Here is a 144,179-nt window from a genome sequence, read left to right as displayed (position 1 = left end):
CTTTCATTCAGGCTCGATGTGAGTTGTATTTTCCGCGCACCTCTGATGTGGCATTACTTGTCACTGGAACTTTGTAATTCCTGGAAGAGGCCTTTCATTGTACTGGGATTTTAATATCTTAGTCAGATAATGAAATTGTGAGTTGTTCCTGCTGTTATATCGTAAAAGGTGTCCTGCTTAAAAAAAAAGGCTCTAAGCACTATGGGACTTAACATCTGAGGTCATCAGTCCCCTAGTCTTAGAACTACTTAAACGTAATTAATCTAAGGATATCACACACATTGATGCCCGAGGCAGGATTCGAATATGTGACAGTAGCAGCAGCGCGGTTCCGGACTGAAGTGCCTAGTACCGCTCGGCCACAGCAGCCGGCTCTCCTGCTTCCGTGGGAGTTTTTCCCAATAAACCACGTATTGTATGTATGGTTCTTAAGGTTTATGTAAGGACGGCTTTAAAATGTCAGTGGTTTGGGGTGGGCTTTGACGCACGTAGACATATTGTCTGTTTAGTAATGTTTCAAATTCTAAGGATATTATGTGCAGCATTCTGGAGTAACAGCAATTAGCTGATGGCATGCAATTGTCAGATACAATCTGTTGGAAATTACAAGCCAGAGTTTGTGTTTGATTGTTAATTATTGTCATATCTTTATTGACTTGAAGTATACCTGAGCGTGTGTCCAATGTCTCAATCGGAAGGGTCCATGCCGCGTCGTAGGAGAGAACGTTACGGGTTGGGGAAAGTTTTCTTGGCATTCTTGGGTGAGCTTGTCATTCTAGAAGCATCAGTGGATCTGCACTTGTACGCGCCTATCCTTGGGACCATCCTCACCCCAACATACAGTTTGTTTTTCTTCTGCACGATGGCTTTTACCGGCAGGACAATGCAACATTCACACACATCGTAGTGTAGTGCGTGTTTCTGAGAGCACCTGGAGAATTTTTCCGTACTCCCCTGGCCACAAAACTTCCCAGATATAACTCAGGCTGTTAGCGCCATGTAACCTCAAACGAGAACCTAGTGCAGTTGGTTACGGCGTGGCACCACACCATTTACGGTACATCCCTTTCAGTACCTTCCGGAACTTAACTGACTCTCTTTCTGCTCGTCTAGCGGTGGTCCGTGCTACAAATGGTGTTATTCAGGCTTTTGGCAGGGATTTACATTAACGTGACTGGACAGCTAGGGAATTTTAGTTGTAACAAAATAATTCGGATTAAACTAGAGAAAAGGTAACAAAAAACGGGTTTTGATTGCTACATATGCACGTCTCTTGGCCGAAGACTGTAACTCGTAAAGCTTCTGCCAGCGGGCCGTGCAGTCGCCGCTGGGAGTGCGTGGCCCATCCGGAGTCGAGTGATTTGCTTCCATAGCGCTGCGGGCCCTCTGCGATAATCCGCGCGGCAATTTCGACCGCACCTTTTGTTCGCTAGAAGAACGCCGCGGTGAAACATTAAATGCAGAAATACCGAAGCGAATTTTTTCCCGCAGGGCCGTCCGCTGATGAAATGAAATGACATGCCACGAAATTTTGCACCAGAAAAATTCCATCGACCGCGCTCTCTTTGAAACGGCAAACCGGGCCGCTTCGCGTGCCGATCGCTTATTGTCAGTCGCTGAAACGGGTGGACTATCTGTAATGACTGCAGCAAAAGGAAGTCTCTGTTTCAGCTGCGATTGTGTGCTCTCTCTATTAGTTTTCTAATTGTATTCGCAAATAGTTACAATACGTGTAGAATCTCAGGACATGTACCAATCACTATGAACTTCATTTGTATTCCCAAATCAGAGAAATATATTTAATAAAATTCTGGGAACGTTAAGTACATTTTTCTAATTACAGAACACGTGACATGGTATAAATACACAGTATGACACAAGAAATGAAGCACCGACGACACGCGACCGGATGTCAACGTAATTTAGTACATGTACAAACCAACAGGTAAGTAAATTAGAGTTGCGATTCTCTGTAACGGGTAAAACGGCCACCCCAATACATTACAGTTGCACGTGTTTAGTATTGGTAGCGGCCTCGTAGTCTGAACAGCGTCAGATTTTGATTACTGCGAAGGATACGCACATGCCAGACACTCGTATGAGACAGCATAAGCAGAACCTCATAGAATTTGAACTGGACCTCGTAGTGGGTCCCCATTCGGCTGACTTGTTAATTTGTGATGTTGGACTGCTCGAGATGAGGGCAGGCATACTTCGTGTTCTAGGTTCCGTCAACCACACCTGACGACCACTAGGGAGAATAGGATCACCTTATTGTTCGCATCTGCGACTGTCACCCAAGAACGTGTAATGGGCTCTTTGGAACAGTCTGTGTGATCACTACCTAGCAGCAGCAGGACTGGGGGAAATAGCATCCCATGCACAGGGTGCAGGTAACACCGTAACACAGACGGAGTGTTTTAACTGATGCCGTGAGTTGGGAGCGTAGATTGTTAATGAATGGTATCGTATTGTGTTCAGCAATAAATCGCAATATAGTGCTATCCTCGGTGACTATGGCCAGTGAGAATGGCGATGACCTGGGCAGAGATCCCATAGCTCTGGAGTCCTTCCAATGTTTTGCAGAGTTGGTTGGTTGGTTGGTTGGGGGATTAAAGGGACCAGACTACTATGGTCATCGGTCCCTTTTGCAGAGTCACAGAGTCATGTTACTCCTGGTGTTATCAAGCGAAGAGCTGCGGGGTTTGACTTCTGGTCACTGCTTGTGCAACTGAGGGAACTCTGAGGGCTTAACTGTAAGATACGGACATATTGTGGCTTCATGCGGAACCTATTATGTTGCAACTGGACAATGCTCAACGACATTGCTTACAATACGTTAGTTCGTCCAGTCTTAGAGTGTTGTATGGGACGCTTACCAGTTGGGTCTCATGAGAGAGATTGAGAAGGTCCAAAGAAGAGCAGGAAGATTCGTAACTGGTGCATTTAGCCATCGCGATAGCGTTACAAATCTGATAGAACGTTTGAAGTGGGACACACTTGCAGACAGACGACGTGCTAAACGGAAGGGGCTGCTCACGAAATTCCAAAATCCGATCTTCGCCGAGAATGTAGAGCATATATTATTACCACCACCTTTCAAATCGCGCATTGATCACCATTCAAAGAGAAGGGAAATTAGAGCTCGTAGTGAGGCGTTGAGACGGTGGGTTTTCCCTTGTGCGATCCAAAAGTGGAACAGAGGGTGGGAAATATGAATTTGGCGCGAATTGTGCCCTCCGCCACACACCACACGGTTGCTAGCGGAGTGTATATGTTGATGTAGACACAGATCAAGCTTGTCTGCGAACTGACTGCCTGATATCTAGGGTCTCCCGCGGCTATAAACATACCGACTGTCAAGGATATTAAGGACCAGTTACAGCAATGGTGAGCCACTTATCAGGACAGGATAAAATGTCTTTATGACAACCTTCCCAACCGCATCAGTGCATGCATCCATGTCAGAGAGGTGCGACCTCATACTGATAATTAGGGTCATACTGCCAAGTTGTTTGTAAATTTCACTGAGTTTTGTAATGTTAAATTTTGGTAAAAGAACTAATTTCAGAAATTAAAACACGTTTCGAATGTATCCAGTGAATATGAGATACGTACAACATGTGCGAAGTGAAACCAGACATACGTTTCACTTTGGGAGTGTATTCAAATTGACACTTATTTCTGTACAAAATAATAATTTATGGAAAATAGTATCGCTGTTGATACTGTGTACGTCACTCCGAAGCAAGTTGCGATGTTGCTCTCCTAAATAGTCTCAAGCCTTACCGATGCAAGTCTCTTCCTATCTGCACAACTACTGCAACCTAAACCATTTCAAACTGCCTATTGTACTTAAGTCTTTATCACCATTTATAATTTGTGAGCCCCTCATAGTTCCCTTAATTGTCATGTCGAATATTATTTGGTACCTCGGGACGTATCTTACCAACCAATTCCTTCTTTCAGTCAAGTTGCACCGCCAGCCGGTGTGGCCGTGCGGTTAAAGGCACTTCAGTCTGGAACCGCGTGACCGCTACGGTCGCAGGTTCGAATCCTGCCTCGGGCATGGATGTGTGTGATGTCCTTAGGTTAGTTAGGTTTAATTAGTTCTAAGTTCTAGGCGACTGATGACCTCTGAAGTTAAGTCTCATAGTGCTCAGAGACATTTGAACCAACCAAGTTGCACCATGAATTTCTTTTATCTCCAACTCGTTTAGTAAGCTAATCATTGGGTATACATATGTATCGCCAGTACCCTGTTAGCTTATCTTAACACTTGGTTTATGCATTATGTTGTTTCATCAGTATAGTGTACCAAAATGTGAATTAATAGTGTCCTAGTAATTGAAACTACTATACTGATGTGTACAGCATCCGAAAAAAGTCCAGAATTTTTATGTTTCACCATTCACGTGTATCCTTGTGGTTCTGAGTTCGATGGAGGAGACATACAGGAAACTACCGTATCTGATAAAGCGCCCATCAAGGATACGTCTCCTGCTTAACTATGTGAAGTTCTCCAAAAGAGTTTACAGACATTCAGGTATCACTGTGTAACTATCCACGCACTGAGTTAGTCCACATTAAAGGTTTCTGGGTGTGGAGGCGCATCATATAAAATGTCACTGGATGAGTAAAGCCGTCGCCTCTGTCTCTTTGTAATGGCCTTCAGTACAGAGTCCTGCTTCTCGCCGTTTTTGCCCGCCGAGCCCGCCTGCGGCCAATCGTTCTGTTCTGTAGTTAATGGCGTGAGTAGTCGAGCTCAGCTGCACAGGGCACAAGCCGCCATACGCCGTCGAGGATGGTGGCTTGTTCTGGTACCAAGCCGAGCGCGGGTGTCAACAGGGCTCGGTGCAACAGACAGCACTGGAAACAGTGACTGCAGCTCTACGCAGACAGTTCAGCGCAACACACTGAAGTGACCAGATCGTAAGTAGTTCGCAACTGTTTTAGTTTTCTGATAGCGCTTTGAGTTTCCGTATATTATTATGGCCAAAATACTGTAACGAACACCAAACACACTCCCAGTGTCCAAGGATTAGAAAATATGAGGAAGAAAAAAATACGTTTCCCAGACTCTAGAGGAGGGAACCTACACTCTTTTAAAGAAACGAGGAGATAGCATTGTATGGCAAATTTTACACAGGTTGTAGATAATGTTCATAAATCTGTAGGTTTTGTAGTGTGTAATGGCTGTCGTAAGTTTTTAGCTTTTCGTGATGGGAGTACTAGTACCGCGTTGCACAGTTGAAAATCTGCACTGCTCCTCCTAATAGTCACATGAATAGCAGCAACAGCAACAGTGTGTAAGAACGTGTGCAAGAGGTCTGCGGCGGTTCAGTGCCGTTGCAGGAGAGACTTTCCAGATTTTGCACAGACACTGATAGAAACAGAAACACAGTATCCTATTGCAAGTTCAAGAGACCTGCTTCCTCACCCATCAACAATTTCTCGAAATGTGAAAAAAATCGCAGGCGAATACCATGCGGCACTGGTCCAAGTCTTACAGGATATGGAGGATGTACAACTGGCACCTGGACAGACGTGTACACAAAAAAAAAAAAAAAAAAAAAAATTCACTCTAAGTCCACATCTACGTAGATACTCCGCAAACAAACATACGGTGCTTGGCGGAGGACACTCTTCACCAGTACATTTCCTTTCCTACTCCACTCGCAAATAGAGCTATGAAGAAACGGCTGTCTACGTGCCTCCGTTGTTGTTGTTGTTGTTGTGGTCTTCAGTCCTGAGACTGGTTTGATGCAGATCTCCATGCTACTCTATTCTGTACAAGCTTCTTCATCTCTGAGTAACAACTGCAGCCTACATACTTCTGAACCTGCTTAGTGTCTCTTGGTCTCCCTCTACAATTTTTTCCCTCCACGCTGCCCTCCAATACTAAATTGGTGTACCCTTGATGCCTCAGAACATGTCCTACTAACCGATTCCTTCTTCTAGTCAAGTTGTGCCACAAGCTCCTCTTCTCCCCAATTCTATTCAATACCACCTCATTAGTTTTGTGATCTACCCATCTAATTTTCAGCATTCTTCTGTAGCACAACATTTCGAAAGCTTCTATTCTCTTCTTGTCTAAACTATATATTGTCCACGTTTCACTTCCTCACATGGCTACACTCCATACGAATACTTTCAGAAACGACTTCCTCACATTTAAATCTATACTCGATGTTAACAAACTACTTAGTACTTTAAGTGTCTCATTTCCTAATCTAATTCCGTCAGCATCACGCGACTTAATTCGACTACATTCCATTATCCTCGTTTTGCTTTTGTTCATGTTCATCATATATCCACCTTTCAAGACACTGTCCGTTCCGTTCAACTGCTCTTCCAAGTCCTTTGCTGTCGCTGACAGAATTACAATGTCATCGGCGAATCTCAAAGTTTTTATTTTTTCTCCATGGATTTTAATACCTACTCCGAAATTTTCTTTTGTTTTCTTTATTGCTTGCTCAATATACAGATTGAATAACATCGGGGATAGGCTACAACCCTGTCTCACTCCCTTTCCAACCACTGCTTCCCTTTCATACCCGCCGACTCTTATAACTGCCATCTGGTTTCTGTACAAATTGTAAATAGCCTTTCGCTCCCTGTATTTTACCCCTGCCACCTTCAGAATTTGAAAGGGAGTATTCCAATCAACATTGTCAAAAGCTTTCTCTATGTCTACAAATCGAGAAACGTAGGTTTGCCTTTCCTTAATCTTTCTTCTAAGATAAGTCGTAAGGTCAGTATTGCCTCACGTGTTACAACATTTCTACGGAATCGAAACTGATCTTCCCCGAGGTCGGCCTCTGCAAGTTTTTCCATTCGTCTGTAAAGAATTCGTGTTAGTAATTTGCAGCTGTGACTTATTAAACTGACAGTTCGGATATTTTCACATCTGCCAACACCTCCTTTCTTTGGGATTGTAATTATTACATTCTTCTTGACGTCTGAGGGTATTTCGCCTGTCTCATACATCTTGGCAGAGCCTCCGCATGAGTGATTATTTGTCATATATTCTCTCGGTGGTCCTGAAACGCAAGTGTAAGTTGCCTGCCGTAGAAACATACGGCAGTCAGCTTCAAATTCCGGTTCTCTAAATTTTCTCAAGAACGTCGTCTTTCCTCCAGGAATTCTCATTTCAATTCTCAAACTATCTTCGTAACACTTAATGTTGTTCGAACCTGCCGGTAACAAATTTATCAGCTCGCCTCTGAATTGCTTCGATATCCTCTTTCAATGTGAGCAGTATTCCAGAATATGTCGCACTAGCGTCCTATACGCCGTCTACTTTACAGATGAACCACACTGTCCTAAAATTCCCACAATAAACCGAATGCGACCATTCGCCTTCTCTACCACTGTCCTCACATGGTCGTCCCATTTCACATCGCTTCGCATCTCTACGCCCGTATATTTAAACGACTTTACTGTGTCAAGCAGGTCATTAGTAATACTGTAACGGAATATTACAGGCTTTTATTTTCGGAGTAGAGTGCATGTGTAAGAAACAAACGCCTTTTCGCACAAATATGTGGACGGGGCAGGTAGTAAAGTTGCTACCGGTTTCATAGCGTTTGCAGTTCCGCCTTTAGGTTTAACCGGTAACTTCCATCCATGACAGAGATGTATAACGTTTCTGTAACTTAATCACTGCAAGTTTCCAGAAACCTTCATTTTAATTTAAAGTTCACATGGCTGCCATGATTATTGTCTCTTCCAAGAGATTGCGAATCAAGTTTCTATTACTAGAAAGAGCAGGGAAATAATATCTAAAAATATGTCCAAGTCCCTTCAAATGATCTTTAATTATCTTCTTGGCATTGTCGTTCAAAGAAAGATGAATTTCTGCTAGGAAATCGTGAAATATATCGAAGCACCCAACTTGATTGAAATTTAAACAGGTTACTCCAACTGTAAGCTTTTAAATGTACTAGTCAATACGGTTTTTCACTGAACGGAGGTTTGTGTTTTGGCCTTGAGGTAATAAATTTACTCTGTTGATTGTTACGAAAATGTGTGTCAAGAACGCAACAGCCTGAAGCTTTTGCTTTGGGAAATGTGTAGCTGATGAGAAAAAGATAAATTTCTTACAATATGAGAACAGTTCAGTCGCGAGGTAATGCCTGAAGCTTTTGCTTTGCGAAATGTGTAGCTGATGAGAAAAAGATAAATTTCTTACAATATGAGAACAGTTCAGTCGCGAGGTAACCACCTAACTACCGTGTACGTCAATAAAAACTTTTAAATACTTGCCATTTTGTCATAGAATTTTGCAAAAATTCGATAATTAGTAGGACGATCTTTAACAAAGTTAATGATTTTCACAGCATCATTAGGTGTGGAACTTTTTCACAAGCACGCAACAGCATATTGATTCGCTAATTACAAGCAACGGAGAAGATTTAAGAAATTATCCTATTCCTGTTGTTGGACCCATCAGCTAATTTAGTTTAAGACCATAGCTGACATACTGTATCATTATACCAGTATAAAGCCTCGGTGCGGCTCCACCGGCTGACCGCGCAACGCGAGTCGAGGCTCTCCCGGCAGTCGGGCTGCTGTCTGGAGCGGGTAGCGTTAGCTCGGCGGACGCCTCTGCTTTAGAATGCACCTAGAAAGGTTACTGCAACCGTCACAGAAACGTCACTCTGATTTACTCTACACCCAGAAAATTTCTGTGTCTACATTCGGAAACTTCTGTCTTCCAGCTCTCGATAGCAAAAATGAAACATTCCTTTTATAATTTTGATTAATATTGTGTTTATACTGGTTGCTGGTGAGGAGGAAAGTCAGTTATTAATATTTTATTAATGATCTCATTCATAAGCAGCCATATCACAGTCAACACAGTCGCTCAAGAAAGTTATAATTAAGCCTTATTTGTTTAATCAGAATCGGACGATGACTCCCCTTGTCCGCTGTCTCGATGATTCGAAGCGATCTGCAGTCCTGTGCAAATAAAATGTCTTGGTTTTCTTGCGTTGCGTAGTCAGTCGGGAAACCTCAGATCAAGCGGAAAGTTTGCTTTGATAGAGTTTAATTATCCGATGAAATAATGGAGCTCTTGGATCTAATAATTGCAGGTTCGTTTCCAATTCATCGGAAGTTCCCTCCTGATTACCAACGAAACGACACCTCCGTGCAAATTTCCAATTAGAGAATACATATATAATGAAATTCCTTACACACCTTTGATGTAAATGCTCAGTATATATTTTCTTGAGTAGCATACAATATATTTTCTATCTCTTTCTTCCAGTAATGTGGATAGCAAAATTACAGTTATTCAATGCGGCTATTCGGCACGGAGAAGATCCCAGAAGTCCCCTCAACACACCAGAGAGAATATTACAAAGAGTAATTATGCGCTCATGGAATAGTAATAGTACTGTACTACTTTGCGCATCGATTCTGCGAGTATATACACTCCTGGAAATTGAAATAAGAACACCGTGAATTCATTGTCCCAGGAAGAGGAAACTTTATTGACACATTCCTGGGGTCAGATACATCACATGATCACACTGACAGAACCACAGGCACATAGACACAGGCAACAGAGCATGCACAATGTCGGCACTAGTACAGTGTATATCCACCTTTCGCAGCAATGCAGGCTGCTATTCTCCCATGAAGACGATCGTAGAGATGCTGGATGTAGTCCTGTGGAACGGCTTGCCATGCCATTTCCACCTGGCGCCTCAGTTGGACCAGCGTTCGTGCTGGACGTGCAGACCGCGTGAGACGACGCTTCATCCAGTCCCAAACATGCTCAATGGGGGACAGATCCGGAGATCTTGCTGGCAAGGGTAGTTGACTTACACCTTCTAGAGCACGTTGGGTGGCACGGGATACATGCGAACGTGCATTGTCCTGTTGGAACAGCAAGTTCCCTTGCCGGTCTAGGAATGGTAGAACGATGGGTTCGATGACGGTTTGGATGTACCGTGCACTATTCAGTGTCCCCTCGACGATCACCAGTGGTGTACGGCCAGTGTAGGAGATCGCTCCCCACACCATGATGCCGGGTGTTGGCCCTGTGTGCCTCGGTCGTATGCAGTCCTGATTGTAGCGCTCACCTGCACGGCGCCAAACACGCATACGACCATCATTGGCACCAAGGCAGAAGCGACTCTCATCGCTGAAGACGACACGTCTCCATTCGTCCCTCCATTCACGCCTGTCGCGACACCACTGGAGGCGGGCTGCACGATGTTGGGGCGTGAGCGGAAGACGGCCTAACGGTGTGCGGGACCGTAGCCCAGCTTCATGGAGACGGTTGCGAATGGTCCTCGCCGATACCCCAGGAGCAACAGTGTCCCTAATTTGCTGGGAAGTGGCGTTGCGGTCCCCTACGGCACTGCGTAGGATCCCACGGTCTTGGCGTGCATCCGTGCGTCGCTGCGGTCCGGTCCCAGGTCGACGGGCACGTGCACCTTCCGCCGACCACTGGCGACAACATCGATGTACTGTGGTGACCTCACGCCCCACGTGTTGAGCAATTCGGCGGTACGTCCACCCGGCCTCCCGCATGCCCACTATACGCCCTCGCTCAAAGTCCGTCAACTGCACATACGGTTCACGTCCACGCTGTCGCGGCATGCTACCAGTGTTAAAGACGGCGATGGAGCTCCGTATGCCACGGCAAACTGGCTGACACAGACGGCGGCGGTGCACAAATGCTGCGCAGCTAGCGCCATTCGACGGCCAACACCGCGGTTCCTGGTGTGTCCGCTGTGCCGTGCGTGTGATCATTGCTCGTACAGCCCTCTCGCAGTGTCCGGAGCAAGTATGGTGGGTCTGACACACCGGTGTCAATGTGTTCTTTTTTCCATTTCCAGGAGTGTAGATGGTGAAGTAGGAAACGTAATTCATTCATAGAATTGTGCAGGGATAATTAGTAGAATATAAAGAGATATTAAACTTTTAGGCACGAAATTTGTTCAAATTGTGTACCGACAAAAACATGAAATGCTTCTAAGTGGTCAGGAAATTTGTTGACAGATGTATCGGTACAGGTCATAAATCGTTCCTTAGTGGAAACAAAATACGTTGATGGGATGTGTCCAATGCCTTCTCTTTCGTCTTATGTTTTATTCTTGACTATACCAGGGAGCAGGCACTTATCTTATGCCCATTTAAGACTCAGCCACACGCTACGACACACTATCAAAAGTATCCGGTCATTTATAAGTAGACATTAATGTGGGGTGCCTCCAGCTTTTGCCTTTAAGACGAGCTCTACTGGGGGCACTTTAAGTGTTGTGCCTTAATGTCTGTGGAGAGTGGCAGCCCATTCTTGGTCAAGACACGAAACCAGATACGTTAGTGCTGGTGTCTGGAGTCAAGATTATCGATTGGGTTCAGTGTGGGACTTTTGGCAGGCCATTACATTTCAGGTATATTGTCATGCTGATGCAGTCACCATCTCCGTACTGTTCCTCTCCTGTACGCTGTAAAATATGTTCATACGCTTCGGCGTTTAGCGCTTTGAGCACAATAATGAGATCATATTGTAAACACAACACACACACACACACACACACACACACACACACACACACACACACACACAAACATATCGTAACACCACGTCATTCGTACTTCACAGTTGGCACAACACTTCTTGGCAGCTAGAGTTATCCAGCCATTCGGTTAACCCTAACGCTTCCATTGGTACAGAGTGATTCATAACTCCAAAACACTCGTTTCTAGCAAACCACTCTCCAACGGCAGCTCTCTTTCAACCACCACAAGCAAAGATTATAAATGAACACAGAACTTTGTTGCGTATGAAGTGCTGCCTAACAGTTGTACCCCTGTATTTGTAACTCCTTCTGCACAGTCACTGTGGTAGCTGAACTACTTGTGGCACTCTGGTAGTAATTAAATCCACTGTTGTAGCGCGATTTTTTTGCATCCAGCCTCAATCCTCTGCGTTTCCTATGTATGAATGTAGTATTTGTTCCCGAAAGAACAGATACCATGGATGATCGTGCAGCTTCTCTAGAATGAAATGATAATAAAATCGACACCCTAACTGCCAACGCTATGCTCCAACTCGTACGGGACTTGGCAGATTAATCTGCCACGAGTGTGGGTTAGCTGCCCCCTGTAATAAACAACTGAGTGAACGGATCGACAAAGAACCTGAACTGGTGTCATCGGACGTTCGCCACGAACAAATTCAACGAACAATACAGAACAAAATGAGATTTAAAAAAAAAGAAGATGGATAGAGCGTTTGCCATGTAAGCAGGAGATCCCGACTTAGAGTCCCGGTCGGGGCAAACATTTTCAACATGTCCTCAGTGATGCATATCAACGCCTGTTTGTAGGTAGAGTGTCGATTTAATTATCATTTAACTCTGCTGTTCCTATTGATCAGTCCATGAGGTTAGCGTGGTTTTGAATATGCTGTCTACGTCTACATCTATATCTACACAGGTACACCGCAAGCCACCCTACAGTGCCTGGCGGAGGGTACCACGCACCAATACTGGTCATTTCTTTTCCTGTTCCACTCGCCTCCACATGAGCCCTAGATTACTGTATCTTATCTTCGAGCTACTTACGCACAATGTATGTCGTCGGTAAGAAGAATCATTCGATAGTCAGCTCCAAACTCCGGTTCTCTAAATATTCGCAATAGTGTTTATCGAAATGAACGTCGCCTCACCTTCAGAGATTTCCTTTTGTGTTCCAGGAACATCTCGTAACACTCACGTGTTATTTGAACCTACAGGTAAACAAATCTAGCAGCCCGTGTCTAAATTACTCTGATGTGTTCCTTTAATCCGACCGGAAATGGATCACAAACACACGAGCAGTTCTCAAGAATAGGTCGCACCAGCGCCCTGTATGCGGTCTCCTTGACAGGTGAACCACTCTTTCCTGTAATTCTCCCAATAAGCCGAAGTCTACCATTCGCCTTCCTTACCACATCCCCCACATCTTCGTTCCATCTCATATCGCTTTGCGGCGTTACGATCAAGTATTAAAATGAGTTGACTATGTCAAGCAGGACATTAATAATACTGTTGATCTTCCTATTCATCTGAATTAACTTATATATTTTGACATTTAGGGCTAGCTAACATTCATTACACTAACTGCAAATTTTTTGTAAGTCGTCTTGTATCTTTCTACAGTCACTCAACTTCGTCACCTTGCCGTACACAACGGCATCATCAGCAAACAAACGCAAATTGCTGCCCACACTCTCTGCCTAGTTTTTTATGAATTTAGAAAACAACAGTAGTCCTGTCAATCTTACCTGGACCACTCCTGACTATACCCATGTCTCTGATGAACACTTGCCGTAGAGGACAACATAATCGGTTCTAATAAGAGGGTTGGAACTTAAATAGTGGCAACTATTTATTCACAACCGATACAAAAGAGTTACATGTTTGCACCTGTTACTGTCCTTCAGAGTAGTCACTGGCATCGTGTAGAATCCGTTGCTAGCGATGTGGAATGCGTAGTGTACCGTTCTGTTGATGGTGCGAATGGAGCGGTTTAAATTTATGGTGTACGGCTGTGATGGTGTTATGCTAGCGCATTCTGTTCCTTCACGGCAGACCGTAAAAGCACAGTATTACTGTTGGTTTTTGGAGCATCACCTGCGACCAGACTGTAGCGCCTAGAACCGCTCGGCCACCCCGGCCGGCTTGCTCAGCTCTGTATCGTTGTTTTTATTAATGCTACCGACGAACATTTTAATCTGAATAGCTTTTTGGATGAAGAAAAATTTAGTTTTCGCAAAGGGAACGGCTGTAGAGAGGCAGCTACGACGTTACGATTGATAACAGAAGTAAGATTTAAGAAAAATCAAAAGACGTTAAAACGAATTGTTGATCTGAAAAATGCTTTCAGCACGTATCATTAAGTAATATCTTCGATGTGCCGAGAAAAATAGGAGTAAGCTATAGGGAAAAACGGGACTTCCTCAGTACATTCAATAACCAAGACTGAATATTTAGAATGTAAGACCAAGAACGAAGTGCTCGAATTAAAAACGTGTAATACAGGAATGTTGTCTTTAACCCCTACTGTTCGACCTGAACTTCGATTAACTAAAGACGGAAATAAGGGAAAGGATCCAAAATTTATGTCTGTGGGTGTCCAACGCAGCTAGATTCCTCGGATAGCATAACCACAGATCTCTCTCACGCTCGATCTGCTTTTGTTCTGTCGTGCGCGCCGTTGGCCCGACGTAAATTCTGTCCGCACTCACGCGCCGCTTCATAGAAGTCGGGAACTCTGAGCCCTAAATTATCTTTCATGTGCCTCATGAGTTGTCTTATTTGAGCGCGTCGGAGTCAACAAGATTAACTTTGAGTTATATCTCCTCAGATTCCAGCTAGTCTTCCCTGTCACTGGATCACAGGAGGTCAAATTATAAGCTTTTTATTTTCCTTCATTCAGGTAGTCTGCTTGCAGTTCATTCCTGAAATTGCTTGTGATATTAGTATTTACCGTTGCAGACATCGCCACGGTAGACTTTTCGTAGGTGTATGTCAGATTAAACGCCTTTCAGCCATCAATTTTCAGCCATATTTTATTGGGTAACCAGTTTCAGCGTTTTTCTACGCCATCTTTAGGCCCCTGACGTCTATGAATCATCTACCTCACTTTTGATCAAAACAGGGGCCAGCAATACTGGTATTAGTAGATATTTGTTGCAGTGACCACTTCAACCATCACCTGCCCAAGATGGAGCAGTAAAACACTGAAACTGGTTGTCCAGTAGTGGAAAGCGTAAAATTTTATGTCACTCCAGAATATGTAGAAATCGCTTCTCGAAGCCAGTTTTACTGTTTTCTCACTGTACGAGCTACTTTCCGATAAAGCGCGGCTACTTAATTTACCCGTTCTGTTCATGGTGTTACTGCAAGTTTAGATTCGACAGAAATTCTTTCCATTGCTTCGGCTGGAGCTTTCCTCTTTTCCACCATCACAATATGACGGAAGAATCATTAAAATTTGAATATTTTGGAGAATCTCTCCGTCTTGAGATAAGCTAGCTTCAGTTAAAGCTTCCATGAAAGAAATTTATAACGAGATCTTGTTAGAGATGCCACACGCCGAAGGGACGACAGCGCAGTATAATTTGTTGTCAAACCAATTAAGCGGGACAAAAGGAGAGATGGAGGCATTGTAGCAAAATGTAAAAAGGAAATATTAAGTAGCATGGCAGCATAGCATCCGCTGGAGCTGAACGTGGTAATTCACGAAAGGCACCAGCTGGCGGAAGGACCACAATGGCACGGGGCTAAGCTAGAAGCTAGAGCGTGCTAATTATCAAGGGATGTTCCGTACAAGTCTGCAGTGTCTAGGAGAAAAGGCGATAAGTCGATGGAGCAGAATTCCACAGCAGTGATTAATTAGGGACCATAGTTTTCACTGTCACATTGCTACCTGGATAAATACTATTATTTTATGTTAAGACGACGTAAAAGACAATACGATATTTGTAAATAGCTTACAATACCACATTAGGCAAAAGACACATACATTGAAATATAGCTGTTGACCCTAATACATATTAAACCTCAAATTTAAAAAATATCAGTATAAATAAGGAAAGAGTGCCTGTTTCAATAAGGGATAATTAGAAAAGCGGAAACTGAATACACAATTGTTATGGCTGTTTACTTGTGGTTATAATCAAGGGGAAAATTTGTCCAAGTTTTCCTACAGTTCCTTACTTTCATCCAACGACGATACTTTACTGACAGTAATGGCGTCGCCAGTGAACTACTAACAGTGCTTCGACCCTGTTTGATATGATTTACGTGTAGTAAGAGCTTCTATTGGCTCCCCTGTGGCACATCCGATACTACATTCGATTCGGCTCAACAGTGTAACGTCAAAATCTCATCAAGGAAATTGCAAACTCCATTTTTAATCTCAGATATTTGTAATTTCTAATTACACTCAACCTAAATTGGGTCTTGTACCGAGAGTACAATCAAAGTTACAGACCATGAATCATGGTATATTTGTATAATATATATCCATACATATTATAAAAATGGATGTATGTGTGTTCCGCCTCTCCTCCTTAACCACTTGAACGATTCCACCCAAACGTGGCACACGAATCACTTAACGTCTGGAAAGAATTGCAGTTGGGTTAAAAACCACTTACCTATCAAAGGCGCAATGGCGTGGATGAAAAAAGGGTGACTAAACCACGACACGCTGATACCCGTATGTCATTCATCCAGTATTTGAGAATGAGAGCACTTGGAGATTCGCAACCAACTTCACAAATGATTTCAAACTTTTACGAAACTTCTTCTCGATGATAATCCCCAAAAATGAAGAACGGAAACATATTTATCGCTTTCTGTGTTTTCGCTCTTTGTAGAGTAAAACTTCCGCATCAGGCATGACGTCTTAATTTTTTCTCTTATTTACTAGTAATTGATTCGCAACACATTCCGCAGATAGTATCTACACAGGGTTCTGAATGTTAACACAAAATTGTATCATTGTACGACACAGTTCAGAAGGTATGACGTCATAAATACTAGGATGCGTAGATAACTTCCACATCCCGCAACACGTTTAAATTTATAAATTCTCTTTTACTAACACTATGCGTAACACATTCCGCCGACAGATTCCAGATATTCCATTGAATGAACCTAAGAAATTATATCTTTGTACGACACATATTTCAGGAGACAAATACTTCAGGAGGTATGTCAAAAACATTCAGTTACATGAAACAGCAGGCTCAGGATGAAATTCTCTGGCAATACGTGTTAAACGTCTGTAAATACGTGTGAAATATATTAAATATATGTGTAATGTATGTGACATGGGTGTATCTGGGCAAGGACGTGGATAAAGACTCTTCCTAAAATCACTTCACTCTTCCTAAATTCACTTCAACTAAATACATGTTGTTAATATTCTGGAAACTTACTCTGTGGATGGGAGCAGCCACCTATTGGTGTGGGGGGTGATAATCTGGAAAGAGAGTGGGAGAGGAGATGGGCAGGCAGAGAGGGAGCGGGAGAACATGGAAAGAGATAGGGGGTAAGAGGAAGTGGACAGTGAGAGGGTGAGGGAGAAGTGGACGGACAGAGGAGGAGGAGGAGAGGATGGACAGAGAGAGAGAGAGGAGGGAATGAAGAGAGGAAGCGAAGAGGAGGAGATTAACAGGGAGACTGGGGTAGAGGAGATGGGCATAATATTGGTAATTTGATAATTGTAACAGAAAGCATGTATCTTTCATTATCAATGTTTCATTTCCTTAAAAGAAAATTATAAGATAGTGAATGTAATACTAGAATTAAAAGCAGGCTCTGCAAAAACTGTATTTCAAGAGAATGACGTTAGTAGAGAAAGCAGAGATGGCTATGGAGACATACACACAGGAAACTGCAAGAAAGTACGTAATGTGACGGTGGTTAAGATCGTGTTAGGATTACCAGTTATGTAATGGTAATTCACTTTCCTTCCGTAGTAACAGGAAGCTTCCACCTTGAAATTTTTTGATTGGTTGGTTTGGGGGAAGAGACCAAACAGCGAGGTCATCGGTCTCATCGGGTTAGGGAAGGACGGAGAAGGAAGTCGGCCGTGCCCTTTCAAAGTAACCATCCTGGCATTTGCCTGGAGTGATTTAGGGAAATCACGGAAAACCTAAATCAGGATGGCCGGACGCGGGATTGAACCGTCGTCCTCCCGATTGCGAGTCCAGTGTGCTAGACACTGCGCCACCTCACTCGGCTGAAATTTTTTGCTGATGGTGTAAGATTCATATAATTTCGTTAAATAGTCAACATTTTCATTGAAATATATCCCTGTATTGCATACTATCCAATCATATCTTATTTACATAACCGTATAATTTCTGTTTCACCATCTTATGCACAATGTCCAATACACAACAGCCGCATTTTACCTTAATTTGCCCTAAAACGAGGTACAAAGCGTAGTAACTTACGAAATTTATCTGTGGTTTGTCGAGGGCACATACAGATGATCTGGAACGGAAACTCAGATGCCCAAGGTAGAACAAGGAAGTGACTTTGACCAATTTTGAAGACAAGTTGCTATTCGTTTGGAGATAATAAAGGAAACGAAGGAAATTAATCTTTGAGCTATAAACCAAGAAATTTAACCATGCTTTTCTCGAATCGGTTACCTCAAAAACAGCGCCAAGTCGTTCAGAAATTCACACTTCAAAGGGATGTTGCATATTTGTCTTTTTTAGCTTCCACATTAAGTTTTTAGCTCTGTTCCATCCTCATAAATTTCTTCCATCTATTCGTAGTTTATATGATGTTTCTATTCCCATACAGTTTATAACCTGGAAGCTAATTGGGGAATTCCCTTATCCTTCTTATCTGATCATATCAGTAGCGGTACTTGTTAATTTTGTAGTGAGATGCCATCTTCAATTCTTGCGATTATATCATTTGTGGTACGGGTTGCAAAAAATAAAACTGACTAGATAGTCAGAGGATTTCTTCGTTACACAGCCCGTTTCATGCAACTTTGCTGATAAGTTGTACAGTGCAGAGATTACTAGAGGTTGTACCAAAACACTTCGAGTCTTAAACTGTTGAAAAAACAGTTACGCACACGTTTTCCACCAACCATACTTCACAGAGCATTATGCAATGAATACGAACTGTTTCTTCTTAAATATCATTTTCTGTAGCATTCACCTCATCACCGATGTACTCGGGACAGTGTAGTTTGGAGAGTACCGCGTGTGTGACAGTAAATAATTGGTACATCGAAATCAAGGTTTCCAGCATTTTATTTGACGAGCAGTTCACTTGTTATTAACAAGGGTTAATTTCGTGTCAGTCTTAAAAATTTTATTTTTGGCCACTATAATTTCCCTCATTCGGTATGTTATGCTCTATATTAACATTTTAGAAGTTTTTTCTGTTGTACAGCATCCACATTTACATGTCATCCGAAAGGAGATAAAGGTGAAAAGTTCAACAGAACTTTATTCTCTCTATGTGCCGAGTTTTGTTCTTGAGCTTAGTTAGGAGATTTTCAAATGTGTGTTAAAAATGTCGGTTATGTTTCAAGATATTTACCGGTATTGTGACCAGTCTGACAACCCACGTAGCAGAATGACGATACTTGCTCTGATTGTGTCATCTGAAACAGTTTTACCTTGGACTGGATGTTTATCATAGGGATACATTATCATTACAAGAGGGTAGGGATTCACGTCCAGAAATTATCTCAATTAATTTGTACTCAGTGTGTAAATTTTTACTCAGCTTGTGACCGCGTCAGGATGTAAAGAAACTTTTATTACACCATGACGGGCTTATACACCACAATAATTCTCTGGAAATAGCGTGATAAATATGTAGGTCATATCGCTGCATCTGCTCGATAGGTTCCCGGGGATTACGACGGATAATATTGTATTGTTTACAATATTATCCGGCGTAATTCCCTGGAACCTATCAAGCAACTTTAAAATTTTGGATTCTGGTATATCAGTAAGTACGCATTTAACCTGAATCAGGATGAGAATCCTCCCCCTCCTCCTCCTCATCATCATCATGATCATCATCATCTTCTTCTTCTTCTTCTTCTTCTTGTAATGCCACTCTATTCCAGAAGTTGGTGCCCACCTTAGCTATATCAGTTTTGCTTATTTGGAAAAGTTTTTCTCCTGTCTGTGAATCACTGTCCTTCAATAACTGAGGCAAGATGATTTTCTCCCTGTTCTTCTTCCACTAGGTATCATTTCTTGAAAAATATTCTGCAGCAGTTTATACCTGTTTCCATGCCTACTTATATAGGCAATAGATCATAGTTTTCTGTGTTTTACTGCATTTTAGACATCTTTTCCTTTCTTAATTTTATGGGGAGTGTTGTTGTTGGTAATTGTATCTGTCCATGGCCTTACTAGACCTTACTAGCATTCTTATGTAAAGCCACATCTGAAATTCCTCGTTTACACATTGTCTCACTCAAAGTTCAATTCTTAGCTCCACAGAAAATGAAGTAAAACGTATGACAAAGTAGAGACCTTAATTTTTTTTTAGACTGAGGAGTGATGGCTCTTGAACACATCAGTAATTTTACAATATGCGACCCTGCATCTCTCAGTATGGACTGAACCCCTTATGCCTGAATGATTTTCTAGAGAAAGCTAAAAATTAGAAATCGTGGTGCTTTAAAGGTACCCAACACAGTTAGGAGAATGCAATACTTCACAGATTCGTTGATAGCTACATGAAGAACCAGTATCTACTAGAACTGGCATTTAAAATGATTAAGTTTCCAATTACTGGAACGGCATTAAGGAATTAAATATAAAGCGAATTAATGTAATTTCTCGGACATCTTGTAATATTACTGTCACAAATTGCTGGGCGATATTTTTTCATTTTCTGCCACTATTTGATGATTAGTTTATTGAGAGTATGGTACATGTAGACTTGAGAGGAACCTTTTGCGCTTTTTTTTTTTCACTGGGAAGTTACTTTGTCAGTAGGCCTCAGGGTCCTGTTATTTGTAGAAGGCAGCCAATGAATCTCATTAGGAGAGGAAAATCTTCCCCAGAGAGAAGAGAGATTTTTATGGGAAAGAATCTGCACCTACGTAATGCATTTGAGGACAGAGCCAGGATTTGTATACCTGAGTGTGGGGGCTGCTCTGCTGCCACTGATGCCCCCAGAGAATAATTAAATATAACATTTTTACCTTTCTTGTATCAACGTCATCGGTCGAGATTCCCAGCCAGCATGAGGAAAACGGTTGATTTTGTTGAAAAATTTTGGTCATCCAATTAACTGAGTTACCTTCCCAATGTGACTGACACGAAGAAGCCAACCAACCGAGGAGACACTGCTCAGGACCATTGCCAACCTGGTGTTAGCTAATGTGCGATTTTTATGCCAAGAGAGGAACATTTTTGCTGTGTTCCCCCGTTTTTTTTTCACGAAATAAGCGATATTGTCGTCTTTTACATTGGCAATGGCATTGAATCATCCTATGGCCACAACTTTGCTGATTTTGGGGAAATGTGAGTCTAGCAGTCTGCAATGCCACGATCTGTTTTGTGAGAAGCTCTCTACTTACTTTTTGTGGCTTATAATGTAAGCTGCCCATTAGAATATAGTTTGTGATTCACTAATGCTGAAGTTTAGAGAGACCTAGATAAGGGTAATACGTTGTATTCTCTCCGTCTAATCTTCCACATAATTTGCTGCTGCCCCAAAGTTTTGTTTTCGTGTGAATTCAACGCAGATTTTTAGAAAATTTTGCTCTCTATTAACTAATTGTGTACTGTGTGCAATAATTAGAGCAAATGAAAATATCTTAGGAATTTCAAATTACAGGAGTCCTTAAACTATCCTATGATTTTCCACGATTAGGCAACCCACTTATAATAAATATAATGTCTTGTGAAACCATGCTTCTGTTCTCACTGTCATGGTGTTATCGTCGTGCACAATGACCAACCTCAACGACTATTCTCTTATTATTCAGTGTAAGTAACGAGGACAGAACTAGCTTAGGTTGCTTGATTATAAGTCTACTTATTGACTATTGAGAGGTCCGTTGGATTTAGAGTTTGCTTTGTGTTGTTTTCTGACTATTTAGATTGAGAACTTGAATGACGTTGTAGTATTCAGTCGTAATAAGAAACAACGTTTTATAACAATACCATGCCATAGGGATGGGCCAAGGTGACTGACCACACAAACGGCAAAAACGTATTCGTTTATTTATTCAATAAGTTTATCATTAATGTTCTGATGACAGCTTGATATTTCTTTCCTGTTCATGATCACAAATATTGCTTCACTTACGTTTATTTCTAGGATTATTGCTCACTGCATTCATTGATTCAGGATAAAGACTATTTAAGCTTTGTCAATTTGTTCATGTGAGGGTCCACAGCTTCGATATAATTTCTGGATGATGAAACTATTAAAAAAAAAACACCATGGGCTGTCACGTTATGTCAGGTGATATGCTCTTTATTGCATCATCTAGAAAATCACATTACAGCACGAAGGAAACAATCCAAAAATAGCCACTAGCCGAAACTGGCCAGTAATGTGATATGCAAAAACAGAAAAGATTGAAAGGGTGTTGCAGGGTATGTTGTGCTGAGAAGTAATTAGTAAGAAGAAAAATTCGATTTGATTAACACTGAAGTTAGCCAGTCAAGCTGTTGTGTGCGCAAATTCAAGCTGTCGTCAGAGACAGTTCACCAGACGTGTTCCTCGCTTTCTTTCCTACAACCGAACAAAAGAGCAATACAAAAAATTGACTTGAGATGCTAGTAAGGATCGAACCCAAGCCGAAGGTAGAGCAGTCCCGTGTGCTATTATCTACACTATCTGAATATTTGATACTAATTGTATTTCGTGATCAGCTTTAATGCGTGTGCGCAACGGCCTAATTAGCTAAATTCAGTGCCAATTAACTTGGAAACGAATTTTTTTCTTAAGATTTATTTCTGAGCACAACATACCCTGCAGCACCTTGCAAGCTTTTTAGACTGTTTCAGACCACGTTTTATATACATGGCGGAACAAAGTTCATCTTGCATTGCAGAACTTGATGACTTACGATAGCTTTGTAGCCTCCCCACTATATTTGGTTCTGTCTGAAATTTAGCCCAACTTGACCTCCTACTCTATAAAACCTACATATTACCAAAAACTATGTTGGCGCAAACTGCTATCCAACTTAAACTCGGCCGGCCAGTGTGGCCATGCGGTTCTAGGCGCTTCAGTCTGGAACCGCGTGACCGCTACGGTCGCCCGTCCGAATCCTGCCTCGGGCATGGATGGGTGTGATATCCTTAGGTTAGTTAGGTTTAAGTAGCTGTAAGTTCTAGGGGACTGATGACCACAGATGTTAAGTCCCATAGTGCTCAGAGCCATTTGAACCAACTTAAATTCGTATGCTAAAGTCTGACATAACAGAACCTAATATCAACTTAACTGTAACTGACCTTTCTTTACATGTAACTGATCTTGTCTTTATATTAAGAGCATAAGAGATGTTAACAATTTTCTGGTCTTAATCAAAATTTCCACTTACCTCGCGTCTTGACAACATTGTTGCAGATTTCTCGAATGCACAACAGCAAACAGCAAGCAGGAAGCGCTAAGCTAGTTTACTGTTTCTAAATACATATTGAAACTGTTGCTTGTGGTAATGCCTAAAGACAAATAGTCGGTTGGAGAGAGTAACTATTTATATGAAATGCTATTACAAGACAACGGTTTTAGAATGAAGTATGTATTCAAAAAGGATAGCGAAATCTTCGCGTCTTCATATATAACATTGGTCTGAACAATACTATGCAATGATTTAAAGAGGGTACGATGTTAACAGAGAATTTGTATAAAACTCAAACACCTTAATATGTTAATGCTTGATTCAGGGATGTGGGGTGGTCTTTCTCTCAGCTCTAAGCACGTTAACTAGCTGACAATAATCATTCCTGCTTGCGTAGTGCTGCAGTTCTACCTCAAACTTATTCAAAAATAATAACATTATTCAAAATATATATTCTCTTCACTTTCTAATGTAATCATTTCGCTCATCCTTTCTATCCTTTACAATCGTTCTTCACCTAACAGATACCATCACAACTCAACACAGCACTACTGTATACATCCATCGCCTACCAAACTTCAACTAAGAATGTGTTAGACTACGCAAAGACTGTGCCACCACAAGATCAAAGGTTGCTTAACAGTAACGTAACTTCTTCTCTCTCTCTCTCTGATTTGCTCCTCTATGACATACATACACCACAGAAGATGACCACCTTACAGTGTTACGAAATAAATTCATCATTCATAAACTATTTAGTATTACAGTATCATCTCCATTCAAGACGGAATCTTCTTCCATATTTTTACGTGTTGCGTTGAAGATGAAATCTAAATAAATACCAGTGGCATATCTATGTGTCAGATTTCTCATTTCCTACTGTCACAGCACCGTGTTGATCCAGCATAGATTAATTATGACCGGGAGTCTTGAGGTCTTCTTTCGCACTATTTTTCACACCTCAGCAATAGTAATGTGGCACTGGGTTCTTGTCTGTATGTCAGCATATCCGTGTTTTCGTATTATTCACGATAGCTACGTTGTATTAACATTGTCAAGTGTTTGACGAAATCTATAAATTGATGAGTGGGTTTATAAATTAAATTCATTTTATCTATGAACTCCTGAGTGTTGAATGAAAATTGCTTGCCTTTACAAAACGTGAATAGGTAATGAAAACGAGTTAATCGTAGCTGGGTAAACTATTTATGACGCATTCAGCACTATTCACAGACCAGCCTTTGTCTCTCATCTCAAGGCGTGCTTTTACGGACGCTTAAGCTGCGCAGATTTTCACTCAGATCGTGTGCGGCCGTCTCTCCTCCTCCCTACCGTTCCCTTCTCCGCGTAGCCCTTCCGCCTCCAGCGTCGCGTGCGCGATGAATGGCTGGATTGTCAACGGCTCCCATTCGCCTGCGGAGTTCGCAGGCAAAATCCGGTTGGCAAGCTTCTTGCGCCGCGCCGGGCTCGCACATAACATGACAAAGCGTGGCGCGGCGCTTAGATTTCAACGCGGAGTGGGGAAATAAACCCGCGGCAGCGGACGGAGTGCGCGTCTCCAGTAGAGGGGAGAAGGGGTTGAGGTGAGCAGCCGTGCAGCGCATCCCAGCGTACTGCAGTGCTGCAGCGCGACAGGCGCAAAACAGCGGCTTTGTCCCTCCACGGCACTTTACGGCTCGCCGACAGCCTGCCAGCCAGTAGTCGAGAAATAGACTTTGAGGGACCTATTCAGGTCAAAGGCGACCGTCACAGGATTTACGTCTCGAGGTGCACGTAGAATTTTATATAACATAGTCTGCCGAATCTTACCAGGTGCAGAAGTATGAAACCGGAATATGGTTGCAATAATTACACGCCTGTTGTTTGAAACTGATAAACAAAATTTTAATCGATCTCAATGGCTATTTATACAATTCTCCTACCTCTCCGGCAGGTTATTAATGCCACACCAAAAAAAAGTGCTTCTTTTGAAGCGGCCCAGTTAGTGAGATATTATCGTAAATTTTCATACGGACTGAAGCACTGTTCAGCGAGAGCGTATCGCAATGATGCAAAAAGATGATAATCGGACGGAGCTAAGAGTGGAGAATAAGCCGTATGCCCTAGTATTTCCCATCTGACCGCCTCGATTGTTTCCCTGACGCGTTCCGCTGGTGCGAAGCGGCGTTTTTCACGTAATGCTCGCTTTAAATCGATCATCTGCTGTCGGTAGCGATTAGTGATAACGGTTTCACCAGATGTTAGCACCTCATAAATAGATTAGACCGTCTGATCCTACCAAATGCAGATAACTGTTTTCTGTCCAAAGCGATTTGGTGTTGCTGTGCATGTCGATGGTTTGCCTGCATTCACCCATGATTTACGACGCGCAGGATACTCAAAATATATCAGTTTTTCATCACCCGTCACTATTCGATTGAGAAACGCTTTTGTACCTGGGAGCAGCATTTATAAAGTGATCTTTCGATTTTCTTCCTTCCAACAAGTTCATGCGGATCGCATTTTCCCACTTTCTGCACCTTTCCCATATCTTTCAACCGGGGGAACAGCTTCCTGCGTCACATTCAATCGTTCGGCGAGTTTCTGTAGAGTTTGAAGTATCATCTTCATCCAATAATGCCTGTATTTCGTTGTCCTCGAACTTTCTCGGTGGTTTCCCGCGGTCGTCGTTTTTCACGTCTAAATCACCACTTTGGAACTTTTGGAACCACTCGAAACATTGTGTTTTCCCAAGAAGCTTCGACAAGCATTCGATGCGATTCTGCAGCAGTTTTCTTCAAATGATAACGGAAAGCCAATGCTGTGCGCAAATCCTAGTTCGTAGGCACAAAAATCGACTTGTTTACGGATTTGAAACACATATCGTCCTATTGAACTTGGTCCCACACAGACGGCTGGAACCATCTCTAAGGAAATTCCGGTTCCATACTTCTACGTCTGGTAAACCATAGATTCTTTTTGACGTTTCCCGAAAGAAAGAATGTAACACCCTTAATCTCAACATCACTGTATATGGTAATAGAGGATCCAGTGTTAGAGTCTGGAAGAGCTTGGGGTAGGTTCTGATCTACGAAGACAGAAGGAACAGATAACACTCCACGGGAATTTCCAAAATCATTTGGAAAGTGCCAACAAAACGGCTCCTCACGTTCGTGTGTATAGTGATTGAGACTGGCGATATACACTCACTTTCGGAAAAACTTTTCGAAGGTATAAAAAATGAAAATTATCGCATAATCTGCTTAACAGCTCTTGCATCCAAGTTGCTGACAAGAATAATATACAGAAGAATTAAAAAAAAAACAATTTGGCTGTAGAAGCGAGAAAGGTGTTAGAGAGGCAGTTCTGTCTTTGCTGTTGATAATGGAAGCAAGATTGAAAAATATAAACACGTTGATAGGATTTATCACGTGGAGAAAGCGTTCGACGATGTCTGATGGTGCAAGATTTTAGAAATCCTGAAAAACCTAGAGGTAAGCTACAGAGAAAAACGGGCGATGTACTATATACCAGGACCAAGGGAGAAGAATGAGACTGGAAGACCAAGAACGAAATGCTCGGATTAAAGTGTGTGTAGGACAGCGATGTAGTTCTACCTGTACATCGAAGAGATAATAACGTGAATAAAAGAAAGGTGGAAGAATTAGGAGGTCCTCCGCAGATTCGGCCAGAATGGGAATATGTGGAAAGCACTGACAAGAAGAACGGACAGGATGATCGGAGAACTGTTAAATAGGGAATAGCTTCATAGTACGAGAAGGAGCTGTAGAAGCTGAAAACTGTAAAGGAAGACATGGATTGGAATACATGCAGCAAATAAGTGAAGACGTATGTTGGAGTTCTACTGTGAGATGGAAAGGTTGGCAAAGAGGCGTAATTCGTTGTGGGCGAGTCAGAAGACGATCTCATCGAAAGAAACACACGATCCAAACAGTGGCACCCTTGTACCATGTGTATATATATATACACTCCTGGAAATGGAAAAAAGAACACATTGACACCGGTGTGTCAGTCCCACCATACTTGCTCCGGACACTGCGAGAGGGCTGTACAAGCAATGATCAGACGCACGGCACAGCGGACACACCAGGAACCGCGGTGTTGGCCGTCGAATGGCGCTAGCTGCGCAGCATTTGTGCACCGCCGCCGTCAGTGTCAGCCAGTTTGCCGTGGCATACGGAGCTCCATCGCAGTCTTTAATACTGGTAGCAAGCTGCGACGGCGTGGTCGTGAACAGTATGTGCAGTTGACGGACTTTGAGCGAGGGCGTATAGTGGGCATGCGGGAGGCCGGGTGGACGTACCGCCGAATTGCTCAACACGTGGGGCGTGAGGTCTCCACAGTACATCGATGTTGTCGCCAGTGGTCGGTGGAAGGTGCACGTGCCCGTTGACCTGGGACCGGACCGCAGCGACGCACGGATGCACGCCAAGACCGTAGGATCCTACGCAGTGCCGTAGGGGACCGCACCGCCACTTCCCAGCAAATTAGGGACACTGTTGCTCCTGGGGTATCGGCGAGGACCATTCGCAACCGTCTCCATGAAGCTGGGCTACGGTCCCGCACACCGTTAGGCCGTCTTCCGCTCACGCCCCAACATCGTGCAGCCCGCCTCCAGTGGTGTCGCGACAGGCGTGAATGGAGGGACGAATGGAGACGTGTCGTCTTCAGCGATGAGAGTCGCTTCTGCCTTGGTGCCAATGATGGTCGTATGCGTGTTTGGCGCCGTGCAGGTGAGCGCCACAATCAGGACTGCATACGACCGAGGCACACAGGGCCAACACCCGGCATCATGGTGTGGGGAGCGATCTCCTACACTGGCCGTACACCACTGGTGATCGTCGAGGGGACACTGAATAGTGCACGGTACATCCAAACCGTCATCGAACCCATCGTTCTACCATTCCTAGACCGGCAAGGGAACTTGCTGTTCCAACAGGACAATGCACGTCCGCATGTATCCCGTGCCACCCAACGTGCTCTAGAAGGTGTAAGTCAACTATCCTGGCCTGCAAGATCTCCGGATCTGTCCCCCATTGAGCATGTTTGGGACTGGATGAAGCGTCGTCTCACGCGGTCTGCACGTCCAGCACGAACGCTGGTCCAACTGAGGCGCCAGGTGGAAATGACATGGCAAGCCGTTCCACAGGACTACATCCAGCATCTCTATGATCGTCTCCATGGGAGAATAGCAGCCTGCATTGCTGCGAAAGGTGGATATACACTGTACTATTGCCGACATTGTGCATGCTGTGTTGCCTGTGTCTATGTGCCTGTGGTTCTGTCAGTGTGATCATGTGATGTATCTGACCCCAGGAATGTGTCAATAAAGTTTCCCCTTCCTGGGACAATGAATTCACGGTGTTCTTATTTCAATTTCCAGGAGTGTATATTCCCATAACGGCACTATCATAAGGACTGCTAGAAATACCATCGCATGCCAGTATCGCCAGCTTCACAAATGTCAATGTTATATATTTCATTGACTGGCTGAACACTCCCGAAAACCAGTGTCACTATCAGCTATAAGAGCATGTTTAACCCACTTGTTAGGCAGAAATGGATTTCCTGGGTAATATTCTGCTGTGGTCATTTTTGGATAAGCAAAGAAAAAGAGAGGGAATGATACCGAAATGTTGTTCATTTACTGCCGCGTAGGTCGCTTCTTGAAGCGTATTAATATTTCCCAACCACCCTGACTGGGTACTATCTTACTGATGGCGAGAAATTACGAATCTGGATGCTCACAACCATCATCTCTACTGAAATTACATTCATTCTTACAAAATGTTGTGTACAAGGCTTAAGGTGGCACAACAAATACCCTGACAAACCGCCATCACACAGTCTCATTCACTCGCCTGGCACCTCTTAGTTCTGAGCAACAGCCTCCAGATGGCGCTCAAGAATTCTGACCTCTTTCTCCTTCCACGCCACGTCCAACTGCACAGCATACTAGTCCACCGCCAGTGTTGACAGCCGCTTGAAAGGTAGGCGTAAACCGTGGATTACATCGCTTCCACCTTGAAGTGGCAGAGATGGAAATATTTCCCCCAAGAGATAGGAAAAACGACTTTCAATGGACCCTCACGCGTTTCCTTTCCTCCAGTAAGACAGATCAGTGCCTGCAGCCAGCTGATTGCAGCTCCTGCCATTACATTGCTGAGCACAGGCCCTCGAGCTCTTTCGAGAATACAACGTTATGACTTAGCAGTCGGCATGTAAAAAATAATAGGAGAGTCATGAGTGCCTGCAGTATCATACACTGCCGAGAGACTGCAAAATTAGAGTTCTTTGTCTTGGGTGTAGAATATCAACTATACCCATACCGTAGGATGAATTTTGATAAATGTTATTGGTTATCTCTTATTACGTTCCACAGTTATGTTCTAGTGCCATTCTGTAAAGAAAGTGTTTCTCTTGATAGTTATAGCGTGCAATCTGCCACCTTTAAAGAACTGTAGTGGCAAAACCCCAATATTCTGCTACCGTGGCTGTTTGGGCTGAGGGATGTTCAATAAGTAATGCAACACATTTATACTTGAAAGCAGGTTGGTATTACTCAGGGTCCCAAAACACCATGTTATTCTCCACTCTTTTGGCTACAAAACATTTTTCGACCTAATCTACGTACAATGTGACGACCTTACGCCAACTTGCTGAGAGGACCTGCATTGCCACACCACAGTGGGGTCAATGTCAGAGGAAACGTTTTGCTGCACCCACGTAGTGCTGCTTCCCATTCTTCCCACGGAGTACATCCTTCATTGGACCAAAGAGATGGAAGTCGTAATGTGCGATATCACAATGTATGGTGGATGAGAAAGAACAATCCAGCGAAGGTTTTGTGAGCTCCCCTCGGGTGTGCAGGCTTCTGTGAAGCCTTGTCACGTAGAATGTGAATTCCGTGTGCATCCGTCTACCACCTCAAACTGAAGTGCCCGCACGTGCAGAAATCAGAGCTATGTGCGGCGGCCGACACGCGAGAGATAGGGCAGTTTTACACGATCTTGTTGCGATAATTATAGACGCCTCGCCCAAAACGAGTCACGGTTCGATGCTCCGGTTTACCGCCAAAAGAAACCAAATGAGAGCCCTCTAGTTGGAACGCACCTCTGTTACAGATGCCACTTTGATGGCTGTCTAAAGTGCCGCCACCTACCAGAACGTCAGAAAACTATAATGGCTGTACTGGAAATATTCCACTATCTCAGGAAGCAGACACCACGTTTTTAGCCGAAATTTGCCGAGAAAGAAACGTGTTACATTACGTATTGAGGGCCCCTCGTGGTAGCATTCACTTAAATATTCCCAACAGGTATCTCCAGTGTTTCTAACATTTTCCTTTTATACATTTTAAATACTTTTGCTAACACTCTTACCCTACTAAAATCTGTATCCCGACTGCAGCCGTCCACGTGTTCTGTTACTGAAGATCTGACGCTTTTTTTTAAACGTGTTGGGTTTGGGATCTTTAATCCGTTCTTTTATCCCAATTTCGCGTGTTTATTCTTTGCCATATTCACACGTCATTTGATAGACTCAAGGAACGTAGAGGCGATCACACCACTCCGTCGTATGTTAGAAATTGTCTTTTAGCTTACGCTGACTGAAAAAAGTAGTCTTTGTACCATTTCTCTCAAGGATTTTACTTATGCGGTCAGCTACTCCAGGAGCGAACCGCGACATTGCAGAGTGAGAAGGAGGTTTCTCTTTATTGTTTTCTCCATTAATCGTACAATTTACATTATTCTGATAACATCATCCGTCCCTATCTGTACCCGCCACATTACGATGACTCACCAATGTTAACATGAAAATTTTTACCCTATAACTTCTCTTCTTCGCAAAAAATCTACGTAATGTAAGCAGATACTTCATGTAACAGTTCCAGCACTTGATTGCCATCTTCAGCCCTGACTAATTCACTAAGAGCTACGTCAAGATAAATAAATTATTGTTATGTAACCATACGATGAGTACTCTGACTTGTATTATAAGGCTTAATGATGTTCACAAAGCTTAACTGCAGTTGTTATGTATGTTGACGAAGCTGTCAGTGGGTCAATCGCATTAGAAACTCTGCAGTTCTTAAGGAGCATAAGAAATTGTTATGTAGGTTTAAAATGTGCACACTTACATAGTTTATGCAAAATTTTAAAAACTATGTAGACACAGTCTAAGCATAAATTTATTAGAGGTGCATTAACTTGTGGTCATCCTTGCAGAGGTGGCTGGTCATTAAATATTTCATGTTTGTGTTCAGTGAACCCTATATACCACGAAAAGTTATTTTAACAAAGACTGCAGTGAAATGGGGCAACACACCTGTTTGCCTGAAATTACCTTGCGAGACTTCTATGGAGGAAGGAGGTCTTAAAAATATTTCCCCGCCATACGAAACAACAGCACGCTGGATGTTTTCTACTTGCTAAAAATAAAAGTAATCGAGAACACGGCCGTGATATTATTAAGCTTATTAAGTATTTAAGCGTTAGTCAAATTTCTTTTTTGATGTTGCCCTACACCATAGTGTGTAATATTGTTCATTTATGCGCAATTAAAGATCATCATATTTTGTTGATAGGCAATTTTAACATCCAAAACCCAATCTGGAACCTTCGTTTGCTGCATGCAAGGTTACTCAATGACATATAATCCCGGAGCTAATTTTGTTTCGATTTACGACTGCTAATGAGTAATACTACGCAAAAATAATCAACCTGTTCACAATACTTCAAAAAAGCCGCTAGCGAAAACGTGATTTTTCAGGATGTCACATTCAGAATTCGCAGGATCAATCATTCTGCATAGCCCTTGGCCCAGCAACCATTTTTATGCATATGAGGAACGTTCATACTGTAGGTATCTTACTCTACAGGGTTAAGACTTAAACATAGCACAATTCCTCAAGCCCAAATAAATTGAACCAATCGGTTGGTTCTTTTGCACTAGGTGTGGTCTGTGGTGGACCTTAGGCCTTTTGTAATAGAACTATTTGTTTATGGGCCGTTACTGAGAAAACCGCCGATAAACAATGATTTTTGGATACGAAAAGTGGCAGTTCGTCGAAGTTTTACCATACAATTTTCGATATCATTATTCTTTATCGAGATCCAGTGGTTCCATACTTATTCAGGTATAATATGAACGTAAAATCACCACAAGGGCTCTGAGGTCACCAACGTGTTTTTTTGATTAGCCTTTTTCTACGAATGGAACTTTATGACGCGCTTCCTCTGCATTATAGGCAGTTCACGCCTATACAAATATACCCATAGTGGTTCTGCAGTGACAAAGAAAGTAACGACTACAAATTCAGTGAAATATTCTTAGTGACATTATTACTCTTTTAAGACAAATCAAAAGCTGGGCATTTTCGCTGAACTGCTATCTATGAGCAAAGTAGACAGAAATCTTTGAGTATTAAATTTATTTTTTGCTTATATGTTTCAAAATACATAAATGAATCGATGTATATGAATAAACAGTTGAAATTTTACTGACCTATACAGTTCGTTCATTCTTTATAATTTTAAAATACAAGTGAATTGGGATAAGGGTTTATAATATAGAGAATGTTTCCTGTTCGAATTAATTCTTGCGGGCTTCTCATTCTAATCGTATTTAATTACTATCTTAATGTGGTTTACGGATTGTTAATTTAATTATATGGAACCCTCTTATGTGGAAACAATTTTTTTGGAGACGTAATATACGTCTGCCATCGCCAATCTGTTTATGTATGTCGAAGTATCGAATTAGGCAAGGTAAACATCAATAAAATCAGAAAACTGCAGGGGTGGATTCCTGTCCGGAAAAGAAGGTAAGAAAGTCTTATTAACATTAATGGTGTGCGTGGAACGACAACAAATCGTCCCAGGACAAAGTGCAGAGATGCATAGCATCCATGTTACAACAGATGTTCAAAGCGACCTCCCTGGGCTACAGTGCAAGCGTTCACACGTCGCGTCATAGACTACCACACTCTTTTTCACGTTACAGCCTCTCTTCCTGTAGCGCCACAGGCATCAAGAACGTGATGTTGAAGGGTTTGTACAATAGGAACCGGTTCTATGGTGTCCTGCGGTCCGCAGGAAAGAACTAAAGATCAAATCTGAGCACATTTTATTTAACTAAAATGCCTTCTTGGCGTGCACTAATTTCCTAACTTAAGAACAACAAGAAACTCATTAAAGCAGATAAAAGTTACAAGACAATGAAAAGAAATAATAACAAACAAAAAACTACGCTACACAATTTCAGAGTGGCGCTACGCCCACAAAGGTACAAATTTCTATAGAAGACTTTGACGAGTGTCTACTGGGCTAGAGTCAGCGTAGGTATCGGATGGAGCTATCCGAACTGCACGTACACACTGCCAGTTTGACTCTGCTGGCATGTTTATAACACCGATTCTGCAGTGTGCTATACTTAGTCACATTAGTTTCAATTGGTGGATCTCTGTCACGTGACTTTTAGCGAAGTACTGCTGTATTTATGTGGAAAGTCTGTTGATATTTACATTCACTGGTGATGTCTGAATGGAGGTAGGCAGCCCACCTTCCTTGTCTATTGTACGGGCTCTCTAACTGATTACGGGCCGCTACGACATGTTCAGCATACACAACGCTTTTCAGATGCCACCAGAATTAATAATCCAGGAGGTTTAAGTCGAGTGATCTATCAGGTCATGCTACAGGGCCTTCTTGTCCTATTCAACAAGAGATGATGTTGAGGTGTCGGCAAACTGAAATGTGGGAGCGGGTTGGTGCTCCATCACTCAGAAAGCACATAAGCTCTCGTATTGCATAAGGCACATTCTCAAGCGGCTCAGGAATTGCTCCATCGAGGCCTGTGAAATAATAATTGCTGAAAGTATGTGGTCGCCAAGAGTCCCTGCCCATACATTGATGCTGAACCGATGCCCATGAGATGCAGGAACCATTCTCCAAGAATTGTCTTAGTCCATAGCGACGATTACGTAGACCGATGATGCCAATTCTGGTACAGACGGGTTCTTCGGCTAAGAAGACTGATGACAGAACTTCTGTAATTATGATGGACTGGTTTAAATCATCGACAAAATACTTCCTGTAGAGGGGATGAAATGGAACTTGATGTACCTTTCCATATTTTTCTTATTAAATTTCTGGTACAAGAGAATTAATAACGAGAGTGTTTTTACTCGTCAGAAATAAATCAGTGGGTAACAAGCAGAAGAGAATGGACCAAACGGCATTTGTTTATTTGTCTTTCTTCGTGTGTGCTACCTTTCCCTGCAACCTTTCCGTTGTGCGACCTAGACTGTATGAATGAGAAATTGTGTGAAGTAGTAGCAGAAAGCTTTAGTTAGAGGTTGCAGCATTGCACGAGTACAGTGGTTCTGTGGTAGGGTAGTACCAACCCCTAAACGCGAACATGTTTGGCAGAGAGAAAGTGTGCAAGTCAGGTCAGAGTGGTCGCGAAGGCACGAATATAGGCCCTGTCATGTTGGGGAAACACTCCCTTCACCTCTGCTTTTGAACGTGCAACAGTTGGGCGATGTGGCACGCTTGTCATTGTTTCCTGGTTAGCGACTCTGTGCATAAATTGAAGACTTAGCTCTCGATTTTATGATAATATTAACAAAGGTATCAGAAAGTTTCAAATCTGTTCATTACTAAGGTCCTGATGTTGAAATCAAGTGTGAGATTACCACTGAACCCCCCATAAGGGAGTTTATTTTCGTAATTTGATTAAATTTCGGTAAGAAATTTGCGCTTTTGCGTTGATCAAGCACGCACTATGGGCCTCAATCTCACAGTCGTATTAATGCTCTGAGCATAACACAAGTTAAATTATTTAATGTAATTTAATGTGGTGCTTCTTTCACAGCGATATTTTGGGTTTTTTATGTTTGTTTTGTTTTCTTTGTGTACTTGGTTTCCAGTCACGAGGTCGGTTGGAACCACCACCACATTAGTAAAGAGCAATATCATTCCAAAAATGTACAGTAGCTTCACTACAGTTTCGTATAGCTCCATTCCGAAGTAGTGAATTTGTGCGGAGAATAAGAACTCTGAATCATGAAATGTGCGTGTATTCACTTTGGCGCGAAACTGTATCAATGGTCGTTAATAGAAAGGTGGTCCATAGCAATAGGTACAAGGTACGAGTAAATAATTATACGGTAGTGGTGTGAGTGTAAGATAGGGCAGAAATAATCTTGTGTATCAGAATTTTTGCATTTCTGTTGGCTACCCCAACTTGCTCTCGTGTGTGAACTAACATCAAGGTGATAATTAGTAAATGTTTCTTGTCCCCCCATAACTATTTGATTTGGTTATAATGAAGTGCATTAGATGAAATATACGGGTTAAGCTCTAGAAAATGTTCAGATTTTAATGCCTATTGATAGGGTAGAGACTTGCAAAATTTTCCCGCCATATGATAGTATATGTTCTTGCCCCCAGCTCAGTAACGTGATGTTGTTCGGGAACGCCGGATTAAACCAAAATTGGCAGTCATCATCATGGGGACCACTTGCTACCCCTCTTTGGCGCACGTTTTAATGAAATTTGAAATATATAGGCAGATACTCTTCCGCCCAGATCGAGTTCACTTGTAGTGCCTTTTGCTGAACTTGTTCTGCGTGACCTACAGTAACTAAATGTAATATCAGTAGAAGGCATTGGTTTAGGTAATAATTTTGTGCCTTTATCAAATTCCATTGAAGCCAGATCTGCGCTCCATTCTCCCTTTCCATAATTGCGCTGTGAAATTGAATCCTGTTTACTATAGAGACCAGTTGTGATGATGTATAATGTGAGAGCCCCTGCTGTTTAATAGGAATGGGCAGTAACTACTCAAATAGATACATAGCTAGTAGTTCAAATGATGTAGGTAGTCAATAAATATGAATTAATCTCTGTCCTCTACTTATCATTTCCTCTCTATATCATTTACAACTTAAAGAATTGGTGAAACCTAAACTATTAAACCTCCCTAGAAAATGGAAAATAGGATTGATAAAATATCCCCTAGAGATGACAGGTTAACTCCCACAAATTAGTCCCTACCTCAGTCGTATGCTGTGTCAACAATTAAAAATAAAGAAAAGCTGTATGCTCTCTATTAAGTCCCTCATAGGTGCTTTTCTGTGGTTCCAAGGATTGCGTTACCGTTGATTTCAAATTTTTACCGGTAAGTTAAACCCACCCGCAAGAAATTACTAATACTGCAGCAGTAACTAGCAGGGGCCTGTAATTTTGTGGAATTTGTTAAACCAGTACGTGCAGAATGGAATCGACGGGGGATTCAGAGGTTCATAGGGAAGTACCTGCATTCCAAAGTAGCCGCACGGGAGACGGCGTACTTGCATTTTTTCGGGCGCGCGCCTTTGATAACAGTTTGCTGTCGTCCATGACTCCAGTCGCCGAGCGCATCATGGTGTGCTACCCTGACCTGCAGAAGGGTAAAGTATTCAATGCTAAGGCGTAGGGCTCCAATATATGCTTCTCAGCACCCTGTTCTTTGGAACCATATTTTTCTTTATGAAACTGTAGAGTATAGAGGCTTGATAGTAGGGCAATTTTTGGGACATACCATGGCTTCACACGTGTGAATTCAGGTAAAGCTATTGATGTTCCGGTTAGCGTCGTGTGGTGATCCTCCAGCTAATCACTTTGTTCACCATAGACCGCATATTAGTCAAAGCGTTCGTAACATGAAATAAAATAAAATAAAACAAAATAGAAAAATTTTGTGACGTTTCTTTGGCTGTTTTTTGTCTTGTGATGTTAAGAAAGAATGAATCTATTGTTATTTAGACTAAAACTCCTCCCAGTGTTTGGATTAACATTATCTTTGCCATTTTTATTAACGTCTTTAAAGTCTTGATTACAACTGAATGTTGGATGTTTGCAACACCAATCAGTAGCATAATGGTGACGATCTTCTGGGACGCTGAAGCGGTTATTCTGTTTGATTCCCTCCCTCATGGTACAACGATCAACTCGGACGTGTATTCTGCTACAATGAGGAAATTGAAGAAACGGCCTCAGCGTATCCGTCTCCAGGAAAATTTAAACGAACTTCTCCTTTTCCATGATAACTCAGCGCCTTGCACAAATCTGCGCACCCGAGAGAAGCTCACAAATTTGCATTTCACTGATCTTCCTCATTCACACCACAGCACCAATGAAGAACGCATTCTGCCAGAAGTAGTTCGTGAATGACAGAGATATTATTGGTACAGAAAGACAAAGGCTCCGATATAGACCAGTAGAATGGTACCATGAGGCATACGGGTCCTCCCACTAAGGAGGCGTAAAGCCGTCTCAGTGAACGCAGATAACGTTCACATACAGTGAAACACGTATGTGTTCAGTGTATTCAGTACAGCGATGGCGAGGCATGACAGAATCTCTGACCAGAGAGTTATTTATCGTTGCTAGTCTGCGCTTGACTGCGCGAGAGTTCAGTTGCGTGTAGGGAGTCGCGAGTTGCAGTTGCGAGTTGTACTCGGTCGGAGTTGTGTGTGAGGAGTCGGCGCTGGTCGACATGGGTCTCTGGTCACGGTTCAGGACGAGGTATATTGTTAAATAAGGTAATGAAGCAGCATTGCGCACATCTGATAATGTAATGTATGTTATTGTAATTAATTTGTTCAAGAAATGCCCCAATAATAATTTTGTTTTCACAGCAATCGTTTTTGAGAAAAGAATCATTCCAATTGAAACAATATTTCGTATGCTTTTCCTCCCAGAATCAATTTATCAGATTAATTATTGCACAGGGCCTAAGGTCAGCGCAGCTGCCCTTATAAAATTTATCAGGTTGATCTTAACGTTAATTTTGTGGAGACTGAACATTTTAGCACATTTTTATTATAATTGAGTTTTATTACTGTGGGAAGCTAACATTTGGTACTATTTGCAATTCTATTCAATTCTTTTCATTTTCATATTTTCACGTGGAGGTTACACTTGGCTCCATTTATATTTAATTATTTTCTTTCATTATTGTGGGGAGGTTACACTTGGCGACATCCGGACAAGGATCGTATTTCGTTGAGAATCTTCTGAGAAGTAGTTAGATATCTGCTCTTATTTATTTAAATATAATTAGGATTTGGCGCAACGCCTTTACTAATTTTGTCAATTTCCTTCACAGGACATCGGCAAATCGTTGCTCTTTGTTGTACTTGTATTTGTTGAATTTTGCATTGTCTTTGTTTCATTTGTGAATAAATGTGATTTCCATAAAAATGCCGCGAAAAACTATTAATAGTACATCGCGAGGTGTAATGAATGAAATTACCGACTTAAACAACTTCACCGATAGTACATGTGACACGCAGTGTAATGATGACAATTCTGCGTTCACTGACAATCAGTGCGTTCCAACCACTAATAATGATTATTATCTTAATGATGAACAAGCGAACACAATTGTCTCCTCTGTTAATTTGACGACAATTGATGACGCGGGGCGCTCTATTGTAATGAGCGCTGGCCAGCTTAACACACCCGGTTTGGAAAATTCAAGTAACGTACAGGCAAATTTTTCTAATGAAAATGGACAGTGTACTGAAAGTACGACGGATTCATTTAATTCCGAAATAGTGACTGACAGTGTACATTCGACTGACAAACCTTTTTGTAAATTACAGAATGACCAAATGGTCACACAAAACGTGACAATTGCAGGTACACAATCAAACAGCACAGAAAATAGAGTAGGTAATGTTACATTGGATCAAATTATGGCAATATTGCTACAAAATAGGGAAGATTCGAAACAACAGAGTGATGATCTCAAACAACAGCTCAATGAAAAATCAGACAACAATTCCAGACAGTTAAATGAAAAATTAGACAACAATTCCAGGCAGCTTAGTGATCAGATTAGAGCCGTTGCCGCACAGTGTCATGACACTAAGGAACAATTACGCGAGGAAATTGAGGCTTGTGCTTGGAAAAGCAGCGAAGAAATTAGATCTGTTGCGCAAGAATTAAGAGACATGCAAACAGCTGCAACAGAATCACTCAGAGACGAAATTAGTACAGTCGGTAAACAGTGCTCTGAAAAGGCTACACAATTACGCGACGAGTTTAAACTAATGACAGCAGAACTTTCGCGCACAATGGATGCCAAGATAGACGCGAAATTTGACCAACAGAACACTCAGATTGACGAACGTTTTAATCACCACATACAAAACAGTGATACGCGTTTCCGCAAATTTATACAGGATCAAAATAAAGTAAAACGTCAAGTAATGGAAACAATCACAGCACAGAGACAAGAAGACAAACGTATATTGTTTGCGAAGGCAAAAACATACGTAGACAACAATATTGCTACAGTGTCCGACTAAATTAATACCATCAAACAGTTGAACATAGAATTACGTGATGAAATTTCTGATCTTAAATCAAAAACAGATACACACACAGCAGATATTCAGACAGTGACAGACAGATTCGAACAATTAGAACTAACACAGGATTCCGATGTCGTCAAAGCTGACGTTAAGAAACTGAACGAAACCACACGTAAAATGCAAAAACAGATTAATGCCTCTGACACTAAAACCGATGACCAGGTAAAAATACTGACTGAAAAAATGTGATGAATTGGCCAGTCGTATTGATATTATTGAAAGTAATAATGACAGCAAATCAGATCGATTCGTCTAATAACACATTACGTAAAAAATTGTCAAGTTCACAGCAAGAAGTAACAGAGATAAAAAATGTTTCAGCGTTCAACACATCACAGCAGACGCCACTTTGCGAACATTTGTCAGACTCACGCAGCGCGTATAATTTGAGCAATTTACAGAGACTACGCGACTTAAAATCTGAAAAATTACGCAACTTGAAATCCGAAATGACACAGACAGATTCTCACACAAACCTGAACGTGCTCTCAAACTCAGTGACGAGAACGTTGATTATGAACAATTTTTATCCATAAGAAAATCTAAGGAATTTAATAATGACAGAGCACAGATACACGATTTGAACTGTACACGAGAATATATTTTTGTACTTTCACCGCTATTACCTGTAATGCAGAAACTAGCTTTGAACTGGATACGACAATTTGCTACTGTATTTTCATCAGCATTGCCTATAATGCAGAAATTAGAATTAGCAAGAATACAACAATTTGCTTTTGGATTTTTACCGCCATTGCCTGCAACGCAAAAGCTAAAATTTAATTGCAGTGCGTAAATGACCTCAGGGGACTCATTACGCTTTAATGAATATGTGCCGTAGCGTGCATAGGGCCCCGAGTTGTAGTAGTGCTGTTTCATCTTTAGTTTTCTGCACTGCTGCCTTCTCTTCTACTATCCTTTATATCTATCAAAACAGCTCTTAAACTATTGCTCTATCTAGAATTAACAATATGTAATGAAAACCCGATGTGACGAATTTTTACCGAAAGTGACAATTTTCATTAGGCACTCCAGAACTACCAGCGTAATTTTAATAACAGATAAAATCGTAATCATCATTATGTGTAAAATTTTCAGCAACAGGAACCACATTTTTGGTAACAATAGATGTTTTTCACCACAACAGCATGAAAGTCAGCCGCTTAGCATATGTAACCAACAATGTAATGCACAAGGTCAACCAAGCTTTAATGTTTCACCGCGTGCACGTATAGTCTCAGCTACAACAAATAGTAACGCACAGCAGCAAAGAAATAACTACGTATAGAAACACACTATTTCAATTCCTATCGCAAATGCGCCGTATAGAATGACTATCACGACAGACGTAAAAACAATGAGCACATTTATCAGCGTACGTATAATAACAGTCGATCTTACCAGCAGCAAAATGATCAGCAACAACATATTATCATGAATGAACCAGACAATAGGTGTCATCTATAGCGTAATACATCAGGAAGAAATAACAGAGCAGTTCAAATAGTGGATATGCCACAGCATCCTCCCGTAAATAACAGCACGTACGATAGAATTTGACCAGATACAGTACAGGTTGCATATTCCAGTAACGTAAGCAATAATTTTCACACGCAGAATCTTGTTCACGAAAATGTTATTTGAAACATGCTTTGTTGAATGCACCACTTTTATCGCACCCAGATCTTACCAGAAATTTTTCCATTGCCACTGACTGTTCCAACACCGCTTTAGGCGTACATATTTTCCAGGAAATCGAAGAAGATGGCTCTACAGTAATTAAAAACATCGCATTTGCAAGCCGCATTCTGCAACCTGCTGAACGAAATTATTCCGTTACAGAACTGGAAACATTATGTATTGTATAGGCTCTTACGAGATTTCGGCACTTTCTTTATGGAAGACACTCCACCGTTTACACAGACCATAGAGCTATACAATTTTTACTTTCAGCTAAATTTACTCACGACAGATTAAGCAGATGGAAACTTTACTTGCAGGAATTTAATTTCACAATTGTTCACATTCCCGGCACACAAAATATTATAGCAGACGCATTATCTCGTTCTCTCAGCAACAATCAGCAAGACATCGCAACCAACTTCTGTAAAGCAAATTTCAGCGTTATGTACATTCAACAAGTTGCATTTGAAAATTTTATTTCGTCGTCATTACAGGACATAGCAAGAGAGCAAAGTAAAGACAACGTGTGGAAAGAAATTAAACACCTTTGGCAAGATAGGAATAATGTTACCATTAGAAACCATTACACTGTACGCAATGACATTCTATTTCGCCGCTCTCATCCTGACAGCAACAATTGGTTATTATGCATTCCTGACGAGCTTGTTAACAAATTAATCTGGTATACTCATTTAAGTTACGCACATTACGGAGCCAGAAAATGTTTTCTTATACTGAGACAGAACTGTTATTTTGCCAACATGGAGAAACGTATACGACGGGTTTTAGCGTCATGTAAAATCCGCCAGAAAGCTAAGTCAGACACAACTTCACATATTCCTCCATTACATCCAATTGTACCTGTTAAATTAAGACATATGGCCGCTGTAGACATTTTTGGTCCGATTCCCAGAACTAATGGAGGTTTTTGCTACATCTTTGTCGCTGTTGAACTCACTTCAAATTTTGTTACTTTCACTCCGTTACGCAAAGCTACTGCTAAAACCGTTTCGAAAGCATTTATAAAGCATTTTCTATTTCATGTAGGGCATGTGTTGAAAGTAATTTCTGACAATGGATCACAATTTCGTTCTGCTATATGGAGACGCATGTTACGAGCTAGAAACATTTCTCCGATCTATTTATCCAAGTACCATGCTTCTTCGAACCCTTGTGAACGATTAATGAAAGAAATTGGTAAACTGTGTAGAATATACTGCCACAAAAGACATATTGATCGGGACACACACATATTCTCATTCCAAGATGTAATTAATTACATTCCAAATGAATCTACTATGCTATCTCCGTCTGTTATACTGAAAAATGTTGAACTACCTGACAAAATTACAGAATTAGTAAACTTTCCTACATCTCGTCGACTACGATACCATGAAATAATTGACGTTGCGCTGAACAACATCAAACGTGCCGCAGAGCGCCGGAGAAGACAGCAAAAACAGGTTTGTACACGCCGTGACTTTCACATTGGACAGAAGATATTAGTACGTACACACTATTTATCCAACAAAATAAAAGGTAGGTGCAGTAAATTTGAACTTCTATACGCAGGTCCACATCGGATTCGCAGCATTCCTCATCCCAATGTTGTACACGTTGAAACTTTGAGAACCAGAAAATCCAAAGGAAACCACCACGTCTCCAACATTAAACCCTTTATTGAATGAAGATACTTCATGATTTATCACACTGTAATGCCATTTCCTAATTTTTATGACCACTTATGCAATTATACTCACATGACTACTTACTGATGATTATCGTATTTTTTCTTGGCAAGTGCCCAGCAAGGTAAGGCTAGCAGGTCGCTCTTCTTGTCGTTACACATCAGATCGTGCATATTTTTCCAGATGAATTTACACATTTTATGACTATTTATGCAATTATATTCACACGACTAATTACTGATGATTATCGTATTTTTTCTTGGCAAGTGCTCGCCAAGGTGAGGTTAGCAGGTCGCTCTTCTTGTCGTTACATATCAGACCGTGCACATTTTCCATTTTTTTAATGTTTATATGATTGTTTCATGTTTTGTTTGTATGCACTATCAAATAGTTAAGATACAGCAAATACCAGTTGACTTTGACATTTTGCCCTATGATATCTCCACATCGTGACTATTTTACTTTTTTTTTTGCTGCTGCATTGTGATATTCTGTGTACATTTTTTGCCTCTTAACACCATCTATGTCTTTGACATATTACGTTTTCTGTCATGTTATGCTGTATGCTCAATTATGTTACTATAAACCAGTCATTATTTTGTGAGTATATGATGTAAATGCAAGACATTAATCTTTGTTTATACACTGGGTACATTTTTGCCTCTGAACACTATGTTATGTTGTATGCTTAATTATATCACTATAAACCAGTTTTTATCTAATGGGTATATGATTTAAATGCAAGACATTAATCTTTGTTCATCATTTTCAGAAAGAAATAACGTGTAAAGAAATAAATTAAACAGAAGTGGGAATTTCACCTACAGAATAGACGAAAGAAGATACAAAAACCTCATGAGGAAGAGTAAATGGATCAGGATTAACAAGCATTAACAAGAATATACTATACACATCGTAGAATAGCAGTCTTATCTAATTTTTTCTTTCAGAATACAAGGCGATTGATGCAGGCTGTCAGACAGAACTACACATCTTAGTTTTAGTGATGGAATATGCTAGAGATAAGGAATAGTTATGTAATGAGTAATGAAATGATTTTTTTGCAGATGATAATGAATGCTGATGAATAATGATGAAGAATATGCTAGTATGAATAATGAAGTTTTTCTTTACAGGTGATGATAATAATGGAGTTATGATAATATGGATAATGAAGGATAATGAAGTTTTTTCTTTACAGATGAGGATAATGTTGAAGTTGTGTGTTTGTGCTCTGCAGTTATTTAAGTATTTGTTGCAGTTCGTTTTGACAGTATGTGTTTTATTGCATAGTAGGCTGAATGAAGGTTTTGGAAGGGACAGCTATGGAACACATTTTTATACACATTTCATTACCTGTTAATTCGAAGTTCACTACTTTTCAGCATAAAATGCGTTTCTTCCTTCAGATTAATAATCCATTTTTTTTTGCATATTTTTTTCTGGAGAAATTATTTATGAAATTAATGTGCTATAACCAGTTGTTCATTAAGTCTATGTCATTTATGAATGTGATCACATATACTCTACTTGTTTCATAACCTTGCTACAGCTGACTTATGACGAATGACGTTACACATCTTCATTTACAGCAATAATTCAAATGCAAATATTATTATCCCCAGCAATTAGTTATCGGTCTCAATGCAATGCATTGCTAGCAAAAAAAAAAAAAAAATAAAATATAATAATACTTTGTAACTAGGCTATGAATGCCAATGTTCTCTGTAAATGACTTCTGACGATTTGTAATTAGGCAATGAATGCGAATGTTCTGTGTAAATGACTTTTGATGATTTGTAACTAGGAAATGAGTACCAATGTTCTCTGTAAAGTACACATGATGACTGGTAATTATGCAATTAATGCCAATGTTCTCTGTAAATGGTTTCTGATGACTTATAATTAGGAAATGAGTACCAATGTTGTCTGTAAAGCACCACCTGAATATAATGACTTCTGATGATTTGTAACTAGGATATGAGTACCAATATTCTCTGTAAAGCACCACATGAATGTAATGACTTCTGATGATTTGTAATTAGGAAATGAGTACCAATATCCTCTGTAAAGCACCACATGAATATAATGACTTCTGATGATTTGTTATTAGGAAATGAGTACCAATGTTCTCTGTAAACCACCACATGAATATAATGACTTATGATGATTTGTAATTAGGAAATGAGTACCAATGTTCTCTGTAAAACGCCACATGAATATTATGACTTCTGACGACTTGTAATTAGGAAATGAGTGCTAATGTTCTCTGTAAAACACCATATAAATATTTTGACTTCTGATGATTTATAATTAGGCAATGAGTGCCAATGTTCTGTGTAAAACGCCAATTTATGAACCTTATTCTGTAATACTACATACATGGTACAGAAATGTTCAATAACTGGGCAATGAATGCCGCAAACTACTAATGTAATTCTCAGTGGAGACTAGTATGTGACTTAATGTCCTTCACCTTCTGGCCTAACTGCCCTGAATTACTGCAATATCCGTTTATCCTGTATATCCTCTTGATCATGGAGCACTATATTTGGTTTTTGCACTGATTCTGCGTTGGTGTACCTTACAAGAACGTGGTGTTGACACGACATGCTGTCCACCAGCTTCAGCGATGGAGATGTCATTATGGTCCCACTGTTTGGTGTACCTAATGTACTGCTAAAATGATAACATGGAATATTACTACGACATTTCATTGACTTGGCTACGCTGATAAATACTTCTGGGAAAAGAACTGCAGATTGTTTCACTTGGTATTGTGCTACAGTAGAAAGATATGGACTTTCAGTGCAGCTGCGTGCAACCTAAAGTGCTACAACCATGATGCAATCCTTCCCTTTCCTATCCTAATTCTTGTAATGTAGTGAAATCATTTTTTGCTAATATGATTTGTATTTATGACCAATACATTTTTTTTTTTGAGTTGCTGATATATTCAGAATTATAGTGCGTGCACTTTTATCATTTTTCTAACATGATTTCTACTTATCGTATATTCATTTTGTAATTTGCTGATATGTTCTGAACTATAGTACATGTGCACTTGTCAACATGAGTTTTCACCATTACGTTTATTTGTTGTGAAAATGCTAAAGAGTTTTTCAGTGCGTGTGCACTTTTGTCATTTTTCTAACATGATTTCTACTCATTTTATGTTCATTTTGATTTGCTGATATGTTCTGAACTACAGTACATGTGCACTTATGTCATTTGTTAATATGTTTATTACTCACATTATGTCATTGTCTAATATGTTTTGTACTTGGTGCATGAGCACCATATTTACTTCATGTTCTATATTTGTATATATGCTGTAATTGTAAAGTTAATTAATTATGAAAAAGTTTGTTGCTCTTGGCAAGCCCAAATGACTCACCATCGCTGCTACATTTTTGCCCCCCCGCCCCAGTGGAGGGTTATGAAACACGTATGTGTTCAGTGTATTCAGTACAGCGATGGCGAGGCATGACAGAATCTCTGACCAGAGAGTTATTTATCGTTGCTAGTCTGCGCTTGACTGCGCGAGAGTTCTGGTGCGTGTAGGGAGTCGCGAGATGCAATTGCGAGTTGTACTCGGTCGGAGTTGTGTGTGAGGAGTCGGCGCGGGTCGACATGGGTCTGTGGTCACGATTCAGGACGAGGTATATTGTTAAACAAGGTAATGAAGCAGCATTGCGCACATATGATAATGTAATGTATGTTAATTGTAATTAATTTGTTCAAGAAATGCTTCAATAATAATTTTGTTTTCAAAGCAATCGTTTTTAAGAAAAGAATCATTCCAATTGAAACAATATTTCGTATGCTTTTCCTCCCAGAATCAATTTATCGGATTAATTATTGCACAGGGCCTAAGGTCAGCGCAGCTGTCCTTATAAAATTTATCAGGTTGATCTTAACGTTAATTTTGTGGAGACTGAACATTTTAGCACATTTTTATTATAATTAAGTTTTATTACTGTGGGAAGCTAACATTTGGTACTATTTGCAATTCTATTCAATTCTTTTCATTTTCATATTTTCACGGGGAGGTTACACTTGGCTCCATTTATATTTAATTATTTTCTTTCATTATTGTGGGGAGGTTACAACAGTTTTACAGCAAAAAGAGTGGGGAATAACATGCTATACTCAAGTAATGGAATCCTGAATAAAGCCAACCTATTTTGAGATAAAAAGGTGTTACATTACTAACTGAACTCCTGTACAGGGTGCAGAAAAATTTTGCCACGAAATTTTAACCCTCGTTAGCTGATGCCAGTAGGAACCAGAATTAGTAATGCTGTGTAGATCGACAACGCACCATTTTTAAACTACGGTAACTTGGCGCCATGCGCTCCGACAACCCGACAACCATAGCGCTGGCCGTCAACTGTCAAAAGGCAACAAGGAAATCCCATAGCCAAACAGAGGGCGAGGCGCCAAGTTCCCGTCGTTTAAAAATAGTGCATTGTCGACCTTCACTAAATTAGTAATTTTGGTTCCTACTTGCATTAGTGCCATTTTTTACCATATAGTAGTTGATAGCGCGCGAGACTGCTCAGGCCTCGTCGCGGGTTCCATCCTTACGACCGTTCCATGTCAAATGTTTACATCGCCCCCTCTTTCGGTTTTAGGATACCAAACACCGAACAAATGTGGACACGCCGTCTCTGGCGGGATGCTGGATCTGTTCGTGCAATAGCCTGAATGGCTAACTAAGTTCAATGATACTTAACTTGGAAACGGCGCAACCTATCGAATTTTTTCTTAGCAACTCTTTCTCCCCTTAACCTACCCTCTGGTGTAAAACCCTTACAAGGATTTCAGTCTGTTTCTGGGCAACCTGTTTATATATTTCGTTACAGTAGTACCGTATATCATGCTTATCGCTTTCATTTCAATTATATTCCATTAGGGCATTACGTCATCAATAGTATTAGTATCCTGTTTCACAGGTAATTACGAAATCGCGTCACTATTTTTATTGTCATCATTGTGTAATGAGTAATGACTTTCACCTTTCAGTCAAATGACCGCTCGTATGTGCGTTTAACATCTCCATATTGAAAAGCTTTTTTAATAATTTCCGGCCCATGGGAGGTAATTAATTGTAACTGATTGTTGTTCTACATGAAGAGTTCTGACGTATTTGTCAATAATGGTTATGTGCATTGTTAAACAAAACCGTGGCTGTGGGGTTTGTGTTCTAAAGCGTTAATGGCCCTTTCCAAAATCGATCGCTCCAAGTCAAGTACTCTAACGCCAAACTCTAGCTTCTGAACTAAGAGGCAGCACAGACGAATAATATTGAATGAAGAAAGTTCTCGTCCGTGCAGTTACGGTGTTTCAAAGTAGATATTATTTCATGTCCATTTTGTACCGAAAATGTGCAAGGAAGGAAATTGTTCATGCTGCTTACTACGCAAGGAATCGCTTTGTAGTGTTCGGCTATCCGAAGTTTTGTTCACTCCATATATTTCAGCCGCAAGACACACAACGGGTACGAAAACAAGTTTCAGATTATTACAAATTCATCGCTGGACGATGTGCTCAAGGAAGAAAATGGTGAATGATAAAATAATACTACACTAAATTACAAACGCAACTATCCTGAAAGCCAACTACGTGCACTTGGACTTTATTTTGAACATCTGTCGCATTCAAGTCTCGTCCACGGGTCCCATGCTCACTACCCTGCATGGCAATTGGACAAATTACGTACCACCCGGGTTAAAAATTAATTGGTAAAGTAAACGATAACATATCTACTTCTGGAAATCGAAGGTAAACGACAATAGTAATTTGCTGATTACCGCACATACCTACAGGAAACAACAGAAAAGTATGTCGTGAGCAGTGTAACATTCTCTGTAGTTTCCCAAGTTTGACTCGCGCTAGGTCAAGTTTCATTTTAATATGGGTTGCATTAAAAGATGATTTTGAGTTTACATTTCCTTGAATTTACAGAGTCACTAGATGGGTAATCAGTTATTAAATGCCAATTTATAATTACTCTCATTGAAATCTACTGACCGCAAAATTATTTTATTCATTACCATAAAAATTTAATCTTCTAAGGTAATGCAATATGATGTTCTACAAACGATACCTTAATGAAGCACCACTCACGTAATTCAATACAAACGTAAATTAATTAAAAGCATTCCGCTCTGTGGTAATTGGGCAAAAAATTAGGAACCACCTGCGAAACATTCGTAGGTTAGTTTGCGTACAGCATCTCAGTTAATCTACTGAATCTGGCTAGACACTTGCAGAGACCTAGAGGGGCTGCAGGGTGGCAAATGAGTACATATTACTGGAAAAGAGGAATCGACCACAAACACATACAAGGGCACAAAAAAGTACCATTTAACTGGCAGAAATTTTCCACACACATACTTAACACCGTGGTGTATGGGTAGCGCCTTCGATAGTTATTAGAACATCCTAGGCACCGGTCTGGAACACAACCACAACTTAAACCCGCATAAAAAACATTGTCAAGGGCAGCCGACATTTTCGAAGAGGGCGGAGGAGCGCACGGAGGTACATGATATCCTATTGCCCATGATGCGAGAGACTGCCCCTGAAGACTGAAGAATCACCAATGATGAATTACATTTGGATTCAGGAGGTAATGGAAACTACTGCATTAAAGACACATAATGTGTATACGAAGGACATGTGGCCCGTAACTGAAAAAATGTCATGGTGACCTGTCCATTGCCAGAAGATTCGCTGCTAGTCCCCCATTCGGATCTCCGTGAGCGGACTGTTAAGGAAGAGGAAACCATGAGAGAGATCTTGAATAAACAACGAACGGTTAACATTTCATGTTTGGAGCATGAAGTGTCAAAGGTCAGAACGTAGTAGAAAAGATAAGAAATCTGAAAAGGGAAATTAGAAATAGTGGGGGGTCATTGAAGCGAAATGGAAAGAAGATAAGGATTTATCAGACGAAGGGCAATACTAATAGCAGCAGAAAATGGTATAAAGGAGGTAGGATCCATTGTGAATAGGAAATTGGTGCTACTGTGAACAATTCAGTGATACGGTTGTTCTCAGTATATTCGAAAACAGACCAACGCCGATAACGGTAGTTCATGTACAGATGTCAACGTCTCAAGCAGAAATGAGATAGCGAAAGCATATGAGTATATTGACCGGATAATTCAGTACGCAAAAAGAGATGATTATCTAATAATTATAGGAGATTGAGGCGCGGTTGTCGGAGAATCAGTAGAAGGAAGGGTTACCAAAAAAATTAGTTCAGTAGAAGGAATGGAAGAAGAGAAAGCATAATTTTCTATAATTAATTCCAGACGACAACGACGAATGCTCTGTTGAGGATTCACAACTGGAGGACGTATACTGATGACACGGAAAAATTTCAGCTGGATTATTTCATGGTTAAACACAGATATGAACACGAGACACTTTATCGTAAGGCATACCGAGGAGCAGATGTAGACTCACTAAAAAGGACTATCACAGCTCTTGGACAAGAACGTAGCCTTTTGTCCCTACAATACCTCAAAGAAGCAATAACTGAAATAAAAGAAACGCCCCAGATTGGGATTATAAATCAAGGTGAATGGATATCAGTGAGAAGATTCGATGGTGGCATTTCCATCTTCAGTGATAGTGAAGAAGAATCACGAGATCTGCTGAATGGAATGAACAATCTAATGCGTGCAGAATATGGATTGATAGTAAATCGAAGAAAAATAGAAATAATGAGAAGCAGCAGAAATAAGAACAGCGAGAAACTTAATACAAGGACGAAATAGAAGAAGTTCAGGAATTCTGGCTTGAGGGCACCATAATAACCCATGACGAACAGGGCAAGGAGGACACACTAGACGCTCGAAAAAGGGCATTCTTGGCGAAGAGAAGACATGTCTTACCCGATGTCCTACCATCCTGTCATTTCTTCTTTCCAGTGTTTTCCATATATTCCTTTCTTCACAGATTCTTCGGAGAATCTGTTCATGCTTTATGCTATCATTCCTCCTAACTTTCAATGTTCTTCTGTAACAACCCCTTCTGAAATGTTATGAGTCTGTTCTTTCCGGTTTTCCTACTGTCCGTGTTCCATTACCATACAATGCTCTGCTCCAAACGTACATTCTCAGAAATTTCTTCCACAAATTAAGTTCTTTGTTTGATACTAGTAAACTCCTCTCGATGAGGAATGTCCTTTTTGCCAGTGCTAGTTGCTTTTCATGTCGTCTCTGCTCCCTCCATCATTGGGTTGTTTTGTTGCCGAGGCAGAAGAGTTCATTAACTTCATCTACTTCGCAATCACCAAATCTGATGCTTAGTTTCTCACTGTTCTCATTTCTCCCACTTCTCATTGCTTTCGCCTTTCTTCGATTTACTCTCAATCCATGTTTTGTACTCAAGCTGTTCATTCCATTGACCAGATCCTGTAGTTCTTCTTCACTTTCACTAAAAATAAGAAATTCATCTGCCATTCTTATCATTGATATCTTTCCAACTTGAATTTTAATTCCACTCTTGAACCTATGCTTTATTTGAGTCATTGTTTCTTTGAACCATATATTGAACAGTAGGTTCGAAGGACTACATCGCTGTCTTACAACTATTTCATCCAAGTACTTCGTAATTGGTGTTCAAGTTTTGTTATTCCTTCGTGGTTCTTGTACATAATGTATATTACTTACCTTTACCTATGGATTACCCGTATTCTTCTTAGAATTTTTAACATCTAGGACCATTGTATACTGTCGAGCTCTTTGTTCCAGTTGACAAATCCTATGAACGTGTCTAGATTTTTTTTAGTCTTGTTTCCATTGTCAACCGCAACGTCGGAACTTCCTCTCTGGTGCCTTCACCTTTCCGAAGGCCACAATGATCGTCATTTAAGACATCCTCAATCCTCTTTTCTATTCGTCTGCATATTATTCATCGTCATTAACTTGAATGCATGAACTGTTAGACCGATTGTGCGATAATTCTCACACTTGTCGGCTTACGTAGAATTTGGAATTGTGTGGATGGTATTTGCCCGAAACTCCGGTGATATATCGCTAGACCCATACATACTAAACACCAACGTGAATAGTCGTTTTGTTGCCACTTCACCAAAAATATTACAAAACCTGATGGGATGGCAGCTATAGCTTCTGCCTTGTTTGATTTTAAGCCTTCCAGTGCTCTTTTAAAATTTGATTCTAATACTGAATCCCCTATCTCTTTTATATCGACTCCTATTTCATCTTCTATCACGCCATCAGATAAGTTCTTCCCCTCACAAAGTCCTTCAGTGTATTCTTTTCACCTATCCGCTCTCTCCTCTGCATTTAACAGTGGATTTACCATTGCGATCTGCATGTAGAAGTACTTGCTTTTAGTTTCACCGAAGGTTGTTTTAACTTTCCTATATGCTGAGTCAGTCCTTCCGACAATCATTTCGCTTTCGGTTTCTTCACACTTTTTATATAGTCATTTCGCCTCAGATTCACTGCACCTCCTGTTCATCTCATTTCTAAGAGATCTGTAATTCTCTATTCCTGAATTTTCCTGAAGGTTTTTCTACTCCCTTCTTTTATTGATATTCTGAAGTAATTCTTATCTTGCGCATGGTTTCTTCGCAGGCCCCTTCTTTGTACCTACGTTTCTCTCTCCAACTTCTATAATTGTCCTTTTTAGACATGTCCATTACTCTTCAACTGAACTGTCTACTGAGCTATTCCTTATCGCTGTATCTGTAGCCTCAGAGAAAATCAATCGTATCTCCTCATTCCTTAGTGCTCTCGTATCTCACTTCTTTGTATACTGATTTTTTCTTGCTAGTCTCTTAAACTTCATCCTACTCTTCATCACTACTAAATTGTGATCTGAGTCTGTATCTGCTTCTGCGTACGCCTTACATTGCAATATCTCATTTCGGAATATCTGCTTGACCATGATGTCATCTAACTGAAATGTTGCGATATTCCCACTTCCTTTTCGAAGTAGACGTACGCCACTTGTGATTCTTAAACAGAATATTCACTACTACTACTAGCCGAATTTTATTTCAGAATGCAATTAATCTTTCTTCTCTGTCATTTCTGAGCCGGCCGGGGTAGCCGAGCGGTTCTAGGCGCTACAGTCTGGAACCGCGCGACCGCTACCGTCGCAGGTTCGAATCCTGCCTCGGGCATGGATGTGTGTGATGTCCTTAGGTTAGTTAGGTTTAAGTAGTTCTAAATTCTAGGGGACTGATGACAGATGTTAAGTCCTACAGTGCTCAGAGCCATTTCTCTGTCATTTCTGATATTATATTATCCCGTAACTCTTTCTTCTACTCCTTCCCCTACAACCGCATTCCAATCCCCCATGACTATTAGATTTTCATCTCCTCTTACGTACTGAATTACCCATTCAGTACCGTCATATGCCTTCGCTATCTCTCCATCTTCGGCTTGCAACGTCGGCATGAGTACCTGAATTATCGTTTTTGGTGTTTATTTGCTGTCGATTTCCTTGAGAACTACTATATCACTGAACTGTTCACGAGTGACACACTGTCTACCCTACGTTCCTATCCATACTGAATCCTACTCCCGTCATGCATTGTCTGCTGCTGTTGATATTAGCCTGTACTCAACTTCCCGGAAACCCTCGTCCTCTTTCCGTTTCTCTACACTGACCCTCACTGTATCTAGACTGAGCATTTGCGTTTTCCTTTTCAGATTTTCTAACTTCCCTACTATCTTCAAACTTCTTACATTCGGTTCCGCGACTAGTAGAACGTTACCCTGTCGTTACTTATTCAATATTTTTCTCATGATCACCTCCCCCTCCGTAGTCCCTTCCCTGAGATGATAATGGGGAACTAGCCAGGAACCTTTTGCCAACGGAGAGATCATCATGACGGGTTTCATTTACAGGCCACATGTCCTGTGTATGTAAATTACATGTCTTTAATGCAGTGGTTATCACTGCCTTCTGCGTTCTCATGCCGTTGATTGTTGCTGATCCCCCCCCCCTCCCCCATTTTACTACCCTGAGTTCACGAGAGCGCCATGGACATCTGTCTACCTCCCCACCCTCTTTGACAAGGCCATTAGCGAACTGAGTTGTGATTTCTCGTGTCGGAAGCCTTCGGCCGCCACTGCTGATGATTTTTACTCAACATTTAAGCGGGGGCTGTGTTCGCCCCGGGAACGTGGACGTTTTCATTACTAACCAAAATCCCTCCAATGTGACCGAGCGGTTCTAGGCGCTTCAGTCTAGGGCCGTGCGACCGCTACGGTCGCCGGTTCGAATCCTGCCTCGGGCATGAATGTGTATGATGTCCTTAGGTTAGTTAGGTTTAAGTAGTTCTAAGTTCTAGTGGACTGATGACCTCAGATGTTAAGTTCCATAGTGCTCAGACCCATTTGAACCATTTTTTCACTAATCAAGGACTGTACCCGTAGACCACGGAAGAGAAGCGTATCTGTGTCCAATGCAGGGCTTAATTTCAGGAAGAAATTTCTGAGTATGTACGTTTGGGGCACAGCGTTGTGTGGTTGTGATACGTGGACTGTGGGGAACATGGAACAGAAGAGAACCGAATCATTTGAGATGTGGTGCTACAGAATAGTAGGAGGTTTGTTAAGACAACACGGAGTAACTCACATGATCCTAGAGCGACGTATAGAGGGTAAAAACTGCAGGGAATGATAGTGACTGGAGTTCATCTTACAAGTAATAGAGAATGTCGATCGGAAGTGCTACTCTGGGATGAAGATGCTGGTACAGGAGAGGAATTTGTGGTGGTCCACATCAAACCAGTCCGAAGACTGACAACTCAAAAAAAAAAAAAAAAAGTAATTACCGTGTGGACCATTATATATATATAGTGTCCACATTCGTCGCATTCACTGACAACATTTTGTTCTCTGTAATAGGTGGTTTGTGAAATTAGAAAAGCCAGAAATTAGTCATCCAGTAAATGAACAGTAGCTCTGGTGCAAGCAGTTAAAAGTATCAACATGAATTTTTCACTCAGCAGCGGAGTTTGCACTGGTTTAAAACTTATTTTCAGATAAAGACTCTGTGCCTATCCGGGAGTCAAAATTCGGACCTCTGCGTTTCGTTGGCAAAGGGGATGAGACATTGGCAGAAAAGTGATGACGGGTCGTGAGTCATGCTTGGGTAGCTCAGTTGGTAGAGCAGTTGCAAGAAGCACAGTTGCCGGGTTCGACTGACGGTACAGCATACAGTTCCAATCTGCCAAAATGTTTCAACGGAAAATGTCTTTTCCTCAAAACGTTGTCTTGCTTGCACATGCTAAGAAACTGATATCGTCATTTTTCTCCACCTCCAGTGAGTCAATCTTACTAGTCTGTTTAATGAGATCATCATTTACTTGCTCACGTGAGTGTGTTTCGCGTCGCTAAATTTATCAAATGATGTTGAACTGGGAATATCGAGTGTGCGGCCTTGCACGGTTCGGGTCAATGGGAGCGGCGGAGCTAACGCGCGCGCGCCGGCGGCGGCATCCATTTTGCATCGCGGAAACAGCAGTCGATCGGCGGGCTTCCGCAGATGAGCTGCCGCGCTGTGGTCGGCCAGCAGCAGCAAGGCGACAGCCGGCGAGCCGCACGCGTCCGCTGCGTACTGCCGCAATTACCGACAGCAGCCCCCCCCCCCCCCCCCCCAGTCCCCCCAACCCACAACCGCAGCCGGCTCGCTCCCAAACGAACGACTACGCGCTGCCACAGCAGCCGCAGGTAGACTACCGTGCCAGTTGTGAAATGTCTGAGTGTAGCTGCGGAGATACAGGCAAATCTATAACAAATCTCAACGTTCAATCTAAAACAAGTCGCAGTCTCCACCATGTCCCGCGCTGGCGCAGCGGGAGTCTACAAACCTACCAAAAGCCAAACTTCAATTACTTTGAGAAATATCCATATAATTGATTAGATGTAGTGATTGTTAAGTCAATCGTTCACAGAGCTACTGAAAAAGTCAGAAGGTTTAAGTTATTTAATTTGTGTATGATTGTTATACAGGGTGTAAACGGTATAAGGCGCGAAAATTATACAGCTGGTACATCTCGGTGTGCTTGACAAAAAAGTCTAATGACATTTTCTTGTATCATGCACTTTAGTTTTGTATCATTAAAACCTAATGTTCGTAGGATAGGTAGTATACGCATTTCTGTTTACGTAGTCAACCGACAGTACACGGCTTACCGACCTTACTGCCCACAATGACTGGGCGGCCAGAGAAAGGCAACGAGTCGACCAGGGGATTGGAATCATTAGACGTGTACAACGGCGTGGTGTGGTAATCAGGTGGTACCGAAAAAAGGAATGTAAACGGTTTTTGGGTTGTCAAGAATGTGTAATTCGCTTTACGTGAACTGAATACAACCAGTCTGTTTCTCAAGAAGGCGATAACGAAGGTCGTAATAGTAATGACAAGCTAATATCAAACAATGTATTTCCGTTAACACAAATTCAATAAATCATTAAGTAGATAGTTGTGCATTAATTACAATCAACTGTTTCACCTTTTTACAGCAATGCCATAACGAATACTAAATTCACATTATTTTTCTTCTGTACAACAACATCGTAACGGAAAGAAAACTCATTACGTCGTTTCCTCTTACACCAATACTACAATAAATGTTCAAAATGACCACCATTCGCTTCTACACATGCTTCATTACGGCGAACCCAGTTTCGTCGCACTAGTTCACACACATGCACCTTGGCCTTTATAGTATTGGCAGTATCTAAAATCTTCTGCGTCAATTCGTTCACATTATTTACTTGCTCAGCATGAACAAGTTACTTCATATGGCCCCAAAAGTAAAAATCCAGCGGATTTAAATCAGGGCTGCGTGCCGGCCATCGACGTGGACCTGAACGCCCGATCCATCGTCCTGAAAATCGACTATCCAAAAATCTGCGTACTCTGTGACCAATGTAGGGTGGAGCACCATCGTGGAGGAACCACATATTATGACGTATGCCTAATGGAATGTCTTCTAACAACGTTGGTAACAATGTTTCCTCTAGAAAAGTTCGGTAATAGTTACCAGTCAAACGTGCAGGTAAAACATAGGGCCCAATAATGTAGTGATCGAGCATACCCGCCCACACATTTACGTAAAATCGTCGCTGAAAATGTGTTCCCACTACGTGGCGAGGATTGTGTACACTCCACGTTTGAATGTTATGGAAATTAGTTATTCTGTCGCGAGTGAAACACGCTTCATCTGTGACCAGTATTTTGTTGACAAAATCATGCTGCACACTGTGTAACGAAAACCACTCTGAGAATTCACGCCGTGGATGGAAATCTTGTTCTTCCAATGCTTGTACGCGTTGAATGTGGTTAAGGCCGCAGACGCTCCTCTTGCAAAGTGCGATGAACGTCAGTGTGCGATATACCTACGTGGCGGGCGATGCTTTTAGTACTCTCAGAAGGATCCTCCTGGATGCGGTCCAGAATTCTTTCTTCAGCTTCCAGTGTACGATCGGCGCGTTGTGGGCCTCTGCCTTCTGCGCGCGGCAGTGAAGAGCCAGTATGTCTCAACCTAAGGAAATTAAATACGTACTCGTCAGCTGTATTCTGTAATGATGTAACAAAAACGGAAAACATATGAGAACAGAAGATACGTTTCGACGTTTCGAATACGGACGAAAATTTACAAAGGTGCAGATAGCTACTGTACTTTATTAAGACGTAAATGCATAATAATCGCATACAAGTAGAGAATTACAATGACACAAACCTTTGGTGCACAGCAGCAAATGTCTTTCGGGAAGTCGTCGTTGTGGGAAGCGTTCATGATAAATTCGTACAGCTGCCCTTGCAACACCTTTTACCTCGCCATAAATTAAATGCATATCGCATAGTTCAGCTATTGTAAATCTCCTTTCCATCCTAACAGCTAACAGAGTTGCAACAACATCTGCACGGGTTACTCGCCTAATGTCGTCGCTCGGTGTATTACAATGACACAGCCACTCAGGTCGCAGTTGCCTGTGTGTTTACGATTTACGCTCGCGATGTCAATTCGCGCAGCGGACAATAACAGGAACCGATTGCTTACGTACGTGCATAGCCAGGTATCTACTTTTCCAAAATCATTATCCTGAGACGAACTGTTGTTTTTTTTCTGGGACAACCGTAGGAAATACGCAAACATGTTACTAGACTTTTTTGTCAAGCATTGCGACATGTGCCATCTGTATAATTTTGGCGCCTTATACCGTTTACACCCTGTATATAAGCTAACTCAACGTTGGTGCAGTAGTCTGCACGGATATGAAAGGGAACGATTATATGTTCTCATTTTAAATGCGAATATTTTGGGTTAGGCTTTACCGTTATTGTCATTCACATTAAATAAAACAACAAGTTCACTATTACCAGGCACTGTTTATCTCCACGACGCGTTTGAAAGGTTTAAACCTCCATCATCAAGTGAACTTACATTTGTTCGTATGACGTGTGTGTGTGTGTGTGTGTGTGTGTGTGTGTGTGTGTGTGTGTCTGTTAAGATCTTTCTGGGGGAACTTGTGGCACTATCTCCAGTGGTCACAGGTTCCTTTCACTGTCGTAACACGTCACATGTATACAGTTACGATAGTAAAAGGAACCTGTGACCACTGGAGGCAGCGCCACAAGTCTCCCCCCCTCCCCCCTCCCCCCCTCCCACCCAGAAATATCCATAAGTCTCTTAAGGATAGGCCGGTATAGTGATAAAGTTTACAGTGTGAAAAGGAATTGTATAGAGTAAACGCGTCTGATGAGTAAAGACCATAGGAGTTCAATTTCTGTATGCAGTTAAAGATAGGCAGTATGTGTGATTTAAGATTATGGCTGAGTCAATGAGACTTCCAGGGGAAGTAGTTAAGAGATATTACTTATTTCCTTGAGAGAGATGAAAGTCGTGGTAGTGCCAATAAATTAAAATAAAATCGAAGAATCATAATAATATTGCTTAGTTAGAGTTTGCTATCTTCACAACACGTCAGAAAACAACAAAAGCGTTGAGATGAAACACCTATTCGAGATACTCGTTAGTTGTTATGTCACCAGTGATACCATTCCAGGTCCCTTAAGGAGCAATGTTCATAGTCAGGTAAGAATTAAGGACAGCACAGGTTGGGCTGGTGTAAGGCCATTAGCTGGGAAAATTATACGATTATTGTACAGCAAAACTAGAGCCGCTATCGCCCCTGCAGTGTTGCCACTGGATAACTCTCACAGAGAGAGAGGAATTAATAATTAATAAATGGTGAAGAGTGATTTGGATACGCTCGCCGGTCAGGATGTCTTGATACCATCTGCAAAGCAATGTCCCCATGGATCCCGTGCTGTCGTAAAGAGTAATTTCCGTATTGCTAAGATATAACAAAACGGAGCAAAGGGACAGTGCACAAATCGCAATGTTCAAGTAGGCCAGTATGTTGAAGACATGGTAGTAGATGCACCATTGCGTTCGCATATGCCAGTTTTGTTCCCCATAGTCTGAGGAAACAATCAGCAGTGATTCCCGAATACTTCCGGCATAAGACGCCTCCTTAATTAACCAACGACCTTATCAAAGAGGTTGGATGAGTGGACAGAGGTTCAGAGCACTCTCTTGTCTGCTTTGGTGGGAAACTGCCCATAAAGACGGAGTAATCAGCAAAGATCAACGACATGAGTAGGCAGAAGGCAATTGAAACCAGTGCATTAAGGGCACGTAGTTTCTCTACAGAAGACGCGTGACGTAATTGGAATGTCCTGTTGACCTCTCCATTGGTAAAAGATTCCAGACTCGACTCCAGTTCGGATCTCCAGGAGTGGAATGTCAAGCAGGAGGTGATCACAAGAAAAAGATGAAATAACCAACGAAAGGATAATACTCTATGGGCCGGGACGTCGAATGTCAGAAGTTTGAACGTGGAAGATGATCTAGAAGATATGAAAATGGAAATTCCGAGGCTCGATCTAGATATAAAGGGGTTCAGTGAAGTGAGATAGGAAGAAGTCAAGATTTTGTGGTCAGATGAATGCAGGGAAATTCAGTAGCAGCTAAAAAGGTACAACTGGAGTGGGATTCGTTATGTTCTCAGCAGAATTGACAGCAAACCAACAAGTACAACGATATTTCAGATCTGCATGACGACTTTGCAAGCAGAGGATTAAGAGATACAGTAAGTATGTAAGGATATTGAACAGGTAATTCACTACAGAAAGACCGCAGGTAACACATGATGACAGATAAAAGAATGAACAGGCAAATTCAAGAGTACAGATATACAAGTCTCTTAGAAATGAGATAAACAGGAAGAGCAGGAAAACAAAGGCGACATGACTTCAGGAAAAATGTGAAGGTATTGAAAATGAAATGATTGACAGATAAAATGATTCACCATGTAGAAAAGTCGAAAGAACTTTTCAGATGGTGGTAACATCAAAACAGCAATGGGAATTCCACTGTTAAATTCAGAAAAGATAGCAGATAGGTAGAAGGAGTACACTGAAGGCCTCTTTGAGGGAGAAGATTTTTCAGATGACGTGATAGGACAAGAAACAGGAGTCGATATAGCAGAGACAGGGAAATGAGAATGTAGCAGAGCCATGTACGACTTACCATTGAATAAGGCATATGGAATAGACAACATTCCATCCGAATTCCTCAGATCTTTGGGGGAAACAGCAACATAACGACTATTCGCGTTGGTTTGTAGAATGTGTGAGTCTGGAAACATGACATCTCCCTTTCGGAAAACCATCATCGACACAATTTCGAAGACTACAAGAGCCGACAAGTGCGAGAATTATCACACAATTAGATTAACAGCTCATGCATCCATGTCGCTGACGTGAAAATATAAAATAGTATGGAAAGGAAAACCGAGGATGCGTTAGATAACGATCAGTTTGGCTTCATGAAAAGTAAAGGCACTAGGGAGGCAATTCTGACGTTCTGGTTGACAATGAAAGCAAGACTGGAGAAGAGTCAAGATACGTTCATTCGATTTTCGACTTGTGAAAACCATTCGACACTGTAAAATGGTGCAAGATGTTCGAAATCCACAGAAATGTGGGTGTTAAGAACAGGGAAAGACTGGTAAGAGACAATATGTGCAAGAACCAAGAGGAAACAATAAGAGTGGGAAACGAAGATCGAAGTCTTCGATTTGAAAATAGTGTAACACAGGGATGTAGCCTTTTGCCCCTTCTCTTCAATCTCTACATCGAAGAAGCAATGATGGAAATAAAAGAAAGTTCAAGAGTGGAATTAAAATTCAATGCGAAAGGCTATCAATGACACCATTCGTTGATGACATTTGTATCGCGAGTGAAAGTGAAGAAGAATTACATGACCTGCTTAATGGAATAAATAGTCTGATGAGTGGAGAATATGTATTGAGAATAAATCGAAGAAAGACAAAATTACTGAGAAGTAGCAGAAATGAGAACAGCATAAAACTTAACAATGACGGTCATGAAGTACATGAAGTTGAGGAATTCTGCTACCTAGGCAGCAAAATAACCAGTGATGGATGGAGCATTTGAAGAAGAAATTCCTGAGAATGTACATTTGGAGCATCGTATTGTATGAGAGTCAAACATGGACTGTGGGAAAACCGTAACAGAAGTGAATAGAGTCATTTGATACTTGGTGATACAGGGGAATGTTTAAAAATGAGGCGGACTGATAAAGTAAGGAATGAGGAGAATCGGAGAGGAAATGAACATTTGGAAAACACTGACAAGAGGAAGGGACAGCGTGGTACGACATCTGTAAAGACATCGGGGAATATCTTCGACGCTACTAGAAGGAGCTGTAGAGGGTAAAACCTGCAGAGGAAGACGGAAACTGGAATACATCCTACAAATAACTGTGGATGTATGTAAGTGCTACTCTGAGATGAAGAGGTTGGCACAGGAGGGGATTTCGAGGCGGTCCACATCGAACCAGCCAGAAGACTGATGACTCAAAAAATGAAAAAAAGTCAAAGTATTCTGAGTTTTGATCATCAACGATGGGTAGTAAGTTATTAACATAAACTTATAGAAGATATTACGGGGAGGAGTAAACTAGAGCAAGTCAGGTCAAAATATTGGTCGCGCGAATTTCTGTTGCATTATTCGTCACATGGGTCACAACTGTCACCCATCATTGCTTTCAATGTTATTTTAACCAAAAGTGAAACGAAGTAGGATACATATTTGCCTACTGCTAAGTAAGTAAGACTTTCAGTAAGAGAGTATGTTGAAGGCCAGTTACTGACAGAGGCATTTCTTTCAGTGCCCGCAACTGGCTCCACCATTCTCATTGCCATGTCATGTGAGCTATTGCTTTGTTTATAAGGTCCACTGGGCTTCGAACCAACATAGCTTTCTAAATTTACCGTACATGCTGTCTTAGAATGAACTAAATCAAATATTTTCAGCCCGTACTTATCGGGTGCACTAGGTATCAACTGCCGTAAAAGACAGTTACTCCTAAACGACAAAAATTTTTCATTTACAGTTTGCTACCGACTTGGCCAGAAGTTTTTTAAGAAATGATGTACTGTTATTTCGGATACTTCTCTCATGGGTGTTAACTTATCAATTTCATTTCTGAAGTGAATGTCTCCTACATCATCAAGACGTAAGCATTGTGAGAGAAAGCCAAATCTTTGTTCACTCATTTATAAGAAATATGATTGTTGGCAGTTCACCTCGTAATTATCTCAGATTTGATGAGTGTTTTTCCTAGTCTGCTCATAAGATACTGTTAATCCAACAATGCTCTGGTTATTATTCTAATGTCGTTATCATCAAAGAAAGGCCGAAACTATCCAGCTTCAGAATTCATTCCTTAGGCTCCGTTTCCCGGTCCAGACAGATGTGTGATTATACTGTATGACCGAATATGTATGTTCGTTGCGGACTTCTGTTTCAGCCATTTTGCGGTCTTACCATTACCTAAGAAATATCTTTCACTTGCAACGTCGATTATAACATCATCTTTTTCATCCTCTGACATCTCTTGCATTAGAGCTAAATGATGATCACTCAGCACTACATTGTCTTCTTCACCTTTAGAATCCTCAGAGAAGATAAGATCTCCTCTTCACCACTATGTTAGTCAGACCAAACCAACAATGTATCTGGATCAGAATTCTTCGACATTTCTACTTCTATTTGGTACAGACATCCGATTATTACTTCTGATCGTGGCGGGAAGATATGTAGAAGTGAATGAAAATCTAAATCCAATGTGAAGTATTTTATAAAATATTTAGTATGCAGTCAATAATACGGACGTTAAACCATAAAAACAAGTAATATACTATGAAAATAGAAACGGAAATGGTAACACCAGCAGGCGCGTGGGTGACAATTGAAGACCAGAGAACACGGTGTGCATTAACTTATTTTTATGTTTCCTAACGAGAGCCACGCTGAAACAATAATGGTGATATTCCTTCTTGAGAGACTCCACTCCTTCTAAATTAACAATGTAAATGTAGATTAGATGTGGCTTGAATTCTAAGAAATACTATCAACCGCAATTCAGGGAGTTGTAACAAAGAAATTAGTAGCTGATCCACTTGGCACTCAAAACGTTGCAGAAACAACGAAGAAAAATGACAAATTTAAACAGACGAAAAATTTCCAAGATTGACGATCTCTTACAGAAGCTCGAAATTTATAGCGAACTTCAATGCGAGATGCATATAATAGTTTCCACAACGAAACTGTCTCCAAATCTGGCGGAAAATCCCAAAAGATTCTTGTCGTATGTGAAGTACGCCAGCGTCAAGACATAATCAATGCCTTCTCTGCGCGATAGCAGTGGAGATACTATCGATGGCAGTGCTGCCAAAGCAGAGTTAATAGACACATTCTCTCGAAATTCCTTCACCATCGAGGACGGCGTAAATATTCCAGAATTCGAATCAAGAACAGCTGCCAACAACAGTAACATAGAAGTAGATAGCCTCGGAGTAGTGAAGCAACTTAAATGACTTAATAAAAGCAAGTCTTCTGGTCCAGACTGTATACCAATTATGTTCCTTGCACAGTATTCTGATGCAATAGCTCCATACTTGACAATTATATACAACTGCTCGCTCGACGAAAGGTCCATACAAAAAGACTGGAGAAATGTACTGGTCAAAACATTATTCAAGAAAGACGAAAGGAGTAATCCACTAAATTACAGGTCCATATTATTAGCGACGATATGCAGCAGGATTTTGGGAGATATGTTGTGTTCGAACATTGTGAATTACCCCGAAGATAACTGTCTATTCACTCATTATCAGCCCGGATTTACGAAACATCGTTATTGTGAAACGCAGAAGGCCCTTTACCCATACGAAGTGTTGAGATTCCGTATTTGTAGATTTCCGGGAGGTTTTTCACACTGCACCTCACAAGCGGCTTGCAATCAGTTTGCAGGGTTATGGAACATCGTCTCAGTTATGTGACTGGATTCGTGATTTTCTGTCAGAGGGGTCACAGTTCATAGTAACTGACGGAAAATCCTCGAGTTAAACTGAAGTGATTTCAAGCCTTCCGCAAGGTAGTGATATGGGCCCTCTGTTGTTCGTTGTCTATATAAACAATTTAAGAGACATCTGAGTTGCAGTCTTAGGTCGTTTGTAGATGATACTGTCGCTTATCGTCTAGTAAAGGCGTCGGAAGATGAAAATAAATTGCAAAACTATTCATAAAAAAAACTGCATTGGGACAAAATTGGAAATTGACCCTAAATAATGAAAAGCGTGAGGAATCGGGGTGCTAAAATGAATCCGTTTAACTTATACTGCACGCTAAATCAGTCAAATATGAACTAAATATCTAGGAGTTACAATTGTGAATAACGTACCCGGAAACAACACATAGAAAATGTTTTTGGGAATGCGAACCACTGACGGCATTTTATTGGCAGGACACTTAGAAGATTCAAGAGATGTGTTAAAGAGACAGCGTACACAACGTTTGTCCATCCCCTTTTGGAGTCCAGCTGCGAGGTGCGGGATCCTTACGATTTAGGTTCAACGGAGTACATCGAGAATGTTCAAAGAAGGGTAACACGTTTTGTATTATCGAGAAACAGAGAAAAGAGTATCATTGAATTGATAGATAATTTGGGGTAGACATCATTGAAACACAGGCGATTTTCGTTGCGACGGAAACTTCTCATGAAATTTCAATCACCACTTTTCCACTCCGAATGGGAAAATATTTTGTTGACCCCGACATTCATAGAAAAAAACCATCATAAGAATAAAACAAGGGAAATCAGGGCTCCCACGGAAAGATACAAGTGTTAGTTTTTTCCTCCGGCTGTTCTATATTGGAAGAGCAAATATTCATTGTAAAGCTGGTTCAATGAATCCTCTTCCAGGCGCTGAAGTGTGATTTGTGGAGTATCCATGTAGATGCAGATGTAGATGTCCTCAGCATTTGGTGGAACTTGAAGCTCTACAAACTTCCCTCTGTTGACAAACCATAGGAATGAGAACATATAAAGAGAAAATCATCGGTTGACGAATATCACCGCCGGCCGCAGTGGTCAAGCGGTTCTGGGCGCTACAGTCTGGAACCGCGCGATCGCTGCGGTCGCTGGTTCGAATCCTGCCTCGGGCGTCGATGTGTGTGATGTCCTTAGGTTATTTAGGTTTAAGTAGTTCTAAGTTCTAGGGGACTGATGACCTCAGAAGTTAAGTCCCATAGTGCTCAGAGCCATTTTGAACATATGTCATCCACGCGACTATTCACGGGTTAAGTAGACGTCTTGATACGTGCATGTGAGCCGAGTGTTCCTCAGGTCGAAAGAAGCACAGCAGTGAAACAGGACCACGTGATAAATTAGTGACTTTGACACAGAAAAGCAGGATAAAAAAGAAATTAAACTGTTTAACGGAAAGCCGTGATAGGATTTTCTTCTTGGGAGAAAGGGATTTTGAGAGATTGAAACTGTAGTAGAACCTGGAGCAGAAGACGGAGCCAGAGCAGTAATCAAGCACCAGGCAAAGTCAGCTGGCGCTGATCACTGAACTGCGTAACAGCGGAAGCGACTCCCGTGTTATTCTCCGGGAAGTACTGCAGACTGATCCACTGCCGGTTATGACAGCGAGGCCTTGCCTCTGTTCCAGATTATTCGGCGTGACGGCAGACCCTTTCAGACTGGAAACCTCCGAAAGAGCTCGTTGATGGGAGCAGGGGGCGTGTGCAGCGTTTTTTTTTTTTTTAGCTGTTCCATTAGACAACGGTCCGCCCCCGGTAGCTGCGTGGTCAGCGCGACAAAATGTCAATCCTAAGGGCCCGGGTTCGATTCCCGGTTGGGTCCGAGATTTTCTCCGCTCAGGGACTGGGTGTTGTGTTGTCCTATTCATCATTATTTCATCCGCATCGACGCGCAAGTCGCCGAAGTGGCGTCAAATCGAAAGATTTGCAACTGGCGAACCGCCTACCCGACGGGAGGCCCTAGTCACACGACATTTTTTATTAGACAACGCATGATGGTAGTAGGCAGCAGGTACTAAATGTTCCCACCACCCTTCCCCTTAATCGCCGGTACAGAGCAACTTGCGGCAACCTGCCGCAGTCTTGGCCTTGTCAAGAGTCTGTATCTGCAAAGGCAGGTAGCCGGCCAGTGTGGCCGAGCGGTTCTAGGCGCTTCAATCTGTAACCTCGCGACCGCTACGGTCGGAGGTTCGAATCCTGCCTCGGGCATGGATGTGTGTGATGTCCTTAGGTTGGTTAGGATTAAGTAGTTCTAAGTTCTAGGGTACTGATGACCTCAGATTTTAAGTCCCATAGTGCTCACAGCCATTTGAACCATTTTTTGAACCATTTGCAAAGGCAGTTATTGTGACACTGAAACTCGTAGCATCCCAAGCCAGCAGTTGAATGACTTTTAGACTCTACTGACGGTTAGGCTGTCACCACAAAATATTTTATGGAAGTGTTTTTAAGAGTCTGGCCCCTCATGTCAGGAAGGAATTGTTTATATAAGACGTGTGGATCCAACCAGAAAAACCCATCCATTGTAAATCTTTTCTTTCCTTATGAAAGGAAAGAAAGATCCCTTCAACCCAGTTGTATTACTTGAGTCTTTGATATATTGAAAATAACAATCTTTCTTGTAGAACATCAACAGGTATCCAGTCTTTATTATCCAACTTTTATACTTTTTTCTCGTCCTTTTATTCAGTGACTTTTTCAAATATTTCAATACTCATGTATTCATACATACTAAAATGATCTGTAGGCTTAGTCTGTTACTATGAGTATATGTTCTTATGTCTAATAGCAGGCCTTTGAAATGACGAAGCACAGCAATCAGTCGTCCTTTTCTTTCAGGTTTTATTAGGCAAATCTAGTTTTCGGCTAGTGGCTAGCCACTATCAGTGCACTATCTCATGGTATCAACGCATTTTCTAGAACGTCAGTCCCCTGGTGTAAGGGCTTCTGTCACAGTTCGTTCAAGTCTACCAGGCGTCTTACCAGTTACTATTGTGCTCATTTGTAATACGTTCACCAGCTAGGCCTTGTATTCTACAGGCTCCAAATATAATAGTTAATCTGGCTTAGTCTGTCCTGTTTTATGGTTAGATTTTCCAAGTGGAGTCAAAGAAATTGCTTCAACTGACGAAAAGTTTTTGTTGACAACAGTACAAGCCCTACCGTTGTTAACACCGAAAATTTACATATAAACGGAATTATCTACATTCAGAAACTTAATGGAAGTGTTTTGCAACATTAAGATTTTGTCTTTTTATATCAACACTGGACATTGTTTATTACGCTGACCCGTCACTGTGAATGACACGTACACGTGGGTTTACTTGTTTGAGACGGCGTTATCAGCACTAGATAAATTTTGAAACAGATCCCATTGTGGGTCTCCACCAGGTCAGCTGGCCGAATCGTGCGGTATACGAATTTAAGGGGTCTATATGATGTGTCGCTGGCTCTGTTTAGGGTTGCATGGGGACATACTCGCTTTCGAGGTTCTAGTAGACCACGTCAAATCACAACAAGGGAGGATCATCATATTCAGTTCTGAGCACAACGAAACTTCCCACATCTTAACCTGCTATCCAACAAAAGATAATGTACAGTACACCCTGGAATATTCTGCGTCATCCCGTGTCACTAGGCGGCGACAAGCAGCAGTGGAATAAGGACTTGCGGACGCCACACAACGAACAGCTGATTTTGGATTGGTGCCATCACCAGGAAACATAGCGTGCTTCTAAATGGCATGGAACAGTCTTCAGCGGTGAAACGCGTATCTGGATCCCGGATGACCATCGTCGGCGACTATGATTGCGACATGACGAGACATCGCAGTCTTCCAGTTTTAGAGAGGCGCTGTGCTGCGACTCCTGCCATCATGGTGCGGGCAACCATCGCATATATTCTCAGGTCAGCACTGGTCGTGATTTGAGGGAAATCTGACGCTAGAACGGTACGGCATGGACATCCTACCTGCTCCTGTGTTATCAAAAAATGGTGCAAATGGCTCTAAGCACTATGGGACTCAACATCTGAGGTCATCAGTCCCCTAGAACATAGAACTACTTAAGCCTAACTAAGCTAAGGACATTAACACATCAAGACCCGAGGTAAGATTCGAACTTGCGGCCATAGCAGCAGCGCGGTTCCGGACTGAAGAGTCTAGAACCGCTCAACCACAGCGGCCGGCTTCCTGTGTTATCTCTCATGCGTAAGTGTCCTAGTGCCAGTTTTTAATAGGTTAGTTATTATGTGTGTGTCGTTATGAACTGTCTGCGACATGCTGAGTTATAGCTGTGGCCGCCAAGAACTCCTGGTCTATTCTCGATAACACACATGTGGAACCAGCCGAGACATCAAGTCTGTCTGTCCAAGTAACGGAGGTTTCAAGGACAAGTTACAGCCGTTGTGGGCTAGTTAACCTCAGGAGAGGATAAAACTGTATATGGCACCCTTCCCGGCTTAATAAGTGCTTGCATTGATGTCAGAGAGGTGCATCGTCATACTGACAAGTGGACCCTCGGTAGTAGACGCAGTACTTTCAAGTGCTGCTGCGAATGTCTTCAAGGAAACAGGATCTCTGTATGATTACCGGTAGTGAAGGAAAGACGGCTGAGTCTCATGTGTGTGGCATTTGGTCGCGTTGGAGAACCATAGGTTAAAACTGTGTTATTTTCGGATTACGTACTTTGCACTTACCTTATTTATCTGCAACACTACATTAATAGAACTGCTCTAATAAGCCGCCTAATCAGACATTCACGTAGTTCTGTTTACCAGCTGACACGTTGTAGCGTTGGACAAGAGGTAGACAATGAGAAACACACGCTGCTGGTGACCTGTGTTCACCTGTCACCGTTCTTTGGCAGTGCCCTGCCTTACTGCCTTTAATGGCTGTCGGCTTTGTGAGAACAGCAAACCCACACACAGCACTTAAGCACGTTAGAGGATTAGCGCAGGTCCGCAGCTTTCCGCGCAGGTTATCAGAATCTCGGAAAGCTGGGTGGATGTAGAAGCACATTAATTAACTTGATTGATTATCGCCGTGCCAGACCAGCATAATTAGCATAGCAGGTGATAAATGGTGGAGCTCGCATTCGATTGACGCTAGCGACGTCGCCGCGGCGGGCGCTTGTGGATTCCAAACAACCGCCTATATCGCCGGTGAATACTTTGCGGCGTGTTGACGTGCTGGGTAATGAAGTCGACGGCTCAAAGCGTGGCGCCTGGGCCCATGTTGGCTGTCACAGCGGGCGGTCTGCCTTTGATGTACCCTCAGTGGATCACTCTCACTATCATACGAGACCACTGAAGCCAAGGCCTGTCATAGTATTATGCCTAGAGGCGTTTTAATGTTTGCAAGCTCCAGATATACATAAAAGGAGATCTAAGATTCCAGTAAATTTCTTCGTGCCCTACGAAGTTAAAGTATAAAAAGAAATTTAATTTGCTTTGAATTACCGGAAATGTCTGCCTTTACCAAGTTGATATTTGCAGACGAATTAAACTCTAACAAGACTCACACGAGAAAATGTTTAGTACGTCTATTCGGAGAGAACCTATTGATACAAAATGCAATTTTGTGTTCAGTTTACGATCCTCTACATTCAGAATATAGTCGTGTGGTTTTCGTGACCACTCAAAAAATACTCTGGCACCTGTCAGAATTATATCAGAACTATGGAGGCACTTTTCAATGGTAGTGATGCACTCGAGGTACTAAACCACTTGCAGTAATGTCTGATTACTCAGATGCAAAACCGATCAGACTTCTCTATGCAGCGTTACGTCTTAACAGTATTACATGTAATACAGTATTTGGCCATTAGTTTTTCTAAACGTCGCGCTTATTCTCTGTCAATTCTGAAACGATAAAAATCACACAAAATATTTTTCACTGTTTTAGAAGATTTCAGAATGAGATTTTCACTCTGCAGCAGAGTGTGCGCTGATATGAAACTTCCTGGCAGATTAAAACTGTGTGCCGGACCGAGACTCGAACTCGGGACCTTTGTCTTTCGCGGGCAAGTGCTCTACCAACTTTTTTAAATCTCATTTTGTTCGTTTTCGTTCGTTCTATCTGTTCGGGGCGGTCGTCACAAGACTCACGTTTCAGTTCGTCGTCGATTCATTCACTCAGTTTTTTTATTACAGAGGGCAGCTAACCCTCTGACCGAACACGCTTAGCTGCCGTGCCAGCAAAGAAAGGATCCTTTCTTTCAGGAGTGCTAGTTCTGCAGGTTCGCAGGAGAGCTTCTGCAAAGTTTGGAAGGTAGGAGACGAGGTACTGGCAGAAGTAAAGCTGTGAGGACGGGAGGTGAGTCGTGCTTCGGTGGCTCAGTTGGTAGAGCACTTGCCCGCGAAATGCAAAGGTCCCGAGTTCGAGTCTCGGTCCAGTACACAGTTTTAATCTGCCAGGAAGTTTTTAGAAGTTTGTTTCCCTTAATCCCTGCGTTCCTTTGGATACGTTTACGAGCACAAAATGGCTCTGAGCACTATGGGACTTAACATCTGAGGTCATCAGTCCCCTACAAAGAACTACTTAAACCTAACTAACCAAAGGACATCACACACATCCATGCCCGAGGTAGGATTCGAACCTGCGACCGTAGAAATCGCGCGGTTCCGGACTGAAGCGCCTAGAACAGCTCGGTCACCACGGCTGGCTTACGAGCACAGAAGTGGCCAAAATGTACACTGTGTTTCAGGCCATGCATTAATGATCAAAATGTATTGTGTCAATAGAAGGATTATACAGGGTGTTTCAAAAATAATATACGTATTTCGAATACATATATTTATCAAACCTTAAGACACACGAATATGAAACATTACATACTTATTTACAAACCTTTCAAGAATAGATTACAGCGTCGCGAACAATATCACATCGATACTCAAATTACTCCCAACTCGGGCAAGCATGTCCTTCGTCACTGATGTTATGGCAGTACGGATCCGGTTCTTCAACTCTTCGAGGTTCTCTGGGAGCGGTGGTAAATAAACATTCTCTTTAACCAAACCTCACAGGAAGAAGTCAGAGGGTGCCCGGTGACCTTGCAGCCCAGCTAAGACATGTTAAGTCGCCACTTGCTTGACGACCAATCCAACGGTTCGGTAGAGTTTTATTCAGATATTAACGCACTTGACGACTCCATTGAAAGGGTGCCCTGCCTTATTGAAAAATGAAGTTATCTTCGTGCAGCCTCGGAAACAACCAGTTTTGTAACATAGCGAGACACTGTTGACCGTTAACTGTGTTTCCATCAAAGAAGAGTGGGCCGTAAGCAGATGATCAGGATATCTCACAAAACACATTGACTTTGGGCGAATCTCGTACATGTTCAATGGCCGCTTGTGAGTTATGTAGGCCCCAAATTCGAACATTGTGTTTGTTTACCTTACTACTAACATGGAACGTCGCCTCATCACTGAACACGATGCGTTGTGCGAAAGTGTTATCATTGTCAATAGCATCAAGAATCTCGTTACAAAATTCCACACGTTTGCGTTTGTCATCAGGACGCAGAGCTTGTTACAACTGTAACTCGTACGGCTTTTTAACCAACGGACGTGTCGAAACACGCCAAGGTGTTGTTGAATGCAGTTGTAATTCTCACCTGGTACGACAAGTTGATTTTGAAGGACTACGCTAGAAAGCAGTTTGAATTCGTGCAACAGTTTCTTCAGGAACACGTGGGCGGCCAGGACTGTTTCCTTTACATACACATCCTATATCTAGAAACTGTCGATACCATCTGCGAATATTCCATCCATTCGGAGGATCTATTTGGTACCTCCGTCTGAATCGTCTTTGCACTAAAATCACGGAATTGTACTTCGCAAACTCGAGAATACAAAAAGATTTCTGCCTTGGAGTAGCCATTTTAAACATATGACGGTTACCAAGCAAAACAGAAGACAACTGATATCTAGCGGCTCTTAATATAAACTAGACTACTGAGCAGCCATAATGTTGAAACCACGCTGTTTGTATTCGTTTCTCCAGTAGCTGAGCCGAGGCGGAGCTATCGATAGTTTGGACAAAATAATACTTTAATACGTATATTCTTTTTAATACACCCTGTATACTCCGTCACTCAGTGCTGAGCTTCACGCCCACCTTCAAGAAACGTTACATGAGTCAAGCCAGTAGCACTGTTAGGAATGCGAATTTCTTTATTTTGTTATATTCGCTGCTTCTCAGCTAAAATAAAAACTTTATTTTATTGTTTGGAAGTACATAGTTTCGGCCTCTTGTGCATTATCAAGCTAGCGTACGCTAAAAAATAATCTGACAGTTCGTTACGAGCCACTCACTGTGGAATAACATCATGGCATGGTGTCCCTGACTAGACTTCTGCAGAACCAGACACAACTATCACAGATCCAAGGTTAATTCCTAACAGGGTGCGATTTGTGCTTTTACCAGTGGGGGGGATGTCTTAGGGGGTTAGTAGAATTATATATATTACTAGCTTCGACCGTGGCGTTACGCATGGTTAAACAGTTATTTATAAATAGATGTTAATGCCGAAACTCACTATTCACCGGTATGAACTAACAGAAAAGCCATCCCTTGTTATATCTTTAAAAGTACATTACAGGTAAAGCTTATTTACAAAGTCATCTACATACGGGTACAGATATACGAGGGGAATTCAAAAAGTAGAGGCACATTTGTGAAAAGCTGTACTTATTCTGATGATAGAAAACTGAAACATATTAATAGTATTAATACGAAGACTTATTAAAAACTTTCAGTGTTCGGCTCCACAAATTTAAGTTATATGTAATGTTTTACTCCAGTGCGTGGGAAATAAACATCCCAGGTTGGGATGCATAAACTGAAACCAGAGGAGGGGATGGTCTGATGCAGAGGGGGGGGGGGAAATCTCCCCCATCCCCCCTGCAAATCGCACACTGATTCCTAAAACGCAAAATGCACAACCTATTCGTTGCTCGTGCCACTGCTCCAGCATACATAATACCTTAAAATACGTCAGCAATCTCTGAAATTGCTGACACACACAGCATATCATATTTACAGTTCGTTGAGTAGTACCATCCAATGCCTTGTGGTAAGTTTGTGTTCTATCTGGTTAACCACATTAGTTCTATGCTTAATGTTTCTATTGTGGTGCTTACGTTTTTGATTCATGTGTCATCACACACTGCCTCGCAGAGAAAGTGTTAAATATAAATGATAAGAGTACTGTCTCTAGTAGGTCCTTGCTGCATTACGCGATCCGTAAACGTAACGTAAATAAAGACCTATATGAACTCTACTATATCTTAGGACAATTGCCCGCCGAAAGTGTGGCCACTGCAGAAAGAGTGCACCACTTGGCGATTCTAATTGTCATATTGAATGTTGTTGCGACTACTACCCTCCATAGGTAATGTGTGGTGATAATTAATCCGGAGCGTTTGTTGCCGATACATATACTAAGCACCTGTAACGTATCAATGTACTTGGTATTTACGACGTCTTGCCGCCATCGAGAAGTTTATAAATGATATTATATACAGGGTAATTTTTTCATGTTGGCACAACGAAATACCGAAAAAACTACACATCGAATCATAAAACAGAAACATACTTGTACTATATTTTTGAAAATGCTTTCTGGAGAGCTACACCCCCCCCCCCCCTTAAGGGGTGGACGGGGGTAGCTTTGAAAACTTAAATAGGAATAAATCATGTATATAGAAGAATCGGATTCTATGGGAGAAGTACGTAACTTTCTTGTGGAACACATATTTCGTTACGTGACGGATGGCGCTGTAATAGACAAGTAACACAATAGTGTACGAAAAACGCATTGGATTAAAAAAAAACAGATGTGTTCAGTAACTGGAACGCTTGTAAGAGGTGTGTCTTCTCACTTATACCAAATGGGTACTCGTTTTAGATGTGTCCTCTCACCTCTCACCAATGGGTTGCATATTAGTAAGAATTATTTCAAACTGAATGATCAGGAATATCTCTGCCCACATCTATACACCTATTTATCCGCATATGGAATTATTCGTCACAACTGAGAAGAGTTTTCTATTGAATCATCTGACATACGTTGGTGATACGCTGTATCATGTTACCGCTCGCTGTTGGGATTTCATTATAAGCTTCACTCTTCAATTAACGGTACAAACCAAATCAGCTGAAGTAATATCTGGCAGTCTTGCAGGCCAAGATGCTTGACTACCCCTTTCGACCCGCCCACAATTGCACCGGCAATCGAATACTTCCAGAGCTGTACAGAATAAAGTTCTGAGCAGCCATCATCTTGAAACTACAGAGTTTGTCGCACTTCTGGAATAATTTCGGTATTTATCACCATTTAATTTGCATCGATAGAGAATGGATCGATGAGTTTGTCACCCGTCGAAAAATTCAACTTCAACCAAATCAGATGTTCGACTCGTAACCAGTGTGGGTTTCGCATACTCCAATAATCTATTTTTCATAGATTAATCACGCCGTGATTAGTAATGGTCGACTCATAAGAGACTAATACTCGAGAAAAGAAACTAGGGTCTCTCTCTGTATTTGCTGAAGCGACCACTGGCAAAGTGTTACTCAGTTCTGGGTAGCATTGCCATGAAGTTCCTTACGGAGGGAAATATGAAATGGATCATATTATTTTTACAACATACTACATGTTAGGAAATGTAAATCACGTTGCTTCATCGAGATTACGACCACTTTCCAACTAAAATCGTTATTGTTACTGCACGAGGACGTGATAAGTGCCAAGTAAAAGTCAGATTAAAGTAAAATTTCGGAAACATTACAGGAATTTTAGGAGGACAAAACAGTAAATAATATGTGACTATTTAGTTTACATAATCCAATATTGTGACCATGTCGCACAGTAAGCTACATACACCACATAAAACATGGTATTGTGTATCTCTCGTATCTCTCGCTGGTCCGCTGAGAATGTGCATCTTATATTTGGCATAGTGTGAGAATTGTTTTATCTCACTTAGTCGATGTCCATATTCGTTTTGTTTGATTACATTAGTTGCTTCGAGTAGTGGAAATAAAATGTGCAAGATATAATTAGCATAAAAGTAAACCGATTAAACTATAATTATTAGGAAACATTAGTGTTTGAAGACAGTCATTATTGATTTCTCCGTGCAATTAATGTATATTTTAAGGTTTCGCTTTCATTTATAAAGCATCTTCTGTTGTCATTCTGGAAATATGGTATTCTATGCATATTACGGCTCTACATTTTGGTATTTATAGATTGAAAGCGATATTTATTTTTAAAATTAGTGCACAGTAACCTATGGTGTCTTTGCCTCTTGTTATATCAACAAAGATTTAAATCGGAAAAAAAGAAAGAAGGGAAAACATGGCAGCACATACTCTATTCTCAGTTTTTCGCCTGTGATGAATCCACTTTTTCTTGCGCGTATAGTAAGCTTACGATGAAAGCACCAATAATAATTGACTATAGCAGCTGCTTATGAGGAAGATGACCACGCAGACAAACATGTCCTTTTGTATGTACTTTCATGAGGTCCCACACTCGTTGGAGCGTAGGGGACGATGCGAGAGACCCACACCGCCGCCTAGGCAAGGTCCTAGCAGAGATGGTTTGCCATTGCCTTCCTCCGACCGTAATGGGGATAAATGATGATGATCAATACGACAGTACAACACCCAGTCATCTCGAGGCACGAAAAATCTCTGACGCCGCCGGGAATCGAACCCGGGACCCGGTGTGCTGGAAGCAAGAACGCTACCGCAAGACCACGAGTTGCGGACGTACGTACTTTACGTACGTAGAAGGACAGCTGTTTTTATTATAAAATCTGTATGTTCATTTACAATATTATTTGGCTCTTTTTCCATTTCGATGGAGTGTTGTACTTCGTCAGTGGTGTATAGATATCTGCCTTTGATAGCTGCGTGTGACATCGACAGGCGCTGTTGTATTTTTTTGTTCTTTGAGATGTGTACTGAAAGTTAATGGCGCATTTTCGCTATTATTTATGAGTTCACAAAATAATGTTTTCAAATATCCCCATGTTTAATAGATAGATATGTTGTGGGTTGTTCTATTGCAAGGAATACGTGTGAACTTAATTTGGTCTGTGATATGTACATATATTTTGTGTATCTGTAGGTCAAAAAATGTAACATATTACTTTTATATAAATTCAGCAAAGTATCACAAGTAGTTGATGCAGTGTCTTGGGTTCCAGAATATTGGACCAAGGCTCTGTCAGGTCTAATCATAGAGATTAACACCCAGTGTGGGTAGTTTCCTGGAAGCTGCTTGGCTGTAATTAACGGTAACGAACAGCGGACGAGCGGACCTCAGAGCTGCTGCCCGCTAATGAACTCGCTCGTCCACCGTAAACTATGTTTACACGGCGCACAGTCTGGACTCGTCAAGGACGTAGGGACACCCAGACAGAAGCTGTTCCTCTGACGCTATTTCGATGACCCAGTTACCAGGTGCCTGGCGCAGAGTTTACCTGGCATTCCGTCAGTTGTGCCCCAAGTGCAAAAAACCGCAAGTGAACAGAATGAATTAGTAATTTCTTTCCTGAGAGACCTGCAAGAGTTCTGAAAGAAATTTTGGCTTTTATGATTAACAACATGTCTAGGGGACGCAAGTATATAAGCAAAGTAGTAATTTCTCTCTCTTTCTTTCGCTTTCTCTCTCTCTCTCTCTCTCTCTCTCTCTCTCTCGCACTCTCACAAACACAAGCGCGCGCGCGAACACACACACACACACACACACACACACACACACACACACACACACACACACACATTAACTAATATGCACACACTTACACATGCAAACACTCTTTTAGAACATTAATTTTAATAGTAATCTTTGAGATAACGCGAGACTTATGTTCCAGCTGAAGCTGGATTTTAAGCATTAGCGAGGACTAAAACTAAACAGTAACAGGGCTCAAGCTGACACAATGCTACCACTAAAAAATGTGATATTTACACTAATGTAATAGCGTATCAATCGTACTATGACGCTGCTTCAGCTTCTAAGATCAGCTGATTCCTTGCAAGATAAATATGCATTCTTTCTAAACGTTTTCAATGATTTCATTCAGTATGTACACGTACTGGAGAGGACTTTGACTGATTTAAATATCTTCTATGGCTTGCGAGAAGGAATTACAGAACCTGTTTAATGGAACTGTCTATTGAACGCAGATTTTGGCTCAAGAGAAAAGAAAGAAAACATTGAGCGGTTGTATAAATGAAATTTTCGACAAGCTTATTTCAAAACTGGGGAAGCAAACGAATTCTGCTACGCTGGAAGCAAATTACGTATGGTGGACGAAGTAAGCCGTATCTGAGAAGCCGGCCAGAATAAGTGAAGAGAGCATTACTCATTAAAAGTTTATCAGTCCAAATCACTGGTCTTTGTTTTTTAGAATCAGATATCTGAGGACGTACGTTTGCGGAACAGCAGTGCATGAAACATGGACTACGGAAAACATAGAAAGAAGAGAGTCCATGGACTTCGGATGTGGGATTAAACAAGGACACCGAATGTTAAGTGAAGTGATGAGCGATAGGTGAAGATATGTATGAGGTTCCGTGCAGAATCGGCGTGGTAAAGAATATTTGGGTAACACTAAACAAAAGTGGAAAGAAAATAATAACGCATTTTCAACAAAATCAATGAATAGCTTATATCCCACAACAGGTAGCCGCTGAAGGCAAAAATTGTACTTGCTGATAACACATGTACTAGTCAAAAATAATCTCTGCGAAGGAAGCGTTGAACGCAAGATATTTTGGTACTTTCACCTCTTGTCACTTCAGTTCTTATAAACGTGAATCACCGTGACAGCATTCGCAGTGTCAGGTGTGAAATGTTAGTGTACGCCGAACCACATTCACTATCGTGGCACATCATGTGGTGTGCACGCAAAAACAAAGCTGCGCGCTACATTCTGGAGAGCGAAGGGTGTTTGTAACTAAACTTTCGTATCGTGAGTGTGCCCCCATCACAAAACGTCTGACCGCAGGACAGTGAAACATCTCGGAAATACTCTCTTGAAATAAGACAGTCTTGGTTGGAAACTGCTTTTATCTAATTATTGGCAATGACGCGTTTCGCCCTTGTTCCTGATATTCAGATTAACGTGGGAAGTAATGTGTTGAGCCAACATTAATGCTTTAATGCCAGCATATGGCATTAAGATCAAAAGTAGAAGAAAACATTTGCAAAGACATGCGAAATGGAAATAACGACTAACTCAATGAAAGAACACGTTTGAGTTTCCAAATGAGAGGGTAACATTTGTTGATTGTGACGACCATCTCCATCCACGACAGCCTGAAACCGCACTAGAGTCTGCTCTACAGCTGCACGAAACAACTGTGGACGATGGAGTGTTCAGCGTTCGTGACACAGCGCATGAACTGCTTGAAGGTCGCACATTTCATCCAGTAGTCTTACGTTCTTCAAGCCCGGTGCGAAAACGGACTTCTCCATATTCCTTCAACGCGTCGGTATTCCCGAAAAGCAACAGCACTTTTGCTGTAATTTTGATTAAACAACTTTAGGTGTAAAGCGATGTTCACTTTGTCGAGACCTATGTTGACTGTCCACAGTTGTAAGCCACGCTGACGCTTGTACACTCCTGGAAATTGAAATAAGAACACCGTGAATTCATTTTCCCAGGAAGGGGAAACTTTATTGACACATTCCTGGTGTCAGATACATCACATGATCACACTGACAGAACCACAGGCACATAGACACAGGCAACAGAGCATGCACAATGTTGGCACTAGTACAGTGTATATCCACCTTTCGCAGCAATGCAGGCTGCTATTCTCCCATGGAGACGATCGTAGAGATGCTGGATGTAGTCCTGTGGAACGGCTTGCCATGCCATTTCCACCTGGCGCCTCAGTTGGACCAGCGTTCGTGCTGGACGTGCAGACCGCGTGAGACGACGCTTCATCCAGTCCCAAACATGCTCAATGGGGGACAGATCCGGAGATCTTGCTGGCCAGGGTAGTTGACTTACACCTTCTAGAGCACGTTGGGTGGCACGGGATACATGCGGACGTGCATTGTCCTGTTGGAACAGCAAGTTCCCTTGCCGGTCTAGGAATGGTAGAACGATGGGTTCGATGACGGTTTGGATGTACCGTGCACTAATCAGTGTCCCCTCGACGATCACCAGTGGTGTACGGCCAGTGTAGGAGATCGCTCCCCACACCATGATGCCGAGTGTTGGCCCTGTGTGCCTCGGTCGTATGCAGTCCTGATTGTGGCGCTCACCTGCACGGCGCCAAACACGCATACGACCATCATTGGCACCAAGGCAGAAGCGACTCTCATCGCTGAAGACGACACGTCTCCATTCGTCCCTCCATTCACGCCTGTCGCGACACCACTGGAGGCGGGCTGCACGATGTTGGGGCGTGAGCGGAAGACGGCCTAACGGTGTGCGGGACCGTAGCCCAGCTTCATGGAGACGGTTGCGAATGGTCCTCGCCGATACCCCAGGAGCAACAGTGTCCCTAATTTGCTGGGAAGTGGCGGTGCGGTCCCCTACGGCACTGCGTAGGATCCTACGGTCTTGGCGTGCATCCGTGCGTCGCTGCGGTCCGGTCCCAGGTCGACGGGCACGTGCACCTTCCGCCGACCACTGGCGACAACATCGATGTACTGTGGAGACCTCACGCCCCACGTGTTGAGCAATTCGGCGGTACGTCCACCCGGCCTCCCGCATGCCCACTATACGCCCTCGCTCAAAGTCCGTCAACTGCACATACGGTTCACGTCCACGCTGTCGCGGCATGCTACCAGTGTTGAAGACTGCGATGGAGCTCCGTATGCCACGGCAAACTGGCTGACACTGACGGCGGCGGTGCACAAATGCTGCGCAGCTAGCGCCATTCGACGGCCAACACCGCGGTTCCTGGTGTGTCCGCTGTGCCGTGCGTGTGATCATTGCTTGTACAGCCCTCTCGCAGTGTCCGGAGCAAGTATGGTGGGTCTGACACACCGGTGTCAATGTGTTCTTTTTTCCTTTTCCAGGACTGTATTTCAAATGTACGTCGCGGTACCAGTTCCGGCACCTAACGGCAGGTCACGACAATAACATTACTAACAATGCAAATCCTGCAGCGCACAGTTTAAACATCATTCCTATAAAGCTGGGTACCCATACAGCAAATAGGTTTACTTCTCCACTGGTTCAAGCAGCGAATGTTTATTTTTATCCATCCTGTACTCGCCAGTTTGACTCGGCGTCTCTGTCCCAAGCCTCATGGTTCAAATGGCTCTAAGCACTATGGGACATAACATCTGAAGTCATCATCAGTCCCCTAGACTTTGAACTACGTAATCCTAAATAACCTAAGGATATCGCACACAACCTTTCCCCAGGTAGAATTCGAACCTGCGACCGTAGCATCAGCGCGGTTCCGGACTGAAGCGCCTGGAACCACTTGGCCACAGGGCCGGCTCCCTCGCCTCATGTTCCAGCTGTTGCCTACCCTGGTGAATGGCAACACTGGACTGACAGACTGGACCACTGTTTCTGACTCTTCTTACAAAAGGTCGTATGCTTGGAAAGCTACAGCTGTTGCCTGTTGACGTTGTGTCTGCTTCAAACCGCCAACAATTAACACTACAGTGTTTAAGTACCTTCAGAGTACATACACGAACATGAAAAGCAACGCTAAGGGTTCTGCGAGTACGTCCAAGCGCACTCTACAGACAGACGCGGCAGAGTGATGCAACTGACTGGCGTGTCACATGCCTTACTCGGGAGTTCACTAGCTCTTTTTTTTAAAAATTTTTTTTACGTCATTCTTATAATTGGACTGAAGCAAACCACCACGAATCTCTTTCCTCTGTCAACCTTTCTACCTGAGAGTAGCAGTTACGATTTATGTCCTCAATTATTTGTTGGGTGTCTTCCTATTTCTGTCATCCCCTACAGTTCCCTCTAGCACCACTGAAGATTTTCTTAATATTTTAACAGATGCCAGATCACTCTGTCCCTTTTTCCTGTCAGTGTTTTCAGATACAAGTTGATTTTTTCCACCTTGTACGAAACTCTAGGGATAAATCGATGAGACGATACCGAACAAAAGAAATCTAATGAACTTATATCCAGAAATGCAAGTTTTCTACGGTAGACACCACTTATTCAATCATACATTATTACAGAGGCAGTGGTCTAATACGCACTGTATCATGCAGCCGCAGTTACAGTACGTGCTGAGAATAGTTTCCATGTGCCTCAACGCATGTGCGTACATTCACGTAGGCCAGGCTGCATCTGGACAGTGTCAAAGGCAGCATGAATACGCTGCTCCAGCGTCTACAGATCTGAAATGGATCTGCAAACACGATATAACCAGAAATCGCACGGGTTGCGATGCGGTGAATGAGCAGGCTATGCAACAGGACCACCTAGTCCAATCCATCGATCTGGAAAGACACGATTGAGATGAGTACTGACTTTAAAGGCAAAGTGGGCTGTAGCACAATTATGGAGCAGCCAGATTCGCCATCGAGTCATTAATGACACTTCTTCCAGAAAGGGAGCCAAAATCACCAGGAAGAAACGCCCGGCTGGCGGCGGCGGAGGTTCGAGTCCTCCCTCGGGCATGGGTGTGTGTGTTTGTCCTCTGGATAATTTAGTTTAAGTAGTGTGTAAGCTTAGGGACTGATTGCCATAGCAGTTAACTCCCGTAAGATCTCACACACATTTGAGTATTTGAAGAAACGCCGATGCTTAAGGCCTGTTAGGCGAGTTGGTAGGAAGACTGGACCCAAAATACGGCCACCAATTATCGCGGCCCAGTAATTCCGATCGCGCAGTTGCTGACCTTTCACAGACACCATATCATGATGGTTCTGCATACTATCCCACAGATGACTGTAATGAAAGTTGAAGATACCACTCCGCTTAAAGGTGACCTAATCTGTCAGTAGGATGGATGGCACAGATCCAGGAATCGTGGTTGCCTTGTGAAGAAATGAGAGACAAAACTGCTCCCGATGAGGCAAGTCTGTCGGTAGTAAGCCCTGCATAGAGGTAGTAACAACTGTGATGGCGAATGTTCCACAAAGTCATCCAGTTTACCCTGCACGGGCAAGCAAAATGCCTGGTACTAACACAGCTGTCGACTTCCTCAGTGTTAATCACATTTTGCTCTAAGTATGGTGTCCGAACATTCCCAGTAAGTCCTCCTCGGTTTCCTGCTTCCTGAAACGACCCTGTCACAGACAAACGGGGAAACACTGTCGGCGGGGATAGGTCTCCTGATGCCCGCCACTCGTTGCCATTTGCCTTTCCGTAAGTAAACACCATGTCGGCAAGCTCTCGATTCGAGTACGGAACCGTTCGGTACAACGCCGTATCACATCCACTACAAGATGAGCCAGCAAGAGAAGTGATTCAGATGGTTCAGATGGCTCTGAGCACTCTGGGACTTAACATTTGAGGTCATCAGTCCCCTAAACTTAGAACTACTTAAACCTGACTAACCTAAGGACCTCACACACATCCATGTTCGAGGCAGGATTAGAACCTGCGACCGCAGCAGTAGCGCGTTTTGCGGACTGAAGCGCCTACAACCGCTCGGCCACATCGGCCGGCAAGAGAAGTGAATCGGACACAACATTACGAATTACTATGGCAGGAGAGAGTGACAGGTGAAAGGGATGACGCGTTAGGAACAGTACCACCCTCTAGGCGGAAACGATGCATACTATAACTGTGGCTGCATGGTATAGTCTCTGTAACAAAGTATGATTGAATAAATGGTCTCTAGCATAGAAACCATGCATTTCCGGACATATATTTGTTAGATCTTTTTGTTCCGTATCGCACCATCAATTAGTCCCTAGAATTGTACAAGGTGAAAAACATTTCTCCCCTCGCCCATTCTTTGGAGAACCTTGTCATTCCTTACTTTATCAGGCCACCTAATTTTCAACATTGTAGGATCAAATCTCAAATGCGTCAACTGTTTTTTATATTTTCTCTTCCCATTAAACTGAAGTTAAATAGTAATGTCTGAATAATATCTGTTACTTGAACGGAAACTTTGGGTTAAAGGAGTCGGTTCCCCAGCATTTCTACATAATTATCTAAAACACTTCCAGGTATAAAATTAATTATTAGTTGAATTCTCAAATGTATAAAAGAAAAGCACGCTGACGCTTGTGTTTCAAATGTACGCCGAGGGATGTTCACTATCGCGGCACATCATGTGGAATGCACGCAAGAAAAAGACTGCGATCTGCATTCTCGAGAGCAAAGGGTGTTAGTAATTTAACTTTCGTATCGTGAGTGGGTCTACATCACAAAACGAGTGATCGCCGGACAGTCAAACTTCTTGGAAATACTCTCTTGAAATGAGAGTCTTAGTTGGAAACTGTTTTTATCTAATTATTGGCAATTATGCGTGTGGGGGATCTTCAGATTAACGTGGGAAGTAATGTGGTGAGCCAACATCAATCCTTTAATGGCAACATATGGCTTCAAGATCAACAGTATAAGAAATGACTCGGAACTACTCCAAGTGCTTGTCAGCATTTCTGAGTTAAGAAGACAGCAACCCAAGTACAGACGCTCTCTTCTGTAGTGAGTATACCTATGCTTCACTGCATTGTGCTCAGATGTTTGGGACTCAGCAGTGACTCAGATTTTAATGAGATACCGCTTTCGCAGTTAAGCAAACTCTACAGATGAACTGTTTCCGTAGGAAAATCTCACATGCTGTGGCAGCCTAGATGAGTTAAGCTTGTCCTGAGAGCCTGGCAGAGAATTATTACCGCTTAGAGAGGAGAGAAAGGCTAATTAAAAGCTATATTTGTAGGATAGCTTCGTATGGATAAAAACGGCAAAGATCAAGAAGAGAGAGATGAAACAATTTGAAGCCTTTAAAATATGATGTTACCGGAGACTGAGGAAAGTTCGCATGAATGGACTAAGAAAAGAAGCAGTCCTATAACAAGTGAATAAAAAAAATCGTAAAGAAGGATACCATAAGTTGAAAAACTGGAACGGTTAAGCACATGTTACGAATCGTTGCTGAAACTGTAGCTGATGGTTTGAAGGACGAAAGTTCTGACATAAAGCCTAGACGTCAGTATATAGGGCAGATGAATTTGTAGTGACGCGAGACATCGAAGATCTGCTGAAGAGGAAAGGATAGTTATCAATAAACTGGCATGAAAAATTGCATCAAACGGCCCTTAGGGTTTCAGAGTTTCAGTGTGAAATTCCAGTTGTAATGTTTGATTTATTTCATTAAAAAATGTATCAGAAAGGTACTGTCCCCGTGTGAAGTTATTAAAAAATTAAGTCGTTCGACACAGTAAAAAATTATGCAAGCAGCTACAACGAATTGTTCAACATAAAAGTCTCTCAATTACACATCTCATGATATAACGATAGTAGTTACTGGCGGCGCTTAAGCCTCTCAGAGAAGGCAGTGGGATCGTGTCTTATTTAAACAAGTTAGGTTTTAAAATTATATAAATCACATATTTCGACAACTTCTGCCTCATAACCTCCGTACCGATATCGTATCACAGTTGCACCATGACTGACAACTGAGTGCTGTAGAGTTCATAGCGAAAGAGCAACAATCGCCACACTTCCGATGGCTTTCAGGCTCATTATCCGATACATACAACTCTGTTTATATTTCTGTTAGCAGTACATTCGTTCTCCGCAAGCTACCTAACGAAGTATATCAAAGAATATTTTAGGCACCACTTTCGCTCCCCTCACCTCAGTCCCCTTTCTCCTTGTCCATGTTCGAGTCGGGAGTGGTTCGAGGGAAAAACGATTGTTGGTAACACTAAGTGTGAACTCGAATCTCTCCGCTCTTCGTAGGTTTTTCGCGAGATACGGGTAAGTGGAAGTAAGAATATAGGAACAAATGCTTTCGCAATATTAAGAAAAACCAAAGGATGATGCAAAATGCCTCTCTCACAGCGCCTGTCGATACTATAGTGATTACTGAATGGCACCGTAATTGAACATGCTGTTCTTCATTGGACCTTCTCTTTTTTCCTCCTTCAGTCTTATCTGGTATGAGTCCCATACTGACGAGTAATATTCACGTATTGCTTGATCAAGGGTTTCGCCTTTGTGGATGCACTAGATTTACTTCCGATGAAACTCAGTCTGGCATCAGCCATACCTGCGATTAGTTATACGTGGTCGTTACACATTAAGCTATTCCTCACGCTTTCTCCTGTTTCGTAGGTGTGCCTGCTTCCAATGATTTTTCAGAAATCATGTAATTATAAGCCTGCCTCAGTGGCCGAGCTGTTGTAGGCGCTTCAGTAGGGAGCCGCGCGACCGCTACGGTCGCAAGTTCGAATCCTGGTTCGGGCATGGATGTGTGTGATGTCCTTAGGTTAGTTAGGTTTAAGTAGTTCTAAGTCCCATAGTGCTCAGAGACATTTGAACCATATAATTATGTAACAACCACTCTTTCTGCCTATGTACGTCGAATACGTTTCATTTTTGTGCTGAGAGTTAACTGCCGATCCATGCACTAACGTCGATACTCTACAGGTCTTTCTGCAATTCGCTACAACATTTTGGCGAAGCGAGTTCTCTGTATATGTTAGCGATATCCGCGAAAAGCCTCATAGAACTTCAGGCGTCATCCTGTAATTCAGTTACACTCACTGCCCGGAAAATTAAGTAAAAGCACCCACGAAAGGAGGTGTAAATTGAAGTTTCACAGGTTGAAAGGGTATGTGATATTATTTCAGTGATTGCAATAGTGTGTCAGATTTACAGAGAACTGGGCAATATTAGCTCACTAATCAATATGACGTTGCACTTCTTTTGGCCTACGTGAATGAATGACTGGGTTGCGAAAATTCATGAAGACTTGTATCATCTCCAGAGGCAAGAACGTCCACAGTTGTTGTATCTGACCTTTGGTATCAAAGATGCTGGAGACGGGGCAGAGTTGTCGTCCTAGCTTATTCCACACATGTTCTATCAGTGACAGATCTATGTATCTTGCTGGCCACGGGAGTACATAAACACAAGCGATCGTTTCATAGAGACACGTGGCATATATGGACGAACATTGTTCTACTGAAAAATAGCACCACTATACTGTTGGGTGAGAGGTCATACCTGAGGATGCATGATTTTCTTGATGTGGTCTATGAGGTGTCATTGTAAGACACCACGCGTGCGGAGGTCGTCCAAAGCTCGCCAGCACGAACGTCAGTATCTGTGGACGCCGAGGGGTGGCGACAGCATGGCAGTGTACGCAAATCAGGCGCCGCTGCTCCCTTCTCCGGGAAGACTACACGACACCATCGCCCTCACCGACAGCGCTCGGGGGACAGTTCGGCAGCGCAGATTGTCTCCTCAGTTCTTTAACTTAGCTCCAAGGGACAGCGGATACATACGTCATAGTTAAGCGTGTGAGAATCAGCGCAGCTAGAAAGATAGTTTCCTGCTGAAATGACAAAAGGCTTTATTCAGAGACTGGGAATGCTTGTTATGATCCACATTACTACTTCTCAGAAGATAAGAAAATATTCACTTTATGAATGTCCTCCCTACTGCATGGACGAGGAACTTCAGCTAGTGATATCTGTGACAGTAGAGACTTCTGAGGGAAGCTAGCCCACCTCTTCTAGTTACAAGGACTACACAATAAATGCGCCAAGGAAGTCGAGCAGTCTTTTGGCAGTGTTGGGGCTTCAGGATGGGTAATGTGCCGCCGAAACCAGTCGTACGAGACAATATACTCAAGATACATCTTTGTTAGTACTTTTTCTCATATAAGTAAATGTGTTTGATTATTCTATTATAGCCGCGTCTATTGATATTCTGGAGTGTGTCCAGTTATGTGTTCAGTTACCCCGATCTGTCTCTTGCTTCTTAGTCTACGTAGTAATGATGTGATCACCCGGGATACAACATCCTTGTGCCGTCACCGTTCCACAATCACTGCTAGACAGGATTTGAAGTGACGACTCCCCACACCATGACGCCAGTAGTAACACCGCCTTATCTATCCAAAACGTTGGAAGGATGGGAGCCCTCCACAGGTCACCGCCAAACCCGAAAGCGATGGTCATCAAAGGTACTGCAAAACAGCAGTTCGTCGCTGAACACGAAGCTATTCATCAAAAACCCACGTTTCTTGGTCAGAGCTACGCTCCCTGCCCAGCCTGTTGTGTTGTTAGCGGCACGGTAATTTTGTAGTCCCGCTACTGCTAACATCCGTCGAATAGTTCGGAGTGACACAGAGTGTGGCAGGATGTCCATTACTACTTCTCAAGCGCCAGGCGCAGATGTAAAGAGATTAGGATGTGCTTGCAGCACAATACGGCTATCCTGTCTTGTGATAGTCATACGTGGTCGAGGAGAACCTTGCCGATGAGAGCGTCTTTTCGTTTCCACGCTATTCAGCATCGGACCACAGTCACATCCGAATGCCACGAAAATCTGGGTAATACACGATTCAACCAGCCGCCCACAGAAAGAGGTATAATGCATAAGCTGGTAATTCAAGACAACATCACAACCAAAGACAATCGGTGCCAAACGCAGCAACGAATCGGAGACACCCGCTAAGACTCGCACTCATGTTTTCCTTGCACTGCAACCGAATAGTCATTTATGTCTACATGTATGTAGACACTCCGCTAGCCACCGTACGGAGCGTGGCGGAGGGTACCCTGTACCATTACTTGTCGTTCCCTTTCCTCTTCCACTCGCAAAGAGAGAGAGAGGGAAAAACAACTGTCTGAATGCCTCCATATGAGCCCTAATTTCTCATATCTTATCTTCGTGGTCCTTACGCGCAATGTATGTTGGCGGCAGTAGAATCGTTTGGCGGTCAGCTTCAAATGCCGTTTCTCTAAGTTTTCTCAATAGTGTTCCTCGAAAAGAATGTCGCCTTTCCTCCAGAGATTCCCATTTGAGTTCCAGAAGCAACTCCGTAACACGTACGTGTTGTTTGAACCTACCGGTAACAAATCTAGCAACCCGTCTCTGAATTGCTTCGATGTCTTCCTTCAATCCGAACTTGTACGGATAGCAAACACTCGAGCAGTAACCAAGAATAGATGGCACCAGCGTCCTATATGCGGTTTCCTTCACAGGTGAACCACTCTTTTCTAAAATTCTGCCAATAAACCGAAAACGATCATTCGTCTTCCCTACCACAGTTCTCACATGCTCTTTCCACCTTATTTCGCTTTGCAACGTTATGCCCAGACATGTAAACGACCTGACTGTGTCAAGTGGGACACTAGTAGTACTGTATCCGAGTATTACTGGTTTGATCTTCCTACTCATCCCAACCGAGCGAGGTGGCGCAGTGGTTAGACACTGGACTCGCATTCGGGAGGACGACGGTTCAATCCCGCGTCCGGCCATCCTGATTTAGGTTTTCCGTGATTTCCCTAAATCGCTCCAGGCAAATGCCGGGATGGTTCCTTTGAAAGGGTACGACCGACTTCCTTCCCTCATCCGATGAGACCGATGACCTCGCTGTCTGGTCTCCTTCCCAAAAACAACCAACCTACTCATCCACATTAATTTATATTTTTCCACATTTAGGGCTAGCTGCCATTCATCACACCAACTGGTTCAAAAATGTTTCAAATGGCTCTGAGCACTATGCCCGAGGAGGATTCGAACTTGCGACCGTAGCAGCAGTGCGGTTCTGGACCGAAGCGCCTAGAACCGCTCGGCCAGAACGACCGGCTACACCAACTGGAAATTGTGTCTAAGTCGTCTTGTATCTCAATCCAGTCACTTAACTTCGACACCTTACCGTACACGTGAGCACCACTCAGTCCACTCTCTATGTAATCACCAAGGAGTTGTAATCATATCATACGACGACAGTGTCGTCGTAGTAAAGATACAGCTGTGCGAAAATAGAACATTTATGCTGAACTTATTATTATAAGCGTCAGAGACAGCATCAATTTCATGCCATCTGTGTCAACACTGCTTGTTTCCCAAGTTAGGTATTTACCATGTTCAACTTTTAATAAATTACTAGTAATTTGTGTGCGTGTTGTGTTATCAGCACGATCTCCTCCAGAACTAGACTTTCTACAGTACGCCACACCAGCCAAATGGAGATTCACAATGACGCTCCTTTAAGAATTCGGAAACAAAATCTTAAACACGGCTGCGAAGGAGCAACTGTGCAAATTTGAACGGGCTGAAAAGTCACGTAATAATCATGTGATATAATACGGCCACTAATTTTGAGAAAGATAGTTTTAGAACTATCAGAACCATTGTAAAAGGCTAATAAACCTTCATTTGCAACTGATTGGCTGATTTTTCAACCTCTTCAACTCTGTAACATTTTGATAATGCTGTCTCACACGAGTACCCGGCGTCTCCTCGTTCTGCAAGTGGTAACTCGAGATCTGAGGGTGCTCACTCCCCTTCAGTACCCCACTAGGTCTTGTAGCAACGCTAAACACAGACAAAAGTACTGCACTGTCGTGGCCATTCTGGCTGTCACATAAATGGGTAATTGTTACTCTAATCATTTAATAATTTTACCGTGGTTTTGGGTCACAGTCATGTAACGCGTTTTATGCGAAAGGTCCGACATTGAACTGTATACATCTTTTATTCTGCTGTACATTCATGATTTTGGCCTTTGGCTATTGTCAAGTACCACAATATTTGTCGTGATCCGACTTCTATAAATGAAGTCATCAGCGAAATATATTAAATTTAGCCATATAATGGTTTGACACCTGTATTTCGTTAACAAGATTAACACATTTCGCTTATGATTTCGTTTATAGCTGTCTAATTATGCCCGTCATTATGGTACTTGGAAATGGCTTAAGGCGGAAATAACGATTGTACAGTAGAGTAAAGGATCTATGCAGTTAAATGTCGGGACATAAACTCAGACAATATTTAACTATTTACTTACTCCTACGGCGTAGGTAAATGGTTATATTGAAACCGACTATTTCTTCTGGGTGCTTCTTTTTTGTCAGACTATGAAAATTTTAAAATTTAATGGTCCTACAACATTCCCTTCGGGTACGTCTGAAGATTTCTCTCCTTTAAGATTGTCATACTGTGTTCTGTTTGTTAGAAGTCCTTCGATCCAGTCTCACTGTTGGCCTGTTATGCAGTGAGTCCTCGTTAGAGTCATTAGGCGGCGGTGCGTAATCATATCTCACGTCTTCCGTAAGTCAAGGAACGCGGCATCAACAAGAACGCCGGTATTTATCGCTCACTGGGTCTCGTGGGCGAATTTAACGAGCTGAGTTTCTACGATCGTTGTTTTCGAGTTCCTGCAGAGATAAATTTCGATTTCCAGAAATTTAAAAATGTACAAGCATTGAACATTTTCTAAAATTCTACAACAGGCCGAGTCTGAGATATGACTCTGTAGTTGTTTTCGCCTATTTGACTACCCTTGTTAAAAATCGGAGTAACCTGCGCTGTTTTCCAGTCGCTAGGAAAGTTCCGCTCCTCCAGCGACCTGTGACAAATGATTGCTAGACAGGTCCAGTGACATTGTCTACCTTGTGCGATTTCTGTTATGTGAGTTTATGCCCCGTGGTTACGTGTTTTGATATATTTTATTTGACGTTTGTATGAAAACTTAAAGGAGGAACCATACCGCGATCTTTTTCACTGAAACACTTTTGAGGAACCACCTTTGGTATTTCTCTCTGTCGTACTCTGGTTCGTTGCCATTATGATGACGAAGTATCCGGACAAATGGCTTCGGTCAGTTTACTAATTTCACATAAGGCAAACACTATCCAGTCGATAGATATAATTTTCCTTTCGTGGTCGCTGAACCCTTCGCATTTGGCTCTCTTTGCGATAATTTTAGTTTCGTTCAGTTTTTGTTCATCTTTCAGCCTTTAGTGACGTTCAAATTTGTAGTAAAACTCACGCTGCCTGCGTAGCAGCCTTCTGATACGTCTGTCGAATCATGACTAGCCTTTTCCATTCCTCACAATTTTGTTTGACGCATACTTATCTTTGCAGCATTGTAGAATATTGTTAAACTTAGTCAACTGGTACTCAGCATTTCCGGTCTTGGAGATAAATTTTTCCTGTTAACCGCTGAGATAAACTGAAGTCAGTTTTTTCTGTCATTCTTCCTAATCAGAAATCTGCCCCTACTTTAATTTACATACTTATTCGCAGTAGTACTCACTAATGCTCATTACGTGTTTTACGCTGAGTTGAAAAGACCAAGCGTCTTATTGACCTGGAGACCAAATGTGTTGCCTTCCCGAGTCGGTTCTCTGATTAGTTGCTCCAGGCAAATTCCAGTGAAAAGTATTTTGAACAGTTTCACATGATTTCCTGTCCCTACTACCAGGTAAAATCATTTTAGTAACCAATCTGTAGCAGGTAACTTCAAATCTCCACCTTATACTATAGCAAAGGCACAAACGTCATGCTAAATCTTCTACACGTTTCCCCTAAAACGTTCCAACACTTCTGCTACCGTAGCATGTGTCTTTAAAAGCAGCCCACGATAATATTTCATCCACCATTAACATTTACCTTTATCTAAATTATTTGGCGTTCTGAATCTGTACTAACGTCGTTAGACATTGCTGTATCTTTTGTTACTATAAACTCTTATTCACTACCGGCGTTCAACCTCTTTCTGCGATGTATCTATCTACTTATATCCGGACCCAGCTCGAGCTATTGCAGGATCTAGCTTGTTACTATGGAGTTTGCCAATGCTAGTTTCAGAGGGTCGCCACCTAGCACCTCCCGGGACGAGAGGAGTCTATCCGAGTTGGCTGCGTCTAGCGTAAATCGTGAAATAGTGCGAACGTGTTGCAAATGTCTGCGAGTCGTGGAACTGAGGCGGGACGTGGGACCAGCCCGGTATTCACCTAGGGGATAAGGAAAACCGCCTTAAATCCACATCCATACTGACCACCGGCCCTTCGTCATTAATCCGCCGGGCGGATTCGAACCGGGGCCGGCGCGCCTACCCGAATCCAGGAAGCAGCGCATTAGTGCTCTCGGGTAACCTGGTTTCTGCGATATACATTCCAACCTAAATTTAGAATTTCACTGCTATTAGCATCTGACTTCAACCAGCTATCAGTCCCTAATACTATGTGAGCACTGTTACCGTTTATATGCTAGACTACTTTTGGGACTTCGTCGTAGACATTAGTGCAGTTGACTGCTAGAGCTAGGGTACGCTGGTAAGTAACGCCCCATAATTTTTTACTTTGTGAAATCAATAGAAGTATGAAAGCTGTGTGCGATGATGGTTCTGTCAATATCAGTAATGTGGGTCGTCGGTTTGTTCGTGTTCGTAACGAAGGAAGTGGTGGTGCTAACCTCAAACGTCTGTGACAGAACTCATAGTGGACGGCCAAATGCGGCAACCGAGGAGACTCATCGGAATCTAGTTTAAGCTCTCATCTGAGAAAATCGGACGACACAGGCACAACTCACAGATAAGTGTGAGCGGCCATCATTACAGAACTGCGGTGGGTGCGTCGAACGCCTACTCCTGACATGGAACAGAGGAGATTGGACATCTGTCAACAATTTCTTATGGGATTCGATCGTGAGAGCAATGGATTCCTTAACAACATTTTGACATAAGAGAAAAAGGGGTTTCACTATTTTGACGCCAAAAACCAGAGCCTCAATGGAGTTCCCCACAGAGAATAACCGACCCCAAAAGACTTTAAGACGACGTCATCGGCAGGCAAAGTCAAAGTGTTCCGGTATATGCAAAGTGTGGTTATTTGGAATTAATGACTTGAAGCCCCATTGTAAACTCTGCAAGATACTGCAAGACACTCAGAAAACTGAAAATACGAATTCGGTATAAAGTATGTAACGTGGCGGTGTGTGAGAAAGAGCGTGCTGTAATGAAGTTTCGAATTCGATGGGCTCATTTACATATGGAGCTCTCTGCTTCAGCATGAAAATGCCAAACCACACACGAGCACTGCAACACCTGATACAATCCGAAGCCTGGGACTTCACTGTCAGCGATTGTCTTCAATACATTCCCGACTTGGTCCCATCCGATTTTCGTCTATTTTCAGAGCTTAAAGAACTCCTTCGAGGACTTCACAGTGACTGTCATGAAGTTGATGGAATTGTGGCTCTCTCAACAAACTCAAACATTCTACAGTGGCGGTATTAACAAATTGGCCTCTTGTTGGGAGAAATTCTTTCGTTGCCAGTTTGACTATGGTGACAAATTAATATGTGGCAATGAAGAACGAAGGTTTATAACGTTCATAAACTTTGTTTTATTTACAAAGCTTTAGAAGATTTCACATAAAAACTTCAGAAGCATTAGTTTTCAGCACGCCCTCTTATATCAATATTTTCCTTCTCCATAGTAATAATTGGTACTTACTTTAATTAACAGGAATTATATTCTTCTGTATTTTCAATTAAAATATACTTTATCTGGCCTGTGGAGAGACTTCTACATCATCAAAAAATAAATAAAAAATCCACTTTTGCAGGCCACACTTACTTAGCTACCACAGTAGCCGCTTCCTGCTAACAGTGATGCTTTTGGAGGGGGGTTCTAAAATTCACAGTACATTAGCAAAGCTCGTCAAATTCGCATCCGAAATAAAATCCTCAGAGCCTCTGGCTTAAACCTTCCACTCACCCCCGTAGGAATGCTGTACGTTCAGGAAAATGATACCTCAAAACGCTAGCCCCGCTTCCTCCCCCTGCACGAAACAAGGTGTCTTCGCCAAAGTAGCATCATGCAGGAAGCATGGATGGCCTTTCAAAGCACTGGACAGGGGTCATTCGTGCCGATATCAGACACAACTTGTATTGAGGTGGACCTAGTGCACTGAGTTGCTACTGGCAGTGACACATCCACATCATGGAGGCGTCACTCGGAAAGCAGACTCTGGCCTTCATTCCCGATTTTCCGCTATTTCCCTGAGGAGCTCCGTCAATCGTCTATTTCTAGAGCTCCTAATGACAAACACCGCGCTTTCAACACTTGTCTGTACGTTTCAGAAAATTCGGCCCCAGTCTGAACAGACTAGGAGTCCTGTGCTGGATAAGGTGTGTTTTCACTTGTGGACAATACTTCAAACGTGTTTTTAAGGCGTGAGGGACCGCCGTGTGGCCATTAGGCCCTTTTACCTTGCGTCCAGAATTTCGAGATCCCACACTTCTCGCCAAGCACATTGATTAGTTGTCGACCAGGTAAGACGAGCGAAATGGGAGGCGCGCAATATCAGGTTTGTCAGACGACGCTGTATGCACTACAGGTACCAAAGTATTAGTTTCAGAAGTCCCAACGACTCCGCAGCTCAAGGCAGCACCCTCGCCAGCACAGAGTCCAGCTGGTTATAGAGAGTGACCAATCCTCCCAGCAGCAGTACAGATCAGACAGCCCCACCCTGTGTCTATCAACGTTCATCTGTAATACAGGGAATATGACATTGACTATTACAGCAGTTGGAAGAAATCTTACTACTGCTACGCTACTTCTGATTTAATTACACACCAGAGTAACATCACACAACGAAAATACTCTAAAATCTACGCAGAAATTTAGAATAAGTCACCATACACTAGTTAACACAGGGAAATACGCAGATACAATTCAGTTCTTCGCAGAAGGAGATGAGAGCAAAAATTTAACGAAAAACTTTGTATAAACAGGAATTGTTGCTACTCCTACCTGCGGTAATCCACAAATGATACATTTCTGACAGGCAGATAGCGATTACACTGCAGGTTAAATGACCTAGGTGGTTCTTTTTCTAGTTTAACTTTTTTGGGGGTCATCATTCGTCTACCAAACTCACCTCTTCATCTGTGAGTAGCACTTGCAACCTGCGTCCTCAATTGTTTGTCGGATGCATTCCAAGCTTCGATTCCGCTGCAGATTGTACCGATTAAAACTCCCTCTAGCAGAATGGAGATTATTTCCTGATGTACACTATATGATCAAAAGTATCTGGACATCTGGCTGAAAATGACTTACAAGTTCGTGGCACCCTCCATCGGTAATGCTGACATTCCATATTGTGTTGGCCCACCCATAGCCTTGATGACAGCTTCCACTCTCACCGGCATACGTTCAGTCAGGTGCTGGAAGGTTTATTGGGGAATGGCAGCCCATTCTCCACGGAGTGCTGCGCTGAGGAGAGGTATCGATGTCGGTAGGTGAGGCCTGGCACGAGGCTGACGTTCCAAAACATCCCAAAGGTGTTCTATAGGATTCAGGTCAGAACTCCGTGACGGCCAGTCCATTACAGGGATGTTATTGTCGTAACCACTCCGCCACAGGCCGTGCATTATGAACAGGTGGTCGATCGTGTTGGGAGATGCAATCGCCATCCCCGAATTGCCCTTCAACAGTGGGAACCAAGAAGGTTCTTACAACATCAATGTAGGCCTCAGTTCTCATAGTGCCACTCAAAAGAAAGAAATTGCAAGCTGTCTCAATGAAAAACACGACCGCACGATAACACGACCGCCTCCGAATTTTACTGCTACCATTACACGCGCTGGTAGATGACGTTCATCGGGCATTCGCCATACCCACATACCCACACCCTGCCAACACATCGCCACATTCTGTGGTCATTCCACTGTTCAATCGTTCAATGTTAACGCTCCTTCCACAAGCAAGGCGTCGTTTGGCATTTACCGGCGTGATGTGTGGCTTATGAGCAGCCGCGCGACCATGAAATCGATGTTTTCTCACCACCCGCCTAACTGTCATAGTACTTTCAGTGAATCCTGATACAGTTTGGAATTCCTGTCTGATGGTCTGGGTAGATGTCCGCCTATTAGACATTACGACCCTCTTCAACTGTCGGCGGTCTATGTCAGTCAACAGTCGAAGTCGGCCTGTACGCTTTCGTGCTGTCCATTCACGTTTCCACTTCATTATCACATCGGAAACAGTGGAGCTAGGGATGTTGAGGAGTGTGGAAATCTCGCGTACATACGTATGACACAAGTCACCCTCAGTCACCTGACCTCGTTGGAAGTCCGTGAGTTTCGCGGAGAGCCTCATTTTGCTCTCTCACGATGTCCAATGACTACTGAGGTCGCTGATATGGAGTACCTGGCAACAGGTGGCAGTACATTGCAACTAATATGAAAAACGTATATTTTTGGGGGTGTTCTGATACTTTTGATCACATAGTGTATTAACACATGTACTATCATACTGCCCCTTCTTCTTGTCAGTGATAATTTCAAAAACATCCAACACTTTGCGAGAGACCAATTTACAGACACTTCACATCTGAAGACCTCTAGCAAAATCTGTCATATAGAAATCCAGCTGCATTCCCTTACCTACTTCGAAAGGTAATGACGTGTTATCGAGTTGTAAAACTTACTTTGTTTCAGACAGTTACTTAAGTCATGATATTACTCCGTACAATTCACAACCCGTCTTCGAAAAATTCTACACGGAAATTTACGGATTATTGCAAAGAAACATTTGTGATTAATCCGCTGAGAAGCATTGTTTTAATGTATTTCCGTCTGTATTTGCTGTCATTGTAGAGTATTATACGGAAAAGCTGCTTCGACATTCTCGACATCACTACGTCATTAATTATAACAAATCTGTACCGAAATATCATGAACGTTTCTCACAGAACCGAACTGCATAAAGCGCTCTAAAATCAAATGACCGACAGGTTTGGAGCTTCAGCGCAGTCACATTAATGATATGCAGCAGCATCTCCAGTATTACGAATTATTCGCAAGCTACGCTGAAAATTCCGTGTGAACCGGACAATCCGCGGGAAAGCTGCAGAGACGATTAATAGGTAACGCGCGAAACATTAGTCTGATCAAAATTTCATCGCGTATAACGAGATTAGCGGCTATCCGATAGCGAGGTGGCAGAATATACTGTAATGTATTTCAATACAAAATGTAACTAGGCCGGGCTTATGCCGTGCTCCCTTCCCTGCAGTACTGTTAATCATTTTTGCAACAGCAGTGTCCACAGAATCTATTTAGCTTCCACAAATATTCAGAATTAAATTCGTTACTCTCATGCTGGCGGTGGAGTGATATTCATACCCATGCTAATCAGAAAATTATCACACTGTGTGTGTAAACTGTAGAATGATTTGCTGCTCCGAGTATTCGCGTTCTTCATCTACACGTATGACGGAAATTTTCTCACGCCGATGGACGAGAACGTACGTCTGACTACACAAAAAATTCCCAAGGCCGGGATTTGAATTACCCTCCACGTCACACAGGAGCCGGTCACGTTACGTCGTGTACAGATCTGCTCATTAAAGTAACGAACCCTTGCAATTACGAGTACAGCAGAACGTTTAACACCTTTCTCACGTTTAGCACAAAGACACATCCTCTAAACACACGCTAGAAAACTGTGCAACTTCATACGTAGCATTGAAAACCTAGTAATGGCACTTCATTTCGTGATGTGGAGTCAAGCGCGGTAAGAAGTATCTAAGTGTCGGCAAGTGTAGTGTAATGCAGTCGTAGCTCAGTCGGCGGTATATTACACCACCACCTCGTGATGATATTTGTTTCCTATCTGCTTTGTGCAATTTTTTGCATTATTCTATTAATCTGTTTAATCTGTAGAACTTAATAGAACGAACACTTCAGAGCGAACTCTTTATTAAGATGACTTCGGCCCTCAAAAGGGCACAGCATGTCACGTCTTTATCACTTAATATCCTGTCCAAGGGCCTTCAACTTCAATGGATATCTGTAATCTGCGAGAAATGGAGTCTATCAGATGGGTAACAAATCTATCATTTTCAGCGACGTTCTCCCAGACAGACAGGGTGACGTTCGAGTGCTTTGGGGCAGAGTCCGGACACATTTCTCGCGTGGTTCGTTTGTTCTCATGTTTGTAATAGCGTTTGGGTCCAGTGCAGGAGGAGGCCGGTCAAGAAAAGATATCTCATTCTGTTCTGCAAGTTGCTCCTGAACCGATGCTGACATGTATGTAGAAGAATGATCCTTTTGAAAACAGACTATTCCCTCAGTAAGTAGTGTTGCACTGATTTCTCATAATGTGGGTATACTGGGCAGCACTAAGTCGATCTTCTATCCTGTGAAACATTCCAAGTCCACGGAAACACATCCAGCCCCATACTACCGCAGACACGACCACTGCGAGACGATTCGTGGATGTATTTAGGTCGAAATGGTCACCTTGCAGGCTGTGTAATCGTAATGGAGCATCATTCGCTGAGGACAATACCAGTTCGTCGGAAAATATCACGTTGCGCCAGTCACGATTAACGTTGCCCTCGTCAAACGCTAATCGGCAGATTCCGTGAACATCACTTAGCCTCTCCTTGATGGCCGCACGTTTGCTAAGTAGTCCAGCGTCCCGAACCCGGTGTCGAACCGTACCATCCACCGAGCCGGGAAAGGCAGTAGTATGTTTCTGCTGCATCTCGTATAAAAAATGATTTTAATTTGATGTGTTGATGAGTTCATTACCACGGACAAGTTCTCTCACATGCCAAAGTGTACTTGCCGCACGCCTTCTGGACTCTCCAGTACCTCGAGCTCCGATATCGATGAATTCTCTGCCTCCCCAAGAGCAATGAGGCGGCCACAAGTAGCCTCTTGACAGTGGGGAATGGGACGTGAATAACGTGACTCGAATGAAAACTGTGTGGTGGAAGTATTTTAACCTACTCGTATTCTGTGTGTGTGTGAAATCTTATGGGACTTAACTGCTAAGGTCAGCAGTACCTAAGCTTACACACTACTTAACCTAAATTAACCTAACGACAAACACACACACCCATGCCCGAGGGAGGACTCGAACCTCCGCCGGAACCAGCCGTCGTATTCTGTAATTGGATTTATAGAACGAATGGTTCGGCTGCAGTCCTAGCTCACTGCGGCAGACTGCCTGTTAACGTGTAATGTCAATGAAATTGTGTGAATAATTTTCACCTGTTAAGCCAAACAGAAGCAGTAAATTTAAGTTTTCAAGATTGAGGTCATTTGCCATCAGATGTGACACTCACTGCTTTCTAGCCAAAATTCCATCGCACCTTCTGAGCAAGCTAGCTGCACGTCATCAAAATGGGACTCATATAATATATTATCAGACTTCATAGAAAACAAATTGTTGAACCAAGAAGATATGACTTTATATCCAGAAAGCATAGTACAGGTTGATTCAAAAAGAATACCACAACTTTAGGAATTTAAAACTCTGCAACGACAAAAGGCAGAGCTAAGCACTATCTGTCGGCGAATTAAGGGAGCTATAAAGTTTCATTTAGTTGTACATTTGTTCGCTTGAGGCGCTGTTGACTAGGCGTCAGCGTCAGTTGATGCTATGATGGCGACCGCTCAACAGAAAGCTTTTTGTGTTATTGAGTACGGCAGAAGTGAATCGACGACAGTTGTTCAGCGTGCATTTCGAACGAAGTATGGTGTTAAACCTCCTGATAGGTGCTGTATTAAACGTTGGTATAAACAGTTTACAGAGAATGGGTGTTTGTGCAAAGGGAAAAGTTCTGGACGGCCGAGAACGAGTGATGAAAATGTAGCACGCATCCAGCAAGCATTTGTTCGTAGCCAGGAAAATCGACTCGCAGAGCTAGCAGAGAGCTGCAAATTCCACAATCAACTGTATGGAGAGTCCTACGAAAAAGGTTAGTTATGAAACCTGAACGTCAACTACCCGAGGCGATGGATCGGCCGCCAGGCAGCCCGTGACAGAGCACTTCATCACTGGCCTCCAAGAAGCCCTTATCTTACCCCCTGCGATTTTTTCTTATGGGAGTATGTTAAGGATATGGTGTTTCGGCCACCTCTCCCAGCCACCATTGATGATTTGAAACGAGAAATAACAGCAGCTATCCAAACTGTTACGCCTGATATGCTACAGAGAGTGTGGAACGAGTTGGAGTATCGGGTTTATATTGCTCGAGTGTCTGGAGGGGGCCATATTGAACATCTCTGAACTTGTTTTTGAATGAAAAAAAACCTTTTTAAATACTCTTTGTAATGATGTATAACAGAAGGTTATATTATGTTTCTTTCATTATATACACATTTTTAAATTTGTGGTATTCTTTTTGAATCACCCTGTATAACATTAATGCTGTGCTTCCGAGTTCCACGGAATTACTCTTTTTATTTTGTGCGTATCATTTGGATGAAAGACCCACCCGTCTTGTTCAGGTGCTGCGAGTTTTTTTCTACGTGTATTCACTGCCTGGACTCCGAACAGACTGTGAACAATTTCGGATGGCTATTTGTAGGTGACAAGGGGAAGGCCTAACACACGGCAAACCGTTTCGGCTCGCATTTGGCACGTCGATTGTGGATACCCGAAAATGAAAGACTATAAGTTCAGATTTCCGCGAACGGTTACCTCCTATTCTGCTCGACGGTACTCCAATACCATATCAGAAAACAGTGAAGAACTTAGGGTGTAACTTTGGATGAGCATCTCAACTAGGCGGAGAATACAGTCGCAGTGTGCCGAAAGACGTCTGCTTGTCTCTATGCTCTCAAAAAGTTTCGGAACATATTTCCACAGGACTTGAAACGCCAGCTCGTGCAAGCACTCGTTCTACCGAACCTCCACTATTGTGATGTGATTCAACAAGGCACGAGTAGTGAAAACAAAAGACGGCTAGAGCTAACCATGAATACCTGTGTGCGTTACACCTGCAACATTCGCCGATATGATCATGTTAGTGCTTCATACTCCGAGCTAAAGTGGCTGCGGCCGGACAAATTGCGTGACTACCACACTCTATGTCTACTTCACAGACTCCTCGTCGCGCAAGCACCCCAGTACCTTGCTTCAGAGATTAAAAACCTGTCATGCCATCACAATAGAAACATGAGGTCACTCTTATTTGGTATCCTAACTGTGCCTACTCACAAAACAAAATCTCTTGCAAACTCCTTCTCAGTTGCCGCTGTCCGCCTCTGAAACAAACTGCCCCTTACCTTGCGCAAAATTCAATCTCCTGCTGCTTTTAAGAAGAAGTTGAAGCATTTCCTTCTATCATCCTCATAAAGTTCTCCACAAAATTAATGTACCAGGCCAATCCTCTCATCTGCCAAATAGCAAAGCTAGCGTCTCCTATCTTGCTCCTGAGATGCCTTTCCCTTCATCTATCTCTATTAGCCAGGGAATCTTCTTTTCCTTTATATTTCCTTAATTATGTTTCATCATGTCTATTCTTCTCCTCCCTTCACCATGAGTCTCCCTCATACTCCCTGCTGCCTGCACTCCTATCTTTGTCTCTTCAATAATGTCTAATTATAACAGTACTTATGATCTACGAATATAAACTCTATATGTGTGTATTTTTCCAGGTGTACCTTTCTAATTGTTTATTTCACTTTTTGTACTAGATGTAGTTTAACATGCCTACTAAAACGTATGAATGTAAAATAAGTAGAATGCCTGGTTAGATGTAAGAGAGGGCCTGATGGCCCTAATCTTGCCAGGTTAAATAAATCAATAAATAAATAAATTTAAGATACTTCGGCTCAATATCCCACTCCCCCCCCCCCCCCTCCCCCGTATTTGAGAAAACCACCCGTAGCTTTGACCCCTAACTTCGACGGCGGGTAATCGATTCACAATTGACGGAATCGATAGATAACTGAAAAGTGAGCGCTTTCCATAGTCATCATATGTGTGATATGCAACGCATATGTTAATAGAAATCGAGGAAACAACTTTTGCGACTGTCGTTTGTATACCTATAATGTAATCTGTTCAGCGAAAGCGCCCTTGGTATAGCGACCACAGCATCTGGCTAAGAAATAATAAACCTATTTAATGAACCAGTTTAATAATGGTCCGTAGTAGGCTGTAATGCGATGTTTATTTAATCGTGCGATTAGCTAATTTCGGATTAGCGTCATTGCCAAACACATATAAAACCAATATGGAAAAGCACTACATGTCTGTATACATCGCTATGTACTATACAAATAACACTTTACATACCTCATTACTCCCCCCCATGAACCATGGACCTTGCCGTTGGTGGGGAGGCTTGCGTGCCTCAGCGATACAGATAGCCGTACCGTAGGTGCAACCACAACGGAGGGGTATCTGTTGAGAGGCCAGACAAACGTGTGGTTCCTGAAGAGGGGCAGCAGCCTTTTCAGTAGTTGCAAGGGCAACAGTCTGGATGATTGACTGATCTGGCCTTGTAACAATAACCAAAACGGCCTTGCTGTGCTGGTACTGCGAACGGCTGAAAGCAAGGGGAAACTACAGCCGTAATTTTTCCCGAGGGCATGCAGCTTTACTGTATGATTACATGATGATGGCGTCCTCTTGGGTAAAATATTCCGGAGGTAAAATAGTCCCCCATTCGGATCTCCGGTCGGGGACTACTCAAGAGGATGTCGTTATCAGGAGAAAGAAAACTGGCGTTCTACGGATCGGAGCGTGGAATGTCAGATCCCTTAATCGGGCAGGTAGGTTAGAAAATTTAAAAAGGGAAATGGATAGGTTGAAGTTAGATATAGTGGGAATTAGTGAAGTTCGGTGGCAGGAGGAACAAGACTTCTGGTCAGGTTACTACAGGGTTATAAACACAAAATCAAATAGGGGTAATGCAGGAGTAGGTTTAATAATGAATAGGAAAATAGGAATGCGGGTAAGCTACTACAAACAGCATAGTGAACGCATTATTGTGGCCAAGATAGATACGAAGCCCACACCTACTACAGTAGTACAAGTTTATATACCAACTAGCTCTGCAGATAACGAAGAAATTGAAGAAATGTATGATGAAATAAAAGAAATTATTCAGATTGTGAAGGGAGACGAAAATTTAATAGTCATGGGTGACTGGAATTCGAGTGTAGGAAAAGGGAGAGAAGGAAACATAGTAGGTGAATATGGATTGGGGGACAGATATGAAAGAGGAAGCCGCCTGGTCGAATTTTGCACAGAGCACAACATAATCATAACTAACACTTGGTTTAAGAATCATGAAAGAAGGTTGTATACATGGAAGAACCCTGGAGATACTAAAAGGTATCAGATAGATTATATAAAGGTAAGACAGAGATTTAGGAACCAGGTTTTAAATTGTAAGACATTTCCAGGGGCAGATGTAGACTCTGACCACAATCTATTGGTTATGACCTGTAGATTAAAACTGAAGAAACTGCGAAAAGGTGGGAATTTAAGGAGATGGGACCTGGATAAACTAAAGGAATTAGAGGTTGTACAGAGATTCAGGGAGAGCATAAGGGAGCAATTGACAGGAATGGGGGAAATAAATACAGTAGAAGAAGAATGGGTAGCTTTGAGGGATGAAGTAGTGAAGGCAGCAGAGGATCAAGTAGGTAAAAAGACGAGGGCTTGTAGAAATCCTTGGGTAACAGAAGAAATATTGAATTTAATTGATGAAAGGAGAAAATATAAAAATGCAGTAAGTGAAACAGGCAAAAAGGAATACAAACGTCTCAAAAATGAGATCGACAGAAAGTGCAAAATGGCCAAGCAGGGATGGCTAGAGGACAAATGTAAGGATGTAGAGGCCTATCTCACTAGGGGTAAGATAGATACCGCCTACAGGAAAATTAAAGAGACCTTTGGAGATAAGAGAACGACTTGTATGAATATCAAGAGCTCAGATGGAAACCCAGTTCTAAGCAAAGAAGGGAAAGCAGAAAGGTGGAAGGAGTATATAGAGGGTCTATACAAGGGCGATGTACTTGAGGACAATATTATGGAAATGGAAGAGGATGTAGATGAAGATGAAATGAGAGATATGATACTGCGTGAAGAGTTTGACAGAGCACTGAAAGACCTGAGTCGAAACAAGGCCCCCGGAGTAGACAATATTCCATTGGAACTACTGACGGCCGTGGGAGAGCCAGTCCTGACAAAACTCTACCATCTGGTGAGCAAGATGTATGAAACAGGCGAAATACCCTCAGACTTCAAGAAGAATATAATAATTCCAATCCCAAAGAAAGCAGGTGTTGACAGATGTGAAAATTACCGAACTATCAGCTTAATAAGTCACAGCTGCAAAATACTAACACGAATTCTTTACAGACGAATGTAAAAACTAGTAGAAGCCAACCTCGGGGAAGATCAGTTTGGATTCCGTAGGAACACTGGAACACGTGAGGCAATACTGACCTTACGACTTATCTTAGAAGAAAGATTAAGGAAAGGCAAACCTACGTTTCTAGCATTTGTAGACTTAGAGAAAGCTTTTGACAATGTTGACTGGAATACTCTCTTTCAAATTCTAAAGGTGGCAGGGGTAAAATACAGGGAGCGAAAGGCTATTTACAATTTGTACAGAAACCAGACGGCAGTTATAAGAGTCGAGGGACATGAAAGGGAAGCAGTGGTTGGGAAGGGAGTAAGACAGGGTTGTAGCCTCTCCCCGATGTTGTTCAATCTGTATATTGAGCAAGCAGTAAAGGAAACAAAAGAAAAATTCGGAGTAGGTATTAAAATTCATGGAGAAGAAATAAAAACTTTGAGGTTCGCCGATGACATTGTAATTCTGTCAGAGACAGCAAAGGACTTGGAAGAGCAGTTGAATGGAATGGACAGTGTCTTGAAAGGAGGGTATAAGATGAACATCAACAAAAGCAAAACGAGGATAATGGAATGTAGTCTAATTAAGTCGGGTGATGCTGAGGGAGTTAGATTAGGAAATGAGGCACTTAAAGTAGTAAAGGAGTTTTGCTATTTGGGGAGCAAAATAACTGATGATGGTCGAAGTAGAGAGGATATAAAATGTAGGCTGGCAATGGCAAGGAAAGCGCTTCTGAAGAAGAGAAATTTGTTAACATCCAGTATTGATTTAAGTGTCAGGAAGTCATTTCTGAAAGTATTCGTATGGAGTGTAGCCATGTATGGAAGTGAAACATGGACGATAAATAGTTTGGACAAGAAGTTAATAGAAGCTTTCGAAATGTGGTGCTACAGAAGAATGCTGAAGATTAGATGGGTAGGTCACATAACTAATGAGGAAGTATTGAATAGGGGAGAAGAGAAGTTTGTGGCACAACTTGATCAGAAGAAGGGATCAGTTTGTAGGACATGTTCTGAGGCATCAAGGGATCACCAATTTAGTATTGGAGACCAAGAGATGAATACACTAAGCAGATTCAGAAGGATGTAGGTTGCAGTAGGTACTGGGAGATGAAAAAGCTTGCACAGGATAGAGTAGCATGGAGAGCTGCATCAAACCAGTCTCAGGACTGAAGACCACAACAACAACAACATACCTCATTACTGTAGAAATTTCTTAATCATATTTGTAACTCTGTATTTCATGTCATTTTCAAATAACTCTTAATTAAAAGTAGAATGGAGCCATATTTAGTCAATCTACGAAAGGGTACCCACTACAGTGTCACCTTTTACCTTTGCTCTATGTAATTTCGTGTCACAAATACATATTCATCCAAAGATTTTAAAGCTGTCGATAGCACATATCATATGAACGTTACACAAATTACTAGCGTGCCAGACTTTGTTGATGTCATGTATTAAAAGTGAACGACCAAAGAATACTGTAGGGCATACAAATGGACATTAAATACTGTGCACAGTGTATGGCATATCACCAAATAAGCTACGTTATTTTAAACATCATATTAACAAAAATATGTATGAGCTACTAACAAAATTTCACAATTTATTGAAATGGCGTACTCTATCAATTTCTGACGTGCCAGGTATAAAAACTGCCTTATATCGTAAGTTATCAGTATCCGATAGCTGTGTCTAGACACACAGAAGCCAGACTTAACTACTTGTACAGAAAATAACCGACAGACTTTTTTTATTTTAAATGCTAATACGTGAAAGGGGGGCAACCAAATGTAAACTGCGTAATAAAATGTATCAACCAGTGCTGGGAACATCAAGTGCAGTGTTTGATAGTATCGTAGAATAAAGTACATTTACGTCATGAGATCGTTCAACATAAAGAGAAATAACGTGGGACGTAACTATAAAAAGAGGCTAAAGGAAGCCTTAAAACTGGAAGGATTATGTGGCCACAAAAAGTAAGTATACCACCGAAATATAAAATGCGTAAAAATCAATATCATACACCTAAAGGAAGAGCAGATTGTTACAACATGTACTCAACATTCACTACATCATATATTATTGGACACGTAGGGATTCCAAGAAAATATTCCCAGAGCCATATATATGCCTCTAGTATTGTGCAAATATATGGCAACATCCTTCGAGTTAAGATTCCAGTATATGGTAACCAATAACACAATTAATACTGGCACAGGTATAAATTATTGTATGACGCACATGAAGTAAACACCCTACTTATTAAGAATAAAAAAAATTGTCAACAATTGTAGCATGTAGGGAGGGACAGCAAGCACCTAACACTTGCAACATGAAGTGTAGGAGCCACCACTGGACACACAATACAACAGGTGTACTGTTGCCACAATATAAATTCCTTGATAAAATTGTAAAATACCGATAAAAACATTTTGGTCAGTTCAATAAAAGTATGTCTTATTGCGAAATGACGTCGTAAAACGACGGTAAAAATAAGGAATTATAAATACTAGAAAGAAAATCAGGCCCCGTAAAAATGATCAAAACATTGAGACATAAACCGTAGTCCTAAAGCAGAACAGTTTTTATTGTTAGAATTTTTTCCCGTGTCGAAACTGGTAGGAACAGGATCAAGAAAAATGCTCAGTTATCAATCTATACTGTCATTTTGAATTCTGCTGAGCCGTCACGAACTTTAGATGTTGTTTTCCCCAAATCGGAGGATTATTGAGGCGAAATGTCTTAGAATGTATACAAGCGACCTGATAAATATGAAACTAGTGGATTAACCCTGTCTGAGACTTTGCCTTGTGAGCTCTGTTCCAGATGCCCACTACACCCACTAATAGTCCTTTTTTTCTTCTTTCAGAGCCCACACTGATATTTTGTGGAATTCCTCTCTCAGCGTTTCCCTGCTGTTGTGGGCGTGTGGCTGGCGAGCTCTTAATAAACTGAACGCCGGAGCCCAAGCATTGCTTAAACTGAGATCCCGTTTATCAGGTTTTCTCGCATTTGCACCACTATACTGGGCTCGGAGGCACAACATTAATCACTCACACCGAAAATAACCTGAGAGGTCACATCATAGTATAATAGTATCCTACATAACATTTGATGTGAAACATATGTACAAAAAGCAGTATCAACAAAAGCTACATGCAGCAAAAATTACGGTGTAGCAGTTTTTTCAAAAGCTTTGTTTACAGTACTACGTCTTGAAACAATGTAACTAATGTCACAGTCATACACATTGAACACAACAACATTGGGCAATCATCTGATCATGTGAATCGTGGTAAACATTTCTTTTTCTCGACGAATGGGTGTGTTTGAATTTACTCTGACGTCTAGTGATACCTATTGTGTTTACTGTCTCTGACTTCCTGGGAACATTGGCGGGGTTCAGGGAAGCTACGAGGCCCAACATCGCAGTACGTCGTTAACCCATTTGTGGTCCTGCATGAGTTATGATAGTACTCTTCTTTGCACTCCTGAAACAGTCCGAGTGTTGTTTCATGAACATGACAATGGAAAAAGAACAAGTTACCTTATTTGTTCATGATTGGACCTATGCGTTGTGGAGCACAAGCGAAGCAGCCGTTTTCGTTCTCCACAAAAACTTACTGATTTACCAACCTTTTGGTTAAAGTCTACATAAGGACTAGTAGCCTACTTACTTGTTTCGTGCAACGATGTTGTTACCGCTCACCATGAGGCGTGATGGAAAGGAAGAGGGATGTTTCAGCAGCTGGATCTATGCAACCAGTGAGGAAGCAGCGCGATGACTTGTTTCGCAGAAATAGTGTTAGTCTCAAATTGATGCATCGCAATTTGCAAAATCGTAATACATTGAGAAAGGAACAGGAAAACATTTAAAAAAATTAAGATTGTAAACTAACTTTAATCTGTCATAGTATGTAAAAGCCAAACCACAACCTACTAATTCGTGAAATATTCAGAAAATAGAAATATATGTGACAACAAAGATTATTACATTTTTACTAGTGAGACTGTCGCTTTCCAACTTAGCCTAGATCTCGGACTAAGGACCAGATCACTTTGCCAGCAAAACCGGGTTTCTAGCGTTCACATTCGTTGTCTACGCCAACTGACAACCATACTGTCATATGCCATTCTTGTCCTACACGTCGCCGGTCGCTGTGGCCGAGCGGTTCTAGGCGCTTCAGTCCGGAACCGCGCTGCTGCTACGGTCGCAGGTTCGAATCCTGCCTCGGGCATAGGTGTGTGCTGTCCTTGGGTTAGTTAGGTTTAAGTAGTTCTAAGTTCTAGGGGACTGATGAACTCAGATGATAAGTCCTATAGTGCTTAGAGCCATATGAACCATTTTGACCTACACGTCGAGCGGTTTGTCACCACAACCAGCTTTCTTAGCTTTCACATGCGTTGGCTTCTTCACCTTGCAACCAAATCATCACATCCCAGCCTAACCTAAAACTCAGACTAAGCTACAGAGCAGTTTGTCACAACACGCTTTCTTATCTTCCACGTTCATTGTCATCCCCAGCTCACAACTTAAGTCATACTCAAACCTAACAACAACGTTGTAATCTGTGACACACTCTGAAACAGCGAACTATTTGTGGCAACCAAGATTATAAATTTAATTGCAGCAAGATTGCAATCCAAACAAAACTTCGTAGTTTGAGACATGTTTCGAAAAAGTAGTTAAATATTTGATAACGATGAAGAAAAGAATGGTTTCTATTTCGAAGTGGAACTAAATTGTCTCGCAGAGAAATACCACCCTAATTTCCGCTGGCCCTAATCTAGACTACAGCCAGTTTTCCTGTACACACTTATTTTTATGTTGTTAACGTGTCATTGGACTTTTCGCTATATAGTAGTTGCCATTTTATTGATGTTGGCTTCCAGGTGAGTAATTTTAATCTCGGTAGTTATAACTGTACCCGTGGTCTAGGACGCCGGCACGGTAGCTCAGCGTGTTCGGCCAGAGAGCCGATTGGCCTCTGTAATAAAAAAACTGAGTGGAAGGATCAACCACCGAACTTGAACAGGATGTCTTGCGACGTCCGCAATGACCGAACAAAACGAACAATGAACAAAATGCAAAAAAAAGTGGTAAAAAAAGGGGTAGCGTCTTTGATTCATAATCAAAACGCCTTCGGTCCCGGGTTCGTTCCCCGCCACTGGCTAAATTTTGATAAATAATCAGCATTGGCGCCCGAAGACTTCCGGCATAAGAAGTCAGCCTCATTCTGCCAACGGCCTTGTCAAAGAGGGCGGAGGAGCGGATAGAGGTTCAGGGCACTCTCTTGTCCTAGGGGTGGGAAATTGCCCTTAAAGGCGGAGGAAACAGTAATGATCAACGACATGAGGATGCAGAAGGCAATGGAAACCACTGCATTAAAGACACGTAACTTGTATCCACAGGGCATGTGGCCTGTAATTGAAGAAGTGTCATGATGAACTCTCAATTGGCAAAAGATTCCGGAATAGTCCCCCATTCGGATCTCCGGGAGGGGACTGCCAAGGGGGAGGTTACCATGAGAAAAAGGTTGAATAATCAACGAAAGGATAACGTTCTACGAGTCGGGGCGTGGAATGTCAGAAGCTTGAACGTGGTAGGGAAACTAGAAAATCTGAAAAGGGAAATGCAAAGGCTCAATCTAGATATAGTAGGGGTCAGTTAAGTGAAGTGGAAAGAAGACAAGAATTTCTGGTCAGATGAGTATCGGGTTATATCAACAGCAGCAGAAAATGGTATAACTAGTGTAAGATTCATTATGAATAGGAAGGTAGGGCAGAGGGTGTGTTACTGTGAACAGTTCAGTGACCGGGTTGTTCTAATCAGAATCGACAGCTGACCAACACCGACATCGATAGTTCAGGTATAAATGCCGACATCGCAAGTGTATGAGGATATTGAAAGGGTAATGCAGTATGTAAAGGGGGACGAAAATCTAATAGTCATGGGCGACTGGAATGCAGTTGTAGGGGAAGGAGTAGAAGAAAAGGTTACAGGAGAATATGGGACTGGAACGAGGAATGAAAGAGGAGAAAGACTAATTGAGTTCTGTAACAAGTTTCAGCTAGTAATAGCGAATACCCTGTTCAAGAATCACAAGAGGAGGAGGTATACTTGGAAAACGCCGGGAGATACAGGAAGATTTCAATTAGATTACATCATGGTCAGACAGAGATTCCGAAATCAGATACTGGATTGTAAGGCGTACCCAGGAGCAGATATAGACTCAGATCACAATATAGTAGTGATGAAGAGTAGGCTGAAGTTCAAGACATTAGTCAGGAAGAATCAATACGCAAAGAAGTAGGATACGGAGGTACTAAGGAATGACGAGATAAGTTTGAAGTTCTCTAATGCTATAGATACAGCAATAAGGAATATCGCAGTAGGCAGTACAGTTAAAGAGGAATGGACATCTCTAAAAAGGGCCATTACAGAACTTGGGAAGGAAAACATAGGTACAAAGAAGGTAGCTGCGACGAAACCATGGGTAGCAGAAGAAATACTTCAGTTGATTGATGAAAGGAAGAAGTACAAACATGTTCCGGGAAAATCAAGAATACAGAAATACAAGTCGCTGAGAAATAAAATAAATAGGAAGTGCAGGGAAGCTAAGACGAAATGGCTGCAGGAAAAATGTGAAGACATCGAAAAAGATACGATTGTCGGGAGGACACTCAGCATACAGGAAAGTCAAAACAACCTTTGGTGACACTAAAAGCAACGGTGGTAATATTAAGAGTGCAACGGGAATTCCACTGTTAAATGCAGAGGAGAGAGCAGATTGGTGGAAACAATACATTGAAAGCCTCTATGAGGGTGAAGATTTGTCTGATGTGATAGAGGAAGAAACAGGAGTCGATTTAGAAGAGATAGGGGATCGAGTATTAGAATCGGAATTTAAAAGAGCTTTGGAGGACTTACGGTCAAATAAGGCAGAAGGGATAGATAACATTCCATCAGAATTTCTAAAATCATTGGGGGAAGTGGCCACAAAACGACTATTCACGTTGGTGTGTAGAATATATCAGTCTGGCGACAAGCCATCTGACATTTGGAAAAGCATCATCCACACAATTCCGAAGACGGCAAGAGCTGACAAGTGCGAGAATTATCGCACAATCATCTTAACAGCTCATGCATCGAAGCTGCTTACAAGAATACTATACAGAAGAATGGAAAAGAAAATTGAGAATGCGCTACGTGACGATCAATTTGGCTTTAGGAAAAGTAAAGACACGATAGAGGCAATTCTGACGTTACGGCTAATAATGGAAGCAAGGCTAAAGAAAAATCAAGACACTTTCATAGGATTTGTCGACCTGGAAAAAGCGTTCGACAATATAAAATGGTGCAAGCTGCTCGAGATTCTGAAAAACGTATGGGTATGCTATAGGGAGAGACGGGTCATATACAATATGTACAACAACCAAGAGGGAATAATAAGAGTGGACGATCAAGAACGAAGTGCTCGTATTAAGAAGGGTGTAAGACAAGGCTGTAGCCTTTCGCCCCTACTCTTCAATCTATACATCGAGGAAGCAATGATGGAAATAAAAGAAAGGTTCAGGAGTGGAAGTGGAATTAAAATACAAGGTGAAAGGATATCAATGATACGATTCGCTGATGACATTGCTATCCTGAGTGAAAGTGAAGAAGAATTAAATGATCTGCTGAACGGAATGAACAGTCTAATGAGTACACAGTGTGGTTTGAGGAGAAAGACGAAGGTAATGAGAAGTAGTAGAAATGAGAACAGCGAGAAACTTAACATCAGGATTGAAGGTCACGAAGTCAATGAAGTTAAGGAATTCTGCTATCTAGGCTGTAAAATAACCAACGACAGACGGAGCAAGGAGGACATCAAAAGCAGACTCGCTATGGCAAAGAAGGCATTTCTGGCCAAGAGAAGTCTACTAATATCAATTACCGGCCTTAATTTGAGGAAGAAATTTCTGAGGATTTGCGTCTGGAGTACAGCATTGTATGGTAGTGAAACATGGACTGTGGGAAAACCGGAACAGAAGAGAATCGAAGCATTTGAGATGTGGTGCTATAGACGAATGTTGAAAATTAGGTGGACTGATAAGGTAAGGAATGAGGAGGTTCTATGCAGAATCGGAGAGGAAAGGAATATGTGGAAAACACTGATAAGGAGAAGGGACAGGATGACAGGACATCTGCTAAGACATGAGGGAATGACTTCCATGGTACTAGAGGGAGCTGTAGAGGGCAAAAACTGAAGAGGAAGACAGAGACTGGAATACGTCAAGCAAATAATTGAGGACGTAGGTTGCAAGTGCTACTCTGAGATGAAGAGGTTAGCACAGGAAAGGAATTCGTGGCGGGCCGCATCAAACTGATCACCAATTAAAAAAAAAGTTATTGGTCACCGATTTATTTCCGGGGTTGTGGTCGTTAGTGCGTCATTTGAAATTTGTCCGATTGTGATATTTAATTTTGTATGTTTGGCGTTCGTTACTACCTATGGATCTAACGATAAAATGTAATAGTTGTTTGTTCGTGACGAAGCGGCATTTATAAAATTTTTACGCATGTATTGTTTAATTGCGGAGTGTGTTTGCTATCGCCAGTATGGCGAATTGTCGAAATTGAAGGGAATTCCTTCTATTCTACCGAGGGACCTGTATGTGCGAAGACGTCGTCGTGGTAACGTTTGGAGGTCCACTCGGAGGGTTACAAGGTTTAACAAATCAATGCTGGCCACGCAGAATATGGTTTTGCTAAAGTGTTATTGTTTTTACCATTCCTCTATTTGTTTTGTGCTCCCGAGAGCATTTGAACTCCTCCCTAAACTTTTCGGTTAGGTACCATAGTGTTGTGCGAAGTAGTTAGCACTTTCATCAAAATACGCATATGTGTTACTGTAGGATAACTGTGATATAGGCGAAGCCTCTGGTTGCCAATATTTTACATTCACTTATGGCACAACTTAATTTTCTCTAAAGAAACATGTTAAATGTCACATACAGTACTTCTACCTAGACGTCTAAGAAGCTACGTTTATCCTATTGCGAATGTGGCGTAATTACGCCATCCATAGTCACCAATTCAGGTCTTCGTGATGGTTATACACTTCAGTCCACCTCATATCACACTAATCACCTCTCCCCCCTCCCTCCTCCTACACTTCCACAGGGAAATGTCATCGTTAACATTTCAAGCGACGTAACTGATGTAGGTCACAAGATATGTTATACAGTGGAACAAATTTGTTATGTAATCAAAAGAATCAGTTTCCTTCCTATTCGTGGCAATCGTATTAGTAACAGCAACAAGCTAGTCTAACTGGAGACTAAGAAAGTATTTAATCAGCAATACCCAGACACAGAAATGAAACAATGGAGGGCTCTCAGCACACAGACACGATTGACGGAAACATAAATGTCCAAAATCCGTAAATTTGCGAGTCGTGGCATGCTCTTTCGAGTTATTTGTTTGTGATAATATTTCAAAGCTTGTAAATAATCTGTCCCTTGCTATCGTATTCTACCCAAATGTAGTTGAAGAGTGTGAGTTCTCAGGTACGGAACACGTGCATCTTGGCTCTCACAGCTGGTACACAGAAACAATGAACAACCATTTTCAGGATGCAGCAGAGTGTTTTTTGTTTTCTATCAAGCCAATATCGACTTTGACTGGAAACAATGGAAAACGTATGAAGTGCGTTTGTGATATTACGCACAATGAAACACTGTGATACTGCCGTACGGTGGTCGTGTCGAATACTATCTCGCATAACCAACCGTTGGACGTTGGTTTCATTTCAAAAGCCAGAAACACGCATCAATGTATGTAACAGCCCAAAGCACTTTGCATATCACTGGAGCCAGAACGCTGTGCGAGGCAAAGCAATTTATGCGTTTCCATTCTTGTAATGTACAGTCATAAAATAATTTCGCCACACCAAAATACACGCAGAGACAGCTGCGTTTGCAGCCAGCGGTTTATCCCTTTAGGTTCTAAACTCAAGTATGTGCAACCAAAATCTTTGTTATATAAATTACTACTTGTCTGTTTACACATGGGTAATTTTGGTAATTTGGCTACTCCCGGAAGGTATCCCTCACCTTTTCCAAAATCTGAAGAGGAATCATAATTTACGTCTGTTTTAAAGATCTTAAAAACAACGCGACAACATTTCTTGTAGAATCTAACTTTTATTTAATCTCAATAAACGAAGAACGAGATCACGACCGAAAACTTGATGGACAGAATTTCGTCCATCAAGTCAGCTGCCTAGGAGAGGTTACTTCAGCGTATGTTGGGTGCGATCGTAATCCCTTGCGTTCAGAGCGAGTCGGAAAACCAGTTTGCTTCAAAAGGCACCAGTGAAACAAAGTGTGTCACAATTTTACTTCCCAAAGCACTCAAAATGACAAAAGTCCCGAAAAAGTGATGTGATTAATTTATAATACGTTTCCTGCTCAAATTATAATTAAAACATAGTTGTCCTAATATTGTATAACTCGCATCTAGATTTTGAATGTTTCACGACACGCTATTGTTCAGAGAAGCAGTATTGGTCTCTCTTTAGCTAATTTTTCGGATGATAGGCTGTCGACCATACATGATCTAGGAAATATTTTATTTAATTCTGTACTGTTGTCACATGCAGAATATCTATGATGGTTGTAAACGTTGTTCCAAATTCTTCCTCATTTTTTACTCCACAGTATTACTTTTGTGAGTGCCTATGTAAGCAGTCAGGTTTCTACCCTCTGATTATTCCACTAGCCCGCATTCTTCCCCTCAGCACAAGGTACAAGTTACCACACTATGCGTAAAGCTATACGAGATGATGAGTATTACTTATACTGCCTGAGCTACTGACTTCAGCATAACTTCGCTAAAATTAAAATAGTTTATCAATTCCGTATCATTCAAAGTGTGGGTAAAAATCATCAGTGTGTTACGATAAACCGCACTGTACTAGGAATAGCGTCATCAAAGTGTGACTAAACTTACCACAAGTTCACATAAGAGGCGATCAAAACGTTACCGATTGCGGGCATTCCTACAGCATATATGCAACCCAGCGCTACTCCGATGCAAGAATAGCAGCACAGATTGGTAGACAATGGGTTAGCATGGCCCTTTATACGAGGGTTGGAACTTAAGTAGAGGCCATTGGCCTATTCACCACCGATACAAAAGAGTTACATGTTTGCACCTGTTACTATCCTTCAGAGTAGTCACCAACGCTGTGTAGAATCCATTGCCAAAAATGTGGAAGGCGTAGTATACCGTTATCAGAGCCTCTTCTGTTGATGGTGCGAATGCAGATGACTGCCTGTCGAACCTCTGGAACAGTTTTGAAGCGAACGCCACGAAGTGGTTACTTCACCTTCAGAATCAAACCAAAGCCCCAAGGATTTAGGTCCGCGGAGTATGGTGGGTGGTACAGTGCTTCCCAGTCCCACCGACTGAACAGAGCAGCCACAGATTTCGCTGTAGGCGCCCTCGCATTGTCGTGCAAAATGATGGGTGGGTTTCGCAGAAAGTGTCGTCGCTTCTTTCGTAAAGATGGTAGCAAGTGACGCTCCAAAAACGAACAATAGTACTGCGCATTGACGGTCTGCTGTGGAGGAACGTAATGCGTTAGGATAATAGCATCACAGTCGTACACGAGAATCACCATTACTTTAGACCGCACCATCAGCAGAACATGCTCTGTTAACGGTATACTACGCCTATCACATCGCTGTAAACAGGTTCTACACAACGCTGGTGACTACTTTGAAGGACAATAACAGGTGCGTACATATATATCTTTTGTATCGGTTGTGAATAAATAGTTGTCACTATCTAAGTTCGAACCCTCGTACAATAAGCGTTACTGCGTGGCCTGTTCCACTTGTTTTGTCAATACAGCAACATCGCGGAAAATATACATTTCGATTATTCTGATTTCTAAGATGATGTCTCACCGAAGCAATTCGAGGGCTTGCTGTTAGATATGCTACTGTCGGCTCAACAAATACGAGACTGTTGCAAAAATACTCTTTGAGCTTAGATGGGAAGACGATCGTTTCACGACACGCTATTGTTCAGAGAAGCAGTATTTATGATAGCCTTCAGAGCGATTCGATATTGTCTCCAACGTTCATCTCGCTTTACAATTTTCACTGCTGGGTGCAGTGCGCCATATCATTGCGTAAAACTGCGGTCGGGCCGAGTGGTGTAGCTACTATGTAACAAAGGACCCCTGTGAAAAGAATGAAATCGGAACCCTTTTCAAACTAAACTAAAAACTTTACAAATGCAAAACTACTTCATCATCATCGCCCACTGCACGGCGTAATAAGGCAAACCGATTTTTTTCTAAGTAAATTATTACGTGTAACACAGCACGTAATACTTAACCGTACTTCCTAACAATATTATAAATATGAAAGTTTGTTCGTTTGTTTGCACTTTCAAGGAAAAACTATTGGCTGGATTTGGATGAAATGTTGCACATGGATCGAGTTAGAGCCAGGGTAGAATACTTCCGTAGAGATAAAGGATCCCGTGGGATAATTTTTAATGTTGGTTCATACTAGGCGAACGAAGTCACGGTAGAAGTAACTAAAAAATAAACAATGCAGAAGCAGTACTGATCCACGAAAACATGCCCCCTTGCCACGAAGCACGCTGGGAGCAGTGAAGAATTGTGACACAGAGGTGCGGGGAGACAGGCTGCTGTAGTGTCAGCAGCTCACTTTCCCTAAATTAGTGCGCTGGAAGCTCAGTGCGCCTTAACTATCAGTGTTATTTCATTTAAAACAGCGATTTCCGATTCGTAATTTGTGGTAAGCGTCGGAGGCAGGAGCCCTTGGGCTGTAGTAGATTTCAGTTACTAATACAGGTAGACCCTAAAACAAATTAGACACTTTTATTTTAACAATTTATCTTACAATCTTTTTCTGGCATAGGTTTTGCTAAATCATCAATAAGTACCGTTAAATTTGGACTTAATACGGCCTTGTTTTAGATTGCTGTGAGTGCGAAATGTCGGAGTATTATTGTGTCTAGTACATTTATGAAAACAGTAACTTCAAATGTTTCTACCCTGTTTCGAAATCAACTGTCGGAAGCTAGTTCATCAAAATGTTTCTTAACTATCTGTTGCTGTTTTTCGTGTAAACTGGGATATATGTCAAATTTTTTTCAGTTTTACTGCCTTTGCACTTGAATGATTCGAAATCATTTCTACAAAATATCAGTTTTGTTCTAACGTCTGCTAAAGCTCTACTTGCCTCGTCCAAATCGATAACGCCTTTTTTGTAAAATTTTTGGTGCATAATTGATGTCATTCAATACTTGGTGCATGAATTCGCAAAGGCATACGAAACAGAAATTTACTAATATCGTTTGCCGGCCGGAATGGCCGTGAGGTTCTAGGCGCTACAGTCTGGAGCCGAGCGACCGCTACGGTCGCAGATTCGAATCCTGCCGTGGGCATGGATGTGTGTGATGTCCTTAGGTTAGTCAAGTTTCATTAGTTCTAAGTTATAGGCGCCTAATGATCTCAGAAGTTGAGTCGAATAGTGCTCAGAGAGCCAGTAATATCGTTTTAATACTTTCTGCTTCGTTACGCTGATCTTTACTGGAGGCAAAGAGAGCTTCACTCCTAGTTTAAACGCAGCCAAAACCTCTCAGACAAACAGAAGCTAAACGATGTCAAAGTTAGCGTAAGGAGGGCTATGCGTGAAGCGTTCAGTGAATTCGAAAGTAAAATTCTATGTACCGACTTGACAGAAATTCCTAGGAAGTTCTGGTCTTACGTTAAATCAGTAAGTGGCTCGAAACAGCATATCCAGACACTCCGGGACGATGATGGCATTGAAACAGAGGATGACACGCGTAAAGCTGAAATACTAAACACCTTTTTCCAAAGCTGTTTCACAGAGGAAGACCGCACTGCAATTCCTTCTTTAAATCCTCGCACAAACGAAGAAATGGCTGACATCGAAATAAGTGTCCAAGGAATAGAAAAGCAACTGGAATCACTCAATAGAGGAAAGTCCACTGGACCTGACGGGATACCAATTCGATTCTACACAGAGTACGCGAAAGAACTTGCCCCCCTTCTAACAGCCGTGTACCGCAAGTCTCTAGAGGAACGGAGGGTTCCAAATGATTGGAAAAGAGCACAGGTAGTCCCAGTCTTCAAGAAGGGTCGTCGAGCAGTTGCGCAAAACTATAGACCTATATCTCTGACGTCGATCTGTTGTAGAATTTTAGAACATGTTTTTTGCTCGAGTATCATGTTTTTGGAAACCCAGAATCTACTATGTAGGAATCAACGTGGATTCCGGAAACAGCGATCGTGTGAGACCCAACTCGCCTTATTTGTTCATGAGACCCAGAAAATATTAGATACAGGCTCCCAGGTAGATGCTATTTTTCTTGACTTCCGGAAGGCGTTCGATACAGTTCCGCACTGTCGCCTGATAAACAAAGTAAGAGCCTACGGAATATCAGACCAGCTGTGTGGCTGGATTGAAGAGTTTTTAGCAAACAGAACACAGCATGTTGTTATCAATGGAGAGACATCTACAGACGTTAAAGTAACCTCTGGCGTGCCACAGGGGAGTGTTATGGGACCATTGCTTTTCACAATATATATAAATGACTTAGTAGATAGTGTCGGAAGTTCCATGCGGCTTTTCGCGGATGATGCTGTAGTATACAGAGAAGTTGCAGCATTAGAAAATTGTAGCGAAATGCAGGAAGATCTGCAGCGGATAGGCACTTTGTGCAGGGAGTGGCAACTGCCCCTTAACATAGACGAATGTAATGTATTGCGAATACATAGAAAGAAGGATCCTTTATTGTATGATTATATGATAGCGGAACAAACACTGGTAGCAATTACTTCTGTAAAATATCTGGGAGTATGCGTGCGGAACGATTTGAAGTGGAATGATCATATAAAATTAATTGTTGGTAAGGCGGGTACCAGGTTGAGATTCATTGGGAGAGTGCTTAGAAAATGTAGTCCATCAACAAAGGAGGGGGCTTACAAAACTCTCGTTCGACCTATACTTGAGTATTGCTCATCAGTGTGGGATCCGTACCAGATCGGTTTGACGGAGGAGATAGAGAAGATCCAAAGAAGAGCGGCACGTTTCGTCACAGGGTTATTTGGTAACCGTGATAGCGTTACGGAGATGTTTAATAAACTCAAGTGGCAGACTCTGCATCGCGGTGTAGATTGCTCGCCAGGTTTCGAGAGGGTGCGTTTCTGGATGAGGTATCGAACATATTGCTTCCCCCTACTTATACCTCCCGAGGAGATCACGAATGTAAAATTAGAGAGATTAGAGCGCGCACGGAGGCTTTCGGACAGTCGTTCTTCCCGCGAACCATACGCGAGTGGAACAGGAAAGGGACGTTATGACAGTGGCACGTAAAATGCCCTCCGCCACACACCTTTGGGTGGCTTGCGGAGTATAAATGTAGATGTAGATGTACTGTCTATTTCTGATAATGACTTGATTATACCTGTTCAAAAAAGTAGATAAAAGTTCACTTGACGTCAATCTGCTAGACAATCTCCACTTACTCCAAATTAATATTACAAGCGTTACCAGGTGTGCTTTGAATTCAAATAAATAGGATCGGCAGCAATTGAGAAATTTATACCAAATAAATTAACAAACGACGGAGCTGATCCTCCTTGGTACACAAAACAGGTTCGAGGGCCGTTGCAGAAACAACAAAACAAACATGCCAAATTTAAAGATACTCAAAATCCCCAAGATTTGCGATCTTTTACAGAAGCACGGACTTCAATGCGAGATGCATGTAACAGCGTCCACAGCGAAACCTTGTATCGAAACCTGGCAGAAAATTCAAAGAGATTCTAGTCGTATGTGAAGTGTGTTAGCGGCAAGATAGCAATGGAGATACTATCGAAGACAGTGCTGCCAAAGCAGAGTTACTAAACACAGCCTTCCGAAATGACTTCACAAGAGAAGACGAAGTAAATACGAGTATTCCAGAATTCGAATCGAGAACAGCTGCCAACATGAGTAACGTAGAAGTAAATATGTTTGGAGTAAGTCTTCTGGTCCACACTGTATTCCAATTATGTTCCTTTCGGCGTATGCTAAAGCATTATCTCCATACTTAACAATCATATACAGTATAACCGTTCGCTCGACGAAAGATCCGTACGCTAAGAGTGGAAAATTGCACGGGTCAAACCAGTATTCAAGCAAGGTAGTAGGTGTAATCCATTAAATTACAGGCCCATATCATTAACGTTGGTATGCAGCAGGATTCTGGAACATATATTGTGTTTAAACATTATGAATTACCCCGAAGAAAGCTGTCTATTGACACACAAGTCAACATGGGTTTAGAAAACTACGTTCCTGTGAAACACAACTAGCTCTTTATTCACATGAAGTGCTGAGTGCTACAGCCAAGGGATTTCAGATCGATTCCGTATTTCTTTATTTCCGGAAGGCTTTTGACACGGACATCAGCCGTCGGGAAGAGGAGCTAGATTAATTGTGGTCCATGCAGGCTCCTCCAGTGGTTTTGTCCCCCACGCACTTATAGTTTTTAGATAAAAAAAAGACTGGTGATTATCATGAAGATATGGATCACACACGATTTTTTGAGTGGTTCAGGAACCTTTTAAAACGATTTCCTGTTCCTACAACAATTGTAATGGACAATGCTCCATATCATTCGGTGATACTGAACAAAGCCCCAACCACAAATGATCGGAAATAAAGTTATGGTGCGTGGTTACATGCTCGAAATATTGCAGCGGATATGGTTATGACAAAGGTTCTATTATATTCTCTTGTTAAAGAAAATAAGCCTACGACGCCTACCTATGTAGTAGACGAAATTGCCAGGGAGCAGGGTCATAGTCACTGTATCACTGCCATTTCAACCCTATTGAGTTAGTATGGAGTGATGTAAAAATGTATGTAATGAACAGCAACACGTCCTTTAAAATAACAGCGCTGGACTCGCATTCGGGAGGACGACGGTTCAATCCTGTCTTCGGCCGTCCTGATTTAGGATTTCCGTGATTTCCCTAAATCCTTTCAGGCAAATGCCGGGATGGTTCCTTTGAAAGGGCACGGCCGATTTCCTTCCCCATCCTTCCCTAACCCGAGCTTGCGCTCCGTCTCTAATGACCTCGTTGTCGACGGGACGTTAAACACTAATCTCCTCCTCCTCCTTTACAATAACAGAGGTGGACAAGCTGTTGCGTGAAACTCTTGTGATTGTGGATGCAGTCTCATGGAGGAGAAAAGTTGAGCACGTCGAGAAGCTTATACGAGCAGCACAGACAATAGAAGGCATTATCAGTGGCCATGAACAGTTAATGATTTGTGTTGCTGACGACGACGATGAAGACGGTTTTGGCGACAGTGACGATGGCCAGATGGATGGAATTGCGCCATTACTGCTGTAAATTGTAGTGAAACTGCGTGCTTATGGAATATCGTGTCAGTTACGTGACTGGATTTGTGATTCCTGCAGAGAGGTCACAATTCGTAGTAACTGACGGAAAGTCATCGAGTAAAACAGAAGTGATCTCTGGCGTTCCCCAAGGTAGTATTATAGGCCCTTTGATCTTCGTTATCTATATAAACGATTTGGGAGACAATTTCAGCAGCCGTCTTCGGTAGTCTGCAGATGACGCTGTCGTTTATCGTCTAATAAAGTCATAAGAAGATCAAAACAAACTGCAAAGCGATTTAGAAAAGAAATCTCAATGGTGCGAAAGGTAGCAGTTGACTCTAAATAACGAAAAGTGTGAGGTCATCCACATGAGTGCTAAAAGGAATTCGTTCAACTTCGGTTACACGATAAATCAGTCTAATCTAAAAGCCGTAAATTTAACTAAATACCTAGGTATTACAATTACGAACAATTTAAGTTGGAAGGAACACATAAAAAATATTGTGGATAAGGCTAACCAAGGACTGCGTTTTGTTAGCAGGACACTTGGAAAATGTAACAGACCTACTAAGGAGACTGCTTACGCTACGGTTGTCCGCCCTCTTTTAGAATACTACTGCGCGGTGTGGCATCCTTACCAGATAGGACTGACGGAGTACATCGAAAAAGTTCAAAGAAGGGCAGCACGTTTTGTACTATCGCGAAATATGGGAGAGAGTATCGCAGAAATGATACAGAATTTGGGATGGACATCATTAAAAGAAAGGCGTTTTTCGTTGCGACGGAATCTTCTCATGAAATTCCAATCACCAACTTCCTACTCCGAATGCGAAAACATTTTAACACCGACCTACATAGGAAGAAACGATCACCACGATAAAATAAGGGAAATCAGAGTTCGTACATTGCAGATATCGTATTAACTCTGCTAGAACATCTAGTAGGATTTAATTGTCTTAGAGTGGTTTCTGATTCACCAGTGAATTTCGACAGTAGGTTCCAACTCTTAATGCCATTCCCGAGAAAATTATATAAGTCTTATACTTTTGCGGAAAAAAAATCTCTAGTGCCACACAACTGCTAGCGGCATTATTTATTATTAAATTCACACACTCCACATTTGGCTGAATATTCTTAACACCGCTCATCGCCCTGGCCCCATTGTAACCTTGGCCCGCATACCTTTTTAATCAACACTTTTGTCAATAAAAAATAAATTGTCACCCGCTTGACTAAATCTGTTGCGACATGCATAATACCCTATAAATAATTCTTTTTCTTCGACATCTATTGGTTACCCATTTTCCGATCTGGTTATTAGTGCATATCTCAGAATAATGCTTAGCTGATCTACCTTCGATGTATCCCGTGTAGTGTCCATTACGATGGCCTAAAACGGTTATCCTCTAGTTTGTTCTAGTAGCTTATTTTCAAGTTTGTTTCCTAAGCACTCAGTCATTTGATTTTGAATTGTTGGACTGACTGAGACTATCTGCAGATCCCATAAAAAACAGGGCTTAATTTTAAAAATGTTTTCGGCAAACGTGAGGGCGTGCAACGACAGAAACGGCTTTCTGTCGCATGACATGATGCAGGACGAAAGCCAAGAGGCACAGTGTCCTCAATTTCAGATGAAGAATAAGAGAACGCACTGTCACTACCACTTTCCAAGAGATTATGTTTTATTTCCTGGTCAGACTCCAAGTGCTTACATACTTAGAAACACAATGAAACAATATAAAACAAACCACAAAGCCGAGAAACTTCTGCCTCTGCCATTTCAGTTCCATTGACGAACCACTAGTAATCCCACTAACCCCATGGAGAACTGCAAGTGACTTTGTTTAACAATGCTAACATATACTAAAAAATCCTCCAAACATATGGAAGTTGTCCCACACATGTTTCGTCAGTCTTCTAAGGGAGATAGGGCCCATCAGAAGCATTGAGAGCTGCATAGCAATCTGTAGCCGCAACGCCAAGGGTAAGTTGTATTAGTGGTCAAAGATCAGAGGGTGATGCATTTCAAATATTTTTTGGACAGAATGAATACATGTGCTGTACGAGATGAAAACAGCTCTACTGTTACAACAGATGTTCGAAGTGTGAGGCATCAGACGCCACTCATACCTGACACCGACGAAGCGTTAAGTGGTGGACATACTCGTACTTCGGGAGTTTTTACGATACAGCAGCTGCATAAGCAATTCTTGCGAAGAAATCCATTTCAGACTTCACATGATCATAAACCGTGAGAGAATTCATGGCTTTCCTCAGAATGAAATCACGGCTCGATAAACCCAGTGGACGTCGGGGCCAGGTATCCGAAGCATCGCGCCCAATCAATCGATGCGGGAATGACTTGATCAGTTGCCTACGAACAGCCAGTCCAAATGCACAGTCACCCAATCATGTTGGAACCACATGCTGCTCCGCATATTTGCTGGAAAGCTTTCAAGAGTGCCGGGAAAAACTTGTTCCAGATATGATAATTCGTGGCAACCAAGCGTAATGATAAAACCCAAGCAATCACCGAACAAACATGCCCACATTTTAATGCTCCTCGATTGCTGCCTAGCACTCGAATGAGGAAAGCCTCGCGTTACCCTCCAGTACTCTCGTGTACAGCACCACGTGGCGGCGTAAAACGAGTTTTGAAGCCGGGGGGATGCTATATAGTCCACAATCCTTACGATCTGCCTCACCTCCCCTGGACGTTTGTCACAACATTTCTAGGCAACATGTATAAGTCAGCAATCTTGGCAAGCTCTGCTCCTGTCGCACGTAAACGTCAAAAGCATTGGAGGTACAACCATTGTACACGGATGCATACAGTGGCTCGAAATATGTTTCTTACGACCACAGGCTTAAAATATAAGTACAATCAACAATATACCGGGTGATGAAAAAGCCAGTATAAATTTGAAAACTTAATAAACCACGGAATAATGTAGATAGAGAAGTAAAAATTGACACACATGCTTGGAATGACATGGGGTTTTATTAGAACCAAAGAAAAAAACACCCCATATTGCTAGACGCGTGAAAGACCTCTTGCGCACGTCGTTTGGTGATGATCGTGTGCTCAGCCGCCACTTTCGTCATGCTTGGCCTCCCAGGTCCCCAGACCTCAGTCCGTGCGATTATTGGCTTTGGGGTTACCTAAAGTCGCAAGTGTATCGTGATCGACCTACATCTCTAGGGCTGCTGAAAGACAACATCCGACACCAAGGCCCCACAATAGCCCCGGACATGATTTACAGTGCTGTTCACAACATTATTCCTCGACTACAGCTATTGTTGAGGGATGATGGTGGACATATTGTGCAGTTCCTGTAAAGAACATTATCTTTGCTTTGTCTTACTTTGTTATGCTAATTATTGCTATTCTGATCACATGAAGCGCCATTTGTCGGACATTTCTTGAAATTTTGTATTTTTTTGGTTCCAATAACACCCCATATCATTCCAAGCGTGTGTGTCAATTTGTACCTCTGTCTACATTATTCCGTGATTTCTTCAGGTTTCAAATTTATACTGATTTTTTGATCACACCGTATAGCTAAAAAACGAACAATAAATTTTTCCTTACATTGGTTAACATCAGCATTTAGCGTTCATACGTTTCTTAACTTCTGAACAAACTCACATCATTTGAAATGCCCCGTTGATGTCAATAGTAAATAATTTATGGTACCGCACTGACATGCACCTCTCTCCTTACGCGGTTGTGATTCATCAACTGTAGTGGATGGTTCCTTCTTTGCCTTCAAAGCCATTGAATGATATTAAAATAATATGAATGGAAAACATCGATAATCTACAAAGGAAGAGTGTGCCGTGCCCCAGCAATCTTTGGGTCTTCTCATCTAGCAACGATCCTTCTTAGCTTATGCTCTTTGGCCGCTTCTGTCGGAACGAACTTCCGCGTTCCTGAGCGCCGATGACCTCTGAGGAATGGTCATTTACGGAATAACATAGGCAGTACAGTGCAGAGTGGCCGAGACAAGTAAGCTGGAGGGTAGTGTAGGAACCTTGGCTGTCCGCAGCTTCTTGATATCGGTAGTGGGTTTGTAGCCGTGACGGAAGGGACAGTGTGTGATGTCTGCCGCACGACCTTGCCTATAGTATGTATTCTGAAACGTGGTGCCGGGCACAGCTTCATAAGAAAGCTGATACGGGAAGGACTCCAATGAAGAATAGCTGAATGTAATGGTATGCAGTTTATTGATTTAACGTCACCATTCTGCATGTGTGCTTGAAGTTGTGTAGACGTTGTCCGTTAAGTGGTGATTGCCACAATCGCCTTCTGCCTCATTCCGTCCACAATCTGTATTGGCGATGAGCACCGATATTTGATGGTTATGGTTATTATTATTATTATTATTATTATTATATTATTAATATTAATGATTGAATAACTGCGAGCATAATCAGACTCTCCCGGGAATTCAGATGCAAGAGCGATTACCTTATTTGTATTTCAGTTCGCCTCTCTATGTTATTTGCTGAAGAAAAGCTTGTTTTAAATTAATTGTCGTGTACTGTGAAAATTACTAAAAGGATTCTGTGTTACAGACACAGCTGGTTTTTGTAACTGTGTTGTATGATGTTTAATGAAACCTACCTAGTCACGGCTGGAGAATTAGCCTAATATATTGAGTTCAAGAAATACAGCTCATATTACCACGTAACTGGTCCATACTGAGAGGATATGATAAAACAGTTGCATGATTGTTAGTAGGTCTCGGCACTCCTGTCGCATGTCAAACTTAATTAAGTTTAATGTGTCACTCCAGTGCAAAAGTAAGAAAATTAAATATATTTGTGCATTTTTAGTTAAAGGATTAAGTCACTTGATCTGTTTGCTGTATTACATGCTTACGTTAGAGTGAAATTGAAAGTGTGAAAATGTGAATATTTCTTAAACAGGGATATTTCCGATGTTGTGATCTCGCGTTTTTAATTAAGATCCAATAGCATTTATTAAAGATTTGGAACTCTTTATTAAATATTTTCTGACTGAGTCTTTGTCACACAGTGAATCAGAATAACAAATCTCATTTGATGAGACTTTTACGTGATTTTCACTCTGTTGAGCTCGTAACCACTTCCTACCCCGTTTCCTAACGTAACAAAGAGTGAGAAATCTGGATCTGCTTCCAGAATGAAATATTCACTCTGCAGCGGAGTGTGCGCTGATATGAAACTTCCTGGGAAGTTAAATCTGTGCCCTGGACCGAGATTTTGAACTCGGGACCTTTGCCTTTCGCGGGCAAATGCTCTACCATCTGAGCTACTCAAGTGCGACTCACGTCCCCTCCTCACAGCTTTACTTCCGCCAGCACCTCTTCTCGTACTCTCCAGACTTCACAGAAGCTCTCCTGCGAAACTTGCAGAACTAGCTCTCCTGGAAGAAAGGATGGTGCAGAGACATGGCTTTACCACGTTCTGGGGGACGTTTCCAGAATGAAATATTCACTCTGCAACGGAGTGTGCGCCGATGTGGAACTTCCTGGCAGATTAAAACTGTGCACCGGACGGAGACTCGAACTCAGGCTGAGTTCGAGTCTCGGTCCGGCATACAGTTCTAATTAGCCAGGAACTTTCTGGATCTCCTTGTTTGGAAAAGGAAGATCTTTTCTAGCAATCGGGCTAATCGTTGGCAGACCTACCAGTATAGGGAAGGCTATTACATCAAGGTTTAATCAGGACGAAGCTATATAAACCAGTCACCAAGTCCAGGCCGAGCGACAGCAGGCAGGTAACTGCATTCCCAGGGGCGCCAAGGGTTGCCCGTCTGACCGCGCCTTGGGTTACTTTACTGGTCGCCTCTGTACAAGTTCAGTTTTAAAAATTTGAAGAACACTGGGCGGGTGACTCCGATGGATTTGCCGAATTTGGGAGTCTCAGAGGGACCCTCCGCCGTTTTATTCACGCGCGTGTCAATGTCGCACCCCCCACTTCTCCTTCCTCCTCCCTGCCGTGATTGTGCTACAGGAGTAGGCGAAACATGAGGCTGAAAATAGAGATGCACCATTTGCTGTTTCGGATCAAGTTCAACTTTCACCGAATGATTTTGAACGATCTCTAGTGATTCCAACTGGTAAAAGAGAGCAAAAACTGAGCTCGCGCTGAGCTCCAAATGGGTGCGATAACGTACAGTTGGAATGCAGCTCCACAATGTCCTTAGAAAGGATTTCAGATGCCCGAGGGTCACAGCAGTGTTAAAGTTTGTCTAGATCGTCGTCTCGTTGCTCATTACACTACGAACTGCCGTTTTCGACAGCGAAATGTGTGGGAAACAACGCCCGAGAGAAAGGAGTCGACTCACTGACGTCGTTTGGCACCCCTGGAGACCCTTTTTGTGCCGAATCTGAGCGCAGCTGTTCCTGGAATGTTTTCCTCGGTTCCTGAATTTCCTGGACTATTCCTTTGCAAGTTAGCTAAGTCCCCAATTGTAATTATTGCGGTATCATCAGAATAATACTATCCCCCATTTTCTCCTTCCTTAACGAAAACAGAAATGGGAGGTGGCTGTGGACATCAGAATTGATTATGGAGTTGGGTGCAGTTGTCATATTTTGCGAACACAATCGGTAAATCATTGTGGATACTCACCTATATGTTTAAGGGAGAGGCGTGGGGGAAGGCAGGAGGCAAACGAAAGCGCTGATGTTTTGGGCAGTGTTCATTCGAAATAGCAACGATCATAAAATAATATATGGTACGAACATCAGTAAAACAACCGTCCCTGAATTTCAGTATGCTAACGTACAAAATGGGAGTCAGGTTAGTTGTTGCGACGTTTGAAATGTTTCGACAATTAACAGGAGCAAAGAATTCGTTCCCTCAAACATTTAATGAGTAGAGGTTTGTTTGTTCACTTCAAAGTCGAAACGTTACTCCGTGATAAGTAAACAGGAGAATTCAGTACTTGCATTACCAACTACACTGGATTTGTCTTGCACGTGGCAGTTACCCTACTTCTTGAAGCAGGAAAAGACCATTGATAACCGAATGTAGCACAGAATTGTCGCTATGCTTGACACAACCATTAAACGGTGAATTTAAAGAGATCCACGCAGCAGTGTTTGAAAACTGCATTAGAGATGAAAGATCGCACACATAACATCAACAAAAGCTTAGCAGCAGTGTAGTCGGTACATTACGAAGCAATGGCCCAGTCAACAAATGTTTAACACGAAGAACCCGAAGCAACACACTTTGAGGTCAACGTTACATACTTCACTGTACATGTCAAATGTACCGCAAACAACCATGCTGGACTATAATAAATTACTGATATTTTGCGAAGACCTTATTACATACCAATGACGGACAGTACTTGTTATCGATATAAACTTCAAGATTCTGATATGAGTATCTTAGAAATACAAGCAGATAACAAACTAGCCTGTAACATGTACACGAAGCAAGCTACCACAGATATTACTATTCATGAAACATCGTGTCACCCTGTAAGATATAAGCATGCTTCCATAGCATGACTGACAGGTTGCTAAGAACCCTCATGTCTGCTGTAAACTTTAACAATGAAATGAAAGAAACCAACAACAAAATACCTAATACACAATGATCGCTTCAAATACTCCATATTTTACAGAAAGGAAAAAATCGTGGATGTAATGGAAGAAATTGAAACTTGCATGTGTCTAAAAGATCAGTTTGAAAGATTTTTAAATGAGCAAAATGATCTGCAAAATAGGAAATTTCGAGACAACTTTCCATAGGGTCAACGGCGAAGCATTACAGGACCATAGAATGTAAAATTATTGCTACACTCACTAATAAGTTTGACTGTAATGTGAAAAATTACACTATCATAAAGCAGTTTTTAATCGACTCTCGTAGTTCTTAGTACTGTTTCATTAGAGTACTGTGACAGATTTCATATATAAGATCTTAGTACCAACTACCTGAAAATGACGTGGTTCCACAATAACAGAACAAATATTTACAAGTTACTTTAAGGAAATTACATAGTTATATTTACACCAATAATGAACGATAGTTAAATATAACGGAGAACAAAAGCATATGCAGGTTAAGTAGCAAATATCTGTAAAATAATTGTAATCTTCTTAACATTAAGTACTTAAAACATGGACCCTATATATAAGAGCTTTGCAACAACTGCTCGAAAGTAACTTGCTCCTAAAGTAGCGTGAGCATCTCGAATTTATTTTATGAGTATAACATGGTGTTATAGGAGCAACTACAACTACATGACATAATTTACTACTAAAAAATCATCCATAAAGTAAGTTATAATCTGCCTATTAGATCTACAGATATGACTTGTTCCTGTATCAAAATCACAATGGTCACTAATGTATCCAATGTATTATAATTTGTTTAAGATACTTGGAAATGGCATACAGGCGAAACTGTACAGTCATACATGAAATAAAGAGAATGGCAGCTGAAAGCAAGACCAAAATATTAAAAAGAAACCAGATACATCAATTTTCCATACATAGGTAGTATCTCAGGTAAAATCAGCAATGTTTTTTGAAAAAGTAATGTGGCATTGACTTTTCAAACTCATAATAGCATTTCAACAATACTGAAAAAGAACTTAGGTGTAAAAAAGTCAGTATATGACAGGTCAGTTGTGTACATAATCAACTGTTACCAATGTGAGGAGTGTTAGATAGGCTAGACTGGGAGGAAACCAAAGACAAGGTTTCTTGAACACATAACAATCAAACACTTCGGCTCTAGGCTTCCATCCTAAGGCTTGTAAACACACAATAGATACCATAGATGAGAATGTGAAAATGCTACATCAAACAAAAAAGGGATTAAGTGCGACCGTTCTGGAGGAAATTGAAACCTTTTGTAACTTTAAAAAATATCCAAATGACGTTTTCAATGAACAGAAAGATTTGAAAAATTAGACGTTATTTGAGAATTTTTATGATGTCTTTCACTTACCTGATTCTAATCCACGAACAGTCTCTTTGAATTCTACCACGACTCCTCCTTTTAACCCCCTCCCCCATCCCCTTACGCTTGTCTTCATGATAAACTTTATAGACTAGTTTTATTATATGAAGTGATTACCTGACATAAACGTGACCAGTTTTATCTAGAATTTGAATGTGAACACCTAATATTACTTACAATTTTATTGCACACATTTTTCTTATACCCTCCTTAGGTTTCCTCATTACATGACTGCTGTACATATAAATTTCATTATGGTTTGCTATCCACATCCTGTGTATTACCATTGTTCATCGTAAACAGTTATAAATGTTTATAACTTCTCCTCTATCGTTTTACATTGAGTATGCTGAACACTCTTTAATCGTATTTTTAACTTTTATTATATTTGATGTGGAGTTCTGGTCAATAATTTGCCTTCGCCTAAAACATGTTCCTACTCCCAAGATGTAATTCTCATTTTAATGGCCAACAGGTCATATATTTTTCTTTTACTCAAAACTTTTCGTTTTCAAATGCTATTGTGTACATAACCATCATTTACTGATACATTAGAAAAGTTATCTGAAGCCTGATGTTTACATTCCATCTACTGTTTTAAGTATATACATATGCAAGTACGTTTCTTCTTTAGCAATCACTCATCTTTATTATAAGACGATTATTTGTATAAGCCTCTCAAAATACATACTTAGTGGCTGAGCCTCTATTGCCCTTAGCTAAAGTATTACAGCGTTTAAAGAATGTTACTCATCACCACCACTGTTTTATACAGGTTGGCTATATTCCTTAAAGCCAAATTTGGCTACATGGTTGGTTATATGGTTGTTAGTTATTCCTCTCCTCTTCTTTATTATACTACTATTACTGACTTGCTAAGCTTCCAATTAAGCACTGTAATGAAACGTAGTCTGTAAACGAAGTTTTCCTTTAAATATAGTTGTTATGTGACAGTAATTATCCACTACTATAACTTACATGCATATGAATGCTGAGTGATGCTTCAACCCATTCTTGAACACTTTACTTTAGCTTGTTTTAATATCACAGATACGATTTACATTACAATTGTGATGTAATTGACGTTTGCTACAAACATTTCATCAGTTTTATGCAATGAATATGATACAGTGTAATGATTTCTACCACAGATGTTACAATGAATGTTATCTTATGCTTAGATACAGCAACTTCGTTTTCCATTTACATATTAAAGTGTATCAAAGATGTTCACCAAAGATAGTCTAGCCCTCTACATTAACATGTAACGTGTCAACGAGAAATTTTTATACCATGTGACGAAAATATTTTTTAAAGATCTTTGATCAACTTCTCAATATTTTGTACAAAGCAATTCTTATAGTCCCGATCTTCTCTTCAGTTCTGCTCTGTGTACATTTAGTATTTGTATGTTTCCTTCAAAAATTTCAGTGCCATATGTTGATAGTTAAGGTATGCCTTACACATTATTTAAGTATTTACTAATGTAATGTGGTGACTTAGACCAGTGTAACTCTAAGTATTCACGTTATTTTGCACTTCTTTGAAAAAAAAAACTGTTGACATTTCTTGTGTACTAGGTATAATTATTTGTATATTTGGATGGTGTCTGTGAAGATGGTCCAAGACTGAAACCAATTGTTATTTTGGTCTAAAGCAAAAGCAGCTGATGGTATAAATATGCATTTTATTCCTATTTCTTACAGATAATTAAATTATTTGCCTAAAGAATTTCGTGACTACAGTGGTTTTCACTTGCTATGATTAACTGGTTCTTTACAAAAAATCTCAATGCAGCTGTAACTGAAGCTAACCTAAACCAGCCCTGTATGCTTTTAGCATACTTGAGTATGCTTTTAGAACACAAGCACTGGACAAAATTAGAACATAGGAAAATGAGAGTAGTGAAACTCTATATAACTTCATTACACATGGGTGTCAACACACAGCAGACACTGTGTGTTTGATACTTGAGAAATATGCACTGTGTCAACTTGAATACTCAACTTGGTCGAAAGACATGGAGGCAATTTCCAACCTTCAGCTGCCAAGTTGGATGTAGACAAAATTCAGTTGTGTACCTGTAATAAAATAGCCATCCCTCCTTGATTAATAAATAGTGATACCTTCAAATATGCTGTTGCCAAATCCTTCTATATGAATGTTGGCAGATGACAATAACCACCGACCCCTTTCACTATAGGCTTAAATTTCCAAAATATTTGAGAAGGTGGTGTAGTCTACGACTGTACCACATCAAATTAACAGTAACATCTCCAGAAAATCTCAGTTTGAAATTCAGGGTGTTGCTCAACTGAGAACGCTATGCACACATACTCATCATATTTTATAATCATTAAATAACAAAACAGCACTGTTGTTTTCTGTGACCTAAGGAAGGCACCTGACTATGTAAATCATAATATTGTCCTACACAAACGGAAATTTTAAGTGATGGTTTACGTAAAGGGTGGATAATGTCATGCCTAATAAAAGGAATGAAGAAAGTTGTACTCAATAATTTTTTTTAGAGGGGAGAAATCAATTTCAGGGTTCCACAAGGTTCTCCCTTAGGTCCACTATTATTTCTGATACATGTAAACAACATACCACATAGCATACAGAAAGCTAAATCTGTTGTTTTGCAGGTGGGGCTAGTATTGTTATCAATTCAGGTAAATATACAGGACCAGAAACAATGATAAAACATGTTCTTAAAAGTGTTACTGAGTAGGTATCTGCATATGATTTTAGTTTCAAAAAGACTTGTTCAGTTCTGCATCTAGAGGTACTACACGAATGGAAAGTGTAGCACATTGTAAGAAATAATAGCTAACATGGAAAGACTTAAGTTTTCATGTAGCTATATTGATGAGAAACTGAAGAAGACTTGGTTCAGTCTTATTTGCGCTTCGAATCATTTCATAATTTGAGCAGAAAGAAATAAGCAATATACTTTGCGTGTTTTATCAAGTACTGCCATAAGGGAAAATATTCTGGGTAACTGATTCAAGAAAGGTCTTCATAGCATGCAACTGGTAGTTAATAATAATATGTTGTGCTCACCAACGATCATTTTGTTAAAATCTGTTTAAGGATTTATTATCTGTTTAAGGATTTTAGGCATTTTTAACACTTTCCCATAGCGTATCTATTCCATCTTGCAGTTTGTTGCAAATAACCCAGTACCTTTCAGAAGAATGAAGCTCTAATTAATTAAAATACCAGACGATATGACATTTACAATTGCACAATGAGGATGCCTTTAGCACATAAAATATGCCAACTTTTTTTGTCACTTACTCAACGGTGTGTAGTGTCTAACAGAGAGTAATGTTAAATTTGCAGACGGACTGAAAAAGTTTCTCCTTGACAACTCGTTCTACACAGTAGAAGAATTTTTTTTACTTATGTCTGTTTCTTTTTTTTAAAAAAAAAAAAGGAAAAGAACAAGGTTAATAAATTGCTGTCTTCACATTTGAATGTCTAATGTGAATGTGAAAGGACTCGTTCCACATTATTACGATTAATGTTACAAGTGACACATGATACATGAAATTAACAGGCCAAAGCGCTAAGATGAATCATGGTAACCTAAGTTTGTTGCATGTCACTGGGCAAGACAGCGATTCAAACTCAAACTAACTACACTACATGTAAGAGAATCGCCTCGTTCGAAGTTCCGTCGACACCATCGTCAACAAACATCCAACTCACACCTCTTATGTTGACGGCGGTGCTGAGATGAACTTTAAACTTTTGACGAGTTGCCGTCAGTAACAATGAATATCTAAGGATTCTCAAGTCTGGTGAGCGAGACTAGCAATAAAGCAAGAAATACGCGACCTGTGGCGATGTATAATAACTTCTAGCAGTTGATGTACAGGCTATAGGTAAAGCATGCATTTCATAAATAATTACAACAGTGTTGCTGGGACAAGTTTTGTGGTAGCGCATTGAAGACTCTGTGCACCTGAACTACTCCCACACAACGGAAAAACGTGAATCGTCGATTTGTGTCACAAATGAATCCATGAATGTTGGGATAGTACATGCTGTGACGGCGAATTTCATTGTTCATTTGTACCAAATCTGTACAGAGAGCTCTTTACTGCGAGCGGTGGACATTCTGAAAATATTCTGATTAGTTAACGAGTTTCTTTATTGTTACTTATATGCGCCGTAAAACGTACTCTGCCATGAATTAGCAGATTTTGTAAGTACTGTTTCTAAATGTATATATAAAATACTTACGGACTGCAATAAAACATTCCGTTTGTTTCATTGTTCTACCGTTGTTTTTATCTTATTTAGTTTTTAAAACTAGAAGTCCTTTGTTAGAAACCTATATACCGCGAGCCTCTCCTAAGTGACGTGAGGCTCGTTTTCTCTTATGTTTCAGCACTGTATTGACAGTGTATTGCTGGAGGCAACCCACACAATTGCTGCTCGTCACGTCTCCCATGCGACGCCCAGTGAAAACAGAAAGCCTGGGTCTGTTTCACAGTAAAACAAAAGTATTTCTAAATCTGAATTTTAACTGCTCGGTCGATAGAGCGCTACCAAATTAGTGTAGTCTTAAATTCGTATTATCTATATGGACATTCAGGTACAGTAAATCTTGAAGAACAAACAGCAATCCAGCAGCGATTCAATAGCCCTGCATGATTGGCGATAGATATCAGCGCAGACCAGTGCGGTGCGGTGGCTGTTGGAGTGCTGGTTATTCTACGAGATTTACCGTCCCTGTTAATATATAACTCAGTTACGTGAGTTACGAGCTGTGGCTGGTAAAAGAGATTACAGACCCGTCACCAGTCTTACATGCAACAGACCAGTACCCAATTCAGGGACTCAATAAACGAACTTGCAGAACTGAATCTAGCCTCGGACACAGGATGGTTTAGCGAGACATGAGAATGAGCAAGAAGTACGAACAAGTGAAGATGGTTTAATGGAGCTTGGAAAGTTACCACTGGCAACGTTAAGACAATTGTTCTTAAGGAAGTCGACTTAGCTAAACATTTGAAAGAAAAGAAATGGATCTTTTAGCAATTACAGAAACAAAGAAGAAAACACCTGCAACTAAATCTATACATGACTGTATATGATATACTGCGGAGAAAAGCAGGAAAAAAAGCAAGTAAATGTGTTACCATCTACATCCACAAAAAATGGGACGATAATGTACTGGATTATGAATATGTAAATGAAGTCACTGTACTAGTAGGAATTAAAGTTCCAAGAGGGATCGTAAGGATGAGAGCAAATTATGCCCCAGAAGAAGGAAAAATTGACGAGTCCAAGACCTTCTACAAACAGTTATGTTATCTTACACAGATGCAATAAAAATCATATTTTACTTACTCACTATCTTTGTGCTAGAACTGTAAATATACCAATACCAAAAATAGTAGGCACATGTGGAGAAAATGTATGCAACGAGAACGGAAAAACACTCAGACACTCTGCTACCTTTAATCTTTAAAAAACTACCAATAGTATCTTTATGGAGAAAGATATACATAAATCCACCTGACCAGAAAGAGGATATACATCTATTGCAGGTTGTATAATAGCGAATAAGGGATTTCCTGGACATATTAAAAATATCAGAGCTTGTCGAGGAGTGGATATTGGGTCTGACCTCTTCTTATTGGAGTCAGTAGTTGGCATCTACCCAAATTGGAGAAAATAGAAGAAAAATATTAAGGATCAAAAACAAGGAAAATTTCTGAACTCTTACATTTTAGAAGAAGAGATCTCTATTACAAACGGATGAAAAAAAACGTTACCATCTTTGTAAACACTAGAAGACTAGGAAGAAGAATGGAAAAACTTAAATCAGCCGTATCGAATATAGCTAATGAAGTTCTGGGGAAGAAAAGTAAATACGAGTATAGATAATGTAGAGGAGTGAGGATTTTGACGCCAGAGATGAAAAAAAATTAAAGAAACACAAGTAACTTTCAATACCTTCATAAAGAGCCCACTAACGAAAAGTAAGAGGAATAGAAAGAGAAATGTAATAGTACGAAATGCAACTCCAAAAGTGCACGCAGAATCATTGTAACGATTTATTAGAAATACAGGGTGAGTCATTTAACTATTTCCACCAGGAATAACTCAGAAAGTATCATAGGAGCTAAAAATTTGTGGGTCAAATGTTTCATGGAACAAAGGGGGACATAATATGACGTTGGTTTTTTTGCTGTCAGGTGGGGCCGCTTCAGAGATATGACGGTCAACATCTTTATCTTAAATTGGAAGCTGGTACTTATTTTCTGGTAGCGGCTATCGAGAGGAACCCAATGATGTGTATAGCAAGGTCTTGGAAGGTCAACGAAGGTCACAAAGATGGCACGAACGTTCGTTTAAAGAAGGTGCTCGATGTGATGAACATTGGTATCAATGCAGTGCTGCAATCTTCTTATCATGGGTTGAATGGCATTCCTTATCACATCAGCACTTATCGAAGCACAAGCTCTGACAGTTCTCTCTCGTATATCTTCTGGTGTGGTTGCCACGTCTTTATGAACAATGTCTTTTACTAATCCCCACTGGAAAAAATCTGGAGGCATCCAGACTGGCGAACTAGCCGGCCACGACACATCCCCTCCGCGTCGAAACGAACGATTTGGGAATTGTCTCTGCAACTAATTTCTGGCAGTGCGGTTCTAGGCGCTACAGTCTGGAGCCGAGCGACCGCTACGGTGGCAGGTTCGAATCCTGCCTCGGACATGGATGTGTGTGATGTCCTTAGGTTAGTTAAGTTTCATTAGTTCTAAGTACTAGGCGACTGATGACCTCAGAAGTTAAGTCGCATAGTGCTCAGAGCCATTTGAACCATTTTCTGAACTCATCTCTTGCCATCAGTGAAAAATGTGCCGGACACCCACCATGATGATACCGCATTCTGTTCCTTGTACCTAAAGGTATTTGTTCCAATAACAGATCTAATGTTTCTTACAAGAAAGTGGTATACTTCCTACCATCGACCACGGTTTTTGGTGTACAACTTTCCGCAGTCAAAACTGATTATCAGTTGCCCAGTAATGCATGCTATGCAGATTAACATTTCCATGGCTCTTGAACGTAGCCTCGTAAGTAAATAAAATCAAATTAATAAACTTGTTATCCCTCTGAATTCGAAGTTATGCCAATCGGCAAAATTCAGTGCGACGTATACAATCTGTACCAGTTAATTCTTGGTGGAGACTAATATGGTAACGATGATATTTATGGCGATGCAGAAGACGAACCACACTAATCTGGGTCATGCCAGATCACCTTTCAATTTGACGCGAACTAACACAAGGATCTCGAACCACAGTGACAAGAGTACCAGTAAGCGTTTCCTCGTTAGTAACTTTCCTTTGCCGGATATGTTTCCGATGCGTTAAAGATCCAGTTGTTCTCAATTTATCATACACATATTTAAATGTACGACGTGTATGGTGAGTACGTTGAGGATATCTTTTAACGTGTAAGTCTCAAGCTCTCACTGAATTTCGTTGACATTTTCCGTAAGTGAGAAGCATATCGACTTGTTCTTCGAAGGAATACATCATTCACATTCGCTTGATTCGATGACACTTGTTTTACCGTTGCTATTAGTGTTTTATTGCGTAACCGTCGAATGGTGCTTACATGTCAATGGCACGTTAGATAGATATCGGCGAATATTTGCTATTTGCATGGTATACGAGAGCGAATTGTCAGAGCATGCGCTTCGATAAGTACCGAAGTGATAAGCAATAACAGTCAATCCGTAAGAAGAACATTGCAGCACAGTGTTGATACCAATGGTAATCACTTCGAACACCTGTAAATGAACGTTCATTCCACCTTTGTGAGCTTCGTTGACCTTCAAAGACCTCACTGTTACACATCATTGGATTCGTCTCGATAGCCGCTATCAGAAAATAAGTATAACATCTCATTTAGAAAAAAACGAAGTTGACGATATTTCTGCAGCGACCCCACCTAGCAACAAAAAACCATCGTCATATTACGGTCCCCGTTGTCCCATGCAACATTTGTGCCACAAACGTCTGAGCTAGTATCATACTTTCGGGGCTATTCTAGGTGGCAATAGTTAGTGACTTACAATGTATACAGCATGATTTACACGCCACACAAGCAATCGCGTATAAAGTGAAGGAACCACTCAACAGACAATAAAATATTCGTACAAATGTTAATAACATAGAAGAGAATGAATGGATTGCTCATTATACAAGACTGTAGTATGATCATACTTTAACTCAGACAATACCTGAATGAAATGACACAAAAGGCCTGGACAATATTGTTATGATAGAACTGACGGACGCTACAAAAGCTACAAGAAGTAGGAAAACCAGTGGTTTAGATGGAATTGACACGGAACTGTGGATGAATGGAGGGATATTCCTGCTTCTAAGACTTCTTGACATATTTAATCAATGTCGGAGAAATAAGAAGGTACCAGTCGACTGATTGAGAGAAAGAGTAATATTTTCAAAAAGCTTCAATAATGTTAGTAGAGAAATACTATGAAATATTATGGCAGAACGAGGTTATCGATCTCACTTTTAAATGCTACTAACCAAAATTTTTATATATATGAGAATGTAACAACAAATTCAATGAACACAAGCGAAGGCGTACGACAAGGATGATGTTACCTCTCGAAGATTCTTCAGTATATATGTTGATGAAGTTATCAGCAAATGGAAAATATTGTACATATATGGAGTCCTTTTAGATCGAGACACTACAGCAAATGTAATTTTATACGCAGATGACCTAACTCTGATTACAGAGAATGAAGATGTCCTTCAAATGGGAGCCACTAAACAGCAGATAGCCTCAAATTAGAACCTAACATTTTCGGTGAATAAAACGAAAGTGATGGCATTTCAGGACAGACAATCAATAATATTTATAGTAGTCTTGAATAATAAAACCTTGGAGGAAGTAAAACATTTTAAACGTATAGGATGTGACATCACTTACGAATATAGCCACGATGAAGTCCAAAACTTAAATAAATTTAATTCCATATGTGAAACCATCGTTAAAAGTTCGCAGAATGCAGTCAGGAAAGAAATCCAAAACAGTAACAACCCTTGCTTCTGAAAGTGAAGTGTAAGCAAGAACAAAACACCAAGAAAGTCAAATTCAGGCTCCCAAAATGAGATTTCTAATGAAGGTGGAAGGATGTACAAGGAAAGATCGTAAAAGAAATGAAGATATAAAGGAAAATTTGGGAATACATAACCTAAACGAGAAAATAAAGGAAAATAGGAGAATATAGAAGGAACAAGTAGGTTGGATGGGTGTAGAAAGATTCCCAGTGAAGGCTCTAAATTATAAATGTCCTGAAAGAAGAAATGTGAGAAACCCATGGAAGAGATAGGTATAGTAGCAGGAAATTTGCATAAAACATGAAGTGATGAAGAACAAGAACAAGAAGAAAAAAATGTCGTACATGAGTAACCGGGACTCGTCTATTGAATGGACACTTAAAATTGCACTTCAAAAGTCATTATGTTCGTAACGGGAAATAAACCGACCCTTTCGGGCTACAATGGGCGTAGTATGACAGACGTGATGAGCAGCATCTGTTTAGGCTGACTCCACCTACAAAATGCCAAAACGAAATTGCAAAAATGTGCCGAAACAGCAAAGAAAATACTCCTGATTATTCTCAGATATCCTACATATAAACAGTAAACTGTAGCAGAAACACTGTTTCTCTAGGTTTCTGTCTTGCCAAGTATATTAACACAAGACAATTTTTGTGAAGTGATATTCATTGTTTACGTATCTGTCACGACGAAGAACATTTTGCATAATTATGTTCAAATGAATGTTATGGGAACAAGCTCGTCGACGAAGAAGGTTAATCGATGTTGGAGTTATTTTCAAGTTACAAACGGCGTTCTATGATTCTTTGTTCAGTAGACTATATAGGTATTATAATACTGCGCACAAACATTTCCAACACGTTCCGAGTTCATAAATGAGTATTTCCGCCTGAAACCGAGATTCCATGTGTTACTAGTGATGAACCTTACCATAGTCCAGTTACTGCGACTCAGTCAGTGTTGTCTTCTTTTAGTTTTTGTCGTCGTTTTATGGAAACTGCTAGAGTTACAGATTAGCGAGTGATTTCAGACACACATAATGAAGGTTTCTTTGAGTTAATCCGCGGAGAAGCAGGTGTCTCTCACATAAAACTTGGCACCGGAACTGGAGGAAGCAGAGCTCAGGCACGTCATCCGCTTTCCTGTAGGCTCTTAAAGTATCGGGTGGCAGCTGAAAGCGAGTCCGCCGGAGTAGCGGAAGTGGAGTGCAGCCTGCGCCGGCGGCGCCCGCCTGTTTGACTTCGCTCTGCAGCCTCTCCACAGGGATCAAGCCGGCGCGCCGTCCCAAGTTACGCGCCGCATTCGACAGATATAGCTCCGCCGCGGCGAAACTAGCGCTGGGTCGCATTCTAACCTCGTGCCTCTTAAATGCAAAATCCTGCCAGTGGCTTGTAAAGTACGCTAAACCTTTTAATCTATCGTAATACCTAATCATCACTCTTCATTAATTGTAGGAAGGCTAACAAATTCCCCTGTCAAGCTCAAGAATTACATATTTGCATTTCCAGCTACGAGTTTAACATACTGCAACGCGTTTCGAGCATAATCTGCTGATTTTCAGGCGGTTATACATATAACAAATTTTTACTGAAAAATAAAATGTCTTAAACTAAATTAACATAAGACATGTTTATTGTTCGCTGCTGATATGGATGTTTGGGTATTTGGAGGGAAAGAAGACAGTGGTTGGCGAGAGATAGATGTCCAGTGCAGTCTTCTGCTTCTGTGGAGCTACATCTCGCTGGTTTTTATACGTGATGTAAAGTTCCCTTAGAAAAAAAATTATTAATGACAGTGCTGGAAAACCTCTCGGTTATTTGATTTTCAAACAGCGGAGCTAAACTGAACGTACTCAGAAATTTCTCTCTTTACTTATTCTGATCATCACTAAACTCACACACAATATTCTTAGCGCAACGCAATCTGACTTTCAACAATCCCCACAAAAGAATGGCCCTGACTAAAAAAAATCTATACCTTTCATGAATCAATTACCTCACAAAAATCTTCGTTACTCGAACTACTGCAATGCAGCTAGTGCTAATACTGCCAGCTACATAAAAGAAACTTCTGAAGTCACTAACTACTGATAGGCATAGTTAGAAAATGAAAGATTTTGATAGAGAACAAACAATGTATTTACCTCAATAGTGTTCAAAAGTCATAATAAATATAGCAGCTCATGACATCCAGTCTTACAAATTTCCTTTTTGTGAGGAACACACGTCCAGATCGTCCGCTCTCAAAATTCTGTCATCTCTCCTCCCACATCCACCACTGCTGACGGCTCACTTCCAACTGCGCAACGCTACAATAGCAAATATCCCGACAATGCAAATCAGCCACAGACTGCACACAACACAGTCAGTGATTTTCATACAGAGCGCTACTTGGCGTTACCAACATAAAAACCTAAACAGCCTACTTACAGTGACACCAGAACCTGTATAAACGCAAATAGTTTAGCATCCGTTCTTACGGTACAAAAATCGTGTGGTACACTTCATTACCTGACAATTGTTTAGGTATGGTTTTGACGTCTCAACGCTCCGTTTGCAACAATGGTACGTTACCAGAGCGTTTGTGAGACGTTAAATCATTGCACTATTTATTTTGGAACTGTTTTCCGATGTAATTCACTGCACAAATCAGTCTCCGTACATGTAAACGCTATATTCTTAGGAGCGTTTGTGAGACGTTAAATTAATGCACTATTTATTCTGGCACTGTTTTCCGATGTAATTCACTGCACAAATCAGTCTACGTACATGTAATCGCTATACACTTAATACAGTATGGCAGCCTCGCAGCGTGTGAATGAGTACCGACTATCGCGATTTGCATCGATATTCGCGGTGCTGACAGTCTGGTAGTCGTTTCGTTCATATTGGCACACATTAAATCTGTTTCAGAACAGGCTTAAGACTATAGAGGAATTTTGATTTCTTGAATTCGCTTATCTCATTACCATATTACCTCAATATTTTGTATTATGAATGATAATTTCCATATCTTCCATGATATCCATTCCTTTGCTTTTTCCGATTTCGTGCAAAATTTCTAGACTGTCTTAGATTTGTAAACGGTAACCTGTTGTGTCTGTAATGTGAGTTGCTACTTCCGATTGTTACAATTATATAGTCTGTAGCAGTCTAAATGTCCTTTGGATCTAAATCTAAAATTTCTGTCTGTTTGGCCCATGTAAGTATAAAATTCTGAAATTTCTGCAAGTTTTGCCCACATAATATTTATTGCATTAGTTGCAGGTAACTATGTACATGCAAGATTATGCATCTATATTTGTATCTGGCCGTTTCATAGTATAAATAAACTTCCTACTTGGCTCGAGAGTCTATAAGGCGATTTAGTACTTGATAACGGATGTAAGACCTCTCGTAGCCTAAAAATATTACGATGGCAGCGAACAGTCGGATAGTGTATGTTACTGGTTGAGTATTGAGCTCAATACACAAATATATAAAAAAAGTTTTAAAATAAATATCACCGTCAACGCTGAAGTAAAAAAAAAAGGCTTACCGTCAACGCTGAAGTAAAAAAATGGCTTTTAGCACTATGGGACTCAACATCTGTGGTCACCAGTCCCCTAGGCGTAGAACTACTTAGACCTAACTAAGGACATCACACACACATCCATGCCTGAGGGAGGATTCGAACATGCGACCGTAGCAGCAGCACGGTTCCGGACTGAAGCGCCTAGAACCGCTCGGCCACAGCGGCCGGCTGCTGAACTAAAAGTTTTATCTAATTGCGGATTAGGCCAAAAAGTGATGTGGTAAACAATGTAGCGAGTATTGTTGGTGAGAGCTATGTTGCAGTAGTCAGATGATGATTATGATAACCAAAGTAGTTTACCATCTTTAGAAATGGGAGAAAGTGGTATTTAGTCTGTTACTACATATGCTTGGGTAAACCAAAAACGCTGAAGTCAGAAAATGCTGGTAAAATTTCCTAATATTTCTACATATTATTTTACAATATTGTTTTATAATTGATCTTTCTTTCGCTGAATATTTTATTTCAGCCGACTGTATCGTTATTTCGCCCTAATTAGGTAATACCCAAGATTCCCTTCCTTATTTCAGAAGTGGGTTACTCATTACCTTTTAAAAATTTTGCTTTA

The sequence above is a fragment of the Schistocerca piceifrons genome, chromosome 4 (assembly GCF_021461385.2).
Source record: "Schistocerca piceifrons isolate TAMUIC-IGC-003096 chromosome 4, iqSchPice1.1, whole genome shotgun sequence".
NCBI lineage: Eukaryota > Metazoa > Arthropoda > Insecta > Orthoptera > Acrididae > Schistocerca > Schistocerca piceifrons.
This window is presented reverse-complemented; position numbering follows the sequence as displayed.